This window comes from Cygnus olor, unplaced genomic scaffold (genome assembly GCF_009769625.2).
Source record: "Cygnus olor isolate bCygOlo1 unplaced genomic scaffold, bCygOlo1.pri.v2 scaffold_78_ctg1, whole genome shotgun sequence".
NCBI lineage: Eukaryota > Metazoa > Chordata > Aves > Anseriformes > Anatidae > Cygnus > Cygnus olor.
Genome location: NW_024429178.1, coordinates 2,014 through 121,273, shown reverse-complemented (window position 1 = coordinate 121,273; position 119,260 = coordinate 2,014). Strand labels below are relative to the sequence as shown.

At 52.0% G+C, this 119,260-nt stretch overlaps 9 protein-coding genes and 1 pseudogene across 9 annotated transcripts; 4 read left to right on the top strand and 6 right to left on the bottom strand.

The window, feature by feature from the left end:
- Window positions 1-8,305: 8,305 nt before the first annotated feature.
- Window positions 8,306-9,268, top strand: LOC121063387 (olfactory receptor 14C36-like). Its single transcript, XM_040543810.1, has one exon. It carries the CDS (start codon window positions 8,306-8,308, stop codon window positions 9,266-9,268), a length of 963 nt encoding a protein of 320 aa, XP_040399744.1.
- Window positions 9,269-29,900: 20,632 nt separating this feature from the next.
- LOC121063410 (olfactory receptor 14C36-like) lies at window positions 29,901-30,815 on the bottom strand. The gene has a single exon (XM_040543830.1). The coding sequence runs from the start codon at window positions 30,813-30,815 to the stop codon at window positions 29,901-29,903; it is 915 nt and encodes a 304-aa protein (XP_040399764.1).
- Window positions 30,816-39,527: 8,712 nt separating this feature from the next.
- On the top strand, window positions 39,528-41,352 carry LOC121063386 (olfactory receptor 14J1-like). The gene is made up of 2 exons (XM_040543809.1): window positions 39,528-40,121; window positions 41,272-41,352. The coding sequence occupies exons 1-2, from the start codon at window positions 39,624-39,626 to the stop codon at window positions 41,350-41,352; spliced, it is 579 nt and encodes a 192-aa protein (XP_040399743.1). The 5' UTR covers window positions 39,528-39,623.
- A 6,536-nt stretch (window positions 41,353-47,888) lies between these two features.
- On the bottom strand, window positions 47,889-48,848 carry LOC121063408 (annotated as a pseudogene).
- An 8,578-nt stretch (window positions 48,849-57,426) lies between these two features.
- LOC121063405 (olfactory receptor 14C36-like) lies at window positions 57,427-58,362 on the top strand. Its single transcript, XM_040543827.1, has one exon. It carries the CDS (start codon window positions 57,427-57,429, stop codon window positions 58,360-58,362), a length of 936 nt encoding a protein of 311 aa, XP_040399761.1.
- Window positions 58,363-65,343: 6,981 nt separating this feature from the next.
- Window positions 65,344-66,294, bottom strand: LOC121063385 (olfactory receptor 14C36-like). The gene has a single exon (XM_040543808.1). It carries the CDS (start codon window positions 66,292-66,294, stop codon window positions 65,344-65,346), a length of 951 nt encoding a protein of 316 aa, XP_040399742.1.
- A 12,994-nt stretch (window positions 66,295-79,288) lies between these two features.
- LOC121063414 (olfactory receptor 14C36-like) lies at window positions 79,289-88,679 on the bottom strand. Its single transcript, XM_040543834.1, has 3 exons — window positions 87,775-88,679; window positions 82,819-82,855; window positions 79,289-79,495 (listed from the first exon to the last, which is right to left on the bottom strand). Exons 1-3 carry the CDS (start codon window positions 88,677-88,679, stop codon window positions 79,289-79,291), a joined length of 1,149 nt encoding a protein of 382 aa, XP_040399768.1.
- An 11,202-nt stretch (window positions 88,680-99,881) lies between these two features.
- LOC121063412 (olfactory receptor 14C36-like) lies at window positions 99,882-100,817 on the top strand. The gene has a single exon (XM_040543832.1). The coding sequence runs from the start codon at window positions 99,882-99,884 to the stop codon at window positions 100,815-100,817; it is 936 nt and encodes a 311-aa protein (XP_040399766.1).
- Window positions 100,818-105,728: 4,911 nt separating this feature from the next.
- LOC121063413 (olfactory receptor 14J1-like) lies at window positions 105,729-106,750 on the bottom strand. Its single transcript, XM_040543833.1, has one exon. The coding sequence runs from the start codon at window positions 106,748-106,750 to the stop codon at window positions 105,818-105,820; it is 933 nt and encodes a 310-aa protein (XP_040399767.1). The 3' UTR covers window positions 105,729-105,817.
- A 7,024-nt stretch (window positions 106,751-113,774) lies between these two features.
- Window positions 113,775-114,750, bottom strand: LOC121063400 (olfactory receptor 14C36-like). Its single transcript, XM_040543822.1, has one exon. The coding sequence runs from the start codon at window positions 114,748-114,750 to the stop codon at window positions 113,788-113,790; it is 963 nt and encodes a 320-aa protein (XP_040399756.1). The 3' UTR covers window positions 113,775-113,787.
- Window positions 114,751-119,260: the final 4,510 nt, after the last annotated feature.

The following is a 119,260-nucleotide window of genomic DNA, read 5'->3' as shown; positions in this document are numbered from 1 at the left end:
TTTTGTTTTGTTTTTTAACCCAAAGAGCTCATGTACAAGTGCTGATAAGCTCTTTGTATTTAACGAAATAAAGGAACCAGCAGGTAGTCATTTTTTGTGACTCTTGTTTCTCATGATTTCTCTTCAGGTACAGCAGAGGTTGTGGGATTTAAGAGCCCAGCTGCAATGTGGAGGAAAAGCAGAGATGTGGCTGAGGGACTCGAAGATTTTTCTGCGGTAGTCTGTACCAAAAAGTTCTCCTAGGCCTCTGAATTCAGTAAAAGAGATCAAGCATGAGAAGAGCATGTATTGAGAGGAAGGCCATGAAAAGCCACCAGGACAAGGGCCAGTTTCTGCCCCTGCAGGGGACTGACCCTGGGCAAGGCCCAGCTTGGGAAGCAGCCACAACGGACGTTCTTGGTGGGCAGTGAGCTGGGCAGGAGGCAGCCGTGTGCCCTGGCAGCACAGGAGGGAAGGCTGAGGGGCACCTCACCGCAGCCTGCCAGGAGCTGCAGGGACGTCAGGAAGAGCCCAGGGCCAGGCTCTACCCCATGGCGCACAGGGAGCCCTCCTCCTGCCATGCCGCGTGCACTGGCTGCAGCAGAGGGGACCCCCAGCCAGCCCCTGCATGGGGCTCTGCCACTCGCCTTGCCCCGGCCCTCTCCAGCGCCCTCCTTGCTGCTCTCTGATGCACGCCAGCACCTCCCCGTGCATTCCGGCCAGCACGTCTGCTGAGGGCCAGTGCGGCTGCTGCAGGGGCAGGGAGCTCAGCATGGCCCTTGCAGCCCCCTGCCCTGGGCCTGCCCCTCCCCTTGCCCTCGGCCCCGGCCTTGTCTCTGCTGGCAGGAGCGCTCTTGGCATGCGCTTCCTGGCCTCCCCTCGCCTGCGCACAGCTGCTGCCCACTCAGGCTGCTGGCACAAACGTGTCCTCACAAGCAGCACCACCCCTTGGGCTGCTTCTCCTGGCCTCCCCCAGCTACTGCCTTGGCTCCTTGTCTCTGCTGGGCCCCACCTCCTGTACCGAATTGCATCCCTTGGCTGTCAGCTCCCTCTCCCCTGCCCTGTGGGGTGACAGAGCCAGAGTGGGGCTTGTTACCTTTATTTGATGTCGTTTTGTGAATTTGCATTGGTGATGGCACAAAAAGACGGCTCCTTCAGCAGTGATGTACATCCTTCTTCATGTTAGGACACAACTCAACGTCCTTCACTCTGCTTTATCTCACAGATGAACTGGATTAGGTCTCCTTGATTACTCTGAGGCACAATGCAGTGCTTTTTGCCTTCTGACACTCCAGCACAGTATGTGTGACTTTCCCTTACTCTGCGCATTGACCTGACGGCTCATTTCACATTTTCACTTTCAAAACCTCAGTTGGACAGGGACCATTTCCAAAGTGGGGCAAGCTGATGGGTTCTGGCTCAGCCATTTGAAGCGTGCTGTACTTGAGTTTTGCAGCCTGAGTTTGCTAAAGATGACCCAGGAAGGTAAATGCATGTTCAAGTGTCTAGCAGGAATAAGGGAAAGTAACTCAGGTTCCCAATGGCCACTTCAAATCTAAGTCAATCCCAGGAACCCACTGAACTAGGGTGTTGTCTTTGAAGGGGTTTCCTGTGCTGGGCTGGGCTGCAGTTACAGGGACAAAGACCACTGCTGGCAGTGGAGGTGCCCTGGGAACTCCACCTGGCTCCACCTGATTTTCCCAAAGGGCTCTGGTCTCCTGCAGGTCTTTTCTGACATCTGCTGGTCCAGGGAAGTGCCTCAAACACAGCGGGGCCACAGGAGGTTTTCCCTGGTTGCTTATGCTCAGACAGCAAACCTCTGCCTGAATACCCAGTATTTCTTTTAGTACTTAACTAATAAAGCATCTACACATCAGCTCAAATGATTCAATCCCTTCCGTTAAATGTCTCACGTGAAGTGTAATTTCTATCATGAAGAAATGTGAATTTCCATGATCTCTATTCAGCACAGGAGAAGAAATACTGGTGTTCACCTGTACTTGCATTGTCATCGCTTTGTCTATCATGGTGTGCTCCCTCATCTTCCAGGCACAAAACCCATCTTGATTACACAGACCCTGCTGAATGTCCCCTTTCCAGCTGCCTGTCTGGACCCATGCACTTCCCATGGTTCTCCTGCTTTGCCCTCCCCTTACTCTTTGATCATTCAGACCGCTCTCACCAACCCACTTGCTGCTTTGAGTTTCAGGGAGTTCCAGCTCGCCCATCTCTCAGCAGTCTGTCTAATGGTTTCCTTAGCAAGAAACTCATCGTTTATCATTGAATTACTATGATATGGGTTAATATTAACACTACTATTTAAAATTTCTTATTAATCAGTGTAAAATATATCATGTACAGTCATCCTTATGGGAAGGTAAACATCACTGGAGGCAAAAAAATGAGGAACTTGAGCTTTGTTTTTTGGAAAATTGCAGCATGTTTTCCTCGTGGCCAGTGCCAACCTTCCAAGTTGAACTTTGTGGCAGTTTTTCTCTCCTGCTCTTTCCTACTACCAAAGAAAGCTCCAACAGGGTGGAAACCACTCCTGAAGTAGGCATCCCAACCCATCAGGCTCCTTGCGGCCTGTCAGCCAAGCACACAGAAGTCACCTCACCAGCATCTCCCAAGCCCTGGGCCTGCTGCTGGCCTTGCAGCTTCTTGGCTAGACACAGCCAAGCCTTGTGCCTCGTGCTGTCCAGTGCCGGACTCAAGCAGAAGGGACAGGACAAGCCCTATGCGCGCCTTCTTTCTGTCTGGGTCCTCGTGGGGATGGAGGCAGAGGGGATCCCACAGTCAGCATGCCAAGCAGGGGCCTTCTGCTGGCCTAGCAGGGCCACTGGCACATGTCAGCCCCAAAGTGCCGATCCCAGGGAGAAGCCAAGGGTGACGTGTCACCTACAGACAGAAGGGACCTCACAGTCCCTTTCCGTGACACGTTCCTGCTGCTGCCCTATGAGCTGCAGAGACAGAAGGGACCTCACAGTCACTGCCCCAGTCACATTCCTCCTGCTGGGGCAGGACATCCTGAGGCAGAGCTGACCTCTCTCTAGCCCCCTTGGTACCTGCTTTTCACTGTCTGGGTTAGAGATTAAGCAAAGTTTTAGTGGGAGTGTTTGGATTTCTGCTTGTGGTGTCAGGTCTGTGGTTAAGGTATGGACAAGCTCTGTGGTTTAGGGTTTTGTTTAGGTCTCCCAAGAAGTCTAGGGTTACATAGAGCATTTTAATGCTAGTGTTAAGGGAAGGCATTAGGGTTAGCAAGAGAGAAAATTGATTCCTGTCCGGGTGTTGGAGTAGCATTTAGGTTTAGGGATTAAAATTCCTGGTCCAAGTGAGGTAAGGGCCATATGTGACTGTTTTAAGTCAGTGTTACCACAGCATCAACATTACATGACCCCTCTTACCTGTACGAAATCATAAATTTCTGCTGGCCAAGCTCTTCTTCCCATCCCAAAATCTCACATCTCTCTTGTCCAGGCTGCTCCTGACCTCCCCATAGCTTATTGGGATCAGCTTTCGGATGACATTCTTGATCCCAGAGTATCTGTCTCACCTCTGTTGGCTACTCTAGTCTTGAGACAGAAGTGGCATTGTAGTCAGGAGGGAAAAGGGCACAAAGGTCTTTAGGATCATCCTCCACAACATGCCCATCAGCTCTGCACCTCCACAAAACTGCGCTTCCTACCTACAACTTTTGTTTCCAGAATGGCTTCTAGGGTTCCTTTTTCCAGGCCCTCACGCATGGTTTTGTTTTGGATGTGCAGGGATGGGAGAAGGAAATCCAAGGCACAGATGGATCTGAGCTTGGGAGGGGATGCAAAGAATAAAAGGAAGAGATTCTATAGATACATTGCTCAGGAAAGAAAGGCCAAGGAGAGTGTACCCCCTCCGATGGATGAGAAGGGTGAACTGGTAATGACAGACATGGAGAAGGCTGAGGGACTAAACAACGTCTTCTCCTCAGTCTTCAGTGCCAGTCAGGCTTCCCAAATCTCTCATTTCCCTGAACCCAGAGCTGGAGGCTGGGGGACAAAGTCCCAACCACTTTAAGTGAAGAGCAGGTTCGAGACCACCTGATGAAACTAAACACGTACAAGTCTATGGGGCCTGATGACTTGCATCCCAGGGTCCACAGGGAACTGGCTGATGTAGTTGCCAAGGCTCTCTCCATCATATCAGAAGAGTCCTGGCAGTCGGGTGAAGTCCCTAGTGACTGGGAAAAGGGAAACATCACTCCCATTTTTAAAAAGGGTAGAAAGGAGGATCCAGGGAACTTGGTGAGCCATACCTCTGTGCCTGGCAAGATCATGGAAAAGATCTTCCTAGAATCAATGTCAGGCACTTGGAAGAGAAAGAGGTGATCCGAGACAGCCAACATGGCTTCACCAAAGGGTAAATCGTGTTGGCCCAATCTGGTGGCTTTCTACAATGGAGTGACCACATCAAACAACAAGGGAAGGCCAACCGATGTCATCTACTTGGACTTCTGTAAGACCTTTGACACAGTCCCACATGACATCCTGGTCTCCAAATTGGAGGGATTGGATTGGACCATTGAGTGGATAAGGAGTTGGCTTGCAGGTCACACCCAGAGAGTAATGGTCAAGGGCTCTATGTCCAAGTGAAGGCTGGTGATGAGTGGTGTCCCTCAGGGGTCAATCCTGAGACCGGTACTCTTTAATATCTTTATCAATGACAGGGACAGTGGGGTAGAGTGCACCCTCAGCAAGTGTGCAGATGACACCAAGCTGGGTGGTGTAGTTGATGCAACAGAGGAAGGGATGCCATCCAAAGGGTCCTGGACAAGCTTGAAATTTGGGCCCATGTTAACCTAAGGAGGGTCAACAAGTCCAAGTGCAAGGTGCTGCACCTGGGCTGGGGAAATCCCAGACATGGGGATAGGCTGGGAGAAGAACTCATTGAGAGCAGCCCTGCAGAGAAGGACTTGGGGGTTCTGCTGCATGAAAAGCTCGACATGAGCCAGCAGTGAGTGCTGGCAGCCCAGAAGGCCAAGTGCATCCTGGGCTGCATCAAGAGAGGAGTGGGCAGCAGGTGGAGGCAGGTGATTGTCCCCATCTGCTCTGCCCTTGTGAGGCCCCACTTGGAGTCCTGCGTCCAGGTCTGGGGCCCCCAGCACAAGAAGGATGTGGGCTGTTAGAGTGGGTCCAGAGGAGGGCCACAAAGATGATCAAGGGGCTGGAGCACCTCTCCTATGAAGAAAGGCTGAGAGATCTGGGGATGTTCAGCCTACCAGAAGAGAAGGCTCCGGGGTGATGTCATTGCAGACTTTCAGTACTTAAAGTGGTCTTATAAAGTGAATGGAGAAGGACTCTTTACTCAGGTAGAAAATGATAGGGCAAGGGGAATTGGTTTTAAATTAAAAGGGGAGATTCAGATTAGAGGTTAGAAGGAAAATTTTCACTCAGGATAATGAGGCACTGGAACAGGTTTTCCACACAGGTATTGGATGTCCCGTCTCTGCAGGTCTTCCAGAGCAAGTTAGATGAAGTCCTGAGCAACCATGATCTACTGGGAGGTGTCACTGCCCATGGTAGGGGGGGTGGAACTAGATGATCTTTCGGGTACTTTCCAACCCAGGCCATTCTGTGATTCCATGATTCTATGACTGGTTAAAAGTAATTTTAAAATATACTTAAGGAAATCATTCTCTCAGTTTCCCAAATAACCAGATAGTCCTGTTAGGATAATTTCTAATATTAAACTTTGATAATAAGTATAATGACAAAAATGATATGATAATAATCACAATACTGAAGTCATTATTGATGATGAAGAAGCATGTATAGAAATATTTTCCTCACAGCATCTTTGAGCTCCTGGTTCCTCATGCTGTAGATGAGGGGGTTCAGTGCTGAAGGCAGCACCGAGTACAGAACTACAACCGCCAGGTCCCTTGACGGGGAATAGATGGAGGGAGGCTTCAGGTAGGCAAACATGGCAGTGCTGATAAACAGGGAGACCACAGCCAGGTGAGGGAGGCACGTGGAAAAGGCTTTGTGCCGGCCCTGCTCAGACGGCATCCTCAGCACCAGCCTGAGGATCTGAATATAGGAGAAAACAATGAAAGCAAAACAGCCAAAGACTAAAGAAACACTAAACACAAGTGCCCCAACTTCCCTGAAGTAGGCATCTGAGCAGGAGAGCTTGAGGATCTGGGGGATCTCACAGAAGAACTGGTCCACAGCATTGCCTTGGCAGAGGGGCAGGGAAAATGTAGTGGCCGTGTGCAGGACAGCATTGAGAAAGCCACTGCCCCACGCAGCTGCTGCCATCTGGGCACAAGCTCTGCTGCACAGTAGGAGGAGGGCCTGGGGCACCACGAGGGATGCCATACGAGAGTGGTGCTGCTCACCAGGAACCAGGTCAGCTTCCTAAAGACCTGCCTTACAAGGAGCATGGCCACCAAGAAAATCTGCGTTATCAGACTCAGCTCAGATCCTGTGAGATACCACAGAGACAAGGGTCTAGAGCCAGCAGAGAAAGAGGTACAGTTGTGGGAGTCCCTAGGACAATATGGTGTGGAGAGGAGCAAGGGCTGTAGCAAGGCTGAGAGTCCCAACAGGACCCAGGTCTTTGTGTCCGTGGCCACGGCTGTTGTCTCTGCCACTGAGGCCTAGGAGGAGACAGCTTATCGGTAAAGCACCAGGGCCTCATTGCCTCCTCGCCCCCACCCATGAACCAGGCAGGGCTCGGACCATTCTCCTGCACTTGCCCATGCTCATCCCCATCTCCTCCTGCCCCAGGAAGAGCCCTGACCACTTTGTGACAGGAACAGATCTCCCTTCCATGGTGCCAGTGGTCAAGGCCTGGCCCTTGTGCTTGGTGAAACACATCCAGATTGTCTACACATCAGGGTCACCTTCACACTGTCTTTGTCTCCTTGTCCTCATAGTCTCCAATGCTCTGCTCTAACGAGCTCCAAGGGAGGCTGTGTCAGTGCTGGCCCTCAGGGGGACACTGCAGGAAACTTGCCTCTCACTTGGACTTCTGGAGAGATGTCTTCAATTGTCTCTCAGTGCCTGAGGTTCATGGGCTCCTCACCAGAGCCCCCCGAGGGGGGATTCCAATGCCTTGCGCTGGGCGTCTGGTGCTGAGCTGGGCCGGGCTCCTGGGACAGAGAGAGCTCCTGGCAAGAGGGCCGTGGTGCAGAGAGACAGCTCTGGCCAGGAGCAGCTCCTCTGCACAGCGCAGCAGGGCTGGGGGCTCTGACCGCAGCTGGCACGGGGAGAGGAGACAAGGAGAGAGGGCTTGGAGGCACTTGGCAGTGGGAGGATGCTGAGAGCTGCCTGCAGGAGAAATCTGCACAGCCCTTGACAAGGGAAGTCTCTGGCTGCAGGGCCATGCAGCTGCACGTCCTGGAAGGGTCTCCTGCTGGGTCTTGTTTCTGGGAGGCCAGTGGGCAACGCAGTAGGCTTTGAGAGTCCTGCTGGATGGCACCTGCGAGGTGAGGAAGTCTGGCAGAAGCCCCTCAGAGTGTCATAACCCAGCTGCCCCTGGTCAGCCAAAAGCCGAGTGGCCCAGCCTCCTCCAGAAAATGCAGGGGATGCAGAATGGATATTGGGACACCCCAGCTTGCAAATACCCAGCTCTGTCTGTGCTGGATCCTCCTGGTCTGCATGCTTCTCTGCAGCAGGATGCAGCTCTCTCGTGCCATCCTTGTGTTATCCAGGTGCCCCAAGGAGGAGACACCTCCACGCTAAGGCCATGTCCATGCTGCTGGATGGTTGTCTGTGGGCAGCCGGAGTGAGGCCTCTGCAGCCCTGGCTAGGAGGGAAGAGCTGAGATCTTGCTCATAACCCTCAGAGAAGGTGAGGATTCTGCCCAGCTGCACTTGGACTGGGGCTTCTCTGCTCTCAGATGTCTCCAGTGTCTTCCCAGGGAAACACCGCAGCAGGACGGTCCTGCAGCTCACAGACGGGTGACACAGGGCAGCTGAGAACAGGAGTGTTCAGCAGTGGCATCTGCACCTCTGTTCTGCATTGGGGTGCACTGTTTGAAACAGCACTGCAAAATTCATTGACCTGATCAGTGGACTGAACTTGAGTTTCCCCCATGTTCCTGCCTCCCTCCTGCTGCACAGCAGGAAGGACTCCTCTGGAGCCCACAGCAGCCCCTGCTCCCAGTGCCACTCTCAGCCAGCACCAGCCGCAGCTCAAGCAGGAGAGCTGCAGAAAGGTTCTCCTGAACAGAGACAGGCTTGTGCTAGGGATGTTCTAAGGCTTGCAGTAGGTTTTCCTGAGATAAGTCTGTTCTAACTTCTTCTACCTTTTCCTCTTCAACAGACAACTGTGTCCCAAGTCAGAAAATGTCCAACAGCAGCTCTGTGAGCGAGTTCCTCCTGCTGGCATTCGCAGACACGAGGGAGCTGCAGCTCCTGCACTTCGCGCTCTTCCTGGGCATCTACCTGGCTGCCCTCCTGGGCAACGGCCTCATCCTCACCACCGTAGCCTGCAACCACCGCCTCCACACCCCCATGTACTTCTTCCTCCTCAACCTCGCCCTCCTCGACCTGGGCTGCATCTCCACCACTCTCCCCAAAGCCATGGCCAATGCCCTCTGGGACACCAGGGCCATCTCCTATCAAGAGTGTGCTGCTCAGGTCTTTTTCTTTCTGTTCTTTATATCAGCAGAATATTCCCTTCTCACTGTCATGTCCTATGACCGCTACGTTGCCATCTGCAAGCCCCTGCACTACGGGAGCCTCGTGGGCAGCAGAGCTTGTGCCCAGATGGCAGCAGCTGCCTGGGGCAGTGGCTTTCTCAATGCTGTCCTGCACACGGCCACGACATTTTCCCTGCCCCTCTGCCAAGGCAATGCTGTGGACCAGTTCTTCTGTGAGATCCCCCAGATCCTCAAGCTCTCCTGCTCAGACACCTACCTCAGGGAAGTTGGGGCACTTGTGTTTAGTGTTTCTTTATTATTTGGTTGTTTTGTTTTTATTGTGCTGTCCTATGTGCAGATCTTCAGGGCTGTGCTGAGGATCCCCTCTGAGCAGGGCCAGCACAAAGCCTTTTCCACGTGCCTCCCTCACCTGGCCGTGGTCTCCCTATTTGTCAGCACTGCCATGGTTGCCTACCTGAAGCCCCCCTCCATCTCTTCCCCATCCCTGGACCTGGTGGTGGCAGTTCTGTACTCGGTTTTGCCTCCAGCAGTGAACCCCCTCATCTATAGCATGAGGAACCTGGAGCTGAAGGATGCCCTGTGGAAATTGATGACTAGATGTGTTTTGGAAGCAGTAAATTTCCATTCTACCTCTGCAGATGACTAATAATGTCAATAACTACTAGAACAGCTAATATTATATATATAATTATTTTGGGGTGTGTTTGTGTATTTATGAGTGTTTTTATTACAGGACTTTCTTTGGTTTCATACGGCTAAAGTTTCCCATTGGAATGATATGATTCATCTCATTTCTTTTAGAATATGTACCTGTCAAGTATAGCTCAGAGATCCTGTATATGAGGAGCCAGGCCCTCTGTGAATTTAAATAAAAGAAAGGAGGCTGCACTGCCTTCCTTGTGTGACGTCCTTCCTCTGAGAGCTGCTCTGGCTCTGCAGGGGCAGTGCCATGTGCAGGGCTGCAGAGGAAAAGAGTCCCATGCCAGCAGCACGGCCAGGGAGCACCAGCGCTTGGGGCATGCAGGGCTACTCTCTTGCCACTGCCACCCTCTCGTGCTGAGCCCTGCTGGTGGGGTCAGGCCCGGCTGCTCCTGTAGCTTGGTGCCAGTGCTGCCGTGGGGCTGTGCTGGGACTGCAGGCAGGGACAGGCAGTGGGCACGGCAGTGGCACAGCTGGCCTGCGCTGCAGCACTTCCCTCCTAAGGGGGGATCTCCTTCAAGGTGAACTGACCAGAGCTCAAGTGCTCAATCTGCTGTGAGCAGGCAGAGGAGAGCTCTGCAGCCCCAGGGCACGCAGCAGCCCCAGCAAAGGAGTCTGGCGAGTGATTTGACTGCAAGGGCCCTCCTGCCCTAGCACCTCCCAGAACTGGCACGGCACTGGCTCCTGTGTGTCAGAGAGGCTTGGAGCCCAGGAGGTGTGCCATGGTCTAGAAGGATCACAACCAGATCACTTCTACCTGGGCAGATTCTGGGCAAAACGGGGTGTTTTGTAGGTGTGGTATTATGAGCTCCGTGGTGCCTCAGAAGCTCCAAGTCCAGTAGGAAGCTAATGGCTGTTAAGTGGCATGTGAGGTGACTTTTTTCTGAAGCAGCTGACAGGTCATCCTTTGACTCCTGGTTGGGATCTGTGCCTTTAGGCTCACATCTGCTGGTCTGCATGACGGGCCACCAGATGCATCTGCTTTGTACACAGTTTGTGATATCCTCGCTTCCTAAGTACTGGGTTGGCCCCATAGAGGAAGAGGTCTTGGATTGGGATTGTCAGGCCAAAGTTTTCGGCTTTTGCCTGAACTCATCCTTCAGGGCTGCTTTTGTGGTGGTGCAGAGCTGCTGGGCACATTGTGCAGGGTGCTCCTACAGCCTTTGTGTGCTTCTCTGTGCTGGCTTGGGAGCTGCTTCTTTCTCAGGTGCAGAGTAGCCAACAGAGGTGAGACAGATACTCTGAGCTCATGAAAGCCATCAGAAAGCTGCCTCTAAGAAGATGACTGGTATGGGGAGGTCAGGAGAAGGGTGGCCAGGAGAGATGTGAGATTTGGGGGAGGGAAGAGGAGCTTGGCCAGCAGAAGCTAATGATTTTGGAGAGCTAAGAATGCTCAGGTAATGTCGATCCCACCATAACGCAGACTTAAAGCAGTCATGTGAGGCCCTTACCCTATTTTAACCTGTAACATTCATACCTAAATCTAAATGCCACTCCACACCCTGACAGGAATCCACTGCTCTAAGTTTTGACCACAATATCCCTTGAAGCCAAAATAAGTCCATACCACCTTTCCCTTACTTTTACTCTCTTGCTCACCGTGATCCCTGCCTTTAACACAAGCATTAAAATGCTCTATTTAACCCAAGTCTTCTTGCAGACCTAAACAAAACGCTAAACCAAAGAGCTTGCCCATACCCTAACCACAGACGTGACACCCCAAGCACAACACCAAACCCTCCCACTCAATATTTGCTTAAGCTCTCACCCAGAAAGGTTTGCCGTAGTCCCTAATGCCATACATGAACAACTAACATCTAAACCCTGTCATCTGAAAGCTGATCCCAATAAGATATGGGGAGGTCAGGAGCAGCCTGGACAAGAGAGATGTGAGATTTTGAGGTGGGAAGAAGAGCTTGGCCAGCAGAAATTTATGATTTCATTGAGGTAAGAGGATTCATGTAATGTTGATGCTGTGGTAACACTGACTTAAAACAGTCACATATGGCCCTTACCTTACTTGAACCAGGAATTTTAATCCCTAAACCTAAATGCTACTCCAGCACTCTGACAGGAATCCATTTCTCTAATGCTTGAACTCAAAGTATCACTTAAAGGAAAACTCAGGCCATACCCTTTTCCCTTACCTTTAATACTAGTATTAAAATGCTCTGCTTAACCCTAGACTTCGTGGCAGACTAGAAAAAACAACAACAACAACAACAACAACAACAAAAACATAAATAACAGAGCTTACCTAACCACAGAACAGATACCCACAGAACACCAAACCTTCCCAGTAAAGTTTTGTTCACTCTCTAACCCAGAAAGTTGAGCCCTAGTTGCTTGGGAACCCTGCCACTGTAACTTTGCTTAAACTCTAAGCCAGAAATTGAAAACCAAGTCCCTAGGGGACTAGAGAGAGGTCAGCTCTGCCTCAGGATGTCCTGCCCCAGCAGGAGGAATGTGGCTGTGGCAGTGACTGTGAGGTCCCTTCTGTCTGTAGGTGGCACGTCACCCTTGGCTTCTCCCTGGGATCAGCACTTTGGGGCTGACATCTGCCAGTGGCCCTGCTAGGCCAGCAGAAGGCCCCTGCTTGGCATGCTGACTGTGGCATCCCCTCTGCCTCCATCCCCACGAGGACCCAGACAGAAAGAAGGCGCGCATAGGGCTTGTCCTGTCCCTTCTGCTTGAGTCCAGCACTGCACAGCACGAGGCACAAGGCTTGGCTGTGTCTAGCCAAGAAGCTGCAAGGCCAGCAGCAGGCCCAGGGCTTGGGAGATGCTGGTGAGGTGACTTGTGTCTGCTTGGCTGACAGGCCGCAAGGAGCCTGATGTGTTGGGATGCCTACTTCAGGAGTGGTTTCCACCCTGATGGAGCTTTCTTTGGTGGTAGGAAAGAGCAGGAGAGAAAAAACTGCCACAAAGTGCACCTTGGAATGTTGGCACTGGCCATGAGGAGGAAGAAATGTCCCTCAAAGGGTCGTGCCATTGTGACAGAGGTCACCGAAAGAGAGTCTATGATCACACCATGGCTTTGTTTCAAGGAACAGCTGATGAGGGTTAATGAGACACTGGTGAAATGATGGAAATGCCGGGATGAGAGCAAGGTGGTAAACAGAGATGGGTGTCTGCAGACTCCAAGGAAATAGGGCAAAGTGTGGAACAGCATAGGAAAGCCTGCAGAGGAGAAGGCAGAGGGTGCTGGCAAGAAGGGAAGGCCCCAACAGCCCTGACCTTTTTGTCCCTTTGGCTAGAGCTTCTGAGGAGATGAGATATAGTCATTGCAATGGGGCCTCACTGCTTCCTTGATACCCTGTGCAGGGGTGGGGAGGTGTCATAATGAAGTTCTTCTTGTGGCATCACACTGCCCACCACATCCTACAGACCCCAAGAAGAGCCCTGAGCCAGATGTGGGGGTGCAGGATCTCCCCTCCCAGTGGCTGGGGTCAGGCCTTGGCCCTTCTGCTTCACCAAAACCAACCAAGACTTTTCTCAGCACAGCGCTTTGCCTGTCTGCAATCATGGCCTCCAATTGTCTGCCCTAACAAGTCCCTGGGGAGGCTTTCTTAGTAACAGCCCTCAGTGGGGCCCATTAATACTCCAAGTCACTTCAACTTTTCCTTCTGACTTTACCTTCTCAAGCACTTGCATCATTCTCCTCTCACTACCCAAGTTTCACTGACTCAGCACCAAAATACACCATGGAACACATTACAACAGAGAAAGTCCTAAGGAGCCATATCTCTCCCACAGTTTTCTTCAAGCCTTCAAGACTTGTTCAGCTAATTGGAGAGCTTTCATGGTGTAGTTAAGGAGGAGGATTTCAAAGAGCAACTCATAGAAATCTTTCCGCATTTTAAAGGCTGAATTTTGTTGCATTTCAGTTTAGAGCATCATTTTCCTATAGATATTGGTCAAGGGTTACTCCTTTGAAGCCCTGTATAGGTAGGAAGAGCAGGGTTTTTCCTATGTAAAAACAAACAGCAGGAAATCATGCTGCAATTTAAAAAAAAAAAAAAAAAAAAAAAAAGACAAACCCACAATGTTCAAGTTCCTCATTTTTTTGCCTCCAGTGATGTTTACCTTCCCAAAAGGATGACTGTACATGATCTATTTTACTCTGATTAATAGGAAATTAAAAATAATTGTGTTAATATTAATCCATATCATACTAATTCAATGAGAAGCGATGAATTTCTTGCTACGGAAACCATTAGACAGACTGCTGAGAGATGGGCGAGCTGGAACTCACTGAAACTCAAAGCAGCAATTGGGTTGGTGAGAGCGGTCTGAATGATCAAAGAGTAAGGGGAGGGCAAAGCAGGAGAACCATGGGAAGTGCATGGGTCCAGACAGGCAGCTTGAAAGGGGACATTCAGCATGTTCTGTGTAATCAAGTCAGGTTTTGAGCCTGGAAGATGAGGGAGCACACCATGATAGACAAAGCGATGACAATGCAAGTACAGGTGTACACAAGCATTTCTTCTCCTGCCATGAATATACATCCTGAAAATTAACATTTCTTCATGATAGAAATTATCATTCACGTGAGACATTTCACAGAAGGGATTGAATCATTTGAGCTGACGACTAGTTGCTTTATTAGTTAAGGACTAAAAAAATATTACTGGGTGTTGAGGCAGAGCTTTGCTGTCTGACCATAAGCATAACCAGGGAAAACCTCCTGTGGCCCCATTGTGTTTGAGGCACTTCCCTGGACTGGCAGACGTCAGAAGAGACCTATAGGATATGAGAGCCCTTTGGGAAAATCAGGTGGAGTTCTCAGGGCACCTCCACTGCCAGCAGTGGTCTTTGTCCCTGTAACTGCAGCCCAGCCCAGCACAGGAAACCCCTTCAAAGACAACACCCTAGTTCAGTGGGTTCCTGGGATTGACCTAAATTTGAAACGGCCATTGGGAACCTGAAATACTTTCCCTTATTCCTGCTAGACACTTGAACATGCATTTACCTTCCTGGGTCATCTTTAGCAAACTCAGGCTCCAAAACTCAAGTATAGCACGCTTCAAATGGCTGAGCCAGAACCCATCAGCTTGCCCCACTTTGGAAATGGTCCCTGTCCAACTAAGGTTTTGAAAGTGAAAAATGGGAAGTGACCCATCAGGTCAATGCGCAGAGTAAGGGAAAGTCACACATATTATGCTGGAGTAGCAGAAGACAAAAAGCACTGCATTGTGCCTCAGAATACTCAAGGAGACCTAATCCAGTTCATCTGTGAGATAAAGCAGAGTGAAGGACACTGAGTTGTGTCCTAACATGAAGAAGGATGTACATCCCTGGTGAAGGAACTGTCTTTTTGTGCCATCACCAATGCAAATTACACAAGAACTACATCAAATAAAGGTAACTTATCCCACCCTGGCCCTGTCACACCATGGGGCAGCAGAGGGAGCTTTTTCAGTTTCAGCCTCTTCTTCAGAGAGGCTTTGCCCTCTCCCTGCACACCACAGGGCAGAGCCTGGCCCTGGACGCCCCGTGAGCGCTGTGCAGGTCGTGGCAGGCTGCGGTGAGGGGACGAATGCCCTGGGCCCCCTTCCTGCTCTGCCCAGGCCAGCAAGGGCCCCGAGCAGCCTCCTGTCCCCTGCCCCTGCAGCTCTGGGCTCCCTTCCCCAGCCCTGGCTCTGCAGCACCAAGCCCTGCTGGGAGCCCTCCCCTGCATGCTGCCACCGCTCCCTGACGCTGCTGGTGCCCTCTGCCGGGCACTGCCCAGCCCAGCGCAGCCCCTGCCCACCTCTCCCCACCTCCCGGACCTTGCCTGGTCACCCAGTCTTGGTCCTTTCCTACTGTTCACTGAAGGCCTCTGAGACCTTTGTGCTGTGGCCTCGCTGTGTGTCCTGGCATTGCAGAGCTCCCATCAGCCCGTGCATCCTTTGGCTTAGCTTTACTGTGAAGACCCACTCGCTGCCCACCCAACACAAGGCACACAGCATCCCAGAAGAACCCTTAGGGTATCCTGTTGGCTCCCAATACCTCCCTGATGCCAGCAGCCCTGTCACGTTTCAATCCCAGGAAGCTGCTTCTTGACCGGTCAGGGCCTCCAGGGGCACTGGGAATCTGCCAGTGACGACTCAGTCCAGCCCTGACTCCCTCACCCAGCACCCCGTGCCCTCCTGCCCCTGTGTCCAGGTGGCACCCAAGCACAAGAGTGAGGCCTTGAGCCTGGCACTCCCTGAGCATCTTCTGCACTCCAGTTTGGGAAGAGGAGCCCTGAGCAACTTCACTTTTAGTACTGAGATGCCACAATGGAGGCCAGGTGTCAGTTAGGAATAAACACATTCAGAGCAAGCGTCTGGGTCACACAGAGGGTTGGTCATCTGGAAAAGAGGAATGAAAGCAAATATTTTAGGGCCAGTCCTCTTCAATGTGTTTATAAATGATTTGGATGTAGGACTAGAAGGTGTTCTGAGCAAGTTTTCCGACAACACAAAACTTGGAGGAGTTGTGGACTCAGATGAGGGTGCCAAGGCCTTGCAGAGAGATCTGGACAGATTGGAGAGCTGGGCGATCACCAACCACATGAAGTTTAACAAGAGCAAGTGCTAGGCCCTGCACCTGGGACAGGGCAAACCTGGCTATACGTACAGACCGGGTGACAAGATGCTGGAGAGCAGCCCCGCAGAGAGGGATCTGGGGGTTGTGGTTGACAGCAAGTTGAATAGGAGCCAGCAGTGTGCCCTGGCAGCCAGGAGGGCCAACCATATCCTGGGGTGCATCAACCACAGCATAGCTAGTCGGTCGAGGGAAGTGATTGTCCCGCTCTACTCTGCGCTGGTGCAGCCTCACCTCGAGTACTGTGTGCAGTTCTGGGCACCACAGTACAGAAAGGACATTAAACTGTTGGAGAGTGTCCAGAGGAGGGCAACGAAGATGGTGAAGGGCCTAGAGGGGAAGACATATGAGGAGCGGCTGAGGTCACTGGACCTGTTCAGCCTGGAGAAGAGGAGGCTGAGGGGGACCTCATCGCAGCCTACAACTTCCTCACGAGGGGCAGTGGAGAGGCAGGTGACCTATTCTCTGTTATCACCAGTGACAGGACCTGCAGGAATGGTGTCAAGCTGAGGCAGGTGAAGTTTAGGCTGGACATCAGGAAGAGGTTCTTCACCAAAAGGGTGGTCGCGCACTGGAACAGGCTCCCCAGGGAAGGAGTCACTGCACCAAGCCTGTCTGAATTTAAGAAGAGATTGGACTGTGCACTTAGTCACATGGTCTAAACTTTTGGGCAGACCTGTGTGGTGCCAGGAGTTGGACTTGATGATCCTTATGGGTACCTTCCAACCCAGGATATTCTATGACTCTGTGATCTGGGGACCAGATCTGGGGACCGAGGGCTGCCCACTGCAATTTGGTGCAGCAGGTTTCTCGCAAAACCCCCTTTTCCCCCATTCTTTTTATTTGGGAATCACGTACCTGTGCCTCTAGTGTCGATGTAGATTTTCCATCCTTTTTTCTCATGTCCTCTCCATGGTCACGTTGGTCAAACCACAGGGTGGCATGGGCTGTGTACCCTCTCTGTCGTCTTCCTTGCGCAGAAGGACACTTAGCCCTCATACCTCAGAGGCTGGCTTGTACAGGTGGGGAGGAAGATAAATTCTCTAAGTTTGTGGACCTCTTCCGAAAGTTTCTCCACAGCCGAGACGCAGGCCTGTAGGGAAGAGGAGAGGCTTCCTTCATACTGCCAGGTTTGTTTAACCAATTCATCCACTGCGGGTTCCTCATGGTCTTTCCAGTGGAGGTGCCTCCTGCTCTAGAGGCCTGCCCATATCCTCCCACTCTCCCTGCCACTCCTAGCTATCCTGCCTCAGGACACATCTCTGGATGACACTCTTCGGTGTTTGTTTAACCTTCGACAAAACCTGAAGTGTATTCAGGAGACATGACGAGAAGAACATGCTGGTCTGAACATCGCAAGGATAGTCGAAGTTTTGGAAAGCTACCATAACACTCCCGGAGGAGAAGAAAGGGAGAGTGAACAAGGGGGAAAAAACACCTTCCCCTGACCCTACCTCAGAAACCATTAACAATTACACCTTCCACACTTTCTCTTCAGGGAGCCAATCTACAGAGGAGTCAGTGGGAAAATGTCCAACAAGAGTTTCTTTCTTTGAAGTTATCTCCTTGAAGCTATAACTTCTGGGAATCTAAAGGCTTTTGACTTGCGTATTGTGAAAACAGCATTTCTTTTATGGACAGCACATTCTCACAATTTCCACTTAGTGAAAGTAACACTAATGCCACCAGTATCTATCCAGATCTGTTTCTACTTACCACAAGACATCATTTGAGTTCACATTAAGGCACCTTTTAACACAGTCTGTTGTTCCATCTTAACAAATACTTAAGAATATTCTTCAAAGTCAGGCTTACCTGTAAGCACCTGAGCTTCTGAGTTTTTTTTTTTAATTATTATTATTTTATTTTATTTTTATGGGCTGGAAAGGGAGCTTAGAATCCACATAGATAACTTCACTGAAAACAGACAAGGTGAAGGAAGTACTCAAACTCCTCAACATTAAACAACTGTAGAACCCAGGGACACTTACCTGCCAGCTTCTGAGCTTGAGTCACTTCCCAACTACTTCACAGTGAGGTCGTACCACCAGGGTTTTACTGCACTGAGAAGGCACCACCAACATAGTTAGCTCCTAGAGTCACTAAAACTATTTCACAGAGATGGCAGAAAACATGAAGAAAAAGCAGCCTGCTGGGGATCACTAAGTCCATTTCACCACAGTAGAAACACACCCTAGAGAACACAAGCCTCCAACTCCCCTGGGAAGGCAACTCCCCACAGCTCCTCATGCTTCCTATAGAGCAAAGGTCAAATGATCCACACCTGGCAGATTTCACTTAACAAGGGTGGAGCCAAGAGACCTTGTGGAAGAGGCTCATCTACCTGGCTTCAGTCTTTGAAGGTCAGTCACTCCTTATCATTAATGGAAATAGCCTGAGATGGGGCTTAGTGGTTAGAGTTGACCTAATGAATTAACTACAAAAGGTGCACAAGGGTCACATTTCTGTTAGTCATTCTGTGAGGAAAATTAGTACAGAGCCTCTTAAAATCAATCAATCAATCAATTTATAAATAAATAGAAGAAATAAAAGGAAAAAAAAATGACCTTAAAGGCAAAATTGCTATCATAGATTTTCTTCTGTCTAGTCACGGCAGATGAAGAATATAGCAATCAGAATTACTTTTCTTGACATTAATGGTATTTAAATTTGCATTTCTGAGATCTCTTCTTTCTGTAGGACTTTTCAAAATCTAGCCCCGTGACCTCTGACTACACTATTTACTTTGGCTGCCTATAAACTCTCACGTATAAATGCCAGGATCCGGATCCTCACTCACTATTCAGGTCAAGGACTGGGCTGAAGGTTTGGGCTTTAGTTTGGTTACACGCCTACATTGCTGTTTCCTGGCAGGTCACAGGAAGAAGATTGGCTGGCTTGGGGGAGCTTATGTACACGTGGCTTTTAGGCTGCAGCCAAAGTGTTCCTCTAGATGTGGAAGTTTGAAGAGGGTTGCAGTCTCCAAGCTCAGATACAACCACATTTTAGTCTGGCGCAACTGATTTTTGTGTTTCTTGCCCTAGCTGTTCCTTCACCTCCTCTTCAGAGACAAGGACACGCGTCTCTTTCGTGCTCCTTCGTTAGGAAACAAACCAGGAGAGATTAAAGCGAGGCTCCCGTAGTGCAGGGGCTTGCAGATGGCAACGTAGCGGTCATATGCCATGACGGTGAGAACATAAAATTCTGACAAAATCAAGAAGAGAAATATAAAGACCTGTGCAGCACACCCTTGATAGGAGATGGCCCTGGTGTCCCAGAGGGCATTGGCCATGGCTTTGGGGAGAGTGGTGGAGATGCAGCCCAGGTCGAGGAGGGCCAGGTTGAGGAGGAAGAAGTACATGGGGGTGTGGAGGCGGTGGTGGCAGGCTACGGCGGTGAGGATGAGGCCGTTGCCCAGGAGGGCAGCCAGGTAGATGCCCAGGAAGAGCCCGAAGTGCAGGAGCTGCAGCTCGCGCGTGTCTGCGAATGCCAGCAGGAGGAACTTGCTCACAGAGCTGCTGTTGGCCATTTTCTGACATTGGGCACAGTTGTCTGTTGAAAAGGAGAAGGCAGAAAATGGTTAGAACAGACTTCTCTGAGGAAAAGTTGTTGCAGGTCTTAGAGCACTCTCATCCCAAGCCTCTCTCTTTGCAGGACAACCTTTCTGCAGCTCTCCTCCTTGAGCTGCGGCTGGTGCTAGCTGAGAGTGGCACTGGGAGCAGGGACTACTGTGGGCTCCAGAGGAGTCCTTCCTGCAGTGAAGCAGGCTGGAAGCAGGAACACGGGGGAAACTCAAGTTCAGTCCACTTATGAAATCCAAAAACTTTGCAGTGTTGTTGCAGAGAACACAACCAACCACAGTGTAGAGCAAGGCAAATATTCTTATGCTTAGTACAACAATCACACTCTTGTGTTTCCCAATAAGTGGAGACTTCTTAAAGCAGAGAAGCCGCAGTCCCAGTACATCTGGACAGAATTCTCACCTTCTTTCCAGGTGTCTCAGCAGGATCTCAGCTCCTCCCTCCTAACCAGGGCTGCAGAGGCCTCACTCCAGCTGCCCACAGACAGCCATCCAGCAGCATGGACATGGCCTTAGCATGGAGGTGTCTCCTCCTTGGGGCACCTGGATAACACAAGGATGGCACGAGAGAGCTGCATCCTGCTGGAGAGCAGCCTGCAGACCAGGAGGATGCCCCACAGACAGGGCTAGATATCTTAAAGCTGCGGTGTGCCAGCATCCCAGCTGCATCCCCTGCAATTTCTGGAGGAGGCTTGGCCACTTGGCTCTTGGCTGACCAGGGGCAGCTGGGTTACGACACTCTGAGGGGCTTCTGCCAGACTTCTTCACCTCGCAGTGCAACCCAGCAGGACTCTCAAAGCCTACTGCATTGCCCACTGCCCTCCCAGAAACAAGACCCAGCAGGAGACCATTCCAGGACATGCAGCTGCATGGCCCTGCAGCCAGAGACTTCCCTTGTCAAGGGCTGTGCAGATTTCTCCTGCAGGCAGCTCTCAGCATCCTCCCACTGCCAAGTGCCTCCAAGCCCTCTCTCCTCTCCTGTACCCGTGCCAGCTGCGGTCAGAGCCCCCAGCCCTGCTGCGCTGTGCAGAGGAGCTGCTCCTGGGCAGAGCTGTCTCTCTGCACCACGGCCCTCTTGCCAGGAGCTCTCTCTGTCCTAGGAGCCCGGCCCAGCTCAGCACCAGATGCCCAGACCAAGGCATTGGAATCCCCCCTCGGGGGGCTTTGGCGAGGAACCCACGAACCTCAGGCACTGAGAGACAATTGAAGACATCTCTCCAGAAGTCCAAGTCAGAGGCAAGTTTCCTGCAGTGTCCCCCTGAGGGCCAGCACTGACACAGCCTCCCTTGGAGCTCGTTAGAGCAGAGCATTGGAGGCAGTGAGGACAAGGAGACAAAGGCAATGTGAAGGTGATTCTGATGTCACTTTTCCAAACTGGATGTGTGTCACCAAGCACAAGGGTCAGGCCTTGACCCCAGCCCCTGGGAAGGGAGATCCTTTCCCTTCACACACTGCTCACGGCTCTTCCTGGGGCAGGAGGAGATGGGGATGTGCATGGGCAAGTGCAGGAGAATGGTCCGAGCCCTGCCTGGTTCATGGGTGGTGGCGAGGAGGCAATGAGGCCCTGGTGCTTTAATGATAAGCTGTCTCCTCCTAGGCCTCAGTGGCAGAGACAACAGCCAGAGCCACGGACACAAAGACCTCGGTTTGTTGGGACTTTTAGCCTTGCTTATGTCCTTGCTCCTCTGAAGACCAGAATATCTTTGTGTCTCCCAGACCTGCACCTCTTTCCCTGCTGGCTGCAAGCCCTTGTCTGTGTGGTGTCACACCGGGTCTTAGCTGAGTAGCTCATATGAGATCCCTCATGGTGCCCAGGCCCTCCTCCTCCTGGGCACTGCTCACTCAGCAGGGTCTCAGTCTGCCCTGATGGGTGGGGTTCCTCTTCCTCTGGTGCAGGACTGGGCTCTTCTCCTTGCAAATGTCAACAGGTTTCTGCAGGAGAAATCCTGGGATTTCTCAAGGTTCTTCCTGACTGATGCTCCATTCATTTAGCTGTTAATATCTGCAGGCGGATGGCTCACCCTGACTGTGCTGTCTATGACAAGATAACTGCCTCAACAATTGCAGGACAATTTGGACAATACAGGATGTAGTGGAATTAAACTGCAGCACAGTATCACAGAATGATAGGGGATGGAATTCCACCAATTCTACGTTTTCTCTGCTTCCTTCTCTTGCATGCTGCCGTTGTGTTTAGAACCACATTCTAAATGTTGTGAGGCTGTGCAGGGACAAAATTAGAAGGTCGAAAGACCAACTGGAGCCCAACCTATCTATTAAGGATAATTAAAAAATAATGTTTTTTTTTTTTTTAAATCATAAAATTAAAAAAAAAATAATAAAGGAGGAGTAATGAGAGTCTTCATCCTCTATTGGTTGTGGGGGGAAACAGGTAAAGGTGATGAGGAAAATGCTGAGGTTTTTATTGCTTCCTTTGCCTCAGTCTCCAGCAGCAAGAACAGTTGTTCCCCTGGTACTCAGACTCCTGAACTGGTAGATAGGGACAGCGAGTGGCATGAAGCCCTCATAATCCATGAGGAAAACTTCTGAGACCTGCTACTCACGGAATCACAGAATCGTCTAGGTTGGAAGAGACCTCCAAGATCATCTAGTCCAACCTCTGCCCTAACACTAACAAGACCTCCACTAAACCATATCACTAAGGACTACATCTAAACGTCTTTTAAAGACCTTCAGGGATGGCGACTCAACCACTTCCCTGGGCAGCCCATTCCAATGCCTAACAACCCTTTCAGTAAAGAAGTTCTTCCTAATATCCAACCTAAACCTCCCCTGGCGCAACTTGAGCCCATTCCCCCTCGTCCTGCCACCAGGCACGTGGGACAACAGACCAACCCCCACCTCTCTACAGCCTCCTTTAAGGTACCTATAGAGAGCGATGAGGTCTCCCCTGAGCCTCCTCTTCTCCAGGCTAAACAACCCCAGCTCCCTCAGCCGCTCCTCGTAAGACTTGTTCTCCAGACCCCTCACCAGCTTTGTCGCCCTTCTCTGGACTCTCTCGAGCACCTCCATGTCCTTCTTGTAGCGAGGGGCCCAAAACTGAACACAGTACTCGAGGTGCGGCCTCACCAGAGCTGAGTACAGGGGAACAATCACTTCCCTAGACCTGCTGGCCACGCTGCTTCTTATACAAGCCAGGATGCTGTTGGCCTTCTTGGCCACCTGAGCACACCGCTGGCTCATATTCAGCTGCCTATCAACCAGTATTCCCAGGTCCTTCTCGGCCAGACAGCTTTGCAACAACTCATCTCCCAGCCTGTATCGCTGCTCGGGGTTGTTGCGCCCCAGGTGCAGCACCCGGCACTTGGCCTTGTTGAACTTCATACAGTTGACCTCAGCCCATCGGTCCAGCCTATCCAGATCCTCCTGCAGAGCCTTCCTTCCCTCGAGCAGATCGACACACGCACCTAACTTGGTGTCATCTGCAAACTTACTGAGGGTGCACTCGATCCCCTCGTCCAGGTCATTGATAAAGATATTAAAGAGGACCGGCCCCAGCACTGAGCCCTGGGGGACTCCACTAGTGACCGGCCTCCAACTGGATTTGACTCCATTCACCACAACTCTTTGGGCCCGGCCATCCAGCCAGTTTTTAACCCAACGAAGCGTACGCCAGTCCAAGCCGCGAGCAGCCAGTTTCTCGAGGAGAATGTTGTGGGAAACGGTGTCAAAAGCCTTACTGAGGTCAAGGTAGACCACATCCACAGCCTTCCCCTCATCCACCAAGCGCGTCACTTGGTCATAGAAGGAGATCAGGTTCGTCAAGCAGGACCTGCCTTTCATAAACCCGTGCTGACTGGGCCTGATCGCCTGCTTGCCCTGCAAGTGCCGCGTGATGACACTCAAGATAATCTGCTCCATGAGCTTCCCTGGCACCGAGGTCAAACTAACAGGCCTATAGTTCCCCGGGTCTACCCTCCAGCCCTTCTTGTAGATGGGCGTCACATTTGCTAGCCGCCAGTTGACTGGGACCTCTCCTGATAGCCAGGACTGCCAATAAATGATGGAAAGCGGCTTGGCCAGCTCCTCCGCCAGTTCTCTCAGTACCCTCAGGTGGATCCCATCCGGCCCCATCGACTTGCGTACATCCAAGTGCTGTAGCAGGTCACCAACCATTTCCTCGTGGATAGCGAGGGCCACATCCTGTTCCCCATCCCCTTCCACCAGCTCAGGGTACCAGGTATCCAGAGAACAACTGGTCTTGCCGCTAAAGACTGAGGCAAAGAAGGCATTGAGTACCTCAGCCTTTTCCTCATCTTTTGTAACTAAGTTTCCCCCCACATCCAGTAAAGAATGGAGATTCTCCTTAGTCCTCCTTTTTGTGTTGATGTATTTGTAAAAACTTTTTTTGTTATCTTTAATGGCAGTAGCCAGGTTGAGCTCCAGATGAGCTTTGGCCTTCCTAATGTTATCCCTGCACAGCCTCGCAACATCCTTATAGTCCTCTTGAGCAGCCCGCCCTCTTTTCCAAAGATTATAAACCCTCCTTTTTGTCCTAAGCTCGAGCCACAACTCCCTGTTCAGCCACGCCGGTCTAGTTCCGCGCCGGCTCGTCTTTGGGCACGTGGGGACAGACCGCTCCTGAGCCATTAAGATTTCCTTCTTGAAGAGTGCCCAGCCTTCCTGGACTCCTCTGCCCTTCAGAACCTCCTCCCAAGGGACTCTGCCAACCAGTGTCCTGAACAGCTCAGTCAGCCCTCCGGAAGCCCAAGACAGCGGTTTTACTGGTCCCCTTCCTGACTTCGCCAAGAATAGAGAACTGAACCATTTCGTGGTCACTCTGCCCAAGACAGCTCTCGACCACCACATCTCCCACCAGTCCGTCACTGTTTGTGAACAGAAGGTCTAGCGGGGCACCTCCCCTGGTAGGCTCACTAACCAGCTGCATCAGGAAGCTATCTTCCACGCTCTCCAGAAACCTCTTAGACTGCTTTCTCTGGGCTGTGTTGTGCTTCCAGGATATGTCTGGGAAGTTGAAGTCCCCCACAAGAACAAGCGCTGACGATTTTGCGGCTTCTGCCAGCTGCCTGTAGAACTCCTCATCCGTCTCCTCATCCTGGTTCGGTGGTCTATAACAGACCCCCACCAGGATGCTTGCCTTGCTGGCCTTCCCTCTGATCCTAACCCAAAGAGACTCAACCTTATCATTCCCAGCCTCAAGTTCCTCAACATCAAAACACTCTCTAATATAGAGAGCCACACCACCACCCCTTCTGTGCTGCCTGTCCCTTCTGAAGAGCCTATAGCCAGGCATTGCAGCACTCCAGTCATGAGTGGTCCCACCACGTTTCCGTGATGGCAACCAAGTCATAGCCTTCCTGCTGCACGATGGCTTCCAGCTCCTCTTGTTTGTTACCCATGCTGCGTGCATTAGTGTAGATGCACTTCAGTCGGGCCATTGCCTTCTCCCCTGGCCTTGCCATTGTTCCCCCTGGCACAGCTCCAACAAGACTTATTTCAGCCCCGTCCCCCTTCTTTCCTAGTTTAAAGCCCTCTCAACGAGCCCTGCCAGCTCCTGGGCTAGGATCCGTTTTCCCCTTGGAGATAGGGACCCGTCTGCGGTCACCAGGCCGGGTGCCGAGTAAAGCGCCCCATGGTCAAAAAACCCAAAATTTCTGTATTGGCACCAGCCTCTGAGCCACGTGTTAATCAGGTGGGCTTTCCGTGTCCTCTCGGTACCCCTCCCTGCCACTGCAGGGATGGACGAAAACATCACCTGTACTCCCGCTCCATCCACTAACCGTCCCAGTCCCCTAAAGTCCCTTTTAATAGCCTTCAGGCTTCTCTCATCAATATCATCACTGCCAGCCTGGACTATCAAAAGAGGGTAGTAGTCAGAGGGGCGAACCAGGTTGGGAAGTTTCCTGGCAACATCCCTGACCCTGGCCCCAGGGAGGCAGCAGACTTCCCTATGGGTAGGGTCAGGTCAACAAATAGGGCCCTCTGTTCCCCTGAGAAGGGAGTCACCTACAACGATCACCCTTCTGTCTTTCTTGGCGGAGGCTGTCTTGAGGCGTGGAGTCAGCTTCCTCGCCCTAGGCATCCTCCTGGGTAGGCTTTCTACCTCGTCCTCACCCACCGGTCCCTCAAGCTCCAGGGCCTCAAATCTGTTATGTAAGGGCACCTGGGAAGGAGGGGCTGGTGGGGGGGTGCGTTGCCTGCGAGGTCGAGCAGGGACCTGTCTCCATTCCTCCTCAACTCCTAGGTCCCCTCCCTCTGCCCGACAGCGACAGGGCAGGGGGTCCACCCCCATTTAGGGTGTCTCGCTCCGGTACCTCTCCTTCAAGCCCTGCAGGGAGTCGCTCCACCAGTCTATCTCCCGCTCACACTCCCTGATAGCCCTCAACCTATCCACCTCCTCTTTGAGTTCTGCCACCAGGCGGACCAGGTCAGTCACCTGCTCGCACCTCACACACACGGTGCCTCTGCCTCCCTCAGATGGCAGCAACAGGCTCAGACACTCAATGTGTACACTTCTTGTCCAGTCATCCTTTTGGGAACAGAAACCTCACAGGAGGCATACAGGATGAGGAGCTTGCTTTGCTTTTGGAAAATTGCTGCATGTTTTCCTGTTGTTTGGTTTGAAATAAGGAGAAACCCTTCTGCGCCTGTGTGCATGCAGGTCTCTAAGGAAAGCAGGAGGGAGCTGGTGCAAAGGAGCTGTAACATCCAGCTGCAGACTTCTGTGCCGAAGTCTGGTGGAAGGAAAAGTGATGCAAGCGCCAAAGAGAGAAATGTCAGGGCTGGGGTGGGGAGGAGCAGGGTTCTCCATGCAGTGTCAGACCTCAAGAGTCTGCTTTTCCTCCCTATGCAGGTCTCCAAACGAGACACCCTGGATCAATGTCAATTAGAGAATAATGCTCCAAACCGAAATTCAACTAAACTGCTGTAAATGTCAATTCAACTTCAACTGCTGTCCAGTGCTGGACTCAAGCAGAAGGGACAGGACAACCCCTATGCGCACCTTCTTTCTGTCTGGGTCCTCCTGGGGATGGACGCAGAGGGGATCCCACAGTCAGCATGCCAAGCAGGGGCCTTCTGCTGGCCTAGCAGGGCCACTGGCACATGTCAGCCCCAAAGTGCCGATCCCAGGGAGAAGCCAAGGGTGACGTGCCACCTACAGACAGAAGGGACCTCACAGTCCCTTTCCGTGACACGTTCCTGCTGCTGCCCTATGAGCTGCAGAGACAGAAGTGACCTCACAGTCACTGCCCCAGTCACATTCCTCCTGCTGGGGCAGGACATCCTGAGGCTGAGCTCACCTGGGGGAGACGCAGTTGCCCTAGAGAGCCCCCTTGGTACCTGTTTTTCACTTTCTGGGTTAGAGATTCAACAAAGTTTTAGTGGGTGTTCTTGGATTTCTGCTTGTGGTGCCAGGTCTCTGGTTAGGGTATGGGAATGCACTATGGTTAAGAGTTTTGTTTAGGTTTGTCAAAAAGTCTGGGTTTAAATAGAGCGTTTTAATGTTAGTGTTAAGGGCAGTGATTAGGGTGAGCAAGAAAGTAAAGGTAAGGGAAGGGGGCTATTGGCTGAGTTTTCCTAAAAGTGATACTTTGAGTTCTGCATTAGAGTAGGGGATTCCTGTCAGGGTGGTGGACCAATGTTTATGTCGAGGGGTTTTTGTTACTGCTGAAAATAGTGTAGGGGACACAGAAGACTGTTTGAAGCCAGTCTTACAGCAGCATCAACATTACATGAACCCTCTAACCTCTAGAAAGTAAGCTTCCGAGCTCCTCTTCCCTTCCTCTTCCCTCCCCCAAATCTCACATCTCTCCTGGCCAGGCTACTCCTGACCTCCCCATAACAGTCATCTAACTGCGATCAGCTTTCTGATGGCTTTCATTATACCAGAGTACCTGTCTCACCTCTGTTGGCTACTCTATCCTGTATTATTAGAGTGCTCTATACTCTGTACTCTGTTGGCTATTCTAGTCTGTTACTGTGAAAGCCTCCCGTGGGAATTGTCTCGGTTTGTTTTGGTGAAGCAGAAGGGCCAAGGCCTGACCCCAGCCACTGGAGGAGAGATCCTGCACCCCATGTCTCACTCAGGGCTCTTCCTGGGGTTTGTGGGGTAGGGGACGATGCCCATAATATCACGTGAAGGACAATGGTATGACACCTCCCAGTGTTTGCACATGGTTGAAAGGAGAATACATGGTCCCAATGCCATGAGAATAACACGTCTCCTCATAAGCCATGGCTGCGGAGACAAAGGTGTCAGTGCTGCTGTGGCCTTCCATTCTTGTCAGAGCCCTCTGCCTTCTCCTCTGCAGGCTTTCCTGTGCTGTCCCACACCACTCCGAAGGCTGCAGACAGCCACTTCTCTTCCCCACCTGGCTCTCACTCTGGTATTGCCAGGATTTCCCTGATGCCTCTCCACTCTCGCCAGCTGTTCCTTCAAACACAAGGGCATGGGCTGATCCAAACTCCCTCTGGGCGACCTCTGGACCCACAGCACCAGTGCCAGTGCCTCACCTCCAAGTCAAGAATTTCATCTGACTGTCTAGTCTAAATCTACCCTCTCCAAGTTTAAAACCATTCCCCTTGTCCTATCACTGCACACCATGAGAAAAAGTCTCTCCCCAGCTTTTCTGTTGGCCCCCTTTAAGTACTGGATGGACGCTATAAGGTCTCCTCAGAGCATTGTCTTCTCCAGGCTGAAAAACCGCAACTCCTTCAGCCTGTTTCAATAGGAGTGGTGCTCCAGCCCCTTGATCATCCTTGTGGTCCTTGTCTGGACTCACTCTAATAGCTTCATGTCATTCTTACATTGGGAGCCCCGGAGCTGAACGTAGTACTCCAGGTGGCATCTCATGAGAGCAGGTGGGGTCTCATGATGTTCCCACAAGCAACCTCTCAAGCCTGTCCAGTTCCTTGCCCCCAAGAAGCAACATGACAACCTATAGCCAGGCATTCTTCCTCTAAGGGTCCTCCTGGGAATGTAGGCAGAGGGGATCTCACAGTCAGCATGCCAACCAGGTGTCCGCTTGTACCGGGTCTGTCTGGGATGGAGTTAACTTTCCCTGCAGCGGCCCACATAGTGTTGTGCTCTGCGCAAGGTGAAGTTGCTCAAGGACTCCTCCTAGCTTGGCATCATCCACAACTGAGCTGAAAAATGCACTCCATACCATCATAAAGGGAGATAACAAAGATGTTCAACGGTGTTGACCCACGTGCCCATCACTGAGGGATGCTGCTGGTGTCTGGCTGGCAGGAGGACTTTGTACCACTTAAGTCCAGCCACCCTCCCCCCCACCTCATCATCTCTTTCTTCAGTCCAATTATCACAAGTCTGGCTAGAGGGGACCCCAGGAGACCATGGCAAAGGTCTTGCTAATGTCCAGTTTCACCACGTTCCCTTCTTCCCCTCCCCTACTGCTTCAGCAATCTCTTGGTTTCCCTCCAAGTGCCTGAAGATGGCTGTGGCAGGACTTTCCCCGTCATGTTACCAGGAGTAGAGTTGACAATTGCACTTCTGCCAATCCTTTTTGTTTCCCTTCCTGAAGATGGGTTTGATGCCTGCCTTTTCCAAGTCCCCGGAAATCTCTGATCCAAACCTTTGACAGCCCAGTCCAGAAAGGCGGGTAAGTGTGACATGGCAGAGAGGGGCATCTGCACTGAACCTGTGCAAGGCGGGGGGGTTACAGGAATCTCACAAGGACACCAGGGATAGTTTCTGGAGTCACACAGGGCAGTGTCAGGGCTCTGTGAGGTGTCCACATCTGAGTTGGCCTCCTGTGCTCCTCATACACACGGGGCTGTTGAGAGACACGAGTCCCTGCCTTGCACACCCACAGGCAGTGCACTGCAGCACTTGCAGTGTCCCTCTGGCTCCTGCAGCCACTGCCAGAGGCTGGGAGGCACCTCAGCCCTGCAGTGCTTCACCCTGCTCTGCGCTCCTCTGAGATGCCCCAAGGCATGAGGAGTGGGCACAGGGACCTCGGTTCAAGGAAGCACATCCCAGAGCTGCACTCAGGTGGCTTCCCAGGGGATGTTACTTGGACTTGTGGCGCTATCTGCCCCACTGGCCTTCATGAGGCTTGTAGGAATAGCTGATGGCCTTGGTGCTCACTCGTTCATCTCTCCACACGCATGCGATGGCACCAGCAGCAAAGGGGTTTCTCTTCCCATTTTTCTCCTGCACACACAGGGGGACCTGCTCTTCTCCCACGACATCCCATCTCCCAAGGAGCATTTGCCAGGTGAGCACGTCTGCGCTGGCCTGGACAGCCACTGTGGCAACCCTTCCCCATGCAACCCACTTTCTACACAGCCCCGAGTTGCTACACTGCCCTGCAGAGTATTAAAAATGACCACAAAACCAATAGAATAACCCTTGTGCCTGTAATGTGTTACATTAGAAGACGAAGGGCTGAGTACGAAGGGCAATATCTTGATTTTGAAGAACATCAAGGCATCAGTTTCCTCACAGCATCTTTCAGCTCCTGGTTCCTCATGCTGTAGATGAGGGGGTTCACTGCTGGAGGCACCACAGAATACAGAACTGCCACCACCAGATCCAGGGATGGGGAAGAGATGGAGGGGGGCTTCAGGTAGGCAAACAAGGCAGTGCTGACAAACAGGGAGACCACAGCCAGGTGAGGGAGGCACGTGGAAAAGGCTTTGTGCCGGCCCTGCTCAGAGGGCATCCTCAGTACTGCCCTGAAAATCTGCACATAGGACACCGCTATGAAAACAAAACAACCAAAGACTAAAGAAACACTAAACACAAGGACGCAAGCCTCCCTGAGGTAGGCATCTGAGCAGGAGAGCTTGAGGATGTGGGGGATCTCACAGAAGAACTGGTCCACAGCATTGCCTTGGCAGAGGGGCAGGGAAAATGTACTGGCCGTGTGCAGGACAGCATTGAGAAAGCCACTGCCCCAGGCAGCTGCTGCCATCTGGGCACAAGCTCTGCTGCCCACGAGGCTCCCGTAGTGCAGGGGCTTGCAGATGGCAGCGTAGCGGTCGTAGGCCATGACAGTGAGAAGGGAAAACTCTGCTCCAACCAAGAAGACAGAAAAGAAGACCTGAGCAGCACATCCTTGATAGGAGATGGCCCTGGTGTCCCAGAGGGCATTGGCCATGGCTTTGGGCAGAGTGGTGGAGATGCAGCCCAGGTCGAGGAGGGCCAGGTTGAGGAGGAAGAAGTACATGGGGGTGTGGAGGCGGTGGTGGCAGGCTACGGCGGTGAGGATGAGGCCGTTGCCCAGGAGGGCAGCCAGGTAGATGCCCAGGAAGAGCGCGAAGTGCAGGAGCTGCAGCTCGTGCGTGTCTGCGAATGGCAGCAGGAGGAACTCGCTCACAGAGCTGATGTTGGGCATTTGCTGCCCTTCATCAAGGGCACTACAAAGAAGAAAAATACAGACTGTTAGGGGAAATTTCCCTGTGAAATACTCATTTCTTTTCTCATTAAAGCCTTCACAATGTCTTTCTTTCATTGTTACCTTTGTGTCCCTCCCTGGTTGTAGCCCTGCTTTATGCTTACTGAGTGTCCTGTACTCAGCAGCCACCTCTGCCCACCAGCCCCCAACGGGCCACCTCTGCTCCACTGCAGTGGTAAATGTTGTTGCTGTGGTGGCAAACCTCAGCCAGAGGTCACGTCCAGGAGGGCTGCTCTGTCCATCCCATGGTGCGCAGCTGCTGGCCGCTTGCAGCACTCAGGTGTGGGATGGCTGCACTCAGAGGTTGTGCTAAAAAATTACATCTCCTTGTCTGCAGGTCCTAAAGAACAGCACAGAAAAACCCTGGTGCAGTCTGTAAGTAGAGAGAAGGGAGGGGATATTCTGAGGTTCATCACTAACCTGCTTAGGTCTCAGTTCAATGCAGTAGAAGCTCAGTCACCTGTGCAAATCCAACCACTCAGTTAACACAGAGTCTGCCCCAGAATCAGAGCAGGAAAAGGCAGGCAGAGACTGCAGAAAGTGCCTTGTCTTTGCAGGCAGCCCCTGCCCTCCCCTTCCTCTGACCAAGGCTGCCCTGCAGCACCTTCTCCTCTGCACTTCACAAGCCACGAGAGACATCCTGGCAGCTCCTGGCCAGGCAGAGATGTCCCGGATCCAGGAGCCCCTTCCAGGAACGTCCCCTGAAAATGTCCTGCAGCCAGAGACTTATCGTGGGCAGAGCTGTGAAGGTTTCTCGTGCACTGAGCTCTCGTCTGCCTGCACCCTCCAGGCTGCCTGGAATCCCTTTCTGCCTGGGTGCCTGCGGTCAGAGCCCCCAGCCCTGCTGCGCTGTGCAGAGGAGCTGCTCCTGGCCAGAGCTGTCTCTCTGCACCACGGCCCTCTTGCCAGGAGTTCTCTCTGTCCCAGGAGCCCGGCCCAGCTCAGCACCAGACGCCCAGACCAAGGCATTGCAATCCCCCGTTGGGGGGCTTTGGGGAGGAGCCCATGAACCTCAGGCACTGAGAGACAATTGAGGAAATCTCTCCAGAAGTCCAAGTCAGAGGCAAGTTTCCTGCAGTGTCCCCCTGAGGGCCAGCACTGACACAGCCTCCCTTGGAGCTCATTAGAGCAGAGCATTGGAGGCAGTGAGGACAAGGAGACAAAGGCAATGTGAAGGTGACCCTGATGTGTAGGAAAACTGGATGTGTTTCACTAAGCACAAGGGTGCAGAAAGTAGTGAATGATTTAAAATTTGAAAAGACAGAAAAGGTAGGTAAAATAGTAATAATAATAATAACAAGAATAATAAGAATATGTACAAAGCAAGTGATGCACCACCCAATCACTGAGAAGCCCCTCACCGATGCTTAACCTGTCCCTGAGCATTGGTCCCCCTGACCCTGGCCAGCCTGCATCAGGATCTCTTGTGCACGTCCCTTGACCTTCATTTCTTTTAGTGCAAAATCAGCTTTCAAACGAATTTGGAGTATTTTCTTCCCTTTCTCAAACACTTCCTCTGCTCTGTCACCCCACACAACGATGCCATCGATGTACTGCAGGTGTTCAGGAGCTTCCTCCTCTTCCAGGGCAGTCTGGAGCAGCCCATGGCAAGTGGTAGGGCTGAGTTTCCTGCCCTGGGGCAGTCGATTCCAGGTTGAAAGCAAGCTGTGGCCTTCAATCTGCTGACAAACTGATGGAGAACAATACATTAGCGATATCAGTTGTGGCAAAACGCTTGGGTGCCTTTGATTCCACTTTCTATGGAAGCTCTACCGTGTCCAGCATGGCAGCACTCAGCACTGCATGACTTCATTCAGGCCATGACAATCCTCTGTCAGTGGACTCAGTTGGTGCTATACTGACTCAGGTGCACGGCTGTGGCAGTGATTGGCACCAGCTGTCCTTCAGCCCTCATCAACCCCACAACAGAAGGGTCCTGTGAGAGACCAAGGCAAGGTAGACAAGAGCATCATGTCCTCCGTCTCCAAGGCAGCTGTGCCAAAAGCCCACCGATACCCTTTTGGGTCCTTGAAATATCTATCCTCTCCTGAAGCAGTCTCTTCCAAGGATGCACAGAGTCCTAACTCCAGGGAGGGGCCCCGTTTCTCCCAGCACCAGAGCAGCATAGGGATAGGGATCACGTGATTACTGATGCTCTTAGGACCTCTTCCTCTTCGTCCTCCTACTCACATGTTGGCCCAGCTTTTCTGAAGCCTGCCTCATCTTCTTTCTCTTCCTTTCTTCTCTGGGTAGGAGTTTCTTTCCTTTTTTTTTTTTTTTTTTTTAAAAAAAAAAAAAAACTCACTTTCATATCCACTCTTTTTTCTTCCATATAGGAGTAACTGATACAGACAAATATTGGTGTTCTGGCCCAGACACAGGGCCCATAAAAGGAGCTGGAGTTGCTGCAGGGCATTTTGCAGATGCTGTAGTGGCTGCAGTGTCTGTCAGAGGGGTTGGAGTGGCTGCAGGGCTTGTCACAGAGGTTGGAGTGGCATTGATTGTGGCTCTGTAAGCATAGGCCAAGAGCCAGCACACTGCAGTGCTATGTGTCTCTTTGGAAATACCAGGGTGATAACACCACTTTTTCAAGCATTTCACAGTTTTTTAGGATTCTGCACTTGTTCTGGGGTGAAGTTCCAAAGCACTGGAGGTGCCCCCTGCTCTAGGTGCCTGCACAGATCCTCCCACACTCCCTGCCACTCCTCACTCTCCTGTCTGGACAGATCTCTGGATGGCATGCTTAAGTAGTTGTCTAAACTTACACAAAACCTGAATCACATTCAGGAGACCTAAAAATAGGAACATGCTGGTTTGACCGTGCCAAGGATATTCAAAGCTTTGAAGAGCTATTGTAATTAGCCTGGAGGAGAAGGGGGAGGTGAAGGAGAAAGGGAGAGTGAAGCAGTGGCGAAAGGCCTCCCGCACTGTCCATACCAGTTCCACCCCCCCCACCTCCTGCCCCACCCCGCATAGATTTAGTCCCTGAGGAGAAAAGGCAAAAAGTGTAAAAGAGTGTAATTATTAAGAGTTTCTAAGAGATGAAGAGATGGTTCCGGAGGTACAGAGGTGGCAATAGTTTTATTCTATCAGAAGTCAGTGTTATCCAATACAGCAAAAGATTAACCTTAAACCTGCCCCCAGAACTAATGAACAGCATGACATGGAAGACAGACAGTTAGCAATGTGCTATACAACACAATTCCGAAAACAAGCACAACAGACCCCAGATCAAAAAGATCGACATTGTGATCAGCAACTGTTAAACTGATCTAATGCTTAGAACAGCTTACTTTTAAAACGCTGTGGTCAGATCTGTCATCTCAACCTTTGTGCTCCACGCTAGGCACCAAGAAGACTTGCTGTGGTTTGACCAGGCAGGCAGCTCAGCACTACAAAGCCATTCATGCAATGCAATGGAGGAGAGAACTGGGAGGAAAAAAAAAAATAAAAAATAAAAGTTTATGGGTTGATATAAAAGCAGATTCATAAGACACAAAGGAAATAATAAGAAGAATAATAACAACAACAACAACATAATAATAGAATATATTTTTATTATTATTATTATAGACACAAATAGACTAAGGAGATGACCTTTCTTTCTGCATATCAAAAGACAGAAAAGACAGGTGGTGGTGATTAATTGGAAAGTGTTGGACCTGAGCATGACAGACACGGTATGGAATAAGCAGTGAATACTGTCCTAGTTTTGGCTGCGATAGAGTAAATTTCTCTTCGTAGTAGCTGGTATGGTGCTGTGTTTCGTATTTACAGAATTACAGAACAGTTTGGGTATGAAAGGACCTTAAAGATCACAGAATTCCAACTCCCCTGCCCTGGGCAGGGACACCTTCCACTAGACCAGGTTGCTCAAAGCCCCATCCAACCTGGCCTTGAACACCTCCAGGGATGGGGCATCCACAACTTCTCTGGGCAGCCTGTTCCTCACCACCCTCTGAGGAAAGGACTTCTTTCTAATGTCTAATCTGAATCTACCCTCTTTCAGTTTAAACCATTACCCCTAGTCCTATCACTGCTCTCTTTGATGAAGAGTCCCCCCCCAGCTTTCCTGTAGGCCCCTTTAGGTACTGGAAGGCCACTGTAAGGTCTCCCCGGAGCCTTCTCTTCTCCAGGCTGAACAACCCCAACTCCCTCAGCCTGTCTTCATAGGAGAGGTGCTCCAGCCCCTTCATCATCCTCGTGGCCCTCCTATGGACTCGTTCTAATAGATCCATGTCCTTCTTGTGCTGGGGGCCCCAAAGCTGAACGCAGTACTCAAGGTGTGGCCTCACCAGGGCCGAGTACAGAGGGACAATCACTTCCCTACTCCTGCTGACCACAGTATTCCTGGTACAAGCCAGGATGCTGTTGGCCTTCTTGACCACCTGAGCACACTGCTGGCTCATATTCAGCTGAATATCCATCAATATCCCCAGGTCCTTTTCCCCTGGGCAGCTGTCCAGACACCCTTCCCCCAGCATTTCAGCGGTTGATGTGCCCCAAGTGCAGGACCCAGCACTTGGCCTTGTTGAACTTCATGCAGTTGGCCTCGGCTCATGGGTGCAGCCTATCCAGATCCCTCTGCAGAGCCCTCCTACCCTTGAGTTGATCTACACTTGCATCTAACTTGGTGTCGTCTGCGAACTTACTGAGGGTGCACTCGATCCCTTCATCCAGATCACTGATGAAATTACTGAAAAAGAAGATACAGCCAATTTTTAACCCAATAAAGCATACATCCGTCCTGGCCTTGAGCAGCCAGTTTCCTCAGGAGAATGCTTGGGGAAACAGTTTCAAAAGCCTTACTAAGGTCTAGGTAGACCACATCCACGGCCTTTCTTTTCTCCACTGAGCACATCACCTTGTCTTAGAAGGAGATCAGATTTGCCAAGCAGGACCTGGCTTTGATAAACTCATGTTGACTGGACCTGGTCACCTGATGGTCCTGTAAGTGTTACGTGATGGTACTCAAGATAATCTGCTCCATGAGCTTCCCCAGCACCGAGGTCAGACTGACAGGCCTGTAGTTGCCCAGATGCTCCTTCTGCCCCTTCTTGTAGATGGCCGTCACATTTGCTAGTCGCCAGTCAACTGGCACCTTGCCTGGTAGCCAGGACTGCTGATAAATGATGGAAAGTGGCCTGGTGAGCACTTCTGCCAGCTCCCTCAGTACCAACACGTGGATCCCATCTGGCCCCATAGACTTGCATACATCTAAGTGGAGTAGCAGGTCTCAAAAGTTTTCCTCATGGATTATGAGGGCTTCATGCCACTCGCTGTCCCTATCTACCAGTTCAGGAGTCTGAGTACCAGGGGAACAACTGTTCTTGCTGCTGGAGACTGAGGCAAAGGAAGCAATAAAAACCTCAGCATTTTCCTCATCACCTTTACCTATGTTTCCCCCCACTACCAATAGAGGATGAAGACTCTCATTACTCCTCCTGTTTTTTTTTTTTTATTATTTTAGGAATTAAAAAAAAATAAATCATTATTTTTTTAATTATCCGTGAGAGATTGGGCTCCATTTGGTCTTTCGACCTTCTAATTTTGGCCCTGCACAGCCTCACAACGCTTAGAATGTGGTTCCAAACACAATAGCAGCATGCAAGAGAAGGAAGCAGAGAAAAAGTAGAATCCAGTGGAATTCAATCCACTATAATTCCGTGATAGTATGCTGCAGTTTTATTCCACTAAATCCTGTAATGTCCAAAATTTCATGCAATTGTTGATGCAGTTATCTTGTAATAGACAGCATAACCAGGGTGAGCCATCTGCCTGCAGACATTAACAGCTGACAGAATGCAGCGTCAGTCCAGGGGAACCTTGAGAAACTGCAGGATTTTGCCTACAGAAACCTCTTGACATTTACAAGAAGAGCCCAGTCCTGTACCAGAGGAAGAGGAACCCCACCCATCAGGGCAGACTGGGACCCTGCTGAGTGAGCAGTGCCCAGGAGGAGGAGGGCCTGGGCACCACGAGGGATCTCATATGAGCTACTCAGCTAAGACCCGGTGTGACACCACACGGACAAGGGCTTGCAGCCAGCAGGGAAAGAGGTGCAGGTCTGGGAGACACTAAGATACGCTGGTCTTCAGAGGAGCAAGGACATAGGCAAGGCTAAAAGTCCCAACAGGACCCAGGTCTTTGTGTCCATGGCTCTGGCTGTTGTCTCTGCAACTGAGGCCTAGGAGGAGACAGCTTATCGGTAAAGCACCAGGGCCTCATTGCCTCCTCGCCCCCACCCATGAACCAGGCAGGGCTCGGACCATTCTCCTGCACTTGCCCATGCACATCGCCATCTCCTCCTGCCCCAGGAAGAGCCGTGAGCAGTGTGTGAAGGGAAAGGATCTCCCTTCCCAGGGGCTGGGGGTCAAGGCCTGGCCCTTGTGCTTGGTCAAACACATCCAGTTTGGAAAAGTGACATCAGGGTCACCTTCAAACTGCCTTTGTCTCCTTGTCCTCACTGCCTCCAATGCTCTGCTCTAACGAGCTCCAAGGGAGGCTGTGTCAGTGCTGGCCCTCAGGGGGACACTGCAGGAAACTTGCCTCTCACTTGGACTTCTGGAGAGATTTCCTCAATTGTCTCTCAGTGCCTGAGGTTCGTGGGCTCCTCCCCAAAGCCCCCCGAGGGGGGATTGCAATGCCTTGGTCTGGGCGTCTGGTGCTGAGCTGGGCCGGGCTCCTGGGACAGAGAGAGCTCCTGGCAAGAGGGCCGTGGTGCAGAGAGACAGCTCTGGCCAGGAGCAGCTCCTCTGCACAGCGCAGCAGGGCTGGGGGCTCTGGCCGCACGCACCCAGGCAGAAAGGGATTCCAGGCAGCCTGGAGGGTGCGGGCAGACGAGAGCTCAGTGCAGGAGAAACCTTCACAGCCCTGCACACGGTAAGTCTCTGGCTGCAGCACAGTGCAGGGGACGTTCCTGGATCCGGGACATCTCTGCCTGGCCAGGAGCTGCCAGGATGTCTCTCGTGGCTTGTGAAGTGCAGAGGAGAAGGTGCTGCAGGGCAGCCTTGGTCAGAGGAAGGGGAGGGCAGGGGCTGCCTGCAAAGACAAGGCACTTTCTGCAGTCTCGGCCTGCCTTTTCCTGCTCTAATTCCTGGGCAGGCTCTGTGTTAACAGAGTTGTAGGGATTGCACAGGTGATGGAGCTTCCTATTGCATTGAACAGAGACATAAAGAGGTTAGTGAGGAACCTGAGAATATCCCTTCCCTTCTCCCTGCTTACAGACTGCACCAGGGCTTTTCTGAGCTGGTCTTTAGGACCTGCAGACAGGGAGATGTCCCCAGAGCTGTCCCCATCCCTGGGAGGTGTCTGCAGGGCAGAGCTGGGCACACAGCGGGTGGGATGGGGTCTGTGAGCATGGACGGGAGGAGACGTGGGGACAGAGAAAGAGCTCCTGGCAGGGACAGATGCAGGCAGCAGGGACATGGGCAGGCGGTGAGAGGGAGCTGCTCCCTCCCTGCCATCCCCTGCAATGCAGGCGCCTTCCTTGCAGCAGCCCCTGGTCTCCTCTTCCTCTCACAGCTTCTGTCATGGCATGTATAATCTGGGGGGCTGAGAATATGGGGTGTCTGAACCCTAAATCTCAGTGGAAGTAGACACATTTGCTGCAGGCCCCCTCCACCTTCCTCCACGGAAGCAGGCACAGAATCACAGAATCATAGAATATCCCGAGTTGGAAGGGACCCACAAGGATCATGGAGTCCAGCTCCTGGCTCCACAGAGGTCTTACCCCCAAATTCCTACCATACGACAAGGAGCACATTCCAAAGGCTTCTTGCACTCCAGAGCTCTTTTCCCTCTGCTGGCTGTGCCGGGCAGATGGCACAGGGGTGTGAGGACAGGCTCTACCTCACCGACACCGCAGCCTCGGCACCGCGTTGGGTCCGCCCTGCCTGCCCATGCCTGCTTCTGTCCCTTGCCCAGCGTGGCAGCTGCTGGTGCCTGATTCTGACAGGGAGTGCTGTGCACGGAGGGTGAGGCAGGAGGAGATGCTCCCTGCTCTCTCTGGCCAGACGCCGGTGGTCTGTGAGCTGATTTTGTCTCCTGGGTATTGAACAGGGAAGACGCACACAGAGTCACACAGCCAAACACCCCTCACTTAACAGAGGGATCCCCTTCCCTTGAACCCTCCTCCAAGCACATGGCTCTGTTGGCACCTCTGTGTACCACTGCTCTGGAGCAGAGGTGGCCCATTGGGAGCTGCTGGGCAGAGGCATCAGCCAGCACAGAGCAGGGCTCCAGACAGGGAAATAGACAGAGGTCCTCTTAGAAAAAGGGAATGTATTGCTTTACTTGGGAATTACTTGAATTTTGCTCACAGACTTTACTCATAACACTCTTTTTTTTTTTTTTTTTTTTTTTTTTTTGTCATTTGGCAGTGTCCATGACCAAAGACAGGAAATGCCCAACAGCAGCTCTGTGGGTGAGTTCCTCCTGCTGCCATTCGCAGACACGCGGGAGCTGCAGCTCGTGCACTTCGGGCTCTTCCTGGGCATCTACCTGGCTGCCCTCCTGGGCAACGGCCTCATCCTCACCGCCGTAGCCTGCCACCACCGCCTCCACACCCCCATGTACTTCTTCCTCCTCAACCTCGCCCTCCTCGACCTGGGCTGCATCTCCACCACTCTGCCCAAAGCCATGGCCAATGCCCTCTGGGACACCAGGGCCATCTCCTATCAAGGGTGTGCCGCACAGGTCTTTCTATTAGTCTTCTTGATTACAGCAGAATTTTATGTTCTCACCATCATGTCCTACGACCGCTACGTTGCCATCTGCAAGCCCCTGCACTATGGGAGCCTCATGGGCAGCAGAGCTTGTGCCCAGATGGCAGCAGCTGCCTGGGGCAGTGGCTTTCTCAATGCTGTCCTGCACACGGCCACGACATTTTCCCTGCCCCTCTGCCAAGGCAATGCTGTGGACCAGTTCTTCTGTGAAATCCCCCAGATCCTCAAGCTCTCCTGCTCAGATGCCTACCTCAGAGAGGTTGGGTTTATTGCATTTAGCTTTTGTTTAGGTGCTGGCTGCTTTCTTTTCATTGTGTTGTCCTATGTGCAGATTTTCAGGGCCGTGCTGAAGATCCCCTCTGAGCAGGGCCTGCACAAAGCCTTTTCCACGTGCCTCCCTCACCTGGCTGTGGTCTCCCTGTTTGTCAGCACTATCGTGTTTGCCTGCCTGAAGCCCCCCTCCGTCTCCTCCCTATACCTGGACTTTGTGGTGGCAGTTCTGTACTTGGTGGTGCCTCCAGCACTGAACCCCCTCATCTACAGCATGAGGAACCAGGAGCTTAAGCATGCACTGAAGAAGCTGTTTCTGTTGTCTTCCAGAAGCAATTAGCTGCTGCTCTGTTGCTGCAATGGGAAAAACTCACCAAAAATCACGGTGTGAGACACAGCCTTGCAGTGCCAGGTACCAGGTCCACCAATGCTGGCCCCAAACTGTGAGAAACAAAGTAAAAATGTTAGGTACAGAAGGAGAGAAGATGGATCCTGAGGATACAGGACTGCAGGCACCTGTGGGCAGTACGGACACTGACCTGCGGTCTCAAGGCTCCCTGGGTGGGGAACAGGAGAAAGAGGCCAGTGCCTGTCCTGTGCCACCTCCCCGCCAGCCCTGCCCTCCCACAGGTGGAGTATTTCTCCCTCACTCGCGCACCAGCAGCGCTTTGCCTCCTCCTCCTCCACAGGGAGATGAGCCACAGGCCTGGATGTGTGAGAGGGAGCAGCAGACCTGAGCAGAAAAAAAGCCAGTTTCATGGCACTGGGGCATCTGAAGGGTCCAGTCCCTGTGGCTGTGTCTGTTCTCTGCAGCAAAGGGCTGTCACCAAGCCCCAGGTCTGTGGTTGCTCCTGTAGCTCTGAGGACCACTCCAAGGGCATCACAGTAACGATGCTCAGGACCTAGGAGGTTCAGCCCACCCATGGATCGCAGCAGGAGGTTGGTAGGATTCCATAGTACACAAGGACACGGACACCTCGTTGCTCTGTTTTCATGAACGTCTTTATTACAAATTGCTACAAATCCCTACCTGTAAAACAACTACATGTTGCAAGAAACTACTAAGTTACCACTAGGAAAGCAAATATGGGCTTGTTACGCTTTCCCTAAATCTGCACCAATAAATACTATTTGAGGTGCTACTGGTACGACACTCATGAATCCACTTGGTGGAGGGCACAAGGCAGGGCACCTTCCCCTTCTTTCTTTGGGGCCAGTCATGATAGCTCTTGAGTAACGTGAACATCATTGGGTAACCCTAACGACATGCCTCCAGACTGTGTTTCTGGCTTTTTCCAAGGGTAAACAACTAAGCAAAAGGGTACCAGAGGGCTGTTGGCATAACTGCCTTGAATAGAGAGAACGTCAAATAGTTGTCTACCTTGCCTGGTCTCGCACAGGACCCTTCTGTTGTGGGGTTGCTGAGAGCCGAAGCAGAGCAAGTGCCGATGGCTGCCACGACGGTGCACCGGCAGCAATAGCGCGCTGACCTCCAACTCCTCCAAGCTCAAGAGCTGTGTATTCCTGTGAGCAAAAAGTCAGGCAAAGGGGGCAGGAGACCTGCTTGGATGATCAAGGAGATCCTGGAGTGACTGAAATGGAAGAAGGAAGCATACATAATGTGGAAAAGGGGACAAGCCACTTGGGAAGAATATAGGGACATTGTCCGAGGATGCAGGGAAGCGACAGGGCAGTCCAAGGCCCATTTGGAGTTAAATCTTGCAAGGCGTGTCAAGGACAACAAAAAGGGCTGTTTCAAACACATCAGGTGCAGAAGGAAGACAAAGGAAAATGTGGGCCCACTGCTTAATGAGGTGGGTGCCCTGGTGACAAAGGACAAAAGGAAGGCAGAATTACTGAATGCCTCCTTTGCTTCAGCCTTCACTGCTAAGACCAGCCCTCCAGAATCCCTAACCTTAGAGACAAGGGAGGAACTCTGGAGAAACGAGGACTTTCCCTTGGTTGAAGAGGATCAGCTCAGAGATCTCTTAGGCAAACCTGAAACCCACAAGTCCATGGACCCCGATGGCATACATCCATGAGTGCTGAGGGAGCTGGCGGATGTTGCTGCTGGCCCACTCTCCATCATCTTTGAAAGGTCATGGAGAACAGGAGAGGTGCCTGAAGACTGGAAGAAAGCTCATGTCATGCCGCTCTTCAAAAAGGGCAAGAAGGAGGCCCTAGGCAACTACAGCCCGGTCAGCCTCACCTCCATCCCTGGAAAGGCGATGGAACAGCTCATCCTGGAGGTCATCTCCAGCATGTGGAGGAGAAGAAGGTGATCAGGAGTAGTCAGCAGGGGGTTCACCAAGGGAAACCGTGCTCCACCAACTTGATAGCCTTCTATGATGGAGTGACTAGCTGAGTGGGTGAGGGAGAGCAGTGGCTGTTGTGTACCTTGACTTCAGCAAGGCTTTCAGCACTGTCTCCCATAACATGCTCACAGGCCAGCTCAGGAAGTGTGGGATGGATGAGTGGTCAGTGAGGTGGATTGTGAGCTGGCTGGATGGCAGAGTTCAGAGGGTTGTGCTTAGTGGAGCAGAGTCTAGTTGGAGGCCTGTTTGTCAGCACTGCCATGTTCACCTACCTGAAGCCCCCCTCCATCTCTTCCCCATGCCTGGACCTGGCGGTTTCAGCTCTGTACTCAGTGTTGCCTCCAGCAGTGAAACCCTCTTCTACAGCACGAGGAACAAGGAGCTAAAGGAGGCACTGAGGATGTTATTCTAATATACAGCATTTCCCCATCAGTGAGGTACCTGCACATCTTCCTCACAAATACGCGGGCAAGGCAGAAACACCTTTGCTCATGTATTTCAAAATTGACTTTCATTCTTTGCAATATTCTTCCAATTAAAATATTTTTTCTTAATCTCACTTGTTCTACCTTTTGTTGTTGTTGTTGTTTTGTTTTGTTTTTTAACCCAAAGAGCTCATGTACAAGTGCTGATAAGCTCTTTGTATTTAACGAAATAAAGGAACCAGCAGGTAGTCATTTTCTGTGACTCTTGTTTCTCATGATTTCTCTTCAGGTACAGCAGAGGTTGTGGGATTTAAGAGCCCAGCTGCAATGTGGAGGAAAAGCAGAGATGTGGCTGAGGGACTCGAAGATTTTTCTGCGGTAGTCTGTACCAAAAAGTTCTCCTAGGCCTCTGAATTCAGTAAAAGAGATCAAGCATGAGAAGAGCATGTATTGAGAGGAAGGCCATGAAAAGCCACCAGGACAAGGGCCAGTTTCTGCCCCTGCAGGGGACTGACCCTGGGCAAGGCCCAGCTTGGGAAGCAGCCACAACGGACGTTCTTGGTGGGCAGTGAGCTGGGCAGGAGGCAGCCGTGTGCCGTGGCAGCACAGGAGGGAAGGCTGAGGGGCACCTCACCGCAGCCTGCCAGGGGCTGCAGGGACGTCAGGAAGAGCCCAGGGCCAGGCTCACGTGAATGATAATTTCTATCATGAAGAAATGTTAATTTTCAGGATGTATATTCATGGCAGAAGAAGAAATACTGGTGTTCACCTGTACTTGCATTGTCATCGCTTTGTCTATCATGGTGTGCTCCCTCATCTTCCAGGAAGAAAACCTGACTTCATTACACAGAACATGCTGAATGTCCCCTTTCCAGCTGCCTGTCTGGACCCATGCACTTCCCATGGTTCTCCTGCTTTGCCCTCCCCTTACTCTTTGATCATTCAGACTGCTCTCACCAACCCAGTTGCTGCTTTGAGTTTCAGTGAGTTCCAGCTCGCCCATCTCTCAGCAGTCTGTCTGATGGTTTCCTTAGCAAGAAACTCATCATTTCTCATTGAATTAGTATGATATGGACTAATATTAACACAATTATTTTAAATTTCCTATTAATCAGTGTAAAATAGAGCATGTACAGTCATCCTTTTGGGAAGGTAAACATCACTGGAGGCAAAGAAATGAGGAACTTCAAATTTTTTTTTTTTTTTTGAAAGTTGCAGCATGATTTCCTGTTGTTTGTTTTTAAATAGGAAAAACCCTGCGCTTCCTACCTATACAGGGCTTCAAAGCAGTAACCCTTGACCAATATCTATAGGAAAATGATGCTCTAAACTGAAATGCAACAAAATTCAGCCTTTAAAAGGAGGAAAGATTTCTATTAGATGCTCTTTGAAATCTTCCTCCTTAACTACACCATGAAAGCTCTCCAATTAGCTGCACAAGTCTTGAAGACTAGAAGAAAACTGTGGGAGAGATATGACTGTTTAGGACTTTCTCTGTTTTAATGAGTTCCGTGGTGTATTTTAGTGCTGATTCAGTAAAACTTGGGTACTGAGAGAAGAATGATGCAACTGCTTGAGAAAGTAAAGTCAGAAGGAAAAGTTGAAGTGACTTGGAGTATTAATGGGCCCCACTGAGGGCTGTTACTAACAAAGCCTCCCCAGGGACTTGTTAGGGCAGATAATTGGAGGCCATGATTGCAGACAGGCAAAGCGCTGTGCTGAGAAAAGTCTTGGCTGGTTTTGGTGAAGCAGAAGGGCCAAGGCCTGACCCCAGCCACTGGGAGGGGAGATCCTGCACCCCCACGTCTGGCTCAGGGCTCTTCTTGGGGTCTGTATGATGTGGTGGGCAGTGTGATGCCACGAGAAGAACTTCATTATGACACATCCCCACCCCTGCACAGGGTATCAAGGAAGCAGTGAGGCCCCATTGCAATGACTATATCTCGTCTCCTCAGAAGCTCTAGTCAAAGGGACAAAAAGGTCAGGGCTGTTCGGGCCTTCCATTCTTGCCAGCACCCTCTGCCTTCTCCTCTGCAGGCTTTCCTATGCTGTTCCACTCTTTGCCCTATTTCCTTGAAGTCTGCAGACACCCATCTCTGTTCACCACCTTGCTCTCATCCGGGCATTTCCATCATTTCACCAATGTCTCACCAACCCTCACCAACTGTTCCTTGAACACACAAAGCTATGGTCTGATCTTTGAGTGACCTCTGTAACCACAGCACTACTCTTTGAGGGACATTTCTTCCTCCTCGTGGCCAGTGCCAACCTTCCAAGGTGCACTTAGTGGCACTTTTATCTCTCCTGCTCTTTGCTACTACCAAAGAAAGCTCCATCAGGGTGGAAACCACTCCTGAAGCAGGCATCCCAACCCATCAGGCTCCTTGCAGACAGAAGTCACCTCACCAGCATCTCCCAAGCCCTGGGCCTGCTGCTGGCCTTGCAGCTTCTTGGCTAGACACAGCCAAGCCTTGTGCCTCGTGCTGTGCAGTCCTGGACTCAAGCAGAAGGGACAGGACAAGCCCTATGCGCGCCTTCTTTCTGTCTGGGTCCTCGTGGGGATGGAGGCAGAGGGGATCCCACAGTCAGCATGCCAAGCAGGGGCCTTCTGCTGGCCTAGCAGGGCCACTGGCACATGTCAGCCCCAAAGTGCCGATCCCAGGGAGAAGCCAAGGGTGACGTGCCACCTACAGACAGAAGGGACCTCACAGTCCCTGTCCGTGACACGTTCCTGCTGCTGCCCTATGAGCTGCAGAGACAGAAGGGACCTCACAGTCACTGCCCCAGTCACATTCCTCCTGCTGGGGCAGGACATCCTGAGGCAGAGCTGAGCTCATCAGAGCATTCCCACCCATCTCCTCCTTGTGGCCCGCAAGCTGATCAGATCTATGGCCCCTCACACTCATCTCTGAATGCCAGGTGACTGCAGAGAAGTCTCACAATTCCTGCCCTGCCTCAAGCGGCAAACACCTAAAGATTAGGGTTAGGAGAGGGGCTGAAGGTGAGGAGGTTAATGCACAGGAGGACAGGCTTTGGATGTTAGTTGTTCATGTATGGCATTAGGGACTACGATGAAACTTTCTGGGTGAGAGCTTAAGCAAATATTGAGTGGGAGGGTTTGGTGTTGTGCTTGGGGTGTCAGGTCTGTGGTTAGGGTATGTGCAAGCTCTTTGCTTTAGTGTTTTGTTTAGGTCTGCAAGAAGACTTGGGTTAAATAGAGCATTTTAATGCTTGTGTTAAAGGCAGGGATCAGGGTGAGCAAGAGAGTAAAAGTAAGGGAAAGGTGGTATGGACTTATTTTGGCTTCAAGAGATATTGTGGTCAAAACTTAGAGCAGTGGATTCCTGTCAGGGTGTGGAGTGGCGTTTTGATTTAGGTATGAATGTCACAGGTTAAAATAGGGTAAGGGCCTCACATGACTGCTTTAAGTCTGCGTTATGGTGGGATCGACATTACCTGAGCATTCTTAGCTCTCCAAAATCATTAGCTTCTGCTGGCCAAGCTCCTCTTCCCTCCCCCAAATCTCACATCTCTCCTGGCCACCCTTCTCCTGACTTCCCCATCTCAGTCATCTTCTTAGAGGCAGCTTTCTGATGGCTTTCATGAACTCAGAGTATCTGTCTCACCTCTGTTGGCTACTCTGCACCTGAGAAAGAAGCAGCTCCCAAGCCAGCACAGAGAAGCACACAAAGGCTGTAGGAACACCCTGCACAATGTGCCCAGCAGCTCTGCACCACCACAAAAGCAGCCCTGAAGGATGAGTTCAGGCAGAAGCTGAAAACATCGACCTGACAACCCCAATCCAAGACCTCTTCCTCTATGGGGCCTACCAGCTACTTAGGAAGCGAGGATATCACAAACTGTGCAAAGCAGATGCATCTGGTGGCCCGTCATGCAGACCAGCAGATGTGAGCCTAAAGGCACAGATCCCAACCAGGAGTCAAGGGATGACCTCTCAGCTACTTCCAAAAAAGTTCACCTCACAGGCCACTTAACAGCCATTAGCTTCCTACTGGACTTGGAGCTTCTGAGGCACCACGGAGCTCATAATACCACACCTACAAAACACCCCCTTTTTGCCCAGAATCTGCCCAGGTAGAAGTGATCTGGTTGTGATCCTTCCAGCCCATGGCACTGCTGCTGGGCTCCCAGCCTCTCTGACACACAGGAGCCAGTGCCGTGCCAGTTCTGGGAGGTGCTAGGGCAGGAGGGCCCTTGCAGTCAAATCATTCACCAAATTCCTTTGCTGGGGCTGCTGCGTGCCCTGGGGCTGCAGAGCTCTCCTCTGCCTGCTCACAGCAGACTGAGCACTTGAGCTGTGGTCAGTCCACATGGGAAAGGCTCACGCTCTGCGGGCTCCATTTACTGCTCTCTCCCGGGCTCACGATGCCTCTGCTGATGCCCTCAGCTCTCCTGGCAGCTCCTGATTCCCTCTGCAAAAACATTCATTTGCCATCAGCCCCATCTTGTGCTATAGAGGCCCAGGCACTGAGGCCTTTGGACTTGGAGTCGATTCACCATCTCCATGGGCATTGGCCACCAACAAGGAACCTCTGAAGCAGACCCAAATCCCTAAAAGTCCATGCTGGGATTGCTCTCCCCATAACAACCTGGAAAGAAGGAAAGCACAGGCCCACTTTGGAGTCTCTTCCTGGGGCTTGATCTTGACAGCAGCTTTGCAGGAAGGCCTCAGCCTTCAGGCAGTGCCGAAGGAGATCCCCCCTTAGGAGGGAAGTGCTGCAGCGCAGGCCAGCTGTGCCGCTGCCGTGCCCACTGCCTGTCCCTGCCTGCAGTCCCAGCACAGCCCCACGGCAGCACTGGCACCAAGCTACAGGAGCAGCCGGGCCTGACCCCACCAGCAGGGCTCAGCACGAGAGGGTGGCAGTGGCAAGAGAGCAGCTCTGCATGCCCCAAGCGCTGGTGCTCCCTGGCCGTGCTGCTGGCATGGCACTCTTTTCCTCTGCAGCCCTGCACACGGCACTGCCCCTGCAGAGCCAGAGCAGCTCTCAGAGGAAGGACGTCACACAAGGAAGGCAGTGCAGGCTCCTCCACTTTGTTTATGTTCACAGAGAGACGGGCTCCTCGTGTACAGAGTCGCTGAGCTATACTCCACAGGTACGTACTGTAAAAGAAATGAGATGAATCATATCATTCCAATGGGAAACTTTAGCCGTATGAAACCAAAGAAAGTCCTGTAATAAAAACACTCATAAATACACAAACACACCCCAAAATAATTATATATATAATATTAGCTGTTCTTGTAGTTATTGACATTATTAGTCATCTGCAGAGGTAGAATGGAAATTTACTGCTTCCGAAACACATCTAGTCATCAATTTCCACAGGGCATCCTTCAGCTCCTGGTTCCTCATGCTGTAGATGAGGGGGTTCACTGCTGGAGGCAAAACCGAGTACAGAACTGCCACCACCAGGTCCAGGGATGGGGAAGAGATGGAGGGGGGCTTCAGGTAGGCAAACATGGCAGTGCTGACAAACAGGGAGACCACGGCCAGGTGAGGGAGGCACGTGGAAAAGGCTTTGTGCTGGCCCTGCTCAGAGGGCATCCTCAGCACAGCCCTGAAGATCATAGGACAGCACAATAAAAACAAAACAACCAAATAATAAAGAAACACTAAACACAAGTGCCCCAACTTCCCTGAGGTAGGTGTCTGAGTAGGAGAGCTTGAGGATGTGGGGGATCTCACAGAAGAACTGGTCCACAGCATTGCCTTGGCAGAGGGGCAGGGAAAATGTAGTGGCCGTGTGCAGGACAGCATTGAGAAAGCCACTGCCCCAGGCAGCTGCTGCCATCTGGGCACAAGTTCTGCTGCCCATGAGGCTCCCATAGTGCAGGGGCTTGCAGATGGCAACGTAGCGGTCATAGGACATGACAGTAAGAAGGGAATATTCTGCTGATATAAAGAACAGAAAGAAAAAGACCTGTGCAGCACACTCTTGATAGGAGATGGCCCTGGTGTCCCAGAGGGCATTGGCCATGGCTTTGGGCAGAGTGGTGGAGATGCAGCCCAGGTCGAGGAGGGAGAGGTTGAGGAGGAAGAAGTACATGGGGGTGTGGAGGTGGTGGTTGCAGGCTACGGTGGTGAGGATGAGGCCGTTGCCCAGGAGGGCAGCCAGGTAGATGCCCAGGAAGAGCGCGAAGTGCAGGAGCTGCAGCTCCCTCGTGTCTGCGAATGCCAGCAGGAGGAACTCGCTCACAGAGCTGCTGTTGGACATTTTCTGACTTAGGAAACAGTTGTCTGTTGAAGAGGAAAAGGTAGAAGAAGTTAGAACAGACTTATCTCAGGAAAACCTACTGCAAGCCTTAGAACATCCCTAGCACAAGCCTGTCTCTGTTCAGGAGAACCTTTCTGCAGCTCTCCTGCTTGAGCTGCGGCTGGTGCTGGCTGAGAGTGGCACTGGGAGCAGGGGCTGCTGTGGGCTCCAGAGGAGTCCTTCCTGCTGTGCAGCAGGAGGGAGGCAGCAACATGGGGGAACTCAAGTTCAGTCCAGTGATCAGGTCAATGAAATTCGCAGTGCTGTTTCAAACAAAGCATCCCAATGCAGAACAGAGCTGCAGATGCCACTGCTGAACACTCCTGTTCTCAGCTGCCTTGTGTCACCTCTGTGTGAGCTGCAGGACCGTCCCGCTCAGGTGTTTCCCTGAGAAGAAACTGGAAACTGCTGAGAGCAGAGAAGCCCCAGTCCAAGTGCAACAGGACAGAATCCTCACCCTGTCTTGCATGAGCAGGATCTCAGCTCTTCCCACCTAAACCGGGGAGCAGAGGCCTCACTCCGGCTGCACACAGACAGCCATCCAGCAGCACAGACGGCCTTAGAGCAGAGGTGTCTCCTCCTTAGGGCACCTGGATAACACAAGGATGCCACGAGAGAGCTGCATCCTGCTGCAGAGAAGCCTGCAGACCAGGAGGATGCCCCACAGACAGGGCTGGATATCTTAAAGCTGCGGTGTGCCAGCATCCCAGCTGCACCCTGCAGTGTCTGCAGGAGGCTTGGCCACCCCACTCTTGTCTGACCAGGGGTACCTGGCTTAGGGCACTCCGAGGGGCTTCTGCCAGACTTCCTCACCTTGCAGTGCCATCCAGTAGGACTCCCAAAGCCTACTGCGTTGCCCACTGGCCTCCCAGGAACAAGATCCAGCAGGAGACCCTTCCAGGACGTGCAGCTGCATGGCCCTGCAGCCAGAGACTTCCCTTGTCAAGGGCTGTGCAGATTTCTCCTGCAGGCAGCTCTCAGCATCCTCCCACTGCCAAGTGCCTCCAAGCCCTCTCTCCTTCTCTCCTCTCCCCGTGCCAGCTGCGGTCAGAGCCCCCAGCCCTGCTGCGCTGTGCAGAGGAGCTGCTCCTGGGCAGAGCTGTCTCTCTGCACCACGGCCCTCTTGCCAGGAGCTCTCTCTGTCCCAGGAGCCCAGCCCAGCTCAGCACCAGACGCCCAGACCAAGGCATTGCAATCCCCCCTCGGGGGCTTTGGTGAGGAGCCCACGATCCTCAGGCACTGAGAGACAATTGAAGACATCTCTCCAGAAGTCCAAGTCAGAAGCAAGTTTCCTGCAGTGTCCCCCTGAGGGCCAGCACTGACACAGCCTCCCTTGGAGCTCGTTAGAGCAGAGCATTGGAGGCAGTGAGGACAAGGAGACAAGGGCAGTGTGAAGGTGACCCTGATGTGTAGGAAAACTGGATGTGTTTCACCAAGCACAACGGTCAGGCCTTGACCCCAGCCCCTGGGAAGGGAGATCCTTTCCCTTCACACACTGCTCAGGGCTCTTCCTGGGGCAGGAGGAGATGGGGATGTGCATGGGCAAGTGCAGGAGAATGGTCCGAGCCCTGCCTGGTTCATGGGTGGTGGCGAGGAGGCAACGAGGCCCTGGTTCTTTACCGATAATCTGTCTCCTCCTAGGCCTCAGTGGCAGAGACAACAGCCGTGGCCACGGACACAAAGACCTGGGTCCTGTTGGGACTCTCAGCCTTGCCACAGCCCTTGCTCCTCTCCACACCAGACTGTCCTAGGGAATCCCAGACCTGTACCTTGTTACCTGTTCATGTAGACCACTGTGTGTGTGGTATCTCACTGAATCTGAGCTGAGTATGTTAAGTCAGATCTTTTTGATGGTCATGGTCCTCGTAAGGCAGCTCTGCAGGAAGCTGGCCTGGTTCCTGGTGAGCAGCACCACTGCTCGTATGGCATCCCTCGTGGTGCCCAGGCCCTCCTTCTCCTGGGCACTGCTCCCTCAGCAGGGTCCCAGTCTGCCCTGATGGGTGGGGTTCCTCTTCCTCTGGTGCAGGACTGGGCTCTTCTCCTTGTAAAGGTCAAGAGGTTTGTGTAGGCAAAATCCTGCAGTTTCTCAAGGTTCCCCCACGCTGATGCTCCATTCTGTCAGCTGTTCACGTCTGCAGACAGACCGTTCAACCTTCCTGTGATTGTGCTATCTCTGACAAGACAGCAGCATCAGGAGCTGCAGGGAAGTTTGGATGATACAGGAGTAACCAGCTAAATGGAATTGCAGCACAGAGTCACAGAGGGGCAGGGGATGGAAGGCTGCCACGTTCCACCTCTTCTGTGCTTCCTTCTCATGCATGCTATCAGTTTGCCTGCAGCTGTGTCCTGAATGTTATGGGGCTGTGCAGGTCAAAATTAGAAGGGCCAGAAGCAAGGTGGAGCTCAATCCGTCTATTACTATGAAAAACAACAACAACGACAACAAAAAACTGTTCATGTAAATACTTTAATAAAGGAGGATTAAGGAGAATCATCACCTTTTACCGGATGTGGGGGGAAACCTGGTGACAAGAGATGAGGTAAAGGCTGAGGCACTTAATGTCTTCTTTGCCTCAGGCTCTAACAGCAAGACCAGTTGTTCCCCTGGACATTTCTTCCTCCTCATGGCCAGTGCCAACATTGCAAGGTGCACTTAGTGGCACTTTCTCTCCTGCTCTTCTCTACTACCAAAGAAAGCTCCATCAGGGTGGAAACCACTCCTGAAGTAGGCATCCCAACCCATCAGGCTCCTTGCGGCCCGTCAGCCAAGCACACAGAAGTCACCTCACCAGCATCTCCCAAGCCCTGGGCCTGCTGCTGGCCTTGCAGCTTCTTGGCTAGACACAGCCAAGCCTTGTGCCTCGTGCTGTCCAGTGCTGGACTCAAGCAGAAGGGACAGGACAAGCCCTATGCGTGCCTTCTTTCTGTCTGGGTCCTCGTGGGGATGGAGGCAGAGGGGATCGCACAGTCAGCATGCCAAGCAGGGGCCTTCTGCTGGCCTAGCAGGGCCACTGGCACATGTCAGCCCCAAAGTGCCGATCCCAGGGAGAAGCCAAGGGTGACGTGCCACCTACAGACAGAAGGGACCTCACAGTCCCTTTCCGTGACACGTTCCTGCTGCTGCCCTATCAGCTGCAGAGACAGAAGTGACCTCACAGTCACTGCCCCAGTCACATTCCTCCTGCTGGGGCAGGACATCCTGAGGCAGGGCTGACCTCTCTCTAGCCCCCTTGGTACCTGTTTTTAATTTTCTGGCTTCGAGATTAAGCAAAGTTTTAGTGAGAGTCTTTGGTGTTGTGCTTGTGGTGTCAGGTCTGTGGTTAAGGTATGGACAAGCTCTATGGTTTAGGGTTTTGTTCAGGTCTCCCAAGAAGTCTAGGGTTAAATAGAGCATTTTAATGCTGGTGTTAAGAGAAGGGATCAGGGTGAACAAGAAAGAAAATGGATACCTTTCAGAGTGCTGGAGTAGCATTTAGGTTTAGGGATTAAAATTCCTTGTTCAAGTGAGATAAGGGCCATATGTGACTGTTTTAAGTCAGTGTTACCACAGCATCTACATTACATGAACCCTCTTACCTCTACGAAATCATTAATTTCTGCTGGCCAAGCTCTTCTTCCCACCCCAAAATCTCACATCTCTCTTGTCCAGGCTGCTCCTGACCTCCCCATAGCTTATTGGGATCAGCTTTCGGATGACATTCTTCATCCCGGAGTATCTGTCTCACCTCTGTTGGCTACTCTAGTCTTGAGACAGAAGTGGCATTGTAGTCAGAAGGGAAAAGGGCAAAAAGGTCTTTAGGATCATCCTCCACAACATGCCCATCAGCTCTGCACCTCCACAAAACTGAGCTTCCTACCTACAAGTTATGTTTCCAGAATGGCTTCTATGGTCCAGGGTTCCTTCTCCCAGGCCCTCACGCATGGTTTTGTTTCAGATGTGCAGGGATGGGATAAGGAAATCCAAGGCACAGATGGAACTGAGCTTGGCAAGGGATGCAAAGAGTAACAGGAAGAGATTCTACAGATACATTGCTCAGAAAAGAAAGACCAAGCAGAGTGTTCCCCCTCTGATGGATGAGAAGGGTGAACTGGTAATGACAGCCATGGAGGAGGCTGAGGGACTCAACAACGTCTTCTCCTCAGTGTTCAGTGCCAGTCAGGCTTCCCAATCTTTTCATTTCCCTGAACCCACAGATGGAGGCTGGGGGGCAAAGTCCCACCGGCTGTAAGTGAAGAGCAGGTTTGGGAACACCTGATGAAACTAAACACGTACAAGTCTATGGGGCCTGATGACTTGCATCCCAGGGTCCTGAGGGAACTGGCTGATGTAGTTGCCAAGGCTCTCTCCATCATATCTGAAGACTCCTGGCAGTCGGGTGAAGTCCCTGGTGACTGGAAAAAGGGAAACATCACTCCCCTTTTGATGAAGGGTAGAAAGGAGGAGCCAGGGAACTCCAGAACAGTGACCCTCGCCTCAGTGCCTGTCAAGATCATGCAAAAGATCCTCCTGGAATCAATGTCAGGTACATGGAAGAGAAAGAGGTGATCCAAGACAGCCAGCATGGCTTCACCAAAGGGTAAATGGTGCCTGACCAATCTGGTGGCTTTCTACAATGGAGTGGCCACATCAGACGACAAGGAAAGTCCGACCGATGTCATCTACTTGGACTCCTGTAAGACCTTTGACACGGTCCCACATGACATCCTGGTCTCCAAATTGGAGAGATATGCATTTGATGGGTGCACCGTTCAGTGGATAAGGTCAAAACCACAGAGTGACGATCAATGGATCTATATCCAAGTGGAGGGTCATGACAAGTGCTTTACCTCAGGGGTCTGTCCGTGGATCAGTACTGTTTAATATCTTCATCAACAACATAGACAGAGGCATTGAGTGCAGATGACACCAAGCTGAGAGGTGGAGTTGATACTATAGAAGGAAGGGATGCCATCCAAGGGGACCTGGACAGGTTTGAGAACTGGGCCTATGTTAACCTAATGATGTTCAGCAAGTCCAAGTGCAAGGTGCTGCACATGGGCCGGGGAAATCCCAGACATGGGGATAGGCTGGGAGAAGAACTCATTGAGAGCAGCCCTGCAGAGGAGGACTTGGGGGTTCTGCTGCATGAAACGCTCAACATGAGCCAGCAGTGTGCTTGGAGCCCAGAAGGCCAAGTGCATCCTGGGCTGCGTCAAGAGAGGAGTGGCCAGCAAGTAGAGGCAGGTGATTGTCCCCCTCTGCTCTGCCCTTGTGAGGCCCCACTTGGAGTCCTGCGTCCAGGTCTGGAGCCCTCAACACAAGAAGGATGTGGGCTGTTAGAGTGGTTCCAGAGGAGGGCCACGAAGATGATCAAGGGGCTGGAGCACCTCTCCTATGAAGAAAGGCTGAGAGAGCTGGGGCTGTTCAGCCTACCAGAAGAGAAGGCTCCGGGGTGATGTCATTGCAGATATTCAATACTTAAAGTGGTCTTATAAAGTGAATGGAGAAGGACTCTTTACTCAGGTAGATAATGGTAGGACAAGGGGAAGTGGTTTTAAATTAAAAGGTGAGACTCAGATTAGAGGTTAGAAGGAAATTTTTCACTCAGGATAGTGAGGCACTGGAACAGGTTTTCCACAGTGGTACTGGATGCCCCATCCCTGCAGATCTTCAAGAGCAAGTTAGATGAAGTCCTGAGCAACCACGATCTACTGGGAGGTGTCACTGCCCATGGTAGGGGGGTTGGAACTAGGTGATCTTTGAGGTGCTTTCCAGCCCAGGCCATTCTGTGATTCCATGATTCTATCACTGGTTAAAAATAATTTTAAAACTTGTTATGCAGGAGGACAAGAATAACATTATCTTTATCAACATAAAATGTTGTTAAAATATTAATAAAAGTATACTTAAGGAAATCATTCTCTCAGTTTCCCAAATAACCAGGTAGTCCTGTTAGGATTATTTCTAATATTACATTTTGATAATAAGTATAATGACAAAAAGGACAGGATAATAATGACAATAATGAAGTCATTATTGATGATGAAGAAGCATGCATAGAAATATTTTCCTCACTGCATCTTTGATCTCCTGGTTCCTCATGCTGCAGATGAGGGGATTCACTGCTGGAGGCAGCACCGAGTACAGAACTGCCACCACCAGGTCCAGGGATGGGGAATGGATGGAGGGAGGCTTCAGGTAGGCAAACAAGTCAGTGCTGACAAACAGGGAGACCACGGCCAGGTGAGGAAGGCACGTGGAAAAGGCTTTGTGCCGGCCCTGAGAAGAGGGCATCCTCAGCACGGCTCTGAGGATCTGCACATAGGACAGCACAATATAAAGAAAACAAAGAAATATTAAGGAAAGAGTAAAGACAAGTGCCCCAACTTCCCTGAGGTAGGTGTCTGAGCAAGAGAGCTTGAGGATGTGGGGGATTTCACAGAAGAACTGGTCCACAGCATTGCCTTGGCAGAGGGGCAGGGAAAATGTAGTGGCCGTGTGCAGGACAGCATTGAGAAAGCCACTGCCCCAGGCAGCTGCTGCCATCTGGACACAAGCTCTGCTGCCCAGGAGGAGGAGGGCCTGAGCACCACGAGGGATGTCATACGAGCAGTGGTGCTGCTCACCAGGAACAAGGCCAGCTTCCTGCAGAGCTGCCTTACAAGAGCATGGCCACCAAGAAAATCTGAGTTATCAGACTCAGCCGCGATCCTGTGAGATACCACATGGACAAGGGTCTAGAGCCAGCAGGAAAACATGTGCAGGTCTGGGAGTCCCAAGGACAGGCTTGTGTGGAGAGGAGCAAGGTCTGTAGCAAGGCTGAAAGTCCCAACAGGACCCAGGACTGCCACGGAGGCCTAGGAGGAGACAGCTTATCGTTCAAGCACCAGGGCCTCATTGCCTCCTCGCCCCCACCCATGAACCAGGCAGGGCTCGGACCATTCTCCTGCACTTGGCCATGCACATCCCCATCTCCTCCTGCCCCTGGAAGAGCCCTGAGCACTGTGTGAAGGGAAAGGATCTCCCTTCCAAGGGGCTGGGGTCAAGGCCTGGCCCTTGTGCTTGGTCAAACACATCCAGTTTTCCTACACATCAGGGTCACCTTCACACTGCCCTTGTCTCCTTGTCCTCACTGCCTCCAATGCTCTGCTCTAACGAGCTCCAAGGGAGGCTGTGTCAGTGCTGGCCCTCAGGGGGACACTGCAGGAAACTTGCCTCTCACTTGGACTTCTGGAGAGACGTCTTCAATTGTCTCTCAGTGCCTGAGGTTTGTGGGCTCCTCCCCAAAGCCCCCCGAGGGGGGATTGCAATGCCTTGGTCTGGGCGTCTGGTGCTGAGCTGGGCCGGGCTCCTGGGACAGAGAGAGCTCCCGGCAAGAGGGCCGTGGTGCAGAGAGACAGCTCTGGCCAGGAGCAGCTCCTCTGCACAGCGCAGCAGGGCTGGGGGCTCTGACCGCAGCTGGCACGGGGAGAGGAGAGAAGGAGAGAGGGCTTGGAGGCACTTGGCAGTGGGAGGATGCTGAGAGCTGCCTACAGGAGAAATCTGCACAGCCCTTGACAAGGGAAGTCTCTGGCTGCAGGGCCACGCAGCTGCACGTCCTGGAATGGTCTCCTGCTGGGTCTTGTTTCTGGGAGGGCAGTGGGCAATGCAGTAGGCTTTGAGAGTCCTGCTGGATGGCACTGCGAGGTGAGGAAGTCTGGCAGAAGCCCCTCGGAGTGTCATAATCCAGCTGCCCCTGGTCAGCCAAGAGTGAGGTGGCCAAGCCTCCTCCAGAAATTGCAGGGGATACAGACTGGATATTGGGACACCCCAGTTTGTGAATATCCAGCTCTGTCTGTGGGGCATCCTCCTGGTCTGCAGGCTTCTCTCCAGCAGGATGCAGCTCTCTCGTGGCATCCTTGTGTTATCCAGGTGCCCTAAGGAAGAGACACCTCTGTTCTAAGGCCATGCCTGTGCTGCTGGATGGCTGTCTGTGTGCAGCTGGAGTGAGGCCTCAGCAGCCCTGGCTAGGAGGAAAGAGCTGAGACCCTGCTCATGCAACACAAGGTGAGGATTCTGCCCAGCTGCACTTGGACTGGGGCTTCTCTGCTCTCAGCTGTCTCCAGTTTCTTCTCAGGGAAACACCTGAGCGGGACGGTCCTGCAGTTCACAGAGGGGTGACACAGGGCAGCTGAGAACAGGAGTGTTCAGCAGTGGCATCTGCGGCTCTGTTCTGCATTGGGGTGCATTGTTTGAAACAGCACTGCGAATTTCATTGACCTGATCAATGGACTGAACTTCAGTGGACTGAACTTGAGTTCCCTCATGTTCCTGCCTCCCTCCTGCTGCACAGCAGGAAGGACTCCTCTGGAGCCCACAGCAGCCCCTGCTCCCAGTGCCACTCTCAGCCAGCACCAGCCGCAGCTCAAGCAGGAGAGCTGCAGAAAGGTTCTCCTGCAAAGAGAGACGCTCAGGCTGGGGGGTGCTCCAAAACTGGCAATAGGTTTTCCTCTTTGACGTCTGTTCTAACTTTGTTTCGCCTTATCCTCTCCAACAGACAGCTGTGTCCAATGTCAGCAAATGCCCAACAGCAGCTCTGTGAGTGAGTTCCTCCTGCTGCCATTCGCAGACACGCGGGAGCTGCAGCTCCTGCTCTTCAGGCTCTTCCTGGGCATCTACCTGGCTGCCCTCCTGGGCAACGGCCTCATCCTCATCGCCGTAGCCTGCCACCACCGCCTCCACACCCCCATGTACTTCTTCCTCCTCAACCTCGCCCTCCTCGACCTGGGCTGCGTCTCCACCACTCTCCCCAAAGCCATGGCCAATGCCCTCTGGGACACCAGGGCCATCTCCTATCAAGGATGTGCTGCACAGGTCTTTTTTGTTGCTTTCTTGGTTGAAGCAGAGTATTCACTTCTCACCGTCATGGCCTACGACCGCTACGTTGCCATCTGCAAGCCCCTGCACTACGGGAGCCTCGTGGGCAGCAGAGCTTGTGCCCAGATGGCAGCAGCTGCCTGGGGCAGTGGCTTTCTCAATGCTGTCCTGCACACGGCCACGACATTTTCCCTGCCCCTCTGCCAAGGCAATGCTGTGGACCAGTTCTTCTGTGAGATCCCCCACATCCTCAAGCTCTCCTGCTCAGATGCCTACCTCAGGGAAGCTGTGGCACTTGTGTGTAGTGTTTCTTTAGCCTTTGGCTGTTTTGTTTTCATTGTTTTCTCCTATATTCAGATCTTCAGGGCAGTGCTGAGGATGCCCTCTTCTCAGGGCCGGCACAAAGCCTTTTCCACGTGCCTCCCTCACCTGGCCGTGGTCTCCCTGTTTCTCAGCACTGCCATGGTTGCCTACCTGAAGCCCCCCTCCATCTCCTCCCCATCTTTGGATCTTATTGTGGCAGTTCTCTACTCAGTTGTTCCTTCATCAGTGAACCCCCTCATCTACAGCATGAGGAACCAGGAGCTCAGGGATGCAGTAAGGAAACTCTATGGATACATGCTTCTTCGGAATCAATAATGACTTTGATTTTCCTGATTATTTCAGACAGTGTGAGGAGAATTTTTTGTTATTATATTTCTTTATAAATATTTTCTCCAAGTTGTTTTGACTTAAATAATGTTAACCTCAACCTGTAACGTTACATTTTTTTGATTTACAGTGACCCAATCATCAAATCTACCTAAAGAAGCAGGCTTACCATGCAGATAAACACAATAAAACAACCATGCGAACTACATTGGTCTCAGCTGCTGTCTCCTCCTATCTCCTCTGGAGCTGGGGGAGCAGCCCCAGCACGCAGGAGGGGCTCAGGGCCCCTGCTGCTTCCCTGGAGCCATGGCCATGGCCAGCAGCAGGACGTGGCCTTTTCACTGCTGCTCTCTTTTTGGTTCCTCATTGTTTTCTTGTGCTCTTGTATCTGTGTTAGTCATGAGGTCTCATGTACCTTGGGGACAGTCCTGTTGTCTCTGCAGTGACATCCCTGTGGCTGCAGGCAGCAGCAGGCACTGTGCAGCCCTGGGTCACAGCTGGCCACCCTGCTAGCACCACAGTAACAAGAGGGGCTGCTCAGGGCAAAGCCAGAAGCCTGGGCACCTCTTCCAAATGTGCTATCAGGAATAGAGCCAAGGGGTTGGGACTGCTCCCCCTGCAGTGGGGCTGATGGCAGATTCCAGCCTGGAGAGGAATCTGGAGCTGGCAGGAGATGTCAGGGGATCTGCAGGGACAATGTGCTCAGTGGGCAGTGATTAGGAGCTCTTAAAATGAGTGACCATCCAAGGAAGAGTCTTTTAGGGGGAAAAGCGAATCTGAGGTGTCCAGGGGCTAAGGAGGGCTCTGCAACGCCAGGGAAGGCCGTGAAGAGCCAGCAGGTGAAGGCCCATAAGACTGCAGAGTAATTGTGGAGACCTTTTTTAAAGCCTTGATGAAGATGCAATACTTCATCATCTCTGCAGCCTGCCCCCGAGAAATTTCTACCCTCCCTTGGAAAGATGACCCCATTATTCATTGCTGAGCACCACGTTACTGAGTTCCGCCTGGAAGGCAGGGCTAGGCAGTGGGAATAGCCAGGAGGACTATGAAAAACATGGAAATTCAGGGCTTTAGCAGATCCTTAAAGTCCTGCCTGCGTCCCCAAATGGAAAGCAATGTATGTCTGTGGGTGGAGGAGGAGGAGGAGAGTCCCAGGACAGGGGCAGGGCTGAAGGGCCCTGTGCGAAGCTGGGCTGATGGAGAAGTGTCCACCTTGCGTGTGTGCCTCAGCCTGGCAGAAGGGGCCTGCCCGCGGTGCGGGATGGCTGGGCTGTGCTCAGCCATGCCCCAGGAGCTGACCTTGCTCTCTTCCTCCCCACCACTCCCCACACGGGGCAGGCCCTCAGGAAACACCCCTGAGCCTGGAGATGCACCAACCTGCTGCGGCGAGGTGCCACTACTGCAGGGGAAGAGGGGAGGGTTGGAGAGACACGTGGGGCCTGCGGGCAAGAGTGGTGTGGCCTGGGGAAGTGAGGGCTTGGGAAAAGTTACCCTGGATCCATAGGAGCCATTCTGGAAAGAAAACTTGTGGGCAGGAACAGCACATTTCTGGAGGTGCAGAGCTGCTGGGCACATTGTGCAGGGTGCTCTGATGGACTTTTGTGTCCTTTTCCATCGTGTCTTAAGTGCCACTTTTCTCAGAAATAGAGTAGCCAACAGAGGTGTGATGGATAAGCTGAGATCATGAAAGCCATCATCAACATGCCCCTAAGAAGATGACTGATATGGGCAGGTGAGGAGAAACCCAGGACAGGAGAAATGTGAGATTTGGAGGAGGGAATAGGGGCTTGGCCAGCAGAAATTAAGGATTTTGTAGAGGTAAGAAGGTTCAGGTTTTTGCTGATGCTGTTGTAACTGTGACTTAAAATAGTCACATGAGGCCCTTCACCGGCTTCAACCAGTAAACTTAATCCCTAAATTTAAATGCTACTCCACACCCTGACAGGAATCCACTGCTCTTATGCCTGAGCTCAAAGTCTGTACTGAAGCCAAAACTATGCCCATAGCCCCTTTCCCTTACCATTACTCTCTTGCTTACCTTGATCCCTACCCTTAACACTAGATTTAAATGCTCTATTTAAGCCTAGACTTCTTGGAAGAACTAAACAAAACCCTAAATCACAAGGCTTTTCCATACCCTAACCACACACCTGACACACCAAGCAGAACACCAAACCCTCCCACTCAATATTTGCTTAAGCTCTCACCCACAAATATGAGACCTAGTCCCTAATCCCATTCATGAAAACCTAACACATAAAGCCCCTGTTCCTGTGCATTAACCTCCTCACCTTCAGCCCCACTCCTAACCCAAATCTTTAGGTGCTTGGCCCCTTGGGGCAAGGCAGGAATTGTGAGACTTCTCTGCAGTCACATGGCATTCACAGATAAATGTGATGGGCCATGGATCTGATCAGCTTGTGGGCCACAAGGAGGAGATGGGTGGGAATGCTCTGATGAGCTCAGCTCTGCCTCAGGATGTCCTGCCCCAGCAGGAGGAATGTGACTGGGGCAGTGACTGTGAGGTCCCTTCTGTCTCTGCAGCTCATAGGGCAGCAGCAGGAACGTGTCACGGACAGGGACTGTGAGGTCCCTTCTGTCTGTAGGTGGCACGTCACCCTTGGCTTCTCCCTGGGATCGGCACTTTGGGGCTGACATGTGCCAGTGGCCCTGCTAGGCCAGCAGAAGGCCCCTGCTTGGCATGCTGACTGTGGGATCCCCTCTGCCTCCATCCCCACGAGGACCCAGACAGAAAGAAGGCGCACATAGGGCTTGTCCTGTCCCTTCTGCTTGAGTCCGGCACTGCACAGCACGAGGCACAAGGCTTGGCTGTGTCTAGCCAAGAAGCTGCAAGGCCAGCAGCAGGCCCAGGGCTTGGGAGATGCTGGTGAGGTGACTTCTGTCTGCAAGGAGCCTGATGGGTTGGGATGCCTGCTTCAGGAGTGGTTTCCACCCTGATGGAGCTTTCTTTGGTAGTAGCAAAGAGCAGGAGAGAAACTGCCACAAAGTGCACCTTGGAAGGGCCGCGAGGAGGAAGAAATGTCCCTCAAAGAGAAGTGCTGTAGTTACAGAGGTCACTCAAAGATCAGACCCTAGCTTTGTGTTTCAAGGAACGGCTGGTGAGGGTTGATGAGACATTGGTGAAATGATGGAAATGCCAGGATGAGAGCAAGGTGGTGAACAGAGATGGGTGTCTGCAGACTTCAAGGAAATAGGGCAAAGAGCGGGACAGCAGAGGAAAGCCTGCAGAGGAGAAGGCAGAGGGTGCTGGCAAGAATGGAAGGCCCGAACAGCCCTGACGTTTTTGTCCCTTTGGCAAGAGCTTCTGAGGAAACGAGATATAGTCATTGCAATGGGGCCTCACTGCTTCCTTGATACCCTGTGCAGGGGTGGGGAGGTGTCATAATGAAGTTCTTCTCGTGGCATCACACTGCCCACCACATCATACAGACCCCAAGAAGAGCCCTGAGCCAGACGTGGGGGTGCAGGATCTCCCCTCCCAGTGGCTGGGGTCAGGCCTTGGCCCTTCTGCTTCACCAAAACCAACCAAGACTTTTCTCAGCGCAGTGCCTGTTCCTGTCTGCAATCATGGCCTCCAGTTATCTGCCCTAACAAGTCCCTGGGGAGGCTTTCTTAGTAACAGCCCTCAGTGGGGCCCGTTAATACTCCAAATCACTTCAACTTTTCCATCTGACTTTACTTTCTCAAGCACTTGCATCATTCTCCTCTCACTACCCAAGTTTCACTGACTCAGCACTAAAATACACCACGGAACTCATTAAAACAGAGAAAGTCCTAAACAGCCATATCTCTCCCACAGTTTTCATCATGTCTTCAAGACTTGTTCAGCTAATTGGAGAACTTTCATGGTGTAGTTAAGGAGGAAGATTTCAAAGAGCATCTAATAGAAATCTTTCCTCATTTTAAAGGCTGAATTTTGTTGCATTTCAGTTTGGAGCATCATTTTCCTATAGATATTGGTCAAGGGTTACTGCTTTGTAGCCCTGCTTAGGTAGGAAGAGCAGGGTTTTTCCTATGTAAAAACAAACAACAGGAAATCATGCTGCAATTTTCAAAAAAAAATAAAAAAATGTTCAAGTTCCTCATTTTTTTGCCTCCAGTGATGTTTACCTTCCCAAAAGGATGACTGTACATGCTCTATTTTACACTGATTAATAGGAAATTTAAAATAATTGTGTTAATATTAATCCATATCATACTAATTCAATGAGAAGCGATGAATTTCTTGCTACGGAAACCATTAGACAGACTGCTGAGAGATGGGCGAGCTGGAACTCCCTGAAACTCAAAGCAGCAACTGGGTTGGTGAGAGCGGTCTGAATGATCAAAGAGTAAGGGGAGGGCAAAGCAGGAGAACCATGGGAAGTGCATGGGTCCAGACAGGCAGCTGGAAAGGGGACATTCAGCATGTTCTGTGTAATCAAGTCAGGTTTTGAGCCTGGAAGATGAGGGAGCACACCATGATAGACAAAGCGATGACAAAGCAAGTACAGGTGTACACAAGCATTTCTTCTACTGCCATGAATATACATCCTGAAAATTGACATTTCTTCATGATAGAAATTATCATTCATGTGAGACATTTCACAGAAGGGATTGAATCATTTGAGCTGACGACTAGTTGCTTTATTAGTTAAGGACTTAAAAAAATTACTGGGTATTGAGGCAGAGGTTTGCTGTCTGAGCATAAGCAATCAGGGAAAACCACCAGAGACCCCTTTGTATTTGAGGTACTTCCATGGACTGTCAGCTTTCAGAAAGGACCTGCAGGAGACCAGAGCCCCTTGAGGGATTCAGGTGGAGATAGATGGGGTTCCCAGGGCACCTCCACTGCCAGCAGTGGTCTTTGTCCCTGTAACTGCAGCCCAGCCCAGCACAGGAAACCCCTTCAAAGACAAACCTCTTCTCCAGTGGGTTCCTGGGGTTGACCTATATTTGAAATGGCCATTGGAAACCCATGATACTCTCCCTTAGTTCTGCTAGACACTTCAACATCCATTTACCTTCCTGGGTCATCTTCCTGGGTCATCTAGCAAACTCAGGCTGAAAAACTCAAGTATACCATGCTTCAAATGGCTGAGGCAGAATCCATCAGCTTGCCCCACTTTCGGAATTATCCCCTTCCAACTAGGGATATGAAAGTGAAAAGTGTGAAATGACCCGTCAGGTCAATGCGCAGAGTAAGGGAAAGTCACACATATTGTGCTGGAGTGTCAGAAGGCAAAAAGCACTGCATTGTGCCTCAGAATACTCAAGGAGACCTAATCCAGTTCATCTGTGAGATAAAGCAGAGTGAAGGACGTTGAGTTGTGTCCTAACATGAAGAAGGATGTACATCACTGCTGAAGGAACTGTCTTTTTGTGCCATCACCAATGCAAATTACACAAGAACTACATCAAATAAAGGTAAGCTGTCCCACCCTGGCCCTGTCATACCACAGGGCAGCAGAGGGACCTTTTTCAGTTTCAGCCTCTTTTTCAGAGAGGCTTTGCCCTCTCCCTGCGCACCACAGGGCAGAGCCTGGCCCTGGATGCTCCGTGAGCACCGTGCAGGTCGTGGCAGGCTGCGGTGAGGGGACGAATGGCCTGGGCCCCCTTCCTGCTCTGCCCAGGCCAGCAAGGGCCCAGAGTGGCCTCCTGTCCCCTGCCCCTGCAGCTCTGGGCTCCCTTCCCCAGCCCTGGCTCTGCAGCACCAAGCCCTGCTGGGAGCCCTCCCCTGAATGCTGCCACCGCTCCCTGACGCTGCTGGTGCCCTCTGCCGGGCACTGCCCAGCCCAGCGCAGCCCCTGCCCACCTCTCCCCACCTCCCGGACCTCTCCCCAGCCCAGCAGCCCAGGCGGGGCTGGCCCCAGGGCAGTGCCCACCGCAGGCTGCTGCAGGGCTCTGGGCACGGCCACCACAGCCCCAGCCCCTCGCAAGGCACCGCAGCTGCTGGGACAAAGGCGGCTCTGGGCGTCCCCAGCAGCCCCCGGGCTGGGGCCAGCCACGGCTCAGGAGATGGAGGGCCGTGAAGCTGCAGGAGCCCTGGTCTCCTGCCTGGGAGATCCCCAGCCCAGAGTGCCTGTGCCCCGCAGGGCCAGCCCCGCTCCCCGCACCAGCACAAGAGGCCTGGCCCAGGCACAGAGCAGCTCCAGATTCCTCTCCAGGATGCCATTTGCCATCAGACCCAGCACCACTGGGACAGTCCCAAGCAGATAATTCAAGGGCCAGTTACTGTTTGCTGAGCCATAGGCAAGCAAGAAGGCAGCTCCCAGTGCAGCCCTTGGTCCTTCACTGACCACTGGGGGTTCTGATCCATTGTGAGGCCCAGAAAAGCAAGAGGTCTGTTCAGGAAACAGCTCCTTGGGTGTATTCCTGAAACCAGGTTTGCAAGAGGCGTGCAGAGATATTGAAGAGATGCCGATGTAGAGATAACAGGACTGTCACCAACATACATGAGATCTCAGGGCTTATCCAAATACAAGAAGCACAATGTGGAAGCCAGAAGAGAGCAGCAGTGAAAAGGCCACGTCCTGCTGCTGGCCATGGCCATGGCTCCAGGGAAGCAGCAGCCCCAACCCGAAGGCAGCAGAGAGGCAGAGCCCAGCGGGCAGTGAGGGGCAGCCGCGAGGGCCAGCGGGGCTGCTCCTCCCTGTGGCAGCTGGGCTCTGGGCCCTGCGCCCCTCCTGCGTGCTGGGGCTGCTCCCCCAGCTTCAGAAAAGATGGGAAGGGATGGAAGCTGAGACCAATGAATTTCTGCTCGACTCTTTTTTGTCTTTGTCTAAACGGGAAGCCCACTTCCATAAGTACACGAGATACTTGGTTCAAAAATAGAATGATAAACACATAGGATACTAAGTAGATCATTTCTGAATGAAAATCACAATGTTCAGAAAATAGTATAAAAGTAAAGTAAGAGTGTTCTAACACTTATTCAGAAAAAAGAAAAAAAAAAAATAAAGAGTCCTGTTAGGACTTTGCGCCCATTATTAATGATGAAGAAATGTATCCAAAGAGTTTCCTCAATGCATCCTTGAGCTCCTTGTTTCTCATGCTGTAGATGAGGGGGTTCATGGCAGCAGGAACCACAGAGTACAGAACTGCCACAACCAGGTCTGGGGATGGGGAGGAGATGGAGGGGGGCTTCAGGTAGGCAAACATGCCAGTACTGATAAATAGGGAGACCACGGCCAGGTGAGGGAGGCACGTGGAAAAGGCTTTGTGCCGGCCCTGAGAAGAGGGGATCTTCAGCACGGTTCTGAGGATCTGCACATAGGACAGCACAATGAAAACAAAACAAGCAAATGCTAAACAGACACTAACTACAATAAGCCCAACCTCCCTGAGGAATGACTCTGAGCAGGAGAGCTTGAGGATTTGAGGAAGCTCACAGAAGAACTGATCAAGCTCATTACCTTGGCAGAGGGGCAGGGAAAATGTAGTGGCCGTGTGCAGGACAGCATTGAGAAAGCCACTGCCCCAGGCAGCTGCTGCCATCTGGGCACAAGCTCTGCTGCCCACGAGGCTCCCGTAGTGCAGGGGCTTGCAGATGGCAACGTAGCGGTCGTAGGCCATGATGGTGAGAAAACAATACTCCGCTCCAATGAAGAAAACAAAAAAGAAGACCTGTGCGGCACACCCTTGATAGGAGATGGCCCTGGTGTCCCAGAGGGCATTGGCCATGGCTTTGGGGAGAGTGGTGGAGATGCAGCCCAGGTCGAGGAGGGCAAGGTTGAGGAGGAAGAAGTACATGGGGGTGTGGAGGCGGTGGTGGCAGGCTACGGCGGTGAGGATGAGGCCGTTGCCCAGGAGGGCAGCCAGGTAGATGCCCAGGAAGAGCGCGAAGTGCAGGAGCTGCAGCTCGCGCGTGTCTGCGAATGGCAGCAGGAGGAACTCGCTCACAGAGCTGCTGTTGGGCATTTCCTGACATTGGGCACAGTTGTCTGTTGGAGAGGAGAAGGCAGAAAAAAGTTAGAAGAGACTTCTCTGAGGAAAACCTATTGCAAGCCTAACAGCACCCCCAGTCCAAGCCTGTCTCTGTTAAGGAGAATCTTTCTGCAGCTCTCCTCCTCAAACTTGCAGGTTGCTGCAAACAAACGGCTGGTGCTGGCTGAGAGTGGCACTGGGAGCAGGGGCTGCTGTGAGCTCCAGAGGAGTCCTTCCTGCTGTGCAGCAGGAGGGAAGCAGGAACATGGGGGAAACTCAACTCCATTTGACTTGTCAGTTGTTGCAAACAAGTCATCTGAACACAGAGCTGAACTGTAGGGATTTTGTTTGCTTTATTTTATCCCAGTAGCCCCTGTAATGCTTAGGATAGGTATTGAATTGGTTGAATGCCCTCACATTTCCTGTACACTCCTGCTGATATTTGATGGGAGTGTCCATTAGTGAAGACTGAGAAGAGCACTTCTGTCCACCAGTCCTGTTCTCAGCTGCCTTGTGTCGCCCCTCTCGGAGCTGCACTATCATCCCATTCAGGTGTTTCCCTGAGAAGAAACAGGAGAATGCTGCTGAGGGAGAAGGGCCACAGCAAGCCAGACGGAGCTTGGGAGCTTCTCCTCTTTCCATGGCTGCAGGAGCTGCGGGGCCACTGGCAGAGAGCCCGGCATGGCCAGGCAGGGCAGGGTGTTCTGGGCTGACCGGGGGCCCCTGGCTTAGGGCACTCCGAGGGGCTTCTGCCAGACTTCCTCACCTCGCAGTGCTATCCAGCAGGACTCCCAAAGCCTACTGCATTGCCCACTGCCCTCCCAGAAACAACACCCAGCAGGAGACCCTTCCAGGACGTGCAGCTGCGTGGCCCTGCAGCCAGAGACTTCCCTTGTCAAGGGCTGTGCAGATTTCTCCTGTAGGCAGCTCTCAGCATCTTCCCACTGCCAAGTGCCTCCAAGCCCTCTCTCCTTGTCTCCTCTCCCCGTGCCAGCTGCGGTCAGAGCCCCCAGCCCTGCTGCGCTGTGCAGAGGAGCTGCTCCTGGGCAGAGCTGTCTCTCTGCACCACGGCCCTCTTGCCAGGAGCTCTCTCTGTCCCAGGAGCCCGGCCCAGCTCAGCACCAGACGCCCAGCCCAAGACGTTGGAATCCCCCCTCGGGGGGCTTTGGGGAGGAGCCCACGAACCTCAGGCACTGAGAGACAATTGAAGACATCTCTCCAGAAGTCCAAGTGAGAGGCAAGTTTCCTGCAGTGTCCCCCTGAGGGCCAGCACTGACACAGCCTCCCTTGGAGCTCGTTAGAGCAGAGCATTGGAGGCAGTGAGGACAAGGAGACAAGGGCAGTGTGAAGGTGACCCTGATGTGTAGACAAAGTGTATTTGTTTCATCTAGCACAAGGGTCCTGACAATAATGAATGATTTAAAATTTGAAAAGACAGAAAAGGAAGTTAAAATAGTAATAATAACAATAATAACAAAAATAATAATAATATGTACAAAGCAAGTGATGCACCATGCAATTGCTGAGAAGCCCCTCACCGATGCTCAACCTGTCCCTGAGCATTGGTCCCCCTGACCCTGGCCAGCCTGCATCAGGATCTCTTGTGCACATGCAGGGAGAAAATTAGAGAGGCCAAAGCTCATCTGGAGCTCAACCAGGCTACTGCCGTTAAAGACAACAAAAAATCCTTTTACAAATATATCAACGCGAAACGGAGGACTAAGGAGAATCTCCATCCTTTACTGGATGCGAGGGGAAACCTAGTTACTAAGGATGAGGAAAAGGCTGAGGTGCTTAATGCCGCCTTTGCCTCAGTCTTTAGCGGCAATACCGGTTGTTCTCTGGATACCCAGTGCCCTGAGCTGGTGTAAGGGCATGGGGAGCAGGATGTGGCCTTCGCTATTCATGAGGAAATGGTTGGCGACCTGCTACGGAGCTTGGATGTGCGCAAGTCAATGGGGCCGGATGGGATGCACCCGAGGGTACTGAGAGAACTGGCGGAGGAGCTGGCCGAGCCGCTTTCCATCATTTATCGGCAGTCCTGGCTATCGGGGGAGGTCCCAGTTGACTGGCGGCTAGCCAATGTGACGCCCATCTATAAGAAGGGCCGGAGGGCAGACCCGGGGAACTCTAGGCCTGTCAGTTTGACCTCAGTGCCAGGAAAGCTCATGGAGCAGATTATCTTGAGGGTCATCACGCGGCAACTGCAGGGCAAGCAGGCGATCAGGCCCAGTCAGCATGGGTTTATGAAAGGCAGGTCCTGCTTGACGAACCTGATCTCCTTCTATGACCAAGTGACGCGCTTGGTGGATGAGGGAAAGGCTGTGGATGTGGTTTACCTTGACCTCAGTAAGGCTTTTGACACCGTTCCCCACAACATTCTCCTCGAGAAACTGGCTGCTCGGGGCTTGGACTGGCATACGCTTCGTTGGGTTAGAAACTGGCTGGATAGCCGGGCCCAGAGAGTTGTGGTGAATGGAGTCAAATCTGGTTGGAGGCTGGTCACTAGTGGTGTCCCCCAGGGCTCGGTACTGGGGCCGGTCCTCTTTAATATCTTTATCGATGATCTGGATGAGGGCGTCCAGTGCACCCTCAGTAAGTTTGCAGGTGACACCAAGCTAAGTGCGTGTGTCGATCTGCTCGAGGGAAGGAAGGCTCTGCAGGAGGATCTGGATAGGCTGGAGCGATGGGCTGAGGTCAACTGTATGAAGTTCAACAAGGCCAAGTGCCGGGTCCTGCACCTGGGGCGCAACAACCCCAAGCAGCGCTACAGGCTGGGAGATGAGTGGCTGGAATGCTGCCTGACCGAGAAGGACCTGGGAGTATTGGTTGATAGTTGGCTGAATATGAGCCAGCAGTGTGCTCAGGTGGCCAAGAAGGCCAACAGCATCCTGGCTTGTATAAGAAGCAGCGTGGCCAGCAGGTCTAGGGAAGTGATTGTCCCCCTGTACTCGGCTCTGGTGAGGCCGCACCTCGAGTACTGTGTTCAGTTTTGGGCCCCTTGCTACAGGAAGGACATGGACGTGCTCGAGCGAGTCCAGAGAAGGGCGACCAAGCTGGTGAGGGGTCTGGAGAACAAGTCTTACGAGGAGCGGCTGAGGGAGCTGGGCTTGTTCAGCCTGGGGAAGAGGAGGCTCAGGGGCGACCTTATCGCTCTCTACAGTTACCTTAAAGGAGGCTGTAGAGAGGTGGGGGTTGGTCTGTTGTCCCACGTGCCTGGTGACAGGACGAGGGGGAATGGGCGAAAGTTGCGACAGGGGAGTTTTAGGTTGGATGTTAGGAAGTACTTCTTTACCGAAAGGGTTATTAAGCATTGGAACGGGCTGCCCAGGGAGGTGGTGGAGTCACCATCCCTGGAGGTCTTTAAAAGACGTTTAGATGTAGAGCTTAGCGATATGGTTTAGTGCAGTGCTTAGTGTTAGGTCGGAGGTTGGACTCGATGATCTTGAGGTCTCTTCCAACCTAGAAATCTGTGTCTGTGTCTGTGTCTGCTGGCCCTCAGGGGGACACTGCAGGAAACTTGCCTCTGACTTGGACTTCTGGAGAGATTTCCTCAATTGTCTCCCAGTGCCTGAGGTTCGTGGGCTCCTCACCAAAGCCCCCGAGGGGGGATTGCAATGCCTTGGTCTGGGCGTCTGGTGCTGAGCTGGGCCGGGCTCCTGGGACAGAGAGAGCTCCTGGCAAGAGAGCCGTGGTGCAGAGAGACAGCTCTGCCCACGAGCAGCTCCTCTGCACAGCGCAGCAGGGCTGGGGGCTCTGACCACAGGTGGCACGGGGAGAGGAGACAAGGAGAGAGGGCTTGGAGGCACTTGTCAGTGGGAGGATGCTGAGAGCTGCCTGCAGGAGAAATCTGCACAGCCCTTGACAAGGGAAGTCTCTGGCTGCAGGGCCATGCAGCTGCACGTCCTGGAAGGGTCTCCTGCTGGGTCTTGTTCCTGGGAGGCCAGTGGGCAATGCAGTAGGCTTTGGGAGTCCTGCTGGATAGCACTGCGAGGTGAGGAAGTCTGGCAGAAGCCCCTTGGAGTGCCCTAAGCCAGGTGCTCCCGGTCAGCCCAGAACACCCTGCCCTGCCTGGCCATGCCGGGCTCTCTGCCAGCTGCCCCGCAGCTCCTGCAGCCATGGAAAGAGGAGAAGCTCCCAAGCTCCGTCTGGCTTGCTGTGGCCCTTCTCCCTCAGCAGCATTCTCCTGTTTCTTCTCAGGGAAACACCTGAATGGGATGATAGTGCAGCTCCGAGAGGGGCGACACAAGGCAGCTGAGAACAGGACTGGTGGACAGAAGTGCTCTTCTCAGTCTTCACTAATGGACACTCCCATCAAATATCAGCAGGAGTGTACAGGAAATGTGAGGGCATTCAACCAATTCAATACCTATCCTAAGCATTACAGGGGCTACTGGGATAAAATAAAGCAAACAAAATCCCTACAGCTCAGCTCTGTGTTCAGATGACTTGTTTGCAACAACCGACAAGTCGAATGGAGTTGAGTTTCCCCCATGTTCCTGCTTCCCTCCTGCTGCACAGCAGGAAGAAATCCTCTGGAGCCCACAGCAGCCCCTGCTCCCAGTGCCACTCTCAGCCAGCACCAGCCGCAGCTCAAGCAAGAGAGCTGCAGAAAGGTTCTCCTGCAAAGAGATGCTCAGGCTGGGAGATCCTATAAGAGATACAATATGTTTTCCTCAGAGAAATCTGTTTTAACTTTCTTCTGCCTTTTCCTCTTTAACAGAAAAGCACGTGTAAAGTCAGAAAATGGCCAACATCAGCTCTGTGAGCGAGTTCCTCCTGCTGGCATTCGCAGACACGCGCGAGCTGCAGCTCCTGCACTTCGCGCTCTTCCTGGGCATCTACCTGGCTGCCCTTCTGGGCAACGGCCTCATCCTCACTGCTGTAACCTGCGACCACTGCCTCCACACCCCCATGTACTTCTTCCTCCTCAACCTCGCCCTCCTTGACCTGGGATCCATCTCCACCACTCTCCCCAAAGCCATGGCCAATGCCCTCTGGGACACCAGGGTCATCTCCTATCAAGGATGTGCTGCCCAAGCCCTCTTTTTACTCTTGTTTGTTGTAGCAGAATATTCCCTTCTCACCATCATGGCCTACGACCGCTACGTTGCCATCTGCAAACCCCTGCACTACGGGAGCCTCGTGGGCAGCAGAGCTTGTGCCCAGATGGCAGCAGCTGCCTGGGGCAGTGGCTTTCTCAATGCTGTCCTGCACACGGCCACTACATTTTCCCTGTCCCTCTGCCAAGGCAATGCTGTGGACCAGTTCTTCTGTGAAATCCCCCAGATCCTCAAGCTCTCCTGCTCAGATGAATATCAAAGGGAATTTGGTGCACTTGTAATAAGTATTTCTGTATTATTTGGTTGTTCAATTTTCATTGTTATTTCTTATATTCAGATCCTCAGGCTGGTGCTGAGGATGCCCTCTGAGGAGGGCCGGCACAAAGCCTTTTCTATGTGCCTCCCTCACCTGGCCGTCGTCTCCCTGATGGTCAGCACTGGCATTTCTGCCTACCTGAAGCCCCCCTCCATCTCTTCCCCATCCCTGGACCTGGTGGTGTCATTCCTGTACTCGGTGGTACCTCCAGCAGTGAACCCCCTCATCTACAGCCTGAGGAACCAGGAACCAAGGGATTCAGTGAGGACACTACTTGAATACACATATCTTCAGCAAATTCACCTATAATAATATGCCTACAGTTAGAAATCCCAGCTTTTGTTAGAAAATTTCAAGATTTCTTGTTATTAAATGCCTGTATTATTATTTTATACGATTAATATGCTTTTGATTAAATAATGTTATTCTTAGTCTCCTACTTGTCAATTATTTACCTATAGAAGCTGGCTTCCTGTGTACCTACACCTACTGAGGAAACCTTGTGAATTTCATAGGTCTCAGCTTCCCTTTCTTCCCTTGTCTGGAGCTGGGGGAGCAGCCCCAGCACGCAGGAGGGGCGCAGGGCCCAGAGCCCAGCTGCCACAGGGAGGAGCAGCCCCGCTGGCCCTCGCGGCTGCCCCTCACTGCCCGCTGGGCTCTGCCTCTCTGCTGCCTTCGGGTCGGGGCTGCTGCTTCCCTGGAGTTATGGCCATGGCCAGCAGCAGGACGTGGCCTTTTCACTGCTGCTCTCTTTTTGCTTCCACACTGTTTTCTTGTGCTCTTGTATCTGTGTTAGTCTTGAGGTCTCATGTACCTTAGTGACAGTCCTGTTATCCCTACAGTTGCATCTCTTCAATATCTCTGCACACCTCTTGCAAACCTGGTTTCAGGAATACACCCAAGGAGCTGCTTCCTGAAGAGACCTCTTGCTTTTCTGGGCCTCACAATGGATCAGAACCCCCGAGTGGTCAGTGAAGGACCAAGGGCTGGACTGGGAGCTGCCTTCTTGCTTGCCTATGGCCCAGCAAACAGTAACTGGCCCTTGAATTATCTGCTTGGGACTGTCCCACTGCTGCTGGGTCTGATGGCAAATGGCATCTTGGAGAGGAATCTGGTTGTGCCAAGAGATGTCAGTTGATCTCCAGGGACAGTGTGCAAGCATGGGTTGGCAGTGAGTTCCACATCTAATGATTGATGATACAAGTTAGAGCGTTTCGTTACAAGGAAAAGCTGAACATCAGGAGCCGAAGGGTTAAGGAGGGCTCTGCCATGCCCGCAGGGGTTGTGAGGAGCCAGCAGGCAAAGTTACCCAAGAGTCAACTGTGGCTCAGGACAGCTCCTTTGAAAGCTCACGAGCTGGATCTAGGACACCACTTGCCTGCCCTTTCAGCTCTTAGAGACACCCCAGCGCCCTGCCAAGCACTGCCCTCTGCTACTGAGACACCAGGGCAGATGGAAAGGGGCTCAGCAGCAGAGAGCCCCACTGACTTGGGTCTGCTGCCCACCCTGAGCAGCACGGGCATTGGGGAATCCCCTGGGGGTGCCAGGGCGACACAGACCCCTGGCTCTGAAGACCAGCACTGCCAGCTCGGGGCTCTGTGGGGAGCACGGGGAGGGAAGCAGCAATGGCCGGCCTGGCCAGCACGGACACACCGCCCTGGGCAAGGCTCTCTGGGAGCAGGGGTGGCCCTGGGGAAGAGCAGGGCAGCATTTCTGGGCCTGCACAGATGGGTAAAGGAGAAAGGGAAAGCTCTTTGTGCAGACACCTGAACGGGGCAGGCTGCTCTGTGCCTGGGCCAGGCCTCTTGTGCTGGCCTGGGGAGCGGGGCTGGCCCTGCGGGGCACAGGCACTCTGTGCTGGGGATCTCCCAGGCAGGAGACCAGGGCTCCTGCAGCTTCATGGCCCTCCATCTCCTGAGCCGTGGCTGGCCCCAGAGCCAGCACTGTGGGCACTGCCCTAGGGCCAGGCCCGCCTGGGCTGCTGGGCTGGGGAGAGGTCTGGGAGGTGGGGAGAGGTGGGCAGGGGCTGGGCTGGGCTGGGCAGTGCCCGGCAGAGGGCACCAGCAGCGTCAGGGAGCGGTGGCAGCATGCAGGGGAGGGCTCCCAGCAGGGCTTGGTGCTGCAGAGCCAGGGCTGGGGAAGGGAGCCCAGAGCTGCAGGGGCAGGGGACAGGAGGCCGCTGTGGGCGCTTGCTGGCCTGGGCAGAGCAGGAAGGGGGCCAGGGCATTCGTCCCCTCACTGCAGCCTGCCAGGACCTGCACGGCACTCACGGAGCGTCCAGGGCCAGGCTATGTCCCGTGGCCACAAGCCCTGCCTGCCCTCCTCCTGCCACGCTGCATGCAGTGGCTGCAGCAGAGGGGACCCCCAGCCAGCCCCTGCATGGGGCTCTGCCACACACCTCGCCCCGGCCCTCTCCAGCGCCCTCCTTGCTGCTCTCTGATGCACGCCAGCACCTCCCCGTGCGTGCCGGCCAGCACGTCTGCTGAGGGCCAGTGCGGCTGCTGCAGGGGCAGGGAGCTCAGCATGGCCCTTGCAGCCCCCTGCCCTGGGACTGCCCCTCCCCTTGCCCTCGGCCCTGGCCTTGTCTCTGCTGGCAGGAGGGCTCTTGGCATGCGCTTCCTGGCCTCCCCTCGCCTGCGCACAGCTGCTGCCCACTCAGGCTGCTGGCACAAACGTGTCCTCACAAGCAGCACCACCCCTTGGGCTGCTTCTCCTGGCCTCCCGCAGCTACTGACTTGGCTCCTTGTCTCTGCTGGGCCCCACCTCCTGTACCGAATTGCATCCCTTGGCTGTCAGCTCCCTCTCCCCTGCCCTGTGGGGTGACAGAGCCAGGGTGGGGCTTGTTACCTTTATTTGATACAGTTCTTGTGTAATTGGCATTGGTGATGGCACAAAAAGACGGCTCCTTCAGCAGTGATGTACATCCTTCTTCATGTTAGGACACAACTCAACGTCCTTCACTCTGCTTTATCTCACAGATGAACTGGATTAGGTCTCCTTGATTACTCTGAGGCACAATGCAATGCTTTTTGCCTTCTGACACTCCAGCACAATATGTGTGACTTTCCCTTACTCTGCGCATTCACCTGACGGGTCATTTCACATTTTCACTTTCAAAACCTCAGTTGGACAGGGACCATTTCCAAAGTGGGGCAAGCTGATGGGTTCTGCCTCAGCCATTTGAAGCACGCTACACTTGAGTTTTTCTCAGCCTGGAGAACTCCACCTGGCTCCACCAGATCTTCCCAAAGGGCTCCGGTCTCCTGCAGGTCTTTTCTGACATCTGCCGGTTCACCGAAGTGCCTCAAACACAGCGGGGCCACAGGAGGTTTCCCTGGTTATGTTTATGGTTAGACAGCAAAGTTCTGCCTGAATACCCAGTATTTCTTTTAGTACTTAACTAATAAAGCATCTACTCATCAGATCAAATGATTCAATCCCTTCCGTAAAAAGTCTCACGTGAAGTGTAATTTCTATCATGAAGAAATGTGAATTTCCATGATCTATATTCAGCACAGGAGAAGAAATACTGGTGTTCACCTGTACTTGCATTGTCATCGCTTTGTCTATCATGGTGTGCTCCCTCATCTTCCAGGCACAAAACCTGACTTGATTACACAGAACATGCTGAATGTCCCCTTTCCAGCTGCCTGTCTGGACCCATGCACTTCCCATGGTTCTCCTGGTTTGCCCTCCCCTTACTCTTTGATCATTCAGACCGCTCTCACCAACCCAGTTGCTGCTTTGAGTTTCAGTGAGTTCCAGCTCGCCCATCTCTCAGCAGTTTGTCTACTGGTTTCCTTAGCAAGAACCTCATCGTTTCTCATTGAATTAGTATGATATGGGTTAATATTAACACTACTATTTAAAATTTCTTATTAATCAGTGTAAAATATATCATGTACAGTCATCCTTATGGGAAGGTAAACTTCACTGGAGGCAAAAAAATGAGGAACTTGAGCTTTGTTTTTTTGAAAATTGCAGCATGTTTTCCTCATGGCCAGTGCCAACCTTCCAAGTTGAACTTTGTGGCAGTTTTTCTCTCCTGCTCTTTCCTACTAGCAAAGAAAGCTCCATCAGGGTGGAAACCACTCCTCAAGTAGGCATCCCAACCCATCAGGCTCCTTGCGGCCTGTCAGCCAAGCAGACACAAGTCACCTCACCAGCATCTCCCAAGCCCTGGGCCTGCTGCTGGCCTTGCAGCTTCTTGGCTAGACACAGCCAAGCCTTGTGCCTCGTGCTGTCCAGTGCTGGACTCAAGCAGAAGGGACAGGACAAACCCTATGCGCGCCTTCTTTCTGTCTGGGTCCTCGTGGGGATGGAGGCAGAGGGGATCCCACAGTCAGCATGCCAAGCAGGGGCCTTCTGCTGGCCTAGCAGGGCCACTGGCAGGTGTCAGCCCCAAAGTGCCGATCCCAGGGAGAAGCCAAGGGTGACGTGCCACCTACAGACAGAAGGGACCTCACAGTCCCTTTCCGTGACACGTTCCTGCTGCTGCCCTATGAGCTGCAGAGACAGAAGTGACCTCACAGTCACTGCCCCAGTCACATTCCTTCTGCTGGGGCAGGACATCCTGAGGCAGAGCTGACCTCTCTCTAGTCCCCTAGGGACTTGGTTTTCAATTTCTGGGTTAGAGTTTAAGCAAAGTTACAGTGGCAGGGTTCCCAAGCAACTAGGGCTCACCTTTCTGGGTTAGAGAGTGGAAAAAACTTTACTGGGAATGTTTGGTGTTCTTCTGTGGGTATCAGTTCTGTGGTTAGGTAATTTCTGTTGTTCATGTTTGTTGTTGTTGTTGTTGTTGTTGTTTTTTCTGGTCTGCCATGAAGTCTAGGGTTAAGCAGAGCATTTTAATACTAGTATTAAGGGAAGGGATCAGGGTGAGCAAGAGAGTAAAGGTAAGGGAAAGGGGTATGGCCTGAGTTTTCCTTTAAGTGATACTTTGAGTTCAAGCATAGAGAAATGGATTCCTGTCAGAGTGTTGGAGTAGCATTTAGGTTTAGGGATTAAAACTATTGGTTCAAGTAAGGTAAGGGCCATATGTGACTGTTTTAAGTCAGTGTTACCACAGCATCAACATTACATGAATCCTCTTACCTCTGTGAAATCATTAATTTCTCCCCGTGCCAGCTGCGGTCAGAGCCCCCAGCCCTGCTGCGCTGTGCAGAGGAGCTGCTCCTGGGCAGAGCTGTCTCTCTGCACCACGGCTCTCTTGCCAGGAGCTCTCTCTGTCCCAGGAGCCCAGCCCAGCTCAGCACCAGACGCCCAGCCCAAGGCATTGGAATCCCCCCTCGGGGGGCTTTGGTGAGGAGCCCACGAACCTCAGGCACTGAGAGACAGTTGAAGACATCTCTCAAGGCGTCCAAGTGAGAGGCAAGTTTCCTGCAGTGTCCCCCTGAGGGCCAGCACTGACACAGCCTCCCTTGGAGCTCGTTAGAGCAGAGCATTGGAGGCAGTGAGGACAGGGAGACAAAGGCAATGTGAAGGTGACACTGATGTGTAGGAAATCTAGATGTGTTTGACCAAGCACAAGGGCCAGGCCTTGACCCCTGGCCCCTGGGAAGGGAGATCTGTTCCTGTCACAAAGTGCTTAGGGCTCTTCCTGGGGCAGTAGGAGATGGGGATGTGCATGGGCAAGTGCAGGAGAATGGTCCGAGCCCTGCCTGGTTCATGGGTGGGGGCGAGGAGGCAATGAGGCCCTGGTGCTTGAACGATAAGCTGTCTCCTCCTAGGCCTCAGTGGCAGAGACAACAGCCAGAGCCATGGACACAAAGACCTGGGTACTGTTGGGACTCTCAGCCTTGCCAATGTCCTTGGTCCTCTCTGTACCAGGGTATCCTAGCATCTCCCAGACCTGTATCTCTTTTCCTGCTGACTCTAGACCCTTGTCCGTGTGGTATCTCACTGAATCTGAGCTAAGTATGTTAAGTCAGATCTTTTTGATGGCCATGCTCCTCGTAAGGCAGCTCTCTAGGAAGCTGGCCTTGTTCCTGGTGAGCAACACCACTGCTCGTATTGCATCCCTCGTGGTGCCCAGGCCCTCATCCTCCTGGGCAGCAGAGCTTGTGCCCAGATGGCAGCAGCTGCCTGGGGCAGTGGCTTTCTCAATGCTGTCCTGCACACGGCCACTACATTTTCCCTGCCCCTCTGCCAAGGCAATTCAGTGAAATCCCCCAGATCCTCAAGCTCTCTTACTCAGATGCCTACCTCAGGGAACCTCGCTTCCTTGTGTTTAGTGTTTCTTTATTATTTGTTTGATTTGTTTTTATTATGTTGTCCTATGTGCAGATCTTCAGGGCTCTGCTGACGACGCCCTCTTCTCAGGGCCGGCACAAAGCCTTTTCCACGTGCCTCCCTCACCTGGCCGCGGTCTCTATGACTGTTAGCACTGCCATGTTTGCCTACCTGAAGCCTCCCTCCATCTATTCCCCGTCAAGGGACCTGGTGGTGGCAGTTCTGTACTCAGTGGTGCCTCCAGCACTGAACCCCCTCATCTACAGCATGAGGAACCAGGAGCTCAAAGATGCAGTGAGGAAAATATTTCTATACATGCTTCTTCATCATCAATAATGACTTCAGTATTCTGATTATTATCATATCATTTTTGTCATTAAAATTATTATCACACTGTAATATTAGAAATAATCCTAACAGGACTACCTGTTTTTTTTTTTTTTTTTTTTTTTTTTTTTCTTTGTGAAAATGAGAGAATGATTTCTTTAAGTATATTTTTATTTTAACAACATTTTATATTGATAGAAATAATGTTATTCTTATCCTTCTGCATAACAAGTTTTAAAATTATTTTTAACCAGTCATAGAATCATGGAATCATCGAATGGTCTGGGCTGGAAAGCACCTCAAAGATCATCTAGTTCCAACCCCCCTACCATAGGCAGTGACACCTCCCAGTAGATCATGGTTGCTCAGGACTTCATCTAACTTGCTCTTGAAGACCTGCAGGGATGGGGCATCCACTACCACTGTGGAAAACCTGTTCCAGTGCCTCACTATCCTGAGTGAAAATTTTCCTTCTAACCTCTAATCTGAGTCTCCCCTTTTAACTTAAAACCACTTCCTCTTGTCCTACCATTATCTACCTGAGTAAAGAGTCCTTCCCCATCCACTTTATAAGACCACTTTAAGGACTGAAAATCTGCAACGGCTTAACCCCGGAGCTTTCTCTTCTGGTAGGCTGAACAGCCCCAACATTCTCAGCCTTTCTTCATAGGAGAGGTGCTCCAGCCCCTTGATCATCTTTGTGGCCCTCCTCTGGAACCACTCTAACAGCCCACATCCTTCTTGTGCTGGGGGCCCCAAACCTGGATGCAGGACTCCAAGTGGGGCCTCACGAGGGCAGAGCAGAGGGGGACAATCACCTGCCTCCACCTGCTGCCCACTCCTCTCTTGATGCAGCCCAGGATGCACTTGGCCTTCTGGGCTGCCAGCACTCACTGCTGGCTCATGTCGAGCTTTTCATGCAGCAGAACCCCCAAGTCCTTCTCTGCAGGGCTGCTCTCAATGAGTTCTTCTCCCAGCCTGTCCCCATGGCTGGGATTTCCCCGGACCAGGTGCAGCACCTTGCACTTGGACTTGTTGACCCTCCTTAGGTTCACAGGGGCCCAAATTTCAAGCTTGTCCAGGACCCTTTGGATGGCATCCCTTCCTCTGTTGCATCCACTACACCCCTCAGCTTGGTGTCATCTGCACACTTGCTGAGGGTGCACTCTACCCCACTGTCCCTGTCATTGATAAAGATATTAAAGAGTACCGGTCTCAGGATAGACCCTGAGGGACACCACTCATCACCAGCCTCCACCTGGACATAGAGCCCTTGACCATTACTCTCTGGGTGTGACCTGCAAGCCAACTCCATATCCACCCAATGGTGTACCCATCAAATGCATCTCTCTCCAATTTGGAGACCAGGATGTCATGGCAGACTGTGACAACACAATTCCAACTAGATGACATCGGTCGGTCTTCCCTTGTTGTCTGATGTGGTCACTCCATTGTAGAAAGCCATCAGATTGGGCCAACACGATTTACCCTTTGGTGAAGCCCTGTTGGCTGTCTCAGATCACTTCTTTGTCTTGCATGTGCCTTGACATTGATTCCAGGAGGATCTTTTCCATGATCTTGCCAGGCACTGAGGCGAGGGTCACTGTTCTGGAGTTCCCTGGGTCCTCCTTTCTACCCTTCATCAAAAGGGGAGTGATGTTTCCCTTTTCCCAGTCACCAGGGACTTCACCCGACTGCCAGGAGTCTTCAGATATGATGGAGAGAGGCTTGGCAACTACATCAGCCAGTTCCCTCAGGACCCTGGGATGCAAATCATTAGGCCCCTAGACTTGTACTTGTTTAGTTTCATCAGGTGTTCCTAAACCTGCTCTTCACTTACAGCTGGTGGGACTTTGCCCCCCAGCCTCCATCTCTGGGTTCAGGGAAATGAAAGACTTGGGAAGCCTGACTGGCACTGAAGACTGAGGAGAAGACGTTGTTGAGTCCCTCAGCCTTCTCCATGTCTGTCATTACCAGTTCACCCTTCTCATCCATCAGAGGGGGTACACTCTCCTTGGCCTTTCTATTCTGAGCAATGTATCTGTAGAATCTTTTCCTGTTATTCTTTGCTTCACTTGATAAGCTCAGTTCCATCCATGCCTTGGATTTCCTTATCCCATCCCTGCACATCTGAAACAAAAACATGCGTGAGGGCCTGGGAAAAGGACCCTGGATCCACAGAAACCTTTGGGGAAACAAAAATTATATGTAGGAAGCGTAATTTTGTGGGGGTTCAGAGCTGATGGGCACATTGTGCACGATGCTCCTAAAGACCTTTGTGCCCTTTTCCCTCCTGATTACAATGCCACTTCCTTCTCAGGAATGGAGTAGCCAACAGAGGTGAGACAGATACTCTGGGATCAAGAATATCATCAGAAAGCTGATCCCAATAAGCTATGGGGAGGTCAGGAGCAGCCTGGACAAGAGAGATGTGAGATTTTGGGGTGGGAAGAAGAGCTTGGCCAGCAGAAATTAATGATTTCACAGAGGTAAGAGGGTTCATGTAATGTAGATGCTGCGGTAACACTGACTTAAAAGAATCATGTATTGCCCTTACCTTACTTGAACCAGGAATTTTAATCCCTAAACCTAAATGCTACTACAACACTGACAGGAATCCATTTTTTTTTTTTTTTTTGATAACCCTAATGCCTTCCCTTAACACTAGCATTAAAATGCTCTATTTAACCCTAGATATCTTGGCAGACCTAAAACACCCGTAAACCACAGAGCTTGGCCATACCTTAACCACAGACCTGACACCACAAGCAGAACACAAAACACTCCCACTAAAACTTTGCTTGATCTCTAACCCAGAAAGTGAAAAACAGGTACCGAGGGGGCTCTGTAGGTCAGCTACGGCTCCGCTAAGTCAGCTCTGCCTCAGGATGTCCTGCCCCAGCAGGAGGAATGTGACTGTGGCAGTGACTGTGAGGTCACTTCTGTCTCTGCAGCTCATAGGGCAGCAGCAGGAACGTGTCACGGAAAGGGACTGTGAGGTCCCTTCTGTCTGTAGGTGGCACGTCACCCTTGGCTTCTCCCTGGGATCGGCACTTTGGGGCTGACATCTGCCAGTGGCCCTGCTAGGCCCGCAGAAGGCCCCTGCTTGGCATGCTGACTGTGGGATCCCCTCTGCCTCCATCCCCACGAGGACCCAGACAGAAAGAAGGCGCGCATAGGGGTTGTCCTGTCCCTTCTGCTTGAGTCCAGCACTGCACAGCACGAGGCACAAGGCTTGGCTGTGTCTAGCCAAGAAGCTGCAAGGCCAGCAGCAGGCCCAGGGCTTGGGAGATGCTGGTGAGGTGACTTGTGTCTGCTTGGCTGACAGGCCGCAAGGAGCCTGATGGGTTGGGATGCCTACTTCAGGAGTGGTTTCCACCCTGATGGAGCTTTCTTTGGTAGTAGGAAAGAGCAGGAGAGAAAAAACTGCCACAAATTGCACCTTGGAAGGTTGGCACTGGCCACAAGGAGGAAGAAATGTCCCTCAAAGGGTTGCGCAGTTGTGACAGAGGTCACCGAAAGAGAGTTTATGATCAGACCCAGGCTTTGTGTTCATCAAGGAACAGCTGATGAGGGTTGACGAGACATGGGTGAGATGATGGAAATGCCGGGATGAGAGTAAGGTGGTGGACAGAGATGGGTGTCTGCAGAACACCATAAGGAAATAGGGCAAAGCGTGGGACAGCATAGAAAAGCCTGCAGAGGAGAAGGCAGAGGGTGCTGGCAAGAAGGGAAGGCCCCAACAGCCCTGACGTTTTTGTCCCTTTGGCTAGAGCTTCTGAGGAGACGAGATATAGTCATTGCAATGGGGCCTCACTGCTTCCTTGATACCCTGTGCAGGGGTGGGGAGGTGTCATAATGAAGTTCTTCTCGTGGCATCACACTGCCCACCACATCCTACAGACCCCAAGAAGAGCCCTGAGCCACACGTGGGGGTGCAGGATCTCCCCTCCCAGTGGCTGGGGTCAGGCCTTGGCCCTTCTGCTTCACCAAAACCAACCAAGACTTTTCTCAGCACAGCGCTTTGCCTGTCTGCAATCATGGCCTCCAATTATCTGCCCTAACAAGTCCCTGGGGAGGCTTTCTTAGTAACAGCCCTCAGTGGGGCCCATTAATACTCCAAGTCACTTCAACTTTTCCTTCTGACTTTACTTTCTCAAGCACTTGCATCATTCTCCTCTCAGTACCCAAGTTTCACTAACTCAGCACTAAAATACACCACGGAACTCATTAAAACAGAGAAAGTCCTAAGTAGCCATATCTCTCCCACAGTTTTCTTCAAGGCTTGTGCAGCTAATTGGAGAGCTTACATGGTGTAGTTAAGGAGGAAGATTTCAAAGAGCATCTAATAGAAATCTTTCCTCCTTTTAAAGGCTGAATATTGTTGCATTTCAGTTTAGAGCATCATTTTCCTATAGATATTGGTCTTGGGTTCGTCCTTTGAAGCCCTGCTTATGTAGGAAGAGCACGGTTTTTCCTATTTAAAAACATACAATAGGAAATCATGCTGCAATTTTCAAAAAAAAAAAAAAAAAAAACAAAGTTCAAGTTCCTCATTTTTTTGCCTCCAGTGATGATTACCTTCCCAAAAGGATGACTGTACCAGATGTATTTTACACTGATTAATAGGAAATTTAAAATAATAGTGTTAATATTAATCTTCATCATACTAATTCATTGAGAAACGATGCGTTTCTTGCTAAGGAAACCATTAGACAGACTGCTGAGAGATGGGCGAGCTGGAACTCCCTGAAACTCAAAGCAGCAACTGGGTTGGTGAGAGCGGTCTGAATGATCAAAGAGTAAGGGGAGGGCAAACCAGGAGAACCATGGGAAGTGCATAGTCCAGACAGGCAGCTGGAAAGGGGACATTCAGCATGTTCTGTGTAATCAAGTCAGGTTTTGTGCCTGGAAGATGAGGGAGCACACCATGATAGACAAAGCGATGACAATGCAAGTACAGGTGAACACCAGTATTTCTTCTTCTGTGCTGAATATAGATCATGGAAATTCACATTTCTTCATGATAGAAATTACACTTCATGTGAGACATTTAACAGAAGGGATTGAATCATTTGATCTGATGAGTAGATGCTTTATTAGTTAAGGACTAAAAGAATTACTGGGTATTGAGGCAGAGCTTTGCTGTCTGACCATAAGCATAACCAGGAAAACCTCCTGTGGCCCCGCTATGTTTGAGGCAGTTCCCTGAACTGGCAGATGTCACAAAAGTCCTGCAGGAAACCGGAGCCCTTTGGGAAAATCAGGTGGAGCCAGGTGGAGTTCCCAGGGCACCTCCACTGCCAGCAGTGGTCTTTGTCCCTGTAACTGCAGCCCAGCCCAGCACAGGAAACCCCTTCAAAGACAACACCCTAGTTCAGTGGGTTCCTGGGATTGACTTACATTTGAAACGGCCATTGGGATCCCATGATACTTTCCCTTATTCCTGCTAGACACTTGAACATGCATTTACCTTCCTTGGTCATCTTTAGCAAACTCATGCTGCAAAACTCAAGTACAGCACGCTTCAAATGGCTGCAAAGGGCTGCTTGCCCCACTTTGGAAATGGTCCATGTCCAACTGAGGTTTTGAAAGTGAAAAATGTGAAATGACCCGTCAGGTCAATGCGCAGAGTAAAGGAAAGTCACACATATTGTGCTGGAGTGTCAGAAGGCAAAAAGCACTGCATTGTGCCTCAGAGTAATCAAGGAGTCCTAATCCAGTTCATCTGTGAGATAAAGCAGAGTGAAGGACGTTGAGTTGTGTCCTAACATGAAGAAGGATGTACATCACTGCTGAAGGAGCCGTCTTTTTGTGCCATCACCAATGCAAATTCACAAAACGACATCAAATAAAGGTAACAAGCCCTACCCTGGCTCTGTCACCCCACAGGGCAGGGGAGAGGGAGCTGACAGCCAAGGGATGCAATTCGCTGCAGGAGGTGGGGCCCAGCAGAGACAAGGAGCCAAGGCAGTAGCTGCGGGAGGCCAGGAGAAGCAGCCCAAGGGGTGGTGCTGCTTGTGAGGACACGTTTGTGCCAGCAGCCTGAGTGGGCAGCAGCTGTGCGCAGGCGAGGGGAGGCCAGGAAGCGCATGCCAAGAGCCCTCCTGCCAGCAGAGACAAGGCCAGGGCCGAGGGCAAGGGGAGGGGCAGTCCCAGGGCAGGGGGCTGCAAGGGCCATGCTGAGCTCCCTGCCCCTGCAGCAGCCGCACTGGCCCTCAGCAGACGTGCTGGCCGGCACGCACGGGGAGGTGCTGGCGTGCATCAGAGAGCAGCAAGGAGGGCGCTGGAGAGGGCCGGGGCGAGGCGGGTAGCAGAGCCCCATGCAGGGGCTGCCTGGGGGTCCCCTCTGCTGCAGCCACCGCACGCGGCGTGGCAGGAGGAGGGCTCCCTGTGCACCACGGGGTAGAGCCTGGCCCTGGGCTCTTCCTGACGTCCATACAGCTCCTGGCAGGCTGCGGTGAGGTGCCCCTCAGCCTTCCCTCCTGTGCTGCCAGGGCACACGGCTGCCTCCTGCCCAGCTCACTGCCCACCAAGAATGTCCGTTGTGGCTGCTTCCCAAGCTGGGCCTTGCCCAGGGTCAGTCCCCTGCAGGGGCAGAAACTGGCCCTTGTCCTGGTGGCTTTTCATGGCCTTCCTCTCAATACATGCTCTTCTCATGCTTGATCTCTTTTACTGAATTCAGAGGCCTAGGAGAACTTTTTGGTACAGACTACCACAGAAAAATCTTCGAGTCCCTCAGCCACATCTCTGCTTTTCCTCCACATTGCAGCTGGGCTCTTAAATCCCACAACCTCTGCTGTACCTGAAGAGAAATCATGAGAAACAAGAGTCACAGAAAAAAAACGACTACCTGCTGGTTCCTTTATTTTGTTAAATACAAAGAGCTTATCAGCACTTGTACATGAGCTCTTTGGGTTAAAAAACAAAACAAAACAACAACAACAACAACAACAAAAGGTAGAACAAGTGAGATTAAGAAAAAATACTTTAATTGGAAGAATATTGCAAAGAATGAAAGTCAATTTTGAAATACATGAGCAAAGGTGTTTCTGCCTTGCCCGGGAATATGTGAGGAAGATGTGCAGGTACCTCACTGATGGGGAAATGCTGTATATTAGAATAACATCCTCAGTGCCTCCTTTAGCTCCTTGTTCCTCGTGCTGTAGAAGAGGGTTTCACTGCTGGAGGCAACACTGAGTACAGAGCTGAAACCGCCAGGTCCAGGCATGGGGAAGAGATGGAGGGGGGCTTCAGGTAGGTGAACATGGCAGTGCTGACAAACAGGCCTCCAACTAGACTCTGCTCCACTAAGTACAACCCTCTGAACTCTGCCATCCAGCCAGCTCACAATCCACCTCACTGACCACTCATCCATCCCACACTTCCTGAGCTGGCCTGTGAGGATGTTATGGGAGACAGTGCTGAAAGCCTTGCTGAAGTCAAGGTACACAACACCCACTGCTCTCCCTCACCCACTCAGCTAGTCACTCCATCATAGAAGGCTATCAAGTTGGTGGAGCACGGTTTCCCTTGGTGAACCCCTGCTGACTACTCCTGATCACCTTCTTCTCCTCCACATGCTGGAGATGACCTCCAGGATGAGCTGTTCCATCGCCTTTCCAGGGATGGAGGTGAGGCTGACCGGGCTGTAGTTGCCTGGGGCCTCCTTCTTGCCCTTTTTGAAGAGCGGCATGACATGAGCTTTCTTCCAGTCTTCAGGCACCTCTCCTGTTCTCCATGACCTTTCAAAGATGATGGAGAGTGGGCCAGCAGTAACATCCGCCAGCTCCCTCAGCACTCATGGACGTATGCCATCGGGGTCCATGGACTTGTGGGTGTCAGGTTTGCCTAAGAGATCCCTGAGCTGATCCTCTTCAACCAAGGGAAAGTCCTTGTTTCTCCAGAGTTCCTCCCTTGTCTCTAAGGTTAGAGATTCCGGAGGGCTGGTCTTAGCAGTGAAGGCTGAAGCAAAGGAGGCATTCAGTAATTCTGCCTTCCTTTTGTCCTTTGTCTCCAGGGCATCCACCTCATTAAGCAGTGGGCCCACATTTTCCTTTGTCTTCCTTCTGCACCTGATGTGTTTGAAACAGCCCTTTTTGTTGTCCTTGACACCCCTTGCAAGATTTAACTCCAAATGGGCCTTGGACTGCCCTGTCGCTTCCCTGCATCCTCGGACAATGACAATGTCCCTATATTCTTCCCAAGTGGTTTGTCCCCTTTTCCACATTATGTATGCTTCCTTCTTCCATTTCAGTCACTCCAGGATCCCCTTGATCATCCAAGCAGGTCTCCTGCCCCCTTTGCCTGACTTTTTGCTCACAGGAATACACAGCTCTTGAGCTTGGAGGACTTGGAGGTCAGCGCGCTATTGCTGCCGGTGCACCGTTGTGGCAGCCATCAGCACCTGCTCTGCTTCGGCTCTCAGCAACCCCACAACAGAAGGGTCCTGTGCGAGACCAGGCAAGGTAGACAACTATTTGACGTTCTCTCTATTCAAGGCAGTTACGCCAACAGCCCTCTGGTACCCTTTTGCTTAGTTGTTTACCCTTGGAAAAAGCCAGAAACACAGTCTGGAGGCATGTCGTTAGGGTTACCCAATGACGTTCACATTACTCAAGAGCTATCATGACTGGCCCCAAAGAAAGAAGGGGAAGGTGCCCCGCCTTGTGCCCTCCACCAAGTGGATTCATGAGTGTCGTACCAGTAGCACCTCAAATAGTATTCATTGGTGCAGATTTAGGGAAAGCATAACAAGCCCATATTTGCTTTCCTAGTGGTAACTTAGTAGTTTCTTGCAACATGTAGTTGTTTTACAGGTAGGGATTTGTAGCAATTTGTAATAAAGACGTTCATGAAAACAGAGCAACGAGGTGTCCGTGTCCTTGTGTACTATGGAATCCTACCAACCTCCTGCTGCGATCCATGGGGGGTCTGACCCACCTAGGACCTGAGCATCGTTACTGTGATGCCCTTGGAGTGGTCCTCAGAGCTACAGGAGCAACCTCAGACCTGGGGCCTGGTGACAGCCCTCTGCTGCAGAGAACAGACCCAACCACAGGGGCTGGACCATTCAGATGCCCCAGTGCCATGAAACTGGCTTTTTTTCTGCTCAGGTCTGCTGCTCCCTCACACACAGCCAGGCCTGTGGCTCATCTCCCTGTGGAGGAGGAGGAGGCAAAGCGCTGCTGGTGCGCGAGTAAGGGAGAAATACTCCACCTGTGGGAGGGCAGGGATGGCAGGGAGGTGGCACAGGACAGGCACTGGCCTCTTTCTCCTATTCCCCACCCAGGGAGCCTTGAGACCGCAGGTCAGTGTCCATACTGCCCACAGGTGCCTGCAGTCCTGTATCCTCAGGATCCATCTTCTCTCCTTCTGTACGTAACATTTTTACTTTGTTTCTCACAGTTTGGGGCCAGCATTGGTGGACCTGGTACGTGGCACTGCAAGGCTGTGTCTCACACCGTGATTTTTGGTGAGTTTTTCCCATTGCAGCAACAGAGCAGCAGATAATTGCTTCTGGAAGACAACAGAAACAGCTTCTTCAGTGCATGCTTAAGCTCCTGGTTCCTCATGCTGTAGATAAGGGGGTTCAGTGCTGGAGGCACCACCGAGTACAGAACTGCCACCACAAAGTCCACATATAGGGAGGAGACGGAGGGGGGCTTCAGGCAGGCAAACACGATAGTGCTGACAAACAGGGAGACCACAGCCAGGTGAGGGAGGCACATGGAAAAGGCTTTGTGCAGGCCCTGAGAAGAGGGGATCTTCAGCACGGCCCTGAAGATCTGCACATAGGACAACACAATGAAAAGAAAGCAGCCAGCACCTAAACAAAAGCTAAATGCAATAAACCCAACCTCCCTGAGGTAGGCATCTGAGCAGGAGAGCTTGAGGATGTGGGGGATTTCACAGAAGAACTGGTCCACAGCATTGCCTTGGCAGAGGGGCAGGGAAAATGTAGTGGCCGTGTGCAGGACAGCATTGAGAAAGCCACTGCCCCAGGCAGCTGCTGCCATCTGGGCACAAGCTCTGCTGCCCATGAGGCTCCCATAGTGCAGCGGCTTGCAGATGGCAACGTAGCGGTCGTAGGACATGATGGTGAGAACATAAAATTCTGCTGACATCAAAAATACAAACAGAAAGACCTGAGCAGCACATCCTTGATAGGAGATGGCCCTGGTGTCCCAGAGGGCATTGGCCATGGCTTTGGGGAGAGTGGTGGAGATGCAGCCCAGGTCGAGGAGGGCCAGGTTGAGGAGGAAGAAGTACATGGGGGTGTGGAGGCGGTGGTGGCAGGCTACGGCGGTGAGGATGAGGCCGTTGCCCAGGAGGGCAGCCAGGTAGATGCCCAGGAAGAGCGCGAAGTGCACGAGCTGCAGCTCCCGCGTGTCTGCGAATGCCAGCAGGAGGAACTCACCCACAGAGCTGCTGTTGGGCATTTCCTGTCTTTGGCCATGGACACTGCCAAATGACAAAAAAAAAAAAAAAAAAAAAAAGAGAGAGTGTTATGAGTAAAGTCTGTAAGCAAAATTCAAGTAATTCCCAAGTAAAGCAATACATTCCCTTTTTCTAAGAGGACCTCTGTCTATTTCCCTGTCTGGAGCCCTGCTCTGTGCTGGCTGAGTGTCCTGTACACAGCAGATGCCTCTGCCCAGCAGCTCCCAATGGGCCACCTCTGCTCCAGAGCAGTGGTACACAGAGGTGCCAACAGAGCCATGTGCTTGGAGGAGGGTTCAAGGGAAGGGGATCCCTCTGTTGAGTGAGGGGTGTTTGGCTGTGTGACTCTGTATGCGTCTTCCCTGTTCAACACCCAGGAGACAAAATCAGCTCACAGACCACCGGCGTCTGGCCAGAGAGAGCAGGGAGCATCTCCTCCTGCCTCAACCTCCGTGCACAGCACTCCCTGTCAGAATCAGGCACCAGCAGCTGCCACGCTGGGCAAGGGAGAGAAGCAGGCATGGGCAGGCAGGGCGGACCCAACGCGGTGCCGAAGCTGCGGTGTCGGTGAGGTAGAGCCTGTCCTCACACCCCTGTGCCATCTGCCCGGCACAGCCAGCAGAGGGAAAAGAGGTCTGGAGTGCAAGAAGCCTTTGGAATGTGCTCCTTGTCGTATGGTAGGAATTTGGGGGTAAGACCTCTGTGGAGCCAGGAGCTGGACTCCATGATCCTTGTGGGTTCCTCCCAACTCGGGATATTCTATGATTCTGTGATTCTGTGCCTGCTTCCGTGGAGGAAGGTGGAGGGGGCCTGCAGCAAATGTGTCTACTTCCACTGAGATTTAGGGTTCAGACACCCCATATTCTCAGCCCCTCAGATTATACATGCCATGACAGAAGCTGTGAGGGGAAGAGGAGACCAGGGGCTGCTGCAAGGAAGGCGCCTGCACTGCAGGGGATGGCAGGGAGGGAGCAGCTCCCTCTCACCGCCTGCCCATGTCCCTGCCGCCTGCAGCTGTCCCTGCCAGCAGCTCTTTCTCTGTCCCCACGTCTCCTCCCGTCCATGCTCACAGACCCCATCCCACCCGCTGTGTGCCCAGCTCTGCCCTGCAGACACCTCCCGGGGATGGGGACAGCTCTGGGGACATCTCCCTGTCTGCAGGTCCTAAAGACCAGCTCAGAAAAGCCCTGGAGCAGTCTGTAAGCAGGGAGAAGGGAAGGGATATTCTCAGGTTCCTCACTAACCTCTTTATGTCTCTGTTCAATGCAATAGGAAGCTCCATCACCTGTACAATCCCTACAACTCTGTTAACACAGAGCCTGCCCAGGAATTAGATCAGGAAAAGGCAGGCAGAGACTGCAGAAAGTGCCTTGTCTTTGCAGGCAGCCCCTGCCCTCCCCTTCCTCTGACCAAGGCTGCCCTGCAGCACCTTCTCCTCTGCACTTCACAAGCCACGAGAGACATCCTGGCAGCTCCTGGCCAGGCAGAGATGTCCCGGATCCAGGAACGTCCCCTGCACTGTGCTGCAGCCAGAGACTTACCGTGTGCAGGGCTGTGAAGGTTTCTCGTGCACTGAGCTCTCGTCTGCCCGCACCCTCCAGGCTGCCTGGAATCCCTTTCTGCCTGGGTGCCTGCGGCCAGAGCCCCCAGCCCTGCTGCGCTGTGCAGAGGAGCTGCTCCTGGGCAGAGCTGTCTCTCTGCACCACGGCCCTCTTGCCAGGAGCTCTCTCTGTCCCAGGAGCCCGGCCCAGCTCAGCACCAGACGCCCAGACCAAGGCATTGCAATCCCCCCTCGGGGGGCTTTGGGGAGGAGCCCACAAACCTCAGGCACTGAGAGACAATTGAAGACATCTCTCCAGAAGTCCAAGTCAGAGGCAAGTTTCCTGCAGTGTCCCCCTGAGGGCCAGCACTGACACAGCCTCCCTTGGAGTTCGTTAGAGCAGAGCATTGGAGGCAGTGAGGACAAGGAGACAAAGGCAGTGTGAAGGTGACCCTGATGTGTAGAAAACTGGATGTGTTTGACCAAGCACAAGGGTCAGGCCTTGACCCCAGCCCCTGGGAAGGGAGATCCTTTCCCTTCACAGACTGCTCAGGGCTCTTCCTGGGGCAGGAGGAGAGGGGGATGTGCATGGGCAAGTGTAGGAGAATGGTCCGAGCCCTGCCTGGTTCATGGGTGGGGGCGAGGAGGCAATGAGGCCCCGGTGCTTTACCGATAATCTGTCTCCTCCTAGGCCTCAGTGGCAGAGACAACAGCCAGAGCCATGGACACAAAGATCTCGGTTTGTTGGGACTTTCAGCCTTGCCTGTGTCCTTGCTCCTCTGATGACCAGAGCACCCTAGCGTCTCCCAGACCTGCAACTCTTTCGCTGCTGGCTGTAGACCCTTGTCCGTGTGCTGTCATACGGGTCCTTAGCTGAGTTGCTCGTATGAGACCACTCGTGGTGCCCCAGGCCCTCCTCCTCCTGGGCACTGCTCACTCAGCAGGGTTCCAGTCTGCCCTGATGGGTGGGGTTCCTCTTCCTCCAGTGCAGGACTGGGCTCTTCTCCTTGTAAATGGGGCTAAAGTTGCGCCAGGGGAGGATTAGGTTGGATATTAGGAAGAACTTCTTTACTGAAAGGGTTGTTAGGCATTGGAATGGGCTGCCCAGGGAAGTGGTTGAGTCGCCATCCCTGGAGGTCTTTAAAAGACGTTTAGACGTAGCCCTTAGTGATATGGTTTAGTGGAGGTCTTGTTAGTGTTAGGACAGAGGTTGGACTAGATGATCTTGGAGGTCTCTTCCAACCTAGACGATTCTGTGATTCTGTGAAATGCCAAGAGGTTTCTGTAGGCAAAATCCTGCAGTTTCTCAAGGTTCCCCTGGACTGATGCTGCATTCTGTCAGCTGTTAATGTCTGCAGGCAGATGACTCACCCTGATTACGCCGTCTCTCACAAGGTAACAGCAGCAGGAATTTGTAGGACAGTTTGGACAATACAGCAGTAACTAGTTGAATGGAATTGCAGCACAAACTCAGTTAAGGGTACAGGATAGAAGGCTGCCAGATTCCACATTTTTTGTTCTTCCTTGTCATGCATGCTGTTATTTTGTCTGGAGCTGCGTCCTATATACAAACACTGCACCATACCAGGTGATAGGAAGAAAATTAAGTCTATCCAAGCCAAAACGAGGACAATATCCACCCCATATTCCACACCATCTGCATCGTGCTCAGCTCCAGTACTTTCTAATTAATCACCACCACCTTTTCTCTTTTGATATACACACAGAGATATCATGCCCTTAGTCTGTGGGTGTCCTGGAGTTGGCTAGAATCAAGTTAATTTTCCTCCTAGTAGCTGGTATGGTGCTGTGTTTTGCATTTAGCATGAGGAAAACGATTATCACACACTGATGGCTTAGCTGTTGCCCAGCAGTGGAGGGCTGGGGGTGCCTGAGAAGCTGGTGGGGACAGAAGCAGGACAGCTGACCCCAAGTGGCCAAAGGGATGTTCCATACCGCAGACGTCATGCTGAACAATCAATATGGGGTGGCTGGCCAGGGTAGGGGGTACCACTGCTGCGGGACAGGCAATCACCATCATGATTGTCGTCATCATTGTTCATATTATTTGTCTTCCCTTTCTGTCCTATTAAACTGTCATTACATTTTGTTGTTGTTGTTGTTTTTAGTTTATTTTATTTTTTTCCCCCTCCTCATTCTCTCCTGCATCCGCTGGGGGTGTAGCAGGGTGTGTGTGTGAGGGAATGGCTTGGAGCACGTTGGAGCAGAGCATTGGAGGCAGTGAGGACAAGGAGACAAAGGCAGTGTGAAGGTGACCCTGATGTGTAGGAAAACTGGATGTGTTTCGCCAAGCACAGGGGTCAGGCCTTGTCCCCTGGAACCCAGGAAGGGAGATCTGTTTCTGTCCCACCTTGCTCAGGGCTCTTCCTGGGGCAGGAGGAGATGGGGATGTGCATGGGCAAGTGCAGGAGAATGGTCCGAGCCCTGCCTGGCTCATGGGTGGTGGCGAGGAGGCAACGAGGCCCCGGTGCTTTACCGATAAGCTGTCTCCTCCTAGGCCTCAGTGGCAGAGACAACAGCCAGAGCCATGGACACAAAGACCTGGGTCCTGTTGGGACTTTAAGCCTTGCCACAGCCCGTGCTCCTCTCCACACCACACAGTCCTAGGGACTCCCAGACCTGCACATCTTTGCCTGCTGGCTGCAAGCCCTTGTCCATGTGGAGTCTTACGTGATCTGAGCTGAGTCTGATAACTCAGATTGTCTTGGTGGCCATGCTCCTCGTAAGGCTGCTCTGTAGGAAGCTGACCTGGTTCCTGGTGAGCAGCACCACTGCTCGTATGGCATCCCTCGTGGTGCCCAGGCCGTCCTCCTCCTGGGCACTGCTCCCTCAGCAGGGTCCCAGTCTGCCCTGATGTGTGGGGTTCCTCTTCCTCCAGTGCAGGACTGGGCTCTTCTCCTCGTAAGTGTCAAGAGGTTTTTGTAGGCAAAAGCCAGCAGTTTCTCAAGGTTCCCCCATGCTGACGCTGCATTCTGTCAGCTGTTAATATCTGCAGGCAGATGGCTCACTCTGGTTATGCTGTCTATTACAAGATAACTGCATCAACAATTGCAGGGAAATTTGGACATTACAGGATTTAGTGGAATAAAACTGCGGCACAGTATCACAGAATGATAGGGGATGGAATTCAACTGGATTCTACCTTTTCTCTGCGTCCTTCTCTTGCATGTTGCCATTTTGTTTGGAACCGCATTCTAAATGTTGTGCGGCTGTGCAGGGACAAAATTAGAAGGTCGAAAGACCAACTGGAGCCCAACCTATCTATTAAGGATAATTAAAAAAATAATGTTTTATTTTAATTCATAAAATTAAAAATAATAATAATAATAAAGGAGGAGTAATGAGAATCTTCATCCTCTATTGGTTGTGGGGGGAAACATAGGTAAAGGTGATGAGGAAAATGTTGAGGTTTTTATTGCTTCCTTTGCCTCAGTCTCCAGCAGCAAGAACAGTTGTTCCCCTGGTACTCAGACTCCTGAACTGGTAGATAGGGACAGCGAGTGGCATGAAGCCCTCATAATCCATGAGGAAAACTTTTGAGACCTGCTACTCCACTTAGATGTATGCAAGTCTATGGGGCCAGATGGGATCCACGTGTTGGTACTGAGGGAGCTGGCAGAAGTGCTCACCAGGCCACTTTCCATCGTTTATCAGCAGTCCTGCCTATCAGGCAAGGTCCCAGTTGACTGGCGACTAGCAAATGTGACGGCCATCTGCAAGAAGGGGCAGAAGGAGCATCTGGGTAACTACAGGCCTGTCAGTCTGACCTCGGTGCTGGGGAAGCTCATGGAGCAGATTATCTTGAGTACCATCACGTAACACTTACAGGACCACCAGGTGACCAGGTCCAGTCAACATGAGTTTATCAAAGCCAGGTCCTGCTTGGCAAATCTGATCTCCTTCTAAGACAAGGTGATGTGCTCAGTGGAGAAAAGAAAGGCCGTGGATGTGGTCTACCTAGACCTTAGTAAGGCTTTTGAAACTGTTTCCCCAAGCATTCTCCTGGGGAAACTGGCTGCTCAAGGCTAGGATGGATGTGTGCTTTATTGGATTAAAAATTGGCTGTATCTTCTTTTTCAGTAATTTCATCAGTGATCTGGATGAAGGGATCGAGTGCACCCTCAGTAAGTTCACAGACGACACCAAGTTAGATGCAAGTGTAGATCAACTCAAGGGTAGGAGGGCTCTGCAGAGGGATCTGGATAGGCTGCACCCATGGGCTGAGGTCAACTGTATGAAGTTCAACAAGGCCAAGTGCTGGGTCCTGCACTTGGGGCACAACAGCCCAACATAATGCTGGGGGAAGGGTGTCTGGACAGCTGCCCAGGGGAAAAGGATCTGGGGATATTGGTGGATAGGCGGCTGAACATGAGCCAGCAGTGTGCTCAGGTGGCCAAGAAGGCCAACAGCATCCTGGCTTGTACCAGGAATACTGTGGTCAGCAGGAGTAGGGAAGTGATTGTCCCTCTGTACTCGGCCCTGGTGAGGCCACACCTTGAGTACTGCGTTCAGCTCTGGGGCCCCCAGCACAAGAAGGACATGGATCTATTAGAACGAGTCCAAAGGAGGGCCACGAGGATGATCAAGGGGCTGGAGCACCTCTCCTCTGAAGACAGGCTGAGGGAGTTGGGGTTGTTCAGCCTGGAGAAGAGAAGGCTCTGGGGAGACCTTACAGCGGCCTTCCAGTACCTAAAGGGGCCTACAGAAAAGCTGGGGAGGGACTCTTCATCAAAGAGAGTAGCGATAGGACTAGGGGTAATGGTTTAAACTGAGAGAGGGTAGATTCAGATTAGACATTAGAAAGAAGTCCTTTCCTCAGAGGGTGGTGAGGAACAGGCTGCCCAGAGAAGTTGTGGATGCCCCATCCCTGGAGGTGTTCAAGGCCAGGTTGGATGGGGCTTTGAGCAACCTGGTCTAGTGGAAGGTGTCCCTGCCCAGGGCAGGGGAGTTGGAATTCTGTGATCTTTAAGGTCCTTTCATACCCAAACTGTTCTGTAATTCTGTAAATATGAAACACAGCACCATACCAGCTACTAGGAAGAGAAATTAACTCTATCGCAGCCAAAACTAGGACAGTATTCACTGCTTATTCCATACCATGTCTGTCATGCTCAGGTCCAACACTTTCCGATTAATCACCACCACCTGTCTTTTCTGTCTTTTGATATTCTCAGAAAAAGATCATCTCCTTAGTCTATTTGTGTCTATAATAATAATAATAAAAATATATTTTATTAATATTATGTTGTTGTTGTTGTTATTATTATTCTTACTATTTCCTTTGTGTCTTATGAATCTGCTTTTATATCAACCTATAAACTGCTTTGCTTTTTTTTTTTTTTTTTTTTTTTTTTTTTTTCCCAGTTCTCTCCTCCATCCCACTGGATGAATAGCTTTGTAGTGCTGAGCTGCCTGCCTGGTCAAACCACAGCAAGTCTTCTTGGTGCCTAGCGTGGAGCACAAAGGTTGAGATGACAGATCTGACCAGAGCATTTTAAAAGTAAGTTGTTCTAAGCATTAGATCAGTTTAACGGTTGCTGATCACAATGTCGATCTTTTTGATCTGGGGTCTGTTGTGCTTGTTTTCGGAATTGTGTTGTATAGCACATTGCTAACTGTCTGTCTTCCACGTCATGCTGTTCATCAATTCTGGGGGCAGGTTTAAGGTTAATCTTTTGCTGTATTGGATAACACTGACTTCTGATAGGATAAAACTATTGCCACCTCTGTACCTCCGGAACCATCTCTTCATCTCTTAGAAACTCTTAATAATTACACTCTTTTACACTTTTTGCCTTTTCTCCTCAGGGACTAAATCTATGCGGGGTGGGGCAGGAGGTGGGGGGGGTGGAACTGGTATGGACAGTGCGGGAGGCCTTTCGCCACTGCTTCACTCTCCCTTTCTCCTTCACCTCCCCCTTCTCCTCCAGGCTAATTACAATAGCTCTTCAAAGCTTTGAATATCCTTGGCACGGTCAAACCAGCATGTTCCTATTTTTAGGTCTCCTGAATGTGATTCAGGTTTTGTGTAAGTTTAGACAACTACTTAAGCATGCCATCCAGAGATCTGTCAGGGGCAAGATAGTTAGGAGTGGCAGGGAGTGTGGGAGGATCTGGGCAGGCACCTAGAGCAGGGGGCACCTCCAGTGCTTTGGAACTTCACCCCAGAACAAGTGCAGAATCCTAAAAAACTGTGAAATGCTTGAAAAAGTGGTGTTATCACCCTGGCATTTCCGAAGAGACACATACCACTGCAGTGTGCTGGCTCTTGGCCTATGCTTACAGAGCCACAATCAGTGCCACTCCAACCTCTGTGACAAGCCCTGCAGCCACTCCAACCCCTCTGACAGACCCTGCAGCCACTACAGCATCTGCAAAATGCCCTGCAGCGACTCCAGCTCCTTTTATGGGCCCTGTGTCTGGGCCAGAACACCAATATTTGTCTGTATCAGTTACTCCTATATGGAAGAAAAAAGAGTGGATATGAAAGTGAGTTTTTTTTTTTTTTTAAAAAAAAAAAAAGGAAAGAAACTCCTACCCAGACAAGAAAGGAGGAGAAAGAAGATGAGGCAGGCTTCAGAAAAGCTGGCCCAGCATGTGAGTAGGAGGACGAAGAGGAAGAGGTCCTAAGAGCATCAGTAATCACGCGATCCCTATCCCCATGCTGCTCTGGTGCTGGGAGAAACGGGGCCCCTCCCTGGAGTTAGGACTCTGTGCATCCTTGGAAGAGGCTGCTTCAGGAGAGGATAGATATTTCAAGGACCCAAAAGGGTATCGGTGGGCTTTTGGCACAGCTGCCTTGGAGACGGAGGACATGATGCTCTTGTCTACCTTGCCTTGGTCTCTCACAGGACCCTTCTGTTGTGGGGTTGATGAGGGCTGAAGGACAGCTGGTGCCAATCACTGCCACAGCCGTGCACCTGAGTCAGTATAGCACCAACTGAGTCCACTGACAGAGGATTGTCATGGCCTGAATGAAGTCATGCAGTGCTGAGTGCTGCCATGCTGGACACGGTAGAGCTTCCCTGCAAACTGGGATCAAAGGCACCCAAGCGTTTTGCCACAACTGATATCGCTAATGCATTTTCTCCATCCGTTTGCCAGCAGATTGAAGGCCACAGCTTGCTTCCAACCTGGAATCGACTGCCCCAGGGCAGGAAACTCAGCCCTACCACTTGCCATGGGCTGCTCCAGACTGCCCTGGAAGAGGAGGAAGCTCCTGAACACCTGCAGTACATCGATGGCATCGTTGTGTGGGGTGACAGAGCAGAGGAAGTGTTTGAGAAAGGGAAGAAAATACTCCAAATTCCTCTCAAAGCTGATTTTGCAGTGAAAGAAATGAAGGTCAAGGGACGTGCACAAGAGATGCTGATGCAGGCTGGCCAGGGTCAGGGGGACCAATGTTCAGAGACAGGTTGAGCATCAGTGAGGGGCTTCTCAGCAATTGCGTGGTGCATCACTTGCTTTGTACATATTAATGTTATTATTGTTATTGTTATTATTGTTATTATTACTATTTTAACTTCAATTTCTGTCTTTTCAAATTTTAAATCACCCACTGTTGTCTGGGCCCTTGTGCTTAGTGACACACATCCAGATTTCCTACACATCAGGGTCACCTTCACACTGCCTTTGTCTCCCTGTCCTCACTGCTCCAATGCTCTGCTCTAACGAGCTCCAAGGGAGGCTGTGTCAGTGCTGGCCCTCAGGGGGACACTGCAGGAAACTTGCCTCTCACTTGGACTTCTGGAGAGATGTCTTCAATTGTCTCTCAGTGCCTGAGGTTCGTGGGCTCCTCCCCAAAGCCCCCCGAGCGGGGATTGCAATGCCTTGGTCTGGGCGTCTGGTGCTGAGCTGGGCCGGGCTCCTGGGACAGAGAGAGCTCCTGGCAAGAGGGCCATGGCGCAGAGAGACAGCTCTGCCCAGGAGCAGCTCCTCTGCACAGCGCAGCAGGGCTGGGGGCTCTGACCGCAGCTGGCACAGGGAGAGGAGAGAAGGAGAGAAGGCTTGGAGGCAGTGAGGAGCCAACAACAGAGGGCAGCGTGTGGCAGGACAGATCTGCAGGCTCTTGGCACCGTGAGTCTCTGGCAGCAGGGCCATGCAGGTGGGGTTGCCACAGGGGTCTTCTACAACTGGCGCATCTGATGCCTGATAGCATCTGTCGGGATGCGTCTCTCTGTTTCTCCAGCAAGGAGTAGAAGATGTTTTAGAGAATGGCATTTATGGTTGGTTTTTTGAAGAGAAAGACCAAGGCAGGGGCTACCTGAAATGCAAACCTTTTTCTGTAGGCTGTGCTTTCAGATTCCTGCAGTGGAGGGGAGGCATGGTAATGGACTGTCAGGATTGTACAGGAGACTGAGACTCCTGGAGCATTGCACTGAGAAATCAGGATGTCAGTGATGAAATTTGCAAAGTACCTTCCCAAACTTCATCTCATGGACTGCACCAACATCACATTGTGGTCCTCTCAGGCTTTATCCTACCTGATCTTTGGGAGGTACAACCCCCCTGTCTTTGGGAGGTTTCTGCAGGCCAAAGCAGAGCACACAGCATTTGCAATGAGCAGGAGCTGCCTCCTCTGCAGGCAGAGCTGCAGCACAGGAGGGTCTGCTGAGTGTCCGTCTGTCCCTCTCTGGCCTTGCCTCCCCTAGCAGCAGGACGCTGCCATTCCTCCTGGCTTCTGCACCTGGCCGTGCTGCTGCTGGTCTTGTTCCCAGGCTGCCTGGGGATGGGGGTTTCACCTGCCCATGGAGTGAGCCGTCGGGGTGCTTGGGGGAAGGGGAGTACGGGGACAGGGTGAGGGGTCTGGAGATGGGCACTTGGAGCCTGGATTCCTCTACTCCCAGCAGTGTCCAGGTTTTATAGGCACAGGAACAAACACCACAGGGAAGTGTTCACAGCACTGAGGCTGCCACCATTTAAGAAATATTTGGGCAACACCCTCAAGCATGTGGACCAATTTTTGGGTGCTTATATACACATTCAGGGGTGGGATTTGATGATCCTTGTGGAACCCTTCCAAGTCAGGATATTCTATGATTCTATGACTCTATGAACCTCTGAATGCAATTGTCCTGCATCTCAGGTGGATGCCAGTACAGGGCAGCTGTGACCAGCTGTGATGGGCAGACTGGCTGGCCTCTCTAAAGAACACTCTGCATTAAAGGGACGGTCCCTTTGCCTCTGACGATCCACAGGTTTTCTCTTGGAGTGCAGCAGAAATGCCCAGGATTTCTGCCTTAGAAAATGTCCTCAGCATTGGGGTGGGCAGCTAGACAAAAAAATACAAAAATAAATCCCCACAGCCATGCTCTGCAAATGGGTGAATTGTGAGCAACAATATGGAAAAGCTCTTTATTAGCAGGTGACTTGAATCTGAAATGAGCCAATGTTCCTCTTAACCTCTTGCTGTTGGGCAGGACTGCCTCATGTGTTGCTCACAGCAGAATCCCCTATTCACTGGGATATCCTCAGGCAGCGTTAGTAAGACCTCCTGAAAGGCACCTGCCAACTGTAATCCTGAAAGAGGACAGTCATTACGTTGGATTAACTGAGAAACAGAAAAAGATTTTCTCATAAAAGTTTTGGGCTTTATTAATGTTTTTTTCCCCCTGGGACAGAAACCCATGCCAAGAACCACCAAATGGCCAACAGCAGCTCCATCACTGAGTTCCTCCTGCTGGCATTCGCAGACACGCGGGAGCTGCAGCTCCTGCACTTCGCGCTCTTCCTGGGCATTTACCTGGCTGCCCTCCTGGGCAACGGCCTCATCCTCACCGCCGTAGCCTGCCACCACCGCCTCCACACCCCCATGTACTTCTTCCTCCTCAACCTCGCCCTCCTCGACCTGGGCTGCATCTCCACCACTCTCCCCAAAGCCATGGCCAATGCCCTCTGGGACACCAGGGCCATCTCCTATCAAGGGTGTGCCGCACAGGTCTTTCTCTTTGCCTTCTTGGTAGGAGCAGAGTATTCCCTTCTCACCATCATGTCCTACGACCGCTACGTTGCCATCTGCAAACCCCTGCACTACGGGAGCCTCGTGGGCAGCGGAGCTTGTGCCCAGATGGCAGCAGCTGCCTGGGGCAGTGGCTTTCTCAATGCTGTCCTGCACACGGCCGCTACATTTTCCCTGCCCCTCTGCCAAGGCAATGCTGTGGACCAGTTCTTCTGTGAGATCCCCCACATCCTCAAGCTCTCTTGCTCAGATGCCTACCTCAGGGAAGTTGGGGCACTTGTGTTTAGTGTTTCTTTAGTCTTTGGTTGTTTTCTTTATATTGTGCTGTCCTATGTGCAGATCTTCAGGGCGGTGCTGAGGATGCCCTGTGAGCAGGGCCGGCACAAAGCCTTTTCCACGTGCCTCCCTCACATGGCTGTGGTCTCCCTTTTTGTCAGCACTGCCATGGTTGCCTACCTGAAGCCCCCCTCCATCTCCTCCCCATCCCTGGACCTGGTATTTGCATTTTTGTACTCAGTGGTGCCTCCAGCAGTGAACCCCCTCATCTACAGCATGAGGAACCAGGAACTGAGAAATGCACTAAGGAAATTACTTTCATACATATTTCTGAAGCATCAATAATATGCTCACCATCCTAACAGTACTAAGAGAATTCCTCACAAAATGTTTTCTGAACTTGTTAAGTCTTATTTTTTAAAATGTGTGATAATATTATTTTAATTTAAGGAAATTTCTTCTCATCCTTCTACCTGTTAATTTTTATTTTTACCCAGTCATCTACTGTACTTTAAGAACCAAACTTCGTGTGTAGATAAAGACAATAAAGAAGCCATGAGATATTCTAAGCTCTCAGATCCCATCTCATTCTCTGAACGGAGAAGGGGCTCAGGGCCAAAAGCCCAGCTGTCACATTTAGGAACAGCCCTGGTGGCCCTTGGGGCTGCGCATCACTGCTCAGTGGGGCAATGTGGAGCTTCACGGACCGGAATCTGGAGCTGCTCTGTGCCTGGGCCAGGCCTCTTGTGCTGGTGCGGGGAGCGGGGCTGGCCCTTGGGGACACAGACACTCTGGGCTGGGGATCTCCCAGGCAGGAGACCAGGGCTCCTGCAGCTTCACGGCCCTCCATCTCCTGAGCCGTGGCTGGCCCCAGCCCGGGGGCTGCTGGGGACGCCCAGAGCCGCCTTTGTCCCAGCAGCTGCGGTGCCTTGCGAGGGGCTGGGGCTGTGGTGGCCGTGCCCAGAGCCCTGCAGCAGCCTGCGGTGGGCACTGCCCTGGGGCCAGCCCAGCCTGGGCTGCTGGGCTGGGGAGAGGTCCGGGAGGTGGGGAGAGGTGGGCAGGGGCTGCGCTGGGCTGGGCAGTGCCCGGCAGAGGGCACCAGCAGCGTCAGGGAGCAGTGGCAGCATGCAGGGGAGGGCTCCCAGCAGGGCCTGGTGCTGCAGAACCAGGGCTGGGGAAGGGAGCCCAGAGCTGCAGGGGCAGGGGACAGGAGGCCGCTCTGGGCCCTTGCTGGCATGGGCAGAGCAGGAAGGGGGCCCAGGGCATTCGTCCCCTCACCGCAGCCTGCCAGGTCCAGCACAAAACTCACGGAGCGTCCAGGGCAAGGCTCTGCCCCATGGTACACAGGGAGAGGGCAAAGCCTCTCTGAAGAAGAGGCTGAAACTGAAAAAGATCCCTCCGCTGCCCCGTGGTGTGACAGAGCCAGGGTGGGACAGGTTACCTTTATTTGATGTAGTTCTTGTGTAATTTGCATTGGTGATGGCACAAAAAGACAGTTCCTTCACTAGGGATGTACATCCTTCTTCATGTTAGGACGCAACTCAGCATCCTTCACTCTGCTTTATCTCACAGATGAACTGGATTAGGTCTCCTTCATCATTCTGAGGCACAGTGCAATACTTTTTCCCTTCTGCTACTCCAGCACAATATGTGTGACTTTCCCTTACTCTGTGCATTGACCTGATGGATCATTTCACATTTTTCACTTTCATATCCCTAGTAGGAAGGGGACGATTCCCCAAAGTGGGGCAAGCTGATGGGTTCTGGCTCAGCCATTTGAAGCATGCTATACTTGAGTCTTTCAGCCTGAATTTGCTAAAGATGACCCAGGAAGGTAAATGCATGTTCAAGTGTCTCGTAGGAATAAGGGAAAGTATCTCAGGTTCCCAATGGCCACTTCAAATCTAAGTCAATCCCATGAATGCACTGAAGAAGGGGTTTGTCTTTGAAGGGGTTTCCTGGGCTGGGCTGGGCTGCAGTTACAGGGACAAAGACCACTGCTGGCAGTGGAGGTGCCCTGGGAACTCCACCTGGCTCCACCTGATTTTCCCAAAGGGCTCCGGTCTCCTGCAGGTCTTCTCTGACATCTGCTGGTCCAGGGAAGTGCCTCAAACACAACGGGGCCACAGGAGGTTTTCCCTGGTTATGCTTACGGTCAGACAGCAAAGTTCTGCCTGAATACGCAGTAATTTTTTAGTACTTAACTAATAAAGCATCTACTCATCAGCTCAAATGATTCAATCCCTTCTGTTAAATGTCTCACGTGAGTGATAATTTCTATCATGAAGAAATGTGAATTTCCTTCATCTATATTAATCGCAGGAGAAGAAATACTGGTGTTCACCTGTACTTGCATTGTCATCACTTTGTCTATCATTGTGTGTTCCCTCATATTCCAGGAAGAAAATCTGACTTGATTACACAGAACATGCTGAATGTCCCCTTTCCAGCTGCCTGTCTGGACCCATGCACTTCCCATGGTTCTCCTGCTTTGCCCTCCCCTTACTCTTTGATCATTCAGACTGCTCTCACCAACCCAGTTGCTGCTTTGAGTTTCAGGGAGTTCCAGCTCGCCCATCTCTCAGCAGTCTGTCTAATGGTTTCCTTAGCAAGAAACTCATCATTTATCATTGAATTAGTATGATATGTGTTAATATTAACACGATTATTTTTAATTTCCTATTAATCAGTGTAAAATACATCTTGTACAGTCATCCTTTTGGGAAGGTAAAGTTCACTGGAGGCTAGAAAATGAGGAACTTGAAATTTGTTTGTTTATTTTCTGGTTTTTTTTTTGAAAATTGCAGCATGATTTCCTGCTGTTTGTTTTTACATAGCAAAAACCTTGCTCTTCCTACATAAGCAGGGCTTCAAAGGAGTAACCCTTGACCAATATCTATAGGAAAATGATGCTCCAAACTGAAATGGAACAAAATTCAGCCTTTAAAATGAGGAGAGATTTTTATTAGGTGCTCTTTGAAATCTTCCTCTTTAACTACACCATGAAAGCTCTCTAATTAGCTGAACAAGTCTAGAAGACGTGAAGAAGATTATGGGAGAGATATGTCTGCTTGGGACGTTCTGCATTTTAATGAGTTCCATGGCGTATTTTGGTGCTCAGTCTATGAAGCTCAGGTACTGAAAGGAGAATGATGTAGCTGCTTGAGAAGGTAAAGTCAGAAGGAAAAGTTGAAGTGACTTGGAGTATTAATGGGCCCCACTGAGGGCTGTTACTAAGAAAGCCTCCCCAGGGACTTGTTAGGGCAGATAATTGGAGGCCATGATTGCAGACAGGCAAAGCGCTGTGCTGAGAAAAGTCTTGGTTGGTTTTGGTGAAGCAGAAGGGCCAAGGCCTGACCCCAGCCACTGGGAGGGGAGATCCTGCACCCCCACGTCTGGCTCAGGGCTCTTCTTGGGGTCTGTAGGATGTGGTGGGCAGTGGGATGCCACGAGAAGAACTTCATTATGACACATCCCCACCCCTGCACAGGGTATCAAGGAAGCAGTGAGGCCCCATTACAATGACTATATCTCGTCTCCTCAGAAGCTCTAGCCAAAGGGACAAAAACGTCAGGGCTGTTGGGGCCTTCCCTTCCTGCCAGCACCGTCTGCCTTCTCCTCTGCAGGCTTTCCTATGCTGTCCCACTCTTTGCCCTATTTCCTTGAAGTCTGCAGACACCCATCTCTGTCCACCACCTTGCTCTCATCCCAGCATTTCCACCATTTCACCCATGTCTCATCAACCCTCATCAACCGTTCCTTGAAACACAAAGCATGGTGTGATCATAGACTCTCTTTCGGTGACCTGTGTCACTACAGCATGACCCTTTGAGGGACATTTCTTCCTCCTCATGGCCAGTGCCAACCTTCCAAGGTGTACTTTGTGGCAGTTTCTCTCCTGCTCTTTCCTACTACCAAAGAAAGCTCCATCAGGGTGGAAACCACTCCTGAAGTAGGCATCCCAACCCATCAGGCTCCTTGCGGCCTGTCAGCCAAGCAGACAGAAGTCACCTCGCCAGCATCTCCCAAGCCCTGGGCCTGCTGCTGGCCTAGCAGGGCCACTGGCACATGTCAGCCCCAAAGTGCCGATCCCAGGGAGAAGCCAAGGGTGACGTGCCACCTACAGACAGAAGGGACCTCACAGTCCCTTTCCGTGACACGTTCCTGCTGCTGCCCTATGAGCTGCAGAGACAGAAGTGACCTCACAGTCACCGCCCCAGTCACATTCCTCCTGCTGGGGCAGGAGATCCTGACGCAGAGCTGACCTCTCTAGTCTCTTTGGGACTAGGGCTCACTTTTCTGGGTTAGAAATTTATCAAATGTGTTGGTCTGCTTAGGGTGTCAGGTCTTTGGTTAGGTTATTGGCAAGTTTTGTGGAATAGTTTTTGTTCTACGTCTGCCTAGAAGTCTAAGTTTAATAGAGGATTTTAATGCTAGTGTTGAAGACAGGGATTAGTGTGAGCACAAGAGTAAAGGCAAGGGAATGGGCTATGGGCTGAGTTTTGCTTCATGGAATACTTTGAGTTCAAGCATTAGACTAGTGGATTCCTGTCAGGGTGCTGGAGTAGCATTTAGGTTTAGAGATTTAGGTTACTCTTATTGCTACTCTTATTGTTATTGTAGGAATTTAGGTTACTCTTATTAGCCAATAAAAATGGGTAACGTCCTTACATCATTATTTCAATTCAGTGTTAAAGCAGCATCAACATTACCTGAAGCCTCTTACCTCTACGAAATCATTGTAAAGGTTCGCTCATCCTTCCCCCTCCCTCTCTAGGATGGGGGGAGAGAATTAGAAAGAAGTGAAAACTTGTGGGTTTAGATAACTAGAAAGGGTTTATTAGGACAGCAAAGAAATGAAAATAATAATAATAATAATAATGCTACAAACAAGTGATGCACAATGCAATTGATCACCACCCGTTGACCGATGCCCAGCCTATCCCCGAGCAGCCGGACCCCCACCCCACCCCGGCTAGCCACCCCTATATATTGTTTAGCACGACGCCAGATGGTATGGAATACCCCTTTGGCCAATTGGGGTCAGCTGTCCAGGGTCTGTCCCCTCCCAGCTCCTGCTGCATCCCCAGCCTGCCCGCTGGCAGGACAGAGCGAGAAGCTGAAAAGTCCTTGGCTTGGTGTAAGCACTGCTCTGCAACAATTAAAACATCAGCATGTTATCAGCGCTCTTCTCATCCTAATCCAAAACATAGCACCCTACCAGCTACTAGGAGGAACATTAATTCTGTCCTACCTGAAACCAGGACAAATGCGATACCTAAGGGTCACAAGTTGCCTGAGATTAACTTGAGTTAAACTAGAAAAGAGAGATAGACAGTTCCTTACTAAGTAAATACTACAACTAGAATCAGTTTCTTCAGTGTGGCTTTCAGCTCCTGGTTCCTCATGCTGTAGATGAGGGGGTTCACCGTTGGAGGCACCACTGAGTAAAGAACTGCCACCATCAAGTCCAAGGATGGGGAGGAGATGGAAGGGGGCTTCAGGTTGGCAAATATGGCAGTGCTGACAAACAGGGAGACGACGGCCAGGTGAGGGAGGCACGTGGAAAAGGCTTTGTGCCGGCCCTGAGAAGAGGGCATCCTCAGCACGGCCCTGAAGATCTGCACATAGGACAGCACAATGAAAACAAAGCAACCAAATGCTAAACATGCACTAACCACCAGAAGTCTAACTTCCTTTAGGTAGTCTGAACTTGAGCAGGAGAGCTTGAGGATCTGGGGGATTTCACAGAAGAACTGGTCCACAGCATTGCCTTGGCACAGGGGCAGGGAAAATGTAGTGGCCGTGTGCAGGACAGCATTGAGAAAGCCACTGCCCCACGCAGCTGCTGCCATCTGGGCACAAGCTCTGCTGCCCACGAGGCTCCCGTAGTGCAGGGGCTTGCAGATGGCAACGTAGCGGTCGTAGGACATGACAGTGAGAACATAAAATTCTGACGCAATCAAGAAGACAAACAGAAAGACCTGTGTGGCACACCCTTGATAGGAGATGGCCCTGGTGTCCCAGAGGGCATTGGCCATGGCTTTGGGGAGAGTGGTGGAGATGCAGCCCAGGTCGAGGAGGGCGAGGTTGAGGAGGAAGAAGTACATGGGGGTGTGGAGGCGGTGGTGGCAGGCTACGGCGGTGAGGATGAGGCCGTTGCCCAGGAGGGCAGCCAGGTAGATGCCCAGGAAGAGCCCGAAGTGTAGGAGCTGCAGCTCCCGCGTGTCTGCGAATGCCAGCAGGAGGAACTCACTCACAGAGCTGCTGTTGGGCATTTTCTGACTCTGGACTCAGTTGTCTTTTGGAGAAGAAAAGGCAGAAGAAGTTAGAACAGATTACTCTGAGGAAAACATTGGAAGCCTTCGAGCACCCCCAGCCCAAGCCTCTCTGTTTGCAGGAGAACCTTTCTGCAGCTCTCTTGCTTGAGCTGCGGCTGGTGCTGGCTGAGAATGGCACTGGGAGCAGGGGCTGCTGTGAGCTCCAGAGGAGTCCTTCCTGCTGTGAAGCAGGCTGGAAGCAGGAACGCGGAGGAAACTCAAGTTCAGTCCACTGATCAGGTAAATGAAATTCGCAGTGCTGTTTCAAAAAATGTACCCCAATGCAGAACAGAGCCGCAGATGCCACTGCTGAACACTCCTGTTCTCAGCTGCCCTGTGTCACCTTTCTGACAGCTGCAGGACCGTCCTGCTGAGGTGTTTCCCTGGGAAGAAACTGGAGAGAGCTGAGAGCAGAGAAGCCCCAGTCCAAGTGCAGCTGGGCAGAATCCTCACATTGTCTCTTGGTGTCTGAGCAGGATCTTCGGTCTTCCCTCCTAGCCAGGGCTGCTGAGGCCTCACTCCAGCTGCCCACAGACAGCCATCCAGCAGCACAGGCATGGCCTTAGAACAGAGGTGTCTCCTCCTCGGGGCACCTGGATAACACAAGGATGCCACGAGAGAGCTGCATCCTGCTGAAGAACAGCCTGCAGACCAGGAGGATGCCCCACAGACAGAGCTGGATATTCACAAACTGGGGTGTCCCAATATTCAGTCTGCATCTCCTGCAGTTTCTGGTGGAGGCTTGGCCACTTGGCTCTTGGCTGACCAGGGGCAGCTGGATTATGACACTCCACGGGTCTTCTGCCAGACTTCCTCACATCGCAGTGCCATCCAGCAGGACTCCCAAAGTCTACTGCATTGCCCACTGCCCTCCCAGAAACAACACCCAGCAGGAGACCCTTCCAGGACATGCAGCTGCATGGCCCTGCAGCCAGAGACTTCCCTTGTCAAGGGCTGTGCAGATTTCTCCTGCAGGCAGCTCTCAGCATCTTCCCACTGCCAAGTGCCTCCAAGCCCTCTCTCCTTGTCTCCTCTCCCCGTGCCAGCTGCGGTCAGAGCCCCCAGCCCTGCTGCGCTGTGCAGAGGAGCTGCTCCTGGCCAGAGCTGTCTCTCTGCACCACGGCCCTCTTGCCAGGAGCTCTCTCTGTCCCAGGAGCCCGGCCCAGCTCAGCACCAGACGCCCAGCCCAAGGCATTGCAATCCCCCCTCGGGGGGCTTTGGGGAGGAGCCCACGAACCTCAGGCACTGAGAGACAATTGAAGACATCTCTCCAGAAGTCCAAGTCAGAGGCAAGTTTCCTGCAGTGTCCCCCTGAGGGCCAGCACTGACCCAGCCTCCCTTGGAGCTCGTTAGAGCAGAGCATTGGAGGCAGTGAGGACAAGGAGACAAAGGCAGAGTGAAGGTGACCCTGATGTGTGGGGAAACTGGATGTGTGTCACTAAGCACAAAGGCCAGGCCTTGACCCCCAGCCCCTGGGAAGGGAGATCCTTTCCCTTCACACACTGCTCAGGGCTCTTCCTGGGGCAGGAGGAGATGGGGATGTGCACGGGCAAGTGCAGGAGAATGGTCCAAGCCCTGCCTGGTTCATGGGTGGTGGCGAGGAGGCAATGAGGCCCTGGTGCTTTACCGATAAGCTGTCTCCTCCTAGGCCTTAGTGGCAGAGACAACAGCCAGAGCCATGGACACAAAGACCTGGGTCCTGTTGGGACTCTCAGGCTTGCCACAGCCCTTGATCCTCTCCAAACCAGGCTGTTCTAAGGACTCCCACAGCTGCACCTCTTCCCCTGTTGGCCCTAGATCCTTATCTATGCCGTGTCACACCGGATCTGAGCTGAGTCTGATAACTCAGATCTTCTTGGTGGCCATGCTCCTCGTAAGGCAGCTCTGTAGGAAGCTGGCCTGGTTCCTGGTGAGCAGCACCACTGCTCGTATGGCATCCCTCGTGGTGCCCAGGCCCTCCTCCTCGTGGGCACTGCTCACTCAGCAGGGTCCCAGTCTGTCCTGATGGGTGGGGTTCCTCTTCCTCTGCTGTAGGACTGGGCTCTTCTCCTTGTAAAGGTCAAGATGTTCCTTCATGCAAAATCCTGCAGTTTCTCAAGGTTCCCCTGGACTGATGCTGCATTCCGTCACGTGTTAATGTCTCCAGGCAGACAGTTCAACCTTCATGTGATTGTGTTATCTCTGACAAGACAGCAGCATCAGGAGCTGCAGGGAAGTTTGGATAATAGAGGAGTAACCAGCTGAATGGAATTGCAGCTCAGAGTCACAGAAGGGCAGGGGATGGAAGGCTGCCAGGTTCCACCTCCTCTGTGCGTCCTTCTCATGCATGCGTTCATTATGTCTGGTGCTGTGTCCTGAATATTATGGGGTTGTGCAGGTCAAAATTAGAAGGGCCAAAGCCCTGCTGGAGCTCAATCCTTCTATTACCGTCAAAGACAATAAAAACTGTTTACATAATTACTTTAATAAAGGAGGATTAAGGAGAATCATCATCTTTTACCGGATGTGGGGGGAAACCTGGTGACAAGAGATGAGGTAAAGGCTGAGGCACTTAATGTCTTCTTTGCATCAGGCTCTAGCAGTAAGAGCAGTTGTTCCCCTGGATATTTCTTCCTCCTCATGGCCAGTGCCAACATTCCAAGGTGCACTTTGTGACAGTTTTTTCTCTCCTGCTCTTTCCTACTACCAAAGAAAGCTCCATCAGGGTGGAAACCACTCCTGAAGTAGGCATCCCAACCCATCAGGCTCCTTGCGGCCTGTCAGCCAAGCAGACACAAGTCACCTCACCAGCATCTCCCAAGCCCTGGGCCTGCTGCTGGCCTTGCAGCTTCTTGGCTAGACACAGCCAAGCCTTGTGCCTCGTGCTGTCCAGTGCTGGACTCAAGCAGAAGGGACAGGACAACCCCTATGCGGGCCTACTTTCTGTCTGGGTCCTCGTGGGGATGGAGGCAGAGGGGATCCCACAGTCAGCATGCCAAGCAGGGGCCTTCTGCTGGCCTAGCAGGGCCACTGGCAGGTGTCAGCCCCAAAGTGCCGATCCCAGGGAGAAGCCAAGGCTGACGTGCCACCTACAGACAGAAGGGACCTCACAGTCCCTTTCCGTGACACGTTCCTGCTGCTGCCCTATGAGCTGCAGAGACAGAAGTGACCTCACAGTCACTGCCCCAGTCACATTCCTCCTGCTGGGGCAGGACATCCTGAGGCAGGGCTGACCTCTCTCTAGTCCCCTAGGGACTTGGTTTTCAATTTCTGGCTTAGAGTTTAAGCAAAGTTACAGTGGCAGGGTTCCCAAGCAACTAGGGCTCACCTTTCTGGGTTAGAGAGTGGGCAAAACTTTACTGGGAAGGTTTGGTGTTCTTCTGTGGATATCAGTTCTGTGGTTAGGTAAGCTCTGTTATGTTTGTTGTTGTTGTTGTTGTTGTTGTTGTTGTTGTTGTTTTTTCTGGCCTGCCACGAAGTCTAGGGTTAAACAGAGCATTTTAATACTAGTATTAAGGGAAGGGATCAGTGTGAGCGAGAGAGTAAAGGTAAGGGAAAGGGGAATGGCCTGAGTTTTCCTTTAAGTGATACTTGGAGTTCAAGCATAGAGAAATGGATTCCTGTCAGAGTGTTGGAGTAGCATTTAGGTTTAGGGATTAAAATTTCTGGTTCAAGTAAGGTAAGGGCCATATGTGACTGTTTTAAGTCAGTGTTACCACAGCATCTACATTACATGAATCCTCTTACCTCTACGAAATCATTAATTTGTGCTGGCCAAGCTCTTCTTCCCACCCCAAAATCTCACATCTCTCTTGTCCAGGCTGCTCCTGACCTCCCCATAGCTTATTGGGATCAGCTTTCGGATGACAGGGTTTGGATGTTAGTTGTTCACAGAATCACAGAATCGTCTAGGTTGGAAGAGACCTCCAAGATCATCTAGTCCAACCTCTGTCCTAACACTAACAAGACCTCCACTAAACCATATCACTAAGGACTACATCTAAACGTCTTTTAAAGACCTTCAGGGATGGCGACTCAACCACTTCCCTGGGCAGCCCATTCCAATGCCTAACAACCCTTTCAGTAAAGAAGTTCTTCCTAATATCCAACCTAAACCTCCCCTGGCGCAACTTGAGCCCATTCCCCCTCGCCCTGTCACCAGGCACGTGGGAGAATAGACCAACCCCCACCTCTCTACAACCTCCTTTAAGGTACCTATAGAGAGCGATGAGGTCTCCCCTGAGCCTCCTCTTCTCCAGGCTGAGCAACCCCAGCTCCCTCAGCCGCTCCTCGTAAGACTTGTGTTCCAGATCCCTCACCAGCTTCGTTGCCCTTCTCTGGACTCGCTCGAGCACCTCCATGTCCTTCTTGTAGCGAGGGGCCCAAAACTGAACACAGTACTCGAGGTGCGGCCTCACCAGAGCCGAGTACAGGGGGACAATCACCTCCCTAGACCTGCTGGCCACGCTGCTTCTTATACAAGCCAGGATGCTATTGGCCTTCTTGGCCACCTGAGCACACTGCTGGCTCATATTCAGCTGCCTGTTCATGTATGGCATTAGGGACTACGGCAAACCTTTCTGGGTGAGAGCTTAAGCAAATATTGAGTGGGAGGGTTTGGTGTTGTGCTTGGGGTGTCACGTCTGTGGTTAGGGTATGTGCAAGCTTTTTGCTTTAGTGTTTTGTTTAGGTCTGCAAGAAGACTTGGGTTAAATAGAGCATTTTAATGCTTGTGTTAAAGGCAGGGATCAGGGTGAGCAAGAGAGTAAAACTAAGGGAAAGGTGGTATGGACTTATTTTGGCTTCAAGGGATATTGTGGTCAAAACTTAGAGCAGTGGATTCCTGTCAGGGTATGGAGTGGCATTTAGATTTAGGTATTAATGTTACAGGTTAAAATAGGGTAAGGGCCTCACATGACTGCTTTAAGTCTGTGTTATGGTGGGATCGACATTACCTGAGCATTCTTACCTCTCCAAAATCATTAGCTTCTGCTGGCCAAGCTCCTATTCCCTCCCCCAAATTTCACATCTCTCCTGGCCAGGCTTCTCCTGACTTCCCCATATCAGTCATCTTCTTAGAGGCAGCTTTCTGATGGCTTTCATGAACTCAGAGTATCTGTCTCACCTCTGCTGGCTACTCTGCTCCTGAGAAAGAAGCAGCTCCTAAGCCTGCATGGAGAAGGACACAAAGGCTGTAGAAGCATCATTCACAATGTGCCCAGCAGCTCTGCAACACCACAAAAGTGTGCTTCCTACCTTCAGTTTTGGTTCCAGAAAGTTCCTATGGACACAGGGTAAGTTTTTCCAGGTCCTCATGCAGGCTTTATGTTCCCCCAGGCATCCCCCAGTCAGTGGCCCCCTCTGTGTAGAAAACTGAAAGCAGCCATGAAGGATGAGTTAGGCAAATGCTGAAACCTCTGAAATGACAACACCTATTCAAGACCTCTTCCTCTATGGGGCCTACCCAGTACTTAGGAAGAGAGGATCTCACAAACTGTGTGCAAAGCAGATGCATCTGCTGGCCTGTCATGCAGACCAGCAGATGTGAGCCTAAAGGCACAGATCCCAGCCAGGAGTCAAAGGATGACCTGTCAGCTGCTTCAGAAAAAAGTCACCTCACAGGCCACTTAACAGCCATTAGCTTCCTACTGGACTTGGAGCTTCTGAGGCACCACGGAGCTCATAATACCACACCTACAAAACACCCCCTTTTTGCCCAGAATCTGCCCAGGTAGAAGTGATCTGGTTGTGATCCTTCCAGCCCATGGCACACCTCCTGGGCTCCCAGCCTCTCTGACACACAGGAGCCAGTGCCGTGCCAGTTCTGGGAGGTGCTAGGGCAGGAGGGCCCTTGCAGTCAAATCATTCACCAAATTCCTTTGCTGGGGCTGCTGCGTGCCCTGGGGCTGCAGAGCTCTCCTCTGCCTGCTCACAGCAGACTGAGCACTTGAGCTGTGGTCAGTCCACATGGGAAAGGCTCACGCTCTGCGGGCTCCATTTACTGCTCTCTCCCGGGCTCACGATGCCTCTGCTGATGCCCTCAGCTCTCCTGGCAGCTCCTGATTCCCTCTGCAAAAACATTCATTTGCCATCAGCCACATCTTGTGCTATAGAGGCCCAGGCACTGAGGCCTTTGGACTTGGAGTCGATTCACCATCTCCATGGGCATTGGCCACCAACAAGGAACCTCTGAAGCAGACCCAAATCCCTAAAAGTCCATGCTGGGATTGCTCTCCCCATAACAACCTGGAAAGAAGGAAAGCACAGGCCCACTTTGGAGTCTCTTCCTGGGGCTTGATCTTGACAGCAGCTTTGCAGGAAGGCCTCAGCCTTCAGGCAGTGCCGAAGGAGATCCCCCCTTAGGTGGGAAGTGCTGCAGCGCAGGTCAGCTGTGCCACTGCCGTGCCCACTGCCTGTCCCTGCCTGCAGTCCCAGCACAGCCCCACAGCAGCACTGGCACCAAGCTACAGGAGCAGCCGGGCCTGACCCCACCAGCAGGGCTCAGCACGAGAGGGTGGCAGTGGCAAGAGAGCAGCTCTGCATGCCCCAAGCGCTGGTGCTCCCTGGCCGTGCTGCTGGCATGGGACTCTTTTCCTCTGCAGCCCTGCACACGGCACTGCCCCTGCAGAGCCAGAGCAGCTCTCAGAGGAAGGACGTCACACAAGGAAGGCAGTGCAGCCTCCTTTCTCTTGTTTATGTTCACAGGGAGATAGGCTCCTCATTTATAGAGTCTCAGTATATACATTCAACACATGCATACTGAAATGGAAGTGGAAAAACAGGCTCTTTCTTTTATTTAAATTCACAGAGGGCCTGGCTCCTCATATACAGGATCTCTGAGCTATACTCGACAGGTACATACTGTAAAAGAAATGAGATGAATCTTATCATTCTCATGGGAAACTTTAGCTGTATTAAAACAAAGAAAGTCCTGTAACGAAAACACTCATAAATACACAAACACACAAAAATAATCATATATATAATATTAGTTGTTCTTGTAGTCATTGACATTATTAGTCATCTGCAGAGGTAGAATGGAAATTTATTGCTTCCGAAACACATCTAGTCATTAATTTCCACAGCGCATGTTTGAGCTCCTGGTTCCTCATGCTGTAGATGAGGGGGTTCACTGCTGGAGGCACCACCGAGTACAGAACTGCCACCACCAGGTCCAGGGATGGGGAAGAGATGGAGGGGGGCTTCAGGTAGGCAACCATGGCAGTGCTGACAAACAGGGAGACCACGGCCAGGTGAGGGAGGCACGTGGAAAAGGCTTTGTGCCGGCCCTGAGAAGAGGGCATCCTCAGCACTGCCCTGAAGATCTGCACATAGGACACCACAATGAAAATAAAACAACCACATCCTAAAGTAACACTAAACACAAGTGCCCCAACTTCCCTGAGGTAGGCATCTGAGCAGGAGAGCTTGAGGATCTGGGGGATTTCACAGAAGAACTGGTCCACAGCATTGCCTTGGCAGAGGGGCAGGGAAAATGTAGTGGCCGTGTGCAGGACAGCATTGAGAAAGCCACTGCCCCAGGCAGCTGCTGCCATCTGGGCACAAGCTCTGCTGCCCACGAGGCTCCCGTAGTGCAGGGCCTTGCAGATGGCAACGTAGCGGTCGTAGGACATGACAGTAAGAGTATAATATTCTGCTGATATGAAGAAGAGAAAGAAAAAGACCTGTGCAGCACACCCTTGGTAGGAGATGGCCCTGGTGTCCCAGAGGGCATTGGCCATGGCTTTGGGCAGAGTGGTGGAGATGCAGCCCAGGTCGAGGAGGGCCAGGTTGAGGAGGAAGAAGTACATGGGGGTGTGGAGGCGGTGGTGGCAGGCTACGGCGGTGAGGATGAGGCTGTTGCCCAGGAGGGCAGCCAGGTAGATGCCCAGGAAGAGCCCGAAGTGCAGGAGCTGCAGCTCCCGCGTGTCTGCGAATGGCAGCAGGAGGAACTCAGTGATGGAGCTGCTGTTGGGCATTTACTGTCTTTGGTCATGGACACTGCCAAATGAGAAAAAAAAATATAGAGAGTGTTATGCGTAATGTCTGTGAGCAAAATTCAGTAAATTCCAAATTAAAGCCTTACATTCCCTGTTTCCCAGAAGACTTCTGTCTATCTCCCTGTCTGGAGCCCTGCTCTGTGCTTGCTGAGTGTCCTGTACACTGCAGATGCCTCTGCCCAGCAGCTCCCAATGAGCCTGCTCTGCTCCATTGGAGGTCCCAAGAGGGAAGGTTCCTGGGAAGGGGCTCCCTTGGTTGAGTGAGGGGTGTTTGGCTGTGTGACTCCATGTGCGTCTTCCCTGTTCAACACCCAGGAGACAAAATCAGCAGGTGGATCGTGCGTGTCTGGCTGGAGAGAGCAGGGAGCATCTCCTCCTGCCTCACCCTCCGTGCACAGCACTCCCGGTCAGAATCAGGCACCAGCAGCTGCCACGCTGGGCAAGGGACAGAAGCAGGCATGGGCAGGCAGGGCAGACCCAACGCGGTGCCGAGGCTGCGGTGTCGGTGAGGTAGAGCCTGTCCTCACACCCCTGTGCCATCTGCCCGGCACAGCCAGCAGAGGGAAAAGAGCTCTGGAGTGCAAGAAGCGTTTGGAATGTGCTCCTTGTCCTAGGGTAGGAATGTGGGGGTAAGTTCAATTGTCTTGGTTCAATGCAATAGGAAGTTCCATCATCTGTGCAATCCCTACAACTCTGTTAAAACGAATCAGAGCAGGAAAAGGCAGGCAGAGACTGCAGAAAGTGCCTTCTCCTTGCAGGCAGCCCCTGCCCTCCCCTTCCTCTGACCAAGGCTGCCCTGCAGCACCTTCTCCTCTGCACTTCACAAGCCACGAGAGACATCCTGGCAGCTCCTGGCCAGGCAGAGATGTCCCGGACCCAGGAGCCCCTTCCAGGAACCTCCCCTGCACTGTCCTGCAGCCAGAGACTTACCGTGGGCAGGGCTGTGAAGGTTTCTCGTGCACTGAGCTCTCGTCTGCCCGCACCCTCCAGGCTGCCTGGAATCCCTTTCTGCCTGGGTGCCTGCGGTCAGAGCCCCCAGCCCTGCTGCGCTGTGCTGAGGAGCTGCTCCTGGGCAGAGCTGTCTCTCTGCACCACGGCCCTCTTGCCAGGAGCTCTCTCTGTCCCAGGAGCCCGGCCCAGCTCAGCACCAGACGCCCAGACCAAGGCATTGCAATCCCCCCTCGGGGGGCTTTGGGGAGGAGCCCACGAACCTCAGGCACTGAGAGACAATTGAAGACATCTCTCCAGAAGTCCAAGTGAGAGGCAAGTTTCCTGCAGTGTCCCCCTGAGGGCCAGCACTGACACAGCCTCCCTTGGAGCTCGTTAGAGCAGAGCATTGGAGCAGTGAGGACAGGGAGACTAAGGCAGTGTGAAGGTGGCACTGATGTGTAGGAAACCTGGATGTGTTTCACCAAGCACAAGGGCCAGGCCTTGACCACTGGCCCCTGGGAAGGGAGATCCTTTCCCTTCTGTCCCGGTTTCAGGTAGGACAGAGTTAATTTTCCTCCTAGTAGCTGGCAGGGTGCTATGTTTTGGATTAGGATGAGAAGAGCGCTGATAACATGCTGATGTTTTAATCGTTGTAGAGCAGTGCTTACACCAAGCCAAGGACTTTTCAGCTTCTCGCTCTGTCCTGCTAGCGAGCAGGCTAGGGATGCAGCAGGAGCTGGGAGGGGACAGACCCAGGACAGCTGACCCAACCTGGCCACAGGGGTATTCCATACCATCTGACGTCATGCTGAACAATATATAGGGGTGGCTAGCCGGGGTGGAGGGGGGTCCGGCTGCTCGGGGATAGGCTGGGCATCGGTCAATGCGTGGTGAGCAATTGCATTGTGCATCACTTATTTCGTACACATTATTACTATTAATACTATTATTATTATTATTATTATTATTATTATTATTATTATTATTATTATTATTATTATTTTCCCTGTCTTAATAAACTGTCTTTATCTCAACTCACAGACTTCACTTTACCATTTCTCTCCCCCATCCCGGAGAGGGAGGGGGGAGGGTGAGCGAACGGCTGTGTGGTGTTTGGCTGCCAGCCGGGCTAAACCACAACACCTTCGCACAGTGCTCAGGGCTCTTCCTGGGGCAGTAGGAGATGGGGATGTGCATGGCCAAGTGCAGGAGAATGGTCCGAGCCCTGCCTGGTTCATGGGTGGTGGCGAGGAGGCAATGAGGCCCTGGTGCTTTACCGATAAGCTGTCTCCTCCTAGGCCTCAGTGGCAGAGACAACAGCCAGAGCCATGGACACAAAGACCTGGGTCCTGTTGGGACTCTCAGCCTTGCTACAGCCCTTGATACTCTCCACACCAGGCTGTCCTGGGGACTTCCAGACCTGCACATCTTTTCCTGCTGGCTCTAGACCCTTGTCCGTGTGATATCTCACAGGATCTGAGCTGAGTCTGATAATTCAGATTTTCTTGGTGGCCATGGTCCTCGTAAGGCTGCTCTGTAGGAAGCTGGCCTGGTTCCTGGTGAGCAGCACCACTGCTCGTATGGCATCCCTCGTGGTGCTCAGGCTCTCCTCCTCCTGGGCACTGCTCACTCAGCAGGGTCCCAGTCTGCCTTGATGTGTGGGGTTCCTCTTCCTCTGGTGCAGGACTGGGCTCTTCTCCTTGTAAAGGTCAAGAGGTTTGTGTAGTCAAAATCCTGCAGTTTCTCAAGCCCCCCCCCAACACTGATGCTCCATTCTGTCAGCTGTTAATGTCTGCAGGCAGACAGTTCAACCTTCCTGTGATTGCGCTATCTCTGACAAGACAGCAGCATCAGGAATTGCAGGAAAGTTTGGATGATACAGGGGTAACCAGCTGAATGGAATTGCAGCACAGAGTCACAGAAGGGTGAAGGATTGCAGGCTGCCAGGTTCCACGTCTTCTGTGCTTCCTTCTCATGCATGGTTTCATTTTAGCTGGAGCTGTGTCCTAAAGATTATGGAGCTGTGCAGGGAAGTATACAGACGGGTTAAAGCCCAGCTGAAGCTCAATTCATCTATTACTGTCAAAGACAATAAAAACTCTTTATAGAAACAGTGTAATAATGAAGGATTAAGGAGAATCATCATCCTTTACTGGACGTGGGGGAAACCTGGTGACAAGAGATGAGGTAAAGGCTGAGGTACTTAATGCCTCCTTTGCCTCAGGCTCTAGCAGCAAGACCAGTTGTTCCCCTGGACAGGTTTTCCACCTCATGGCTCCTCTTTCCAAGGGGCACTTTGTGACAGTTTTTTCTCTCCTGCTCTTTCCTACTACCAAAGAAAGCTCCATCAGGGTGGAAACCACTCCTGAAGTAGGCATCCCAACCCATCAGGCTCCTTGCGGCCTGTCAGCCAAGCACACAGACGTCACCTCACCAGCATCTCCCAAGCCCTGGGCCTGCTGCTGGCCTTGCAGCTTCTTGGCTAGACACAGCCAAGCCTTGTGCCTCGTGCTGTCCAGTGCTGGACTCAAGCAGAAGGGACAGGACAAGCCCTATTCGCGCCTTCTTTCTGTCTGGGTCCTCGTGGGGATGGAGGCAGAGGGGATCCCACAGTCAGCATGCCAAGCAGGGGCCTTCTGCTGGCCTAGCAGGGCCACTGGCACATGTCAGCCCCAAAGTGCCGATCCCAGGGAGAAGCCAAGGGTGACGTGCCACCTACAGACAGAAGGGACCTCACAGTCCCTTTCCGTGACACGTTCCTGCTGCTGCCCTATGAGCTGCAGAGACAGAAGGGACCTCACAGTCACTGCCCCAGTCACATTCCTCCTGCTGGGGCAGGACATCCTGAGGCAGAGCTGACCTCTCTCTAGCCCCCTTGGTACCTGCTTTTCACTGTCTGGGTTAGAGATTAAGCAAAGTTTTAGTGGGAGTGTTTGGATTTCTGCTTGTGGTGTCAGGTCTGTGGTTAAGGTATGGACAAGCTCTGTGGTTTAGGGTTTTGTTTAGGTCTCCCAAGAAGTCTAGGGTTACATAGAGCATTTTAATGCTAGTGTTAAGGGAAGGCATTAGGGTTAGCAAGAGAGAAAATTGATTCCTTTCAGGGTGTTGGAGTAGCATTTAGGTTTAGGGATTAAAATTCCTGGTTCAAGTAAGGTAAGGGCCATATGTGACTGTTTTAAGTCAGTGTTACCACAGCATCAACATTACATGACCCCTCTTACCTGTACGAAATCATAAATTTCTGCTGGCCAAGCTCTTCTTCCCATCCCAAAATCTCACATCTCTCTTGTCCAGGCTGCTCCTGACCTCCCCATAGCTTATTGGGATCAGCTTTCGGATGACATTCTTGATCCCAGAGTATCTGTCTCACCTCTGTTGGCTACTCTAGTCTTGAGACAGAAGTGGCATTGTAGTCAGGAGGGAAAAGGGCACAAAGGTCTTTAGGATCATCCTCCACAACATGCCCATCAGCTCTGCACCTCCACAAAACTGCGCTTCCTACCTACAACTTTTGTTTCCAGAATGGCTTCTAGGGTTCCTTTTTCCAGGCCCTCACGCA

What these genes read in the sequence shown, in the direction of transcription:
- LOC121063387 (XM_040543810.1), top strand. Translation starts at nt 8,306, where the DNA reads ATGTCCAACAGCAGCTCTGTGAGCGAGTTCCTCCTGCTGGCATTCGCA.
- LOC121063410 (XM_040543830.1), bottom strand. Translation starts at nt 30,815, where the DNA reads ATGCCCAACATCAGCTCTGTGAGCGAGTTCCTCCTGCTGCCATTCGCA.
- LOC121063386 (XM_040543809.1), top strand. Translation starts at nt 39,624, where the DNA reads ATGTCCTACGACCGCTACGTTGCCATCTGCAAGCCCCTGCACTATGGG. An exon ending in TGTACTTGGTGGTGCCTCCA is followed by an intron (nt 40,122 to 41,271) that starts GCACTGAACCCC and finishes GGTCTCGCACAG; the next exon opens with GACCCTTCTGTTGTGGGGTT.
- LOC121063405 (XM_040543827.1), top strand. Translation starts at nt 57,427, where the DNA reads ATGCCCAACAGCAGCTCTGTGAGTGAGTTCCTCCTGCTGCCATTCGCA.
- LOC121063385 (XM_040543808.1), bottom strand. Translation starts at nt 66,294, where the DNA reads ATGCCCAACAGCAGCTCTGTGAGCGAGTTCCTCCTGCTGCCATTCGCA.
- LOC121063414 (XM_040543834.1), bottom strand. Translation starts at nt 88,679, where the DNA reads ATGCCCAACAGCAGCTCTGTGGGTGAGTTCCTCCTGCTGGCATTCGCA. An exon ending in AAGCATGCACTGAAGAAGCT is followed by an intron (nt 82,856 to 87,774) that starts GTTTCTGTTGTC and finishes CCTATTAATCAG; the next exon opens with TGTAAAATACATCTGGTACA. An exon ending in ACAGTCATCCTTTTGGGAAG is followed by an intron (nt 79,496 to 82,818) that starts GTAATCATCACT and finishes CTCTATGTCCAG; the next exon opens with GTGGAGGCTGGTGATGAGTG.
- LOC121063412 (XM_040543832.1), top strand. Translation starts at nt 99,882, where the DNA reads ATGGCCAACAGCAGCTCCATCACTGAGTTCCTCCTGCTGGCATTCGCA.
- LOC121063413 (XM_040543833.1), bottom strand. Translation starts at nt 106,750, where the DNA reads ATGCCCAACAGCAGCTCTGTGAGTGAGTTCCTCCTGCTGGCATTCGCA.
- LOC121063400 (XM_040543822.1), bottom strand. Translation starts at nt 114,750, where the DNA reads ATGCCCAACAGCAGCTCCATCACTGAGTTCCTCCTGCTGCCATTCGCA.